Source organism: Epinephelus fuscoguttatus, linkage group LG19, assembly GCF_011397635.1.
Source record: "Epinephelus fuscoguttatus linkage group LG19, E.fuscoguttatus.final_Chr_v1".
Classification (NCBI taxonomy): Eukaryota; Metazoa; Chordata; class Actinopteri; order Perciformes; family Serranidae; genus Epinephelus; species Epinephelus fuscoguttatus.
The window spans coordinates 19277037-19420214 of NC_064770.1; the positions used below are offsets into that span (position 1 = coordinate 19277037).

The window sequence follows — 143178 nt, forward strand, 5'->3', positions numbered from 1 at the left end:
TAAGATGTTTGCTTTGCAAGAAAATGAGAAGTGTACTTGAGAAAACAAGAACTGTAAGATAAAAACAAGAAGTATGCTCTGATTTAACAACCGTCCTATTTTTAAATAATCATTTGTATCAGTGTGTGTGTAGTGTCCTCATGGTGACTGTCTTCTCGCAAGCACTCCCTTGTTAGTGAGAGACTCTTCTGTACTGCTGTGTGTATGCCAGAATGCTGTCTCAGGCCTGCTCAATAAAGAAGTGCTTGACTGGAGCATCTATCTGTGTTCCCTGATCCCTTCGTTTTATCACAGTTAACACTCAACCTGCATCAATGCAAACTGGAACAGCAGGAAGATTTTCCACACTTGGATGGGCCTTAGAAATATAGAAAACTCAATAAGAGAGTATGTACAGAACAGCACAACACACAAACAATGATACAATAACACTGGCCCTGGGCAATCATGACTACGTGACTGTTGAGTTTTCAATGATCTATTTTAATCTCTTTAGATAAGGAGATCGGCATGTTGTCGACATATCATCTCATCTATTCATGCTCTCTTTCAAGCAAAACCTATCCTTTATCATATGAGCGTGCATGCATATACATGTTCTGTCTCTGAGAACAAATATGTGCAGCTGGAGATCAACACACCTCGGCAAAGGGTAACAGAATTGGTATTATATATTTGCATCCAAGATCCAGTTGATGAAAGGTGTGCTGTGAGAGGTGACACCTTGTTAGCTGATATAAAACACCATCTTCTCAATTTAAAATTGACACCTTATAAATAGAATAAATAGAATTCATGGGTAATCTTGTTAAAATGATAAAGCCAGCCCCAACCTCTGCTGTTGTCCAGAGAAAGAAGCCTTATCCTGTTTTGTTTTACATCTCTGTCTAGATGCTGAGTGTCCAACATGCTGTCAGTACTGAGTGCTCAGCTCGTGTCTCTCAACTCCAGGCCTACTCACCTGCAGACCTGCATTTAGCTTCTGAAAGGTGTTTCTGATAACCATCATTTTCTGTCATTTGATGCATGTTAAAACAGCCCCTGTAGTTTAGACCTGTAATATATTTCCTCTCAGATGTCACAGCGTTTTCATTAGGCCTGGCGCTGGGCTTGCTGGGGCTCATTATGGCCCTAGATAACCCTTTAAAGACGCACCACAAAGTCTGGCCTCGGCGCTCAGGCTTAGGTCTCTCCATACCCAGTCTGCAAGAGGGCTGTAACAGCTACAAAGAGAAACATGCCTCTCTGCTTTTTTGCAACTTGTTTGACTCAAATTGTAATAACAGTGATTGATCCCTGATTATTTTGGGTGTGGATTTAACATAAAAGTGAATTTCTCCAAATTAAAAGGGGTGAGTCACAGCCAGAGGGTGAACGAGTGACGGTGTCTGCCTGCTGCCTTGCACACACCTCCTTGATGAATATGTCACACTTTTCTTTAATGACAGACCAAAGGCTTGTAGCGACCCACCCCTCACACCCAGACTGATTGATCTGGGTAATGCACTGCTATGCGTCTGAAGATAAAACACAAGCATGATGTATGTGGCGAACCCACCTATCTTTCCCTCTGTTGACCGGGCACCTTTTAACTTGAGCTCACAACGTGCCATTAGGTTCCTGCTAATGCTCTACCCTTGTTTGTTTTGAGCAAAGCTAACACTTGACGCCTCAACATTTTGTTTCCAGCAAGACCTAACCCATTTAATGACTGCACGCAAAGGTCTCCTAAGTGTTGCTCTGATACAATGCCTCAGTGCGGCAACCACAAGGCATCCGTCTGACCAGGTTGCTGTCAAAGTGTAGCCCACATATCAGTAGCAGGACTGGGTCATCAGGTGGAGAGGTTATGACCTGAGAGGAGGCTTCATTTGGAGAACTGGGAGCCAATTAGTCCCCAGCTGCCCAGCAGAGGAGCATTAGAGTGAGAGGAGGAGTACTCAGTCATCCCACTCACTGAGAGAAACAGCAGGATACTGCATGAAGAAATGTCGTTCAGATTTTCTTTTTTTGCTCTCATGAGACTCATGCTACAAACCCGGGAACTCTTTAATGATTTCGGGGGCTTGAAATCCACCTGAATTCTGTTATGGTTTGACTTTATGTTCCGCCCTTGCCCTTTCTCTGTTCATTGTTGAGGGATCACCGGTGAGAGAGTTTCTGAAACAGGCCAGCGGATGTGAAGAATCATCCATGCTGATTTAGAAGTGTCCAGAGACGCTGTGGAGCAGTAAGTTTTGGGGGTTGGGGTCAAGAAGACCCCTGGAGATGCTTTCAGAAATGCTCCTGGCTTTTGGGGGGGTGGTACGGGGTGGGTGTCTGGACTGGGACTGGCCAGTTCATCTGAGTGGGGACTAATGAAAACAAATGATCTGACGAGGTCAAAAGGTTGAGATCAAGGCAGAAGGATCGTCCGCCCCTCTCAATTTCCAACTTGGGAGATTAATGAGGGCAGAGAACAGCCATTTCTCTGTATCACTTACTCCCTGAGGCTCCTGGACTCTATGGTGCCCACCTGTTGGCCTAGTGAGGCCTTATGACACCAGGCTAGAGGGCATCGGTCCTGACTCAGGGCTGTAACCACTCTGTCCTGTTCAAAGCACAGACAGGAACATATTGTGTTGTCATGGCTCCATCTCAAAGCCTCAAACAGTGTCCTGATTGCCTTGTATTCATTTTCACTCTTGCCATTAGAGACACAAGATAGTTGCACATTTCCTTAGTAGTATACATAAATCCCCTCACCTCACGCTGCTTTGAAAAATCTTCATAGAAGCCTTCGCCATGTGACGAATGAACATGCTCTTTAATTTCATAGTTGTTGAAATAACTTTGATGGACTCAGCAGATAAGCATACACCAAGACAAGCATTTCATGTGGCATGTCATCTGTGTTTGACCATATTACACGGCAACAGATATCCTGCATAAACAGCCCAGTCATGGTGCTGAAGCTTGTTCTTCATGCTGGCGTGCTGAAGGTGGTTTAAAAGACAAAACTGCCCCCTACTGGACACTTCAAACCAGCACAGAATCAAAGTAATAACATCAGATGTCAGGACATTCTGGCACTGACCCCAAATTATTACATGAAAGAGAAATGCAGGGAAACTTGGTATAGTGGTAACATATTTTGTCTCTGATTCTTTGTGTTAGAGCTCTAAAATACTGACACAAAGTTTCCTTATTTGTCTACTACACATTTTAATGTTTCCAACTTCTCTAACTGTACCACAGAATTAATTAACTGATGTCAAATACAAGGAGTTGCACTGTTAAAACCTGGCCCACTAACAGGGCAAGATGTAAATATAACAGAGAAGAATTAAAAATTACACAATTACAAAAAAATACATATTAAAAAAGACTGATACATACACTAATAACCAATTCCTACTTAAAGGTCCAGTGCAAAGAATTTAGGGGGATATATTGGCATAAATGGAACATAGTAATCCACTGCTCATTTTTATTATTATTATTATTATTATTATTATTATTATTATTGCCATTTCTTGTATTTTTGTGCTTTCTGCATGCCTAGTTTTTAAGTTTTTAAGTTTTTAAATTTTGAAATTCTTAATCTGACTCTTTCCCCTTGACTGCTGTAACACTGTAATTTCTCAATTGTGGGATCAATAAAGATGTATCTTGTCTTATCTTATCTCTTATCTTAGTACAATAGGTATGTTTTCTTTAGTATATAATTACTTAAAAATATTAATCTTAGTGTATTTGTTACCTTAGATTGACCTGTTTATGTCTACATAAGAAGCAGGTCTTCTATTATGGAGATCGCCATGTTGCAGTGCCATTTTTCTACAGTAGCCCAGAATGAATAAATCAAACACCGGCTCTAGATAGGGCCTTTTGAGTGTACGTGTCTTTGTGTTTTTTAGCAAAAACATTTAAAGCCCCTCCAATATGAACAGAGGTGAAAAAACACTACATTTTTAATGTGAAATTGCCTTATTTGGTGTTTTTACTGGTTTATATCACCCGGATCCGTTTGTTTTGTGGAGGAAGAGACCTCTGCAGATAATTCAGCTCCTGGTAAAAACCTCCTGAACATCAGGGGCTGTATTAACAAACATTCTGTTTAATAGGAGTGATTTAGGAAAGTTCTCCCAGCAGCTCTGTGCAAGGAAGGGACAGAAACTTTTACCTTAGTGAGGAGGTGTGGTTGACCCTGTTGCTAGGTATGATGCATTCTTTAAACAGATGTGATTGGTTTTCACAGACACACCCTTTTGTGAGTCTGCAAGGTGTAGACACCCAGTGGAAATGAAATGAACTGCTGACTGTGAAAGTGTTGTCATTGTTAGTGTGATCACTCTGCTGATAGAAGGTTGAGACAGACCCAAGTCATCACTGCTGAACTGATGCATTTTCCAGTTTCCCAGATATCTTACTGTAGTGATCACTTTATTTCTGGTGTTATAGAAGTAGGTGGGAAATGTGTGCGTATCCCTACTGATTTCAACTACACATATTATTCCTGCATGATCTCATCTGTAGTATTTCATTAACTCACTGTCATCCAGCGTTGGGAGAATATTTCTCTGACCTCTTTGTGTTTTCACCATTTCCTCTTCTACTTAAGTAACTCTTAAGCCTCTTAAAAGTCCTCCTCCCTGCTCCTAAAAGTTTTTCACCTTAGGGGCTTTTTTAAGGTCTAGAATACCCTTCGAATAACTCTTATCTTTACAAGGACCTAGTCTTAACTTTAAGGGGAAATTCTAAGAAAACAATTTTAAGAATTTTCTTAGAATTTCATCACTAGAAAATCTTTGTACCAGGAAGCTTTGTGAGTATGGCCCCTGGATCTTAACTTATCAGAGAAAAAAGGTGAACACACATTAGCAGGTGCTAGGCTAGCTGCCCATCTCTGACATGCCAAACAGCGTCGGAGAAACACAGATTTGTGACGTGAAACTGCTTCATTCAGTGTTTTTACCGGTTGAAATCACCTGGGGCCATATTCACAAAGCTTTCTAGTCACTAGTCACTAGTTGCTTCTATGATGCAGGGATAATATGTACGATCAATCTCATGAGGGGTACGCACACATTTCACACCCAATGCAATCACACTGTAACACCAGAAATAAAATGATCACAACACTAAGATAATTCAAAAACTGGAAAAAATGCAACAGTGAAGCAGTGAAGCAGTGATGACTTGGTGATCACACTAACTCTTTCACAGTCAGCAGTTAATTTCATTTCCACTGGGTGTCCACACCTTGCAGACTCACAAAAGGGTGTGTCTGTGACAACCAATCACATCTGTCAAAAGAATGCATCATATCCAGGGTCAACCACACCTCCTCACTAAGGTAAAAGTTTCTGTCCCTTCCTTAGTAAGAGTCACTCAAAACATTTTTAGGCTAAGTCAGGAGCTCTGTGAGAGTCCTCTAAGAATGTTTGTGAATACGGCCCCTGGTCCATTTTTCCACAGAGAAAGACACCACTGTGGATAATTCAAACTGTAACTGGGAAAAGTTTCAGCTTGTTGCATTCTGCAACCCTCATGGCTAGATGCCACTAAATCCCTTTAAATCTTAAACGTTGAACCTTAATGCCTAACTGGCTAACCTGTACCTGTCCGATACATAATACCTTAAGTAGAGTGGGTCCAAAATACAAGTTTTCTGCTTCAGTTAAATAAATAGGCATGGAGGATTTTGTGACTGCTGCGATGGCTCGCACAGTGCAGCTGTGTTCACCCTCTTTCTCTGGGGTTTTGTGATGTCTTGCAGTATCTACTCAGTGGCAGAGAGATTATTATTTGGGGATAGACCTCAATGTCTGTCACTGTAAAATAGAGAAAATATGATAAGTTGCCCCTTCTTTCATACCTGATATCAGTGTTTTGGCTATAAAATCTGCACACACATGCAAGGTCAGGATGGAAGTGGTCACACATTCATTGCATTACATGAATCACAGGTCGTCCCTTATGGTGAAAGTGGTACTGCTACAACCATCCTGTCGTTCCAGCTATTCCAAACATGTATTTATTATTATCAACAATCACATTATAATTGCAGCAACTTTAACTAAAGCATGCAAGAGTATATTTGATCTGTTTGTTAACTTTGAAATAAAGAATTAGTATCACTGTACCCTTTAGTTGCAATGGCACATATTAGACACTAGATGGAGATGTTAGCCAGGCTGAATCACAGCCCAGTGGACACTTGCTACCACCTTTGTGGACATGTGCCATTCTATTCTATTTTATAATATAAAATAGTGAATATTATCACATCATTGTAATAACTGTTAAAAAAGGAAGAAGAAAACGAATGATGTCTTTGTAAATGTATATATATATATTTGTTGTAATTTCTCTGAATTATGTTGCCTTTTAATTCTTTCTTTCTGTTTTTTTTTGTGTGTGTATGTGTGTAATTTTAACATTGCAACCCTCCAAATTCAGCCGTATTTGTGTTTCCCCATGCGCAGACTTTTTTTTTAATTTCTTTGTAGCCGCTGGTTTAGGATTTGGGCAAGATTATACCGCAGCTAATTCCATTGTTGTAGTCAACAGCTGAAATCTAGAATAATAAATGGGATTTAAACATAAACGCCTATTTAATCACGCCTCAAAGCCCTCTGGGAACCGGCGAGATTGGATTCTACATTGAGGATCAGCCATGATTTACTACATTTCCCACACTGCATTGCTGCGCAGCCGCTACTTGTCACTGCTGTCGCTCTCTGCCTGTGAGTGCCCGCGGTGAATTGCTCCAGCATCCCTGCGCAGGCAGTGGGGCAAATGTAGATGTTAAAAAAAAATCATTTGAAAATATGTAATCGTGGGATAAGTTCTCGGCGTCGGCAGCTTGCGATGAGGGACGGAGAACATGGCAGACTGGATTTTGTGTTGCGCCTCTGTGGAGCACGGACCGTTATATTGAGAGAAATAATGCGGAATATTTCCCCCTGTAGGTGTTAACGCAGAAAATACAAGATGAAGAAGCAATTCAATCGGATGCGACAGCTCGCCAACCAAACGGTGGGAAGGTAAGCAAACCCTTTCCGTGCGCTATTCTCGCCGGGCCAAGTCAAAGGGAAGAGAAACCCCCTGTATGGCCCCAATAGGATGCGTAGCCCATCCATGCAAGTATGATTTCCATTACATGATATCAGGCTAAATATATGGACTAGACAATGGTCAGTGCAGTCGTACTTATTCTGCTGAACAAAAGAATACTCCGTGTTCATGTTGGTGCTCCTATGCGTAATGTCCATTGGAAGAGGCTACCGCATAGGCAGCGTGTAGGCGCATTGCCCCAGTAACCTGCCCACGGAAATACATTAAATATAGACAGCATCACAGACCATCACGCAGAGTAGACCCCCTCTTTGAGGCAAGGTATCACCCCGGGAGTGTGAAGAACATGCATATGTGCAGTTATAGTGTGGTTAAATTTACCTCCTGTCACAGAACCTGTCAATAGGTGAACGTGATGCAGACGGATGCGGTGTGGGCTGCGACGTGAAGGAAAATGGAAAAAGGCGCAATGTTTTCATTACGCAGTAATGTCAGCTGTGAGGAGGGAAGCACCTCCTAGGCGTGGGTTATCAAGTCCGTGGATTCCTGAAGGTCGTGTTCCGCATTATACAATTATCTGACAACACTTTTTGTCATGATAATGTCATAATAGCATCAGCATTTAAAAGAGAATGCTCAATGATGCCACAGTAGTTCATAAAAACTGAATGAGAGGTTAATGTGGGAGGATTTTCCATCCCTCTCCTCACAGACTTCCATGTCCTGTACTTGCCCTGCATCTGAGTGACTCTGAAATCCCTTCCCACCTTCAGAAATAGATGCTTTGTGACCTTTTTACACAGATCCCATGGGTTCATCACCCCCCACCCCCCCCCCACCCTGTTGGCTCACCTCACAGGGAGGCAGAGCAGCTTGTGAAGCAGTGCCGGGCCAGAGGGTGTTCTCTGCTCAGTGTATGGTGGGGATTAGGACCAGGAGGTGTGGGTCATTATTATTACAAGGCTGTGTGAGTGACTGGCATGCACTCAGAAGGGAGGGGACACACCTTGCAGGCTCTGTTGGTGCTATCATTGTCAGTTGGTTCAGGCTGCTTTTTCAGGCTACAGGCTTTTTATAATCATTTCTGTGTGACTCATTAACGTGTGTGGATGGGATTGTGGATGTGTGTGTGGGCAGGTGGGTGGTGGGCCTTTATATGAGCAGAGAAGGCGCTGCTTCCTTTTGTGTGTTTGTGTGTTTGCACTTACGCAGCCTTATTTGAATGCGCTCCCCACATGTAGTGCATGCCGGTGCTGTTGTGAGTGTAATATTCCTCGCACACTGCTGTTTTCCAAAGCTGTCTGTCTAATAAGAGCAGGAACAGCTACCTGCTGAGGTGGCCTGCCTTTACCACAAAGCCATAATGAGCAATAGCATTCTCCCTGAGCAGTCCTGCCCCCCTGCTAATGGTACCTACTGTTCATACCCAGGACTGCATCTCTCAAACCCTCAGCTGAGCTTTGGATCAGGGCAAGAAGTAACACGTCTGACCCTCCGATGACCTTGGGCACTGTCAAACACTGATCATGTCATACAGGGAGAAATGGAAAGAAAGTGAAAGCAAAAGCTGTGCCATCTATAGCGACCTCGCCAGCTAGGTTGTTATATGTCAGTGAATGAAGCAAGACCATACAAAGCTTACTTTGGCCAAATCCCAACACACCCCTCGCCCCTGTCATTAAGACATCATCCCTCTGTTTTGCATGTCCACATCTAGGGGTAGGGTGTCCCGATTCTTGTTGGGATAGAGGGGTAGGGCGAAGTGTTAGGGGTACAGGGCCCTCCAAATGAAGGCTCTTTAGATGCAAGTTCATTCGGTTTGAACTTGCATCCAAAGAGCCTCCAAATGAAGGCTCTTTGGATGCAAGTTCAAACCGAATGTTATGAAAAATCATCGGCAAGGTGGCTGCACAAGAAACAAAAGAAACCCACAAGGTGTTTTCTTCCTTAATAAAAATTGAAAAATGACAATAACCATCATATTATCTTAGTTTAATTTTCTAACAAGCATGAAATTGCTATTATGCTGATGTCTTGGTAACTAGCCAGCCAGCTAGTGTTATGTTGTCATTGCTGATTTGGGCATGACAGCCCCACATGTTTCCATATCCCTCCCGCCCTTTGATGGCATATGACATATATGAAGTTAACTAAAGTCCATCAACTGCTGCGCTTGTTACCACCACTCGAATATTACTGCAGACCGGCAGAGTAGGAGCATGGGCAGCTAACATTAGCATACAGAGCACCGCTAGTGACCTGTGCATGAAGCAGTGTTCTGTTTTATTTGATGTCTTACTTGGTTGATAGATAGCGTGAAACTTAAGTTGTGAACAAATTGCAAGCGTCCTGACAACAGCAAGGGGTTGCCTGTAGCAACGCTCGTTGCGTCTGTTCACGCAAATGTAGGCATCGAGAACTTTAAGGGTCTTGAAGGGTTGTCCCTATTGTAACGGGTCCATGTCATTGGTTCGACAGCCCATTGGTTTGACATCCCATTAGTCCGACTGTCCGCGGTGCTGAATGGCTCGTGGCGGGCGTATGGTGCGCCGCGACCGGCTTGAGGCGGAGCAGGCTCACGGCTTATGTGTTTGCCACTTTCTTTTTCATTTTAACCCACACCATGATCTTTTCCTGACCCTAACCAAGTGGTTTTTGTGCCTAAACCTAACCAGACCTTAACCACAGGGCATCATGATGATTTCGGAATGGAACTTCGGAACAATGAGTTTAATATGGTCGGAACAATGGGATGTCGAACCAATGGGCTGTCGAACCAATGGGCAGTTCCCATTGTAACTCTGTTCCGAGGGGCGAGGTGGTACTTGAAAATTAGGGGTATGGGTAAAAATAATAAATGGGATTGGGCCCAAGTCACTTCTTGGTCCTGATGTCTGTCCACTAATGCTAAAATTACACACAATCATGGTACCATAAGGTGCTCCGAATAAATCTGTCCAATAAAAGTGTTTTTATGGTTTTGCAGAGAACAATCTGGATGCTCCCTAAAGGTCTGCATGCTGTTCTTGTTTATTGCCATCTTGTTTTTCATGTATTTCAAGTCTTAGTCACCTTCTCCTCTATTGATAAAGGAGTTAAAGAGGTGTTGTGCTACGTTTTGAATATCTCTTTCCTACATTTGCACCCTAACCACGAAGGATGATAACATCTCTGGATAGTACCACCTGCAGAGCAGAAGTGTGTGAGTGTGCATATATTATGTAGCGACAGTGTGTTTGGATCCATGTGTCCTTGCACACACACCTTAGTGTGTTAAGGGGGATGGGGGGGTCAGACAAATGTGTGTATGTGAGAATTAATGAGGCATCCTGATGTAAACATTCACACGCCGAAGACTCCCGTCATGCTGCAGTTCTACTCCTCTCCCTGTCTTGACTTTACACAACACTTGAGTTCCTTTTCTACGATAGGGAGAATTTCATCATAATTTTAATGGTTGCTGAACACATCCCTGCTATGTTGACTGAAGTGGAGATGCTCTGGATTTAAGCTCTCGCTGTCTTTTCATTTTCTTTCCGCTGGTTTGCAATTTGAGCGGAATAACAAGGCTCCTCCAGTATAAGTGTTACCCTGCAAAGACAGGAATAAATTAGCAAATCAGGGAAAAGTCTGTTCATTAACGATTTCACTGATCCTAGGTACACTCCATCTTGTACTCACTGAGGCTTCAGATGTACTATTCTGCTGACTCAAGCTTTGCCCATCTTCGGAGAGGAGCGGGGGTTACTCTTTTGGTTTGAGCGTTTGACCTTCATGAACCTCGGCAGTCTCAGTGGAGCGTTAATACCGCTGACCAGTCCTCAGTCCCTTCAAAACAACACAAAACCACAAGAAGACGAATATGGATTGGATATACTAGGAACTATTGGATATTGTATGACTTTGATCGCAAGAATCTATGTGTGTGTGTGTGTGTGTGTGTGTGTGTGTGTGTGTGTTAGCAGGAGTGTGTCTTCATTAAGAGATAACAAGTGAGCTGTTAGACTTTTAATCCACTCACCTCCCTCTGGCATGTATTATCGTGTCATTAATGGCAAGTGTTTCTACACTGGCAGTATTACCACGAGTCCTTTTTTATGTGTGTCTTATATGTGATGGAGATTGAAGGTCTTTTTCAGTGGGGGGTTGGCGATCAGGTGTGCTGTGTCAGCATCTCTCTGGATCTCTGAGGCTGCTGCTGCTGCTGCTTGCCTGGGTGAGATCTATGTCATGTGATCATCAGCTTGACCAATCACCCCCATGGAGCTAGACTTCTACTGGAGGATGTGCAGCCATGCATACTCTATAGCTGAAAGAAATGTGTTATGGCACAGTGGGAGAGACAACAGGGTGTCACAGCTCTGTAAAGTGCAAGAAATTATAACCGCATTTGTGTTTGTGTTCACATTATTATGTTCTTGTTAACTTACTGTAAGCCATCAGATTTGATAGTTCACCCTTAATACAAGTGTTCACTGTTTTGCAAACCCTCTGCATGATATTAAAAATCCATTTGCAGGTATTTGGGTTTGTTTTTAATATGCATTTTTTGGATGCCTTCACACATAGCAAACAAGCCAAGGAAAGATAGCTTTGGTCCAGCCAGCTCCCACCCTCCATTTCTCTTGACCTATTTCTCTATTCCCAACTCACTGCCCTATTTAGGTCTAGGACAGCTTGGTAACAGATTCCATGATACAAGTCTGTAAGTCTGTCAGTGAATTTCACACATGAAAGAAAGGTGAAAACACAACGTGAATTAGCTTTTTATACTTGAAAAGGGCACCACTGTCTCTAGCCCTAACCTTCTGACAGATTGCCTCTCACCCCATCTTCGCACTCTGCATCACTCACCTGTGTGATGTTCACCAATACCATGAGTGTATGGTAATAGCATTCTTCCTGCTCATGCCTTCAGGGTAGGCTTTAGCTCACCACTCCACAATGCAATTACCAGAAAATGGCAGCCATTTGTGGGCTGGCGGATGAGTTGAAGATGCTTTCTCTCTCCCGCATTGTCTCACTCCTTCTCTCTTTCACTTTCATCTGATAAAATGACGCAGTAGGTGAATGCGTTGGCAATGAGCTTGCATGCTGGATACTTGGAAAGGAAGATGGACAAAAGGCAGACATTTTTAGTGTGTGAATGTTTGTGTGTACAAGAGTGAGAAGCTTGCATGTAAATGTGTAGGCACTTTCAGTACTCCTTTACGCTACACTGACTCACTGGATGTTGACTGTAGCTGTGTCTCAGTTCAGGGGTTCCAGCCTTTGAAGAACACGGTCTTCGCGGTCGACGTCGGCCATTCCCTTTAAAGACCGCATCAGCCACACCAAACGGTCTCTGAAATGGGACGGTCTGGTCAGCGGAGGATTTTCTGGTTGCATCACCAACTGTTCTTGCCCTGAGCCATTGACATTACTGTTACCTAGCAACCAGCTGCTCTTGACAAAAGAAGGAGTAAGCTAGTAAGATAGTTAGCCCTAAATCATGGACCCAGATATTGTTATAATATGTTTTGTTTCATCTTCTTCTAACCGCTTCATCCTCTTGAGGGTCGCGGGGGGGCTGGAGCCTATCCCAGCTGACATCGGGCGAGAGGCAGGGTACACCCTGGACAGGTCGCCAGACTATCGCAGGGCTGACACATAGAGACAAACAACCATTCACGCTCACATTCACACCTACGGACAATTTAGAGTCACCAATTAACCTAGTCCCCAATCTGCATGTCTTTGGACTGTGGGAGGAAGCCGGAGTGCCCGGAGAGAACCCACGCTGACACGGGGAGAACATGCAAACTCCACACAGAAGGGCTCCCACGCCCGGGATCGAACCGGCAACCCTCTTGCTGTGAGGCGAGAGTGCTAACCACCACACCACCGTGCCGCCCTCTATGTTTTGTTTTTATTTATTTATTTATTTATCACCACTGGAGACACCGCCATTTGATATATTTCAGGCAGACGGAGGACCATTTTCATATAAACTTATTAAATTATGATTGTTTAAGCCGTGTCCTATTAGCTAATAGTAATATTAATATTATTATTAACAACAGTAGCTACAACTGTTAGTTAACTTAACTTAATATATAATCATCTCTGGTGCGCACTGCATCTTCGGATAGGCTAAGCCACGAAGGACTCATCCATTGCATCCTCCAAATTCTGGGAAAGAAGGCTACATTTCTCGGCCTCATTTGAAGGAGCCTTCGAAATGGGATGGCCTTGGTGGCACCGATGTGACGCACTCAGTCTTCAAATGCAACCCCTAAATTAAGACACAGCTTGTGGGTATAAACTTGCCACTGTCTGGCTATTTAGGCCAGAATGCTCCTCTCTTTTTGCTATCTGCGTGTTACAGGTTTCAATATTTTGGGGCTTTGACAGAGATTTGGATTGTGCAATAAGGCATGTCTGTTTTGTTCTTTCTGTGAATTGTTGTTAAGATCTACAACAGATAAAACAACTTGTGAATGCACCTGGGAAAAGCTCAGACTCTGTCACACACACACAGGACTCCGTCACAGGATGCTCTGTGCCCTGATGTTGATCCATTTTTGACACATATGTTACTGTTTTTTGTGGTGTTTTCCCTTGTGCAAAGTTAGCCATTTTAATGACAGTGTCCCACCAAAAAAAGGTCCCCCATGATACTATTTTGCAAGGGCACCATCACTACATCCTGGGCTAAGCGCCGCTCAAGACAGTTGTGATTGGTTAAAATAAATACAAACAAGCCAGTGCATTTTCCCACTGTAGCAGAATGATAATGAGTGCTTCCAGACCTTTCTACAGCGCTGACACAACACTTGAAAAAGGCCCAGCTGTGGGAGACTACCTTTATTCTAATGCTGACAGAAGGACTGAAAAGCGAATATTATGCATGACTCATTAATGTATCCCTGAACATATTAATCTTGTAAACAAGAGCTGTCTTTGCCTGTTTTAACATTCAGTGCATCATTTGCACATGTGCACCTCTTGGCAAGGATGCACGCGTGACTCTAAACGAGCATATGGTAGCTGACAGGTAGCATGAGATATGGGAGGCAACCCTGTTGAATGCCAATGCAGCCTCTCCTCCTCTCCTTTCTCTCCTCCTCCGCCACCTCGTTGCTTTGAATCGCTGGCCTGGCGGATGAGGACAATGCTTTGGAGATGTCAGAGCGGGTGGCCTTCACGGGGCAGGTGATTCACTGCTCCTCTGGCTTCACTTTTGTATAGTTTCTGGCTGATCACGTTGTTTAATCTTGACTGGAAAGTACACTCTCAGCATATTGTTTGTTACCTCAAGGCTCTTTCACTGCAAGAGTTTTGTGCAGTTTTGAGGCAGTAGTCATCTGCAATCAGAAATGAGTCATTACTTGTTTTCTAGGTTGTGTAACTTTATTGGGAAAAAAAGAGCTGTAATTGTATAGTGCCATTCAGTGGTAGTATCAGAGGTCCATGTTGATATCCCTCCCATAACCCAAGCAGTGCCTCTCAGAGACAGCATACTACACGATAGAGATAGTGATAAAGAGCCTTTGTCAAAGGGCCATTTTGGCCATCAAAAGAGAGATGATGTAATATCGGACAGAAGCGCCATTTCATCCTTTCTATGTAGCTGATTCAATGAAAAGACTAACCTCTTAAAGAGCCTCCTTTACTGGTGGTCGACTACAAACTCAGCACCAGTGTATTATATTGGCACATATGGCACACAAACAGATTTGATTTTATATTTGTCCTTATTGACCTGCTGCATATTAAAAGTGGGTTCGATCACGGTCACTATGTGTCCGGGGTGTCAGGGTTGGCCCAGTCTGTTGCTCATGATCTCATCTGTAACAGGAAGTGACCTCGGGGCCTGACTGAGATGCAGCAAATGAATCGGATGCAGTTCAAGCTGCGAGGCATTCAGGAGCGAGACAGGATCTAAAGAGGACTTACACACTACACATAGATGCTGTAAGCTTTGCTTTGACAAATAACTTTTTAAGTGGTACAGTCAAAGTAACAAAATAGCACAGTCCTCTATTTCAAGAAACATTTTCATTAATCATCAATTTACATTTCTGTTTATGAGATTGAATTGTCTTTGCAATAAAATGTGGATTATGGAAGTAATTCACTCTGTAGTGTCGTAGCCATATCTTTGTTCCTCATGAAGAGAAACAATTTTATCCATCTCAAAAGGACTATTATACAAAGTTAGTGCTGTAAGAATATCCAGAAAGCTTTATTGATTTTCTCACACAGTGCTCTGCTTATAAGTCGGAATTTATAGTGGTGTACAACCCAAGGCCGTAGCTACTGTAAAGTCACTTAGCAACAGCTTTATTCTGAGTAATACACAGTTGTAATTGTGTGTAGCTACAATAGAGTGGCATTGTTGTTAGAAATAACTAAGTTCTCCAAAGGAGACGGGCGACTCCCTATCAACATGCCCACTTCCTTCCATTCAGGAATGCCAATAGGTTCACAACAGGAAGCACTAATCCACTAATAACAATTTCCTGTTTTGTTTACTTCTTATTGCCTTCACTTGAGTTTATTATTTTTCTTAAAAAAATCTTTCTGTTTAATTATAGAAGATGATTCTCCATCTCTCATTTCTATACAGTTGAATAGTACAACATTTGCTTTGGTTGCCTGGAAACGCTCATTTGGTATTAGCTGTCTCATCACATTTGTTTGGCTTTGCGGTCCCACATGTTACATTTTCACAAATGGCGGAGTATATTTTTCTACAGCTAACAAAGAATGATGGCTTCTGACAATGATGTCATTTACAGCCTGGGTGGCCATAAAGCACAACACCGATCTTTGTTGCTTTGTTCTTTTGTCTATTTGATGCTCTCTACTGGACATGTCAAATCATTTAGGTGCAATGTGTTTGTGCGCCGGCAGACGCCAAGTGTAAAAACACAGTTAAGTCACAGAGTGCGTCTTGTGGAGATTATTCACCATGAATAAAGTTATTAGAGATAACTCACTGCTTGTGTTTCCACTGAAACGTTGCTGAATGCTGCAGGCTCTCTCTCCGTCTCTCTCTCTCTCTCATTCACTCCCTCCCTGGACATGTGTGTTTTGTGTGTGTGTGTGTGTGTGTGTGTGTGTGTGTGTGTGTGTGTGTGTGCGCGGACTCTGCGCTTGTGTGCTTGTGTGCGTGTGTGCGTACACTCCTCTCACAGTTATTCTTGCATACTTAACAGAACTGTGACCTAGTTTGCTGGACAACTACAGTAAGTGGGTTTTTCTGTTTTAGTAACCTTGCGTCCCATCAGCCCTCCGCCTTGTCATTTGGGAGGAAACCGAGTGGGCCTCTGGATGCACGGCAAAGGTCTGGAGAAGAAAAAAAAAAAAAAAAAGCAGTAAATGGAGAAATATTCAGAGAGCATATAGCATGAACGCTGCTGTGTGTATTTGTGTGTGTGTGTTTTATGTGTGTATGTGGCTGACTGTGGATCTCATGCCAGCGCTCCAGGCCGTGTGGTGCCCTGCTGAGGCCCAGGGCCACCATTCTGCTCCACTACCCTCCCCTCGCAGCACAGGACCTAGCATCTAGCACAGCTCTTCCAGGCCCCAGAGTAAGCGCTTTTGTTAGCCAGGCTAGCAGTGCGAGTAAACCAGAGCATGACCACTTTCTTTTTGTTCAGATGGATCAGGAGGACCTGTGGACGGAAAGTGTTACAGCCAACAGTTGGCTCACTGCCAAGGCAATATGTTCAAGACGACCAATGTTATTTATTTTCATTATGCCGACATGGATTATTCATGCTCTCATAAACTATGCACAGTGCTGGGGGGATGAGCATGTGGGTTTTGAACATTAGCATATCTCTAGATAGAAATATTTATTATATAAGACATATTTGTATAGAATGTGCAGCTGATGTATAAATGGTCAACTGGGTATTTGGTACACACGTTTTACTTCCAACTTTATGGAATTACAATGACTTGGAATGTCTAAGGTCCCTGGGAAAATATGCATAATAAAATTACATTTCTCTTTGGCCAGCTGTAAATACAAAAGCCCAGATGTCCTTAAACAGATTCAGACCCTCCTTCTTATCAGCACTTTGGTAATGTTACCAGAGGTGCAAGGGGAACGTTTTCTGCAATTTGCATTAGACAGATCTGTGGCTCTGTTTTTTACCGATGCATCAAAGACACAAGCAAACTTTTGTCAGCTTTTGAAATCACTTTGCATGTGTTGGTCTGAAAGGTTAAATCAGGATAGATTTCTGGCTTTGGTTAATTAATCTGTGTATTTATAAATGTGTGTGTGTGTGTGTGTGTGTGTGTGTGTGTGTGTGTGTGTGTGTGTGTGTGTGCATGTTTGTATTGAGTCATCAGCAGCTCCAGGTAAAGGAATGCCTGCAAAGTGGCAGATGGTTGGCATAACCCTGGCAAAGTCTTCCTCTCCCTCCATGAGCACACCGCCCACATGGCTGCCAGCTCTCCCACGTGTTTACTTTCCTCCCAGGGCTCATTCTGCACACTGTTTGCTGAGAGGAATTTCACTCCTCACCTCCAAAATCTCCTGCGAGCTTTCTTTATATCAGATTTTACAGCAGCTCCAATACCCCCTGTACCGTATTCCAGCCTATGCCACGCTATTTTGTCTCCGTGCCTTTGCAGGCCGGTTAATGTACGATGCTGCTTTCCAAAGAGGAAATACCAGTGTCTGAAAACAAACAAGCTCAAAGAACAAGACGGTCTGCTGTCTTTGAAGATAGGCTCAAATCTCTTTGAAGTCTGGGTCATAATGGCCACATCAGTTGTGGTCAGCCAGAACACCACTGACACTCATTGACTTGTTCCAAATAGCAAATGTAATTAACTGTCCACATCCCCCCCATTCACAAGCCTTCAGGAGAAACACTCCCACACAAACACACTGGAGACAAACAGAAAAAGTGACAGGAATATGATGCCCACCCTACTATTGAAACTTTCTCGCATATGTAGCTGTTATATTGTTCGGAAAGTTTGATGGTATAGCTTGTCAGTAGAGCTCCAGACAGCCAGGCCAGAGAGCCGCACAGGTTGTCTCTACCTATCATTGCTAACAGTGAAGCTTCTCCTCATCCCTGTCACTGCCAGAGCTCCTGTTCCATCTGCGCTGTTGTGCCCCTGTTAGGCTAGAGATGTACTTGCTTTTTAACCATGGGTTTGTGTGCATCATAAATGGAACTGTCCGTATACTTGCATACCTCCCTAGTGTAGTGGTTAGAGCACTTGTTGACCATGTGGAAGGTCCAGGGTTCGAATCCTGCTGGAGTCGATGCCAGCAGTTGCAAGCGGTTGCAATCAGACAGGATCAGATTTCTAAAGGTGGCTTCAGGATAAGAGAGTAATTCCGGAAGTCAAGCCAAGTCAACGAGAATGCGTCTCAAGCCCGTTGTAGATGGAAGGTTCCAGACATAAAAGGCGGGTTCACTTGCCTATGTTACTGGAGGATTCCACGCCAGAGAACTCAGACCGTATTTGCATGATGTACACAAAAACCACGGCGACACTCAAGTGGGTTACAGAATGAATGGTATGAGTCAAGGACATGGTGACAATGGGAAGCAGGCTTCTCTCATTCTACCAACAAGGTCCTCACCGTTCATGTATGTATTGCATCTTGCAGACGAGTTGCATTAGCATCTGTTGATGCATTTCTACCAGACCTGGCAACGGAGGGCGTCACAATGCTTTCTTTTGATTTGATTTGGAGGGCAGTCACGCAGTGATCGGCAGGAGTGTTGCAGCAAGTTTGAAGGAGAGGTTGCAGTGCATTCACTGGTCTGTATTTGCATTTGCAAGTAGAATGATTTAACTTTTTGCAAATGATTCCTTGTCTCACTCAAAATTAAGCAGAATGGACCAAGCTGTCAAACTACATGATTAAGTGAGACCATGTTGTTTCCTATTTGAAACGGCTAGCAGAGAGCAAAGGGACCGCCCAATTAGCAGCATGTTTATCCAATCAGGTGCATTCCACAATTGGTCCAGGAAACAATCAGACCCGCCCACTTTTTCAGTGGATACGCCCATCATGTGGCCATTTGAGTGAAGCAGCACATCCCCGAGCACCTTTGCTGGATTTGGTGGTAATGTGCTCTAAGTATGTGTGCAGCCAATGCTCCAGAAGGTCACAGAACAACACGAGGCAGCCATCATGCACATGTGCATGTATAGTTAAAAGCAAGTATATCTCTGGCCTTAGGCCTTAGTCTCCCAAGGGTTACCTTGACCAGTCAATGTGAGGCCAGATAGACAGTGACGAGCTCACAACTGCATTGCAGACCTCCAGGCTACACACTCAGCATGGTATGCATGTGACAGTCTCGTCCGCTAGGTCTTTTACAGAACATGGAGTTTTAGAGATTTTTAGAGGCAGTTGGAGTGTCGCAGCAAAACTGAGCCAAACTTTAGTGCTTGGGTTATTTTTATCCTCCTTTGTCATGTAATCAGCAATCTGCGATCACACTTATCCTTGCAAATCATGCCAGAAACTTCTCACTGTGCTATCATCCTCTCTCTCGCTCTTAAGGCCTGCATGAACACACTCACATACTTCCTGTATTTTTCCTCCTACCTCAGTGAGCAGAGCAGTTTTCCAACAGGCTGGCTGTGATTAGATCCATTGGTACATGGTTTGACCCAGTTCCCATGGCTCCATGCTCACATCTTGGCAGTGAGTGTGGTGATGCTAATAACTGACATCATTAAAGCTCAGCTTTCTGTTATTGGCAACTATGTATGGAACATGTACACACGACTAGATGTCAGCATTAAACAGACGCGCTTCAGTTCGTTTCTTTTCTGCCGTTTATAGACTGTGATTTCCTTCAGCACCATGGGCAACACAGAGCTGCTACGCTGTGTGACTGACAGACTTGGTGACGAGGCATCATACATGAAAAGAGCATTTCAGTCATGCGCTGCTGATTTTTGTCTGGCTGATGAATAATGGTTCACAATCCAAGGTCTTTTCCATTCTCTCAGTCAACAGCGAGATTAATTCAGATTTACTTTTTAAATAAATAACACAAAAAGCTATTATTTTCAATTGGCATTGGCATGATTGGGGCACAATAGCAGGAAGAGGTTGTGCAGACAGGAAGGGGAAGTGTCGAGAGAAAGTGTGCACCACTGGGTGGCTGCTGGGGGTCTGCAGGTTTCTGGCTCTCTTGTCAACCTATAGCCCTTTGGAGCAGGAAGTACATGTTATCCTCGACTCTAATAAGGTAGTCCCGATAGGATTGTTGCTTTGGATGTGAGCATTGTTTTGTGTTGTGCGTGTCCGAGTCTGTGTGAAGGAATTCTGGAAAACAACCAAAACTAATGTATAATGTATGTTGCTATGAGACAATTTGCCTATTTTATCTTTTCTTGAAGGATTATAAAAAGCATATTAAGCTCTGTTGGGAAATCTGCTTGCAGAAAAAGGACTAAAGTCTTAAAATATTAGCTGTCTGAACTGAGCTGACACCATATATTTATGATATCCAGTGGTTTGCTCTTTTCTGAGCTTATGGCTCATTCAGTACTCCGGATGAGTAGTTTTATCTGCTTGAGCGGCAGTGCAGCTCTGCCCTTTCCTTCAGTCTTTGGCTAAGTCCCCAGTCTGCTGGATTCACAGTGGGATGTGATGCTCCTCAGTGGGAACTGGCATATTTGAATCAGTGGCCTTTGCTCGCCGCTGTCCTGCTTGTTTCGCTCACGCTGGTGTCAGAACACTCCAGCGTGAATAGTTTGCCCGATAGTTAATGTGTTCTTCTTATGGATCGTCAAAGATCATGACTGAGAGAGGCAGCCACGCACTCGCATGCACGCCCACACATGCTCTGAAGGGACAGGTGCATGGATGTGGCCCACCCATTTTGGAGCGCTGCCACATTGATGACGTGCAAAAATTCAGTGAATGAGTCTACAGCTGGGACTTTATTTCACAACCCTGAAACATTCTGGCAAACACACACCGCATGTGAAAAACATTTGGATACATGTGAGACTTGTAGTGAGCCTCAAATCACCTCAACTAGCATGTCAGCACAAGCTTATAAAAAGAGTTTTATGATGTGAGATGTCACACCTTCACATGTTCTCCCATTAGATTATCTCAGTTTTCTCCCATGCGTGTCATTAGACAACAACAAAACTTATAATTTTTTATGTCAATCGGGAGGAACATGCTTTCTGCTCTCACGTTAGAGTACAAACTAATCTGTAATAGTGACCATCACAGGCTGTGTCGCTTGTTGAGTGAACTGAAAGAGGATATATGAGCAAGTTCAACCACTGTAAAGGAAATATTTTGTTTTTCCTGACTTTAAAGTGTATAAGGCTGCATTGACTGACAGCTGATACATCTAGCAGAACACAGACACTGTTTAAAAATGCTAGCATCAGCTAATGTTTATGTTGTCTCCCTTGGATGCCCTAACCGTTTTACACTTTTATCTTTACAGGGCGGAAAAAACAGAGGTGTTAAGCGAGGACCTTCTACAGGTGAGCTGTGGTGTAAGTGTGTGTGCCTGTGTGTGTGTGAGCAGGGAGGGCGAACAGGTGCTTGATGTAATGATGGTCTCGTAGCATTAGTGCTGTCATTGTTCATGCTGCGTTAAATTAACAGGTGTAACGAATGTGATTATGATGGCTGTGTTTGATCCTGATGGAGATCAGTGGCGCCGATGTTTTAGTCTTGTGGCCCCACGGAGCAAAGCAAGGTCTCATCACAGCTTTACATGCCGTATGTCTTTAAGCAGTTAAAGAGGGATTGTTCTTTCTTTGTTGGTTATTTCATTGGAGCAAATTACAGATGCAGAAAGTGGCTCTCTCCAGGATTTCACACATAAAACAAAATTAAGGTGATATTAGAAAACACAGGCTTCTTCTGCAAAATATGCAAAACATAGTAATTAAAATTATATTGCAATTACTTTGACAGATCCTGCGGTTGCAGTATGAGTCACAGTTTTAGTGGAAATGGTATTATTAGCATTTCATTTTCACTGAAAAACAATACGAAAATAATGATGAAGTGATTTTTTTTGGTGGGGTCTGTACCAAACTAAAATGATCTATTATACAGGAGTATAATATATAGCCCTAAGAATCTCTGTAAAACCACAATGCTTCATTTATAATGGTGTGTTTTAACACAGTTTACAAGCTCATTTTTCCTTAATTAAAACACACACGTATACATGTGTGTGTTCTTCCAGGTGGAGAAGCGTCTGGATCTGGTCAAGCAGGTGACACACAGCACTCACAAGAAGCTGACTGCCTGCCTGCAGGGTCAGCAGGGGACTGATATGGAGAAGAGATCCGTCAAGTCACCTTCTGTGAGTACCTGCGTCCATCATTGTCTCAGATACTGAATGCAGACTGATATGACGTGTGATAGGCTTGGGCGATGTGACGGGATCATCATTCAAAAGGATATTGTTTGGCCATAGTAATCATCACATGTCCATGTTAACAATGATATTCAATTATATAACGCCTGTTATGAATGTTGTGCTATATTCAGTTTATTTTTCTCTTGCTTTCTCTATTCTTTACCCATACAAAGAGAATACAAGGAAAGGACATTGAACTGTTTGCAGTGGTGATTTGACAAGTACAAAAGAAAATGGCTTTTGTTGTTAGTTATGGTGTCAACTCATGTCAGTGGGGCCATAAAGTGTGTCACACTCACTTGTTTGAGAACTCTGTTTTGGCCTATTTTTTGCACCTATTTTCCTGATTGAACAGAAATATACAGCCGCACACCAATCCAAGTTTCTATGTTTCACCAAACTCAGACTAATGTTAACATATTTGACTTGTTAACTCATCGTAAAACTTCATTCAGACTTGACAGAAACAAAACACAACTTACTGCAACCATCTTAGTTAGTCTTGTTAGTCAACTGGTTAGTGAGTCCACTGTTCCAACAGTCACCAACTTTGGTTTAGTTGAGAAATGTTACAAATGTTTTCAAATTTGAAAACATGCTCATGTGAACATTGTTTATCCCCATTGTCGCTGCTTTTCAGCTTTCCACTGAGCAGCAGCTCTCTCTCATACTTAAGAGGCTTTAGAGGAAGCAAACATATAATTAATGGCAACAAAAGAAACAGGGAAATAACAGTTATGGTGATATTTCAGTAGTAACATAATGCTTACTTACTTGCACTGGCTTCCATTTAGAATTAATTTTAAGGTCCTCCTCCTTGTATACAAAGCCCTAATTGGGCTGGGACCAAGCTACATTGCTAACTCCTATTCACCTCCAAGAACACTGTGATCATCTGCTGCTGGTTTATTGGAGGTTCCCAACAACAGCTGGAAGGCCATCAGGGATGCAGCCTTTGTCAGTTATGCCCTAAAGCTATGGAACACACTACCTTTAGACATCAGCGAGGCTAGCTAACTATTTTTAAAAGAAAGCTTAAAACGTATCTGTTCACTATAGCCTTTAACTAGCTCTGACTTTTCTGATACAGATTTGAAACTCTTTATACGCTTTTACTTTCTATCTATGCTTCACGCTGCTGCAACTCTTTTAAAATCTTACTTGATTTTGTGATTTTTAGTTTAACAATTTTTATGATTTTATGAATCAGTTCTATTTTATGTCTATTTTCACGTGAAGCACTTATAATGCCGAAACAATCTGTGCTGCATTTCTTGTATGAAAGGTGCTATTCGTTTGGTCGTTACAGCAAACATAATGAGTAGAGTTGAGTAGACTTGCTGTTGGTCTGCTGATCTGTTGGTCAGTTGGTTTGTCTATACCACAAAATATAGGCCTAATCTGTGTTATCCTCATTTCATAGGTCAATGCTGATCGACGTAATTGATCTGATTAATTGATCTCAGCATGCACTAGTGCGAAATAGAATTTACTGCCTATGCAATGGGGCCACTTTTGTTTTTTGGGTTGGTTTTTTTTTGGACAAAATATCATATTGTTGTTTATTGTCAGCAGGAGAATTTCAATACCGCCCAGCCCTAATGTGTGATGATGCAACATTATTCAGTTTTGTATGATTCCCACATAAGCTCTAGTAATTTTGTTTCTCTCTGCTGTTAGAAAAAACTACCGCTTACGATCCTGGCACAATGTATGGTGGAAGGGGCGGCAGTGTTGGGGGATGACTCTCTCCTGGGGTAAGTCACTGTCGTTAGCAGGCCTTTGCTCACACACACATACACACACAGACATCTTTAATTATTGATTTGGCTATTGAATTCTTCTCTGTCCCCATTACCCTTGTCTGCATTTTAATTGCATTTGATTGCCTGTGACTTTCGGCTATCACCATACAGGAAGATGCTGAAGATGTGCGGGGAGACAGAAGAGAAGTTGGCCCAGGAGCTCATCCAGTTTGAGTTCCAGATCGAGAGAGATGTGGTGGAGCCTCTCTATGTGCTCGCTGAGGTGAGCACCAATTAAGACATAACACCTTTGATATGTCTGAATTACAGAGTCACGCTCTCTCATTTTTTTTTTTTATTTCGGATGTTATTAACTGAAAATTAGAAGCAGAACATGGTCCTCATTTACATAATAGTGCTGCACTTTTATTCCCTGAGCTGACTTTTAATCCTCCACTTAATTTTCATTTGTAGGTGGACATTCCCAACATCCAGAAACAGAGGAAGCACTTAGCTAAACTTGTCTTGGACATGGACTCCGCTCGGACAAGGTGACGTCCACATTAAAAAGCCCGGCTGCAGCCTGCTCATGTTCATTTTTTTTTTTTTTTTTTTTAAATAAAGGCTCAGGTTTAAGCGTCTGTGCAGGAGGCATGACATATCCAATGCAGTGGCCTTTTTTTTATCTCATGCTTATAGATATCAGCAGTCGTCCAAGTCGTCCAGTCACCCGAGCACACTGCAGCCTGGCGCCAAGTCCGAGTCCCTCAGAGAGGAGATGGAGGAGGCAGCCAATCGAATGGAGATTTGTAGGGTGAGTCACCAAACAGAGCCACAGTCTTCCCTCCTCCAGCTCCTTTTCTCTCCGTTTGATTTATAGCCTTTCTGCATGTATAAGACACAAATGGACCACAATGCCAGGATGGTGTTACAGTTCTATGTAGGACTTCAGTGAGATCATTTCTTATGGGATGCTTGCTCTCTGCTTTCTGTTTCAGGACCAGTTGTCAGCAGATATGTACAGTTTTGTGGCCAAAGAAATAGACTATGCAAATTACTTTCAGACAGTAAGTAGCGTTTGTTATTAAACCTGTAATACCAGTGGGAAAAAATGGTCTTTCTTTTCTGCAAATAAAACAATATATCCCACATTAGCATAGGCTACAGTAACTCTGTAGATGATCTAATAAAATTCTATGATGCACATTTGTTAGGAAATGTTTATTCTAATCTGTTCTCCTTCTATAGCTAATAGAAACACAGGCAGAATATCACAGGAAGTCATTAGAGATTCTTCACAGTATCCTGCCCCAGATTAAAGCTCACCAAGGTGAGTCTTGCACTTATGCGTGTGTGTGTGTGTGTGTGTGTGTTTGTGTGTGTGTAGAGAGAGAGAGATGTGCTCCAATTCTGCACCTCAGGCAATATCAAGATGGGAAGTAATGGAGTTAATAGCCCTGACATGCCACGTAACAATCTCATTAGGCTATAATTACCCACCTTTATACTTAGAGTATACTATCAGCTAGGCTGCAGGTGTTAAACCAAACAGAGGTCTCAAACATCACATCTTTTTCAAATAAGAGAAACAGAGGCGCAGCACCAGAGAAACACAGAACCTTGAAAGTCACAGTAAATTGCAGTTAGGATTTAATTAATGAATGTTGCCTCTGAACTTTATATGCAGTCGCTGGTTTTATGTTGTTCGGGAGGTGCGTAGGTTTGTTTGTGTCTGTGTGTGATTCAAGCTGCTGTGTTTTTTTGTTGCAGAGGCGTGGGTGGAGAAGCCGTCATTTGGCAAGTCTCTGGAGGAACACCTGAATATTAGTGGGAGAGAGATTGCCTTCCCCATCGAAGCTTGTGTCACCATGCTGTTAGAATGTGGCATGCAAGAGGAGGTATAGGACACACACACACACACACACACACACACACACACACACACACACACACACCTAGAGTAGGAATTTTGGGTGTCAGCTAATATGCATATTTTTGCATCTTTATTCACACTTCTGGTGCTTAAACTTAATCCTTATCATTACAACTGATCACATGTGTGCACATACATACACAAATGACAATGAATGCCATAAATGCTCCAATATAAATTTTTAAATATGGCAAATTCTTTTTCTTTTAAGGTATACTATGCAGGGTTTTGCTAAATAGCAATGCATAGACTGATGCAATCCCTCTCAATCATCACTTACAACCTATCAGAAGTGTGTGGCGGTATATTTTTCTGCCGAGACTCTGCCCTCTGCCTTCTTTTGCCATTTTCTTATTTTCTTTGTTCAAGATGTTTAAGGGTGTGTACCCCTAAAGAGCTCAGGCAAGGTTGGGGCGTTATAGAAAGGTAGTGGTCAGGTCCCAGGCCGTAAGCAGGCCAAATGCCAAATGAGAATGAATCTGGTGTTAGCTTTTACTTTTACTTTACCTGAACTTTCACTTTTACTGGCGACCGTGTTTACAACCAGTATCTGACAGCCCTGCATAGTATACCTTCAAACCACAGATGTTAACTTTTATAAAAATAACTTTGTGTCATATTTGCTGAAACTTTCATTACATCTATACAGTAGTACATGAAAGATAATCTGTGGAATTTGCATCATGTTGCTCCTCCACCTTGTAGTGCTTCTAATGGCATTTGCTTAAATCCAGAGTGGCTGGCGAAAAACAACCAATCAGAGTCGAGGAGTCGCTGCCGTCAATCATGTCAGTCACTGTTCGTGGGCATGCTGAGATCACAAACAGTTAAACTAGGCAATTAAGGTTCTTTAACTACATTGCCATTTTTTTCCTCAGACAGTTTAGAGACATATTTTAGTGTACTGTTTAGCTGTAAAATGAGAAAGGTTGTTCTCGCTGCTGGGCGGTGCTTAGTTACGACTCTATTGTTTTCAACATGGCAGCCGGGCCTCAAACTTTCTTATTAAGAAATTATCACTCATTTATTATTCTTGCAAATGCCACAGATTATCTGTGTCATGGACTACTGTGTGGATATAGTGACAGTTTCAGCAAGTATTACTAAAAAGTTTTTTACCAAGTTAGTTGGAGGTGGCTGAGCAGCTAATGGTGCTGGCAGCTAATAGCGTGCACTGTGCTAACAGCACAAACTGTGTTAACAACGGCAACAGTGCAACAATGGTGTTAATGTTGGGGGGAACCAGAGGGTGGGTGTTATGCTTCCACGATCATGCTGTCCCGCAACCATCAGCAGTAACCTCTATATGAGCCCACTGCAGGGAAGCAACTAGCTAGCCAGCGGGATACACACACATGGTCTCACATGCATTAATATGCACATGCTGCCGGGCTGTCTACCACAACAAAGAACAGGGAAGCTTGGATAACCACACACAGAGGGAGTGTTACTTAATGATTTGCTCTGGACGCCATTACCCCACTAAATATTTACGTAGCAAATAGTTGTTTGCTGCTGTATCAATACTCTGAATGTCATACAGAGCCCCTTTAAGACTATCTGAAAGAACAGAGCTGCTGTCACTTCCATTATTCAGTAAATAGTTTAAACTTGACTTTTTTGTGCCTTGTCAGACAGGAAAGGCTCATTCTCAAAATTGGCTTTTATCTGCTTGACCTTTAAATTAAAATTAAATTGAGGAAAGACAGAAAGGGCAAGTATGAATGGCTCTGCAACAGGAAACATGACTGTGAGGCTGGGGTTACTAATCATCTCTGCAATATTTTTATTTGTTGGTGGTGATTAAAGCTGTTGTGTTTTGGAAATTTGTCAGTCATATACATAAGTATTTAAGTACAGCATAAATGTTTTGTAGCTACTGGACCAGAACAGGTAAAACCACCAGTATGGTTCTGTGTTATTACCAATTTCAAGTGCACAGTGTTGGAGGCTATTACTTTTCTACAGCTTTATGTTAGATTTGATAATTATGGATGATTATGTGTTTCCTGTGTGTGGGCTGCAGGGCCTCTTCAGAGTGGCTCCATCAGCCTCCAAGCTGAAGAAGCTGAAAGCATCCCTGGACTGTGGAGTTCTGGATGTGCAGGAGTACTCCTCCGACCCACACGCCATCGCAGGTGAACTACACCCACACGAATGCCTTGTTCAAAGCCCATTTCCATAACAACAACCCCTACACTGTCATTGTAAGTCAGGAAAAAAACTGTGAAATATATCTACGTTAAAGGCAATTTTTTTACTCAACATCTGTTTTTGTTTATAACTTGGAAAGGTCATTGTTACTGTACAAAAGTTTTCAAATTGATTTTGGAGCCAGTTGGCGGAAAATGTACTTCGTCGCGCAACACAACAGTTTACCAGGGAGTCTTCATCAGCTCTTCCCACAGTGTTTTTTTATCCTGAAGGCTTTCTGTTCTGATATTGCTGTGCATTTCACACATTAGCATGAAATCTGTGTTGAGCAATCCGAATCTGGCAGCTGCACTAGCTGCAAGGGCCTGCTGGAGGGGAGTGGAGATATGGGGCATGGCCTCGCCAGTACTCTGAAGAGAGAAAACAACCCTCCCCTCCTCTAAAGACGCAAACCAGTTCTTACTCTCTCCCTGTGTTTCTCACCCAAAGGGGCTCTGAAATCATACCTCCGTGAGCTCCCTGAGCCACTGATGACCACTGAACTTTATGATGAATGGATTCAGGCCTCCAAGTGAGTTGCTGTTTGCTTATTAAATGCATTTTCTTCAATTATGCCACTGGCCTCAGTGGAAAACAGAAAATAGTCCAAAGTCTTTATAAAGGGAGTTTTAACTGCCAAAATGAAAAATGGTGACATTTATTAGGAAGTGGAGCAACAGTAAACCATAATGATTTTTAATTTTATTTCCTCAGCATTCAAGATATGGACAAGAGACTACAAGCATTAATGGCAGCGTGTGAAAAACTCCCCACAGACAACTTGAACAATTTCAGGTGAGACGCTTCTCCTCATTTTCTGTCTTATCATTTGTACATGTTCCCATGTGGCCAAGAAGGGAAAGCATTGTAAAATGCCACAGCAACAACTCCAATAATAACATTTCTGTTCTGATTGCTGCTAGACTAAACAAGTGTTCTATCTTACAGAGGCTCCACCCCCTATTCGACTCTGTGGCCAATACTCTCCTCCAGTCATGAGTACGCATTTCCCACTAAAATTTGCATAAACGTATCCGGCCTATCAGGACATGCGTTTCCCCAATTCATGCAGACCCCACAGTATGTAAGGGAGTACTCCAACACTGTTGGTCATCCTGTTCTCTTTAGTGGTGGTGATTTGCTCACTGATTACTTTCTCACTGTGGTCCACACATACTGTACACGCAGTATAGCAGTGTCTGCTGCCATGCTTTGCAGTATGAGTGTCAACAAGATATATACGGCAGCTTTGTCATCTTTCGACCCCTGCAGAGTATGGCAATGGCTGCACCCAGTTTGGTTGCATACCACCTGGGTTGGCTGGGGCCCTCTCCTTCTCCAGTACAGCGGACTAAGTTATAAAGAAGTAGGCGGGCTGCGACAAATAACCTTAAGCCGGTCAAGATCAGCATGGCTAGGTTGATGCAATGCATTCTCATTCCAACTCGCCAAACACCGCTGCATTGAAATATAAAATTAGGTAACCTCCTGCGTCTGTTGGCGATGTTCAAGGATGGCGTGTTAATTTACGCTTATATAACAAGCATTGCGTCTTTCCAAAAATACACTTACATTTTCACAGGAATGCACAGGTCTTGTTCGATAGATACAGTCTTTTTCAAAATGCCCTTACACCATAGGTAAAACACCTCCTTTTTATGTTTATTTCCTTGTGCAACAAAAGCACATGGTTAGGTTCTGGCTCAACATTTATACAGGGAGCAAACAACAGGCTCCCGGGTGAAAGTCCGGGGTTTGTTTGACCCAAATCTGGCCTGTCCTGTAGGGACTTTCCAGCTCCTTATATGACATTGTTGCCAGTGGCGTTACAAACTGAGGTTGTCAGGGGGTGTATCATATCACTGCAAAAGGTGCTTTTTTGCATTGGTGTCTGATGCCAACATCACTGACAAAGCAGTGGTATTTGATGGTTTTGGAATGAGAATGGGCCGGGGTCAGTGTTATGTCTTGACAGGGCATTCGTTGGGCTTCACCCACTGTAGCCAAAGAGATCAGTAGAGGGTGGAGCCTGTGTGAGATAGAGCAAAGGTTGCAGTATTGTAACCCTAGTTCTATCAGAAAGGGCATAGCGCTCTACGTAAGGTGCCTGTTGCTCCTGTGCCACTCGCCAAAGAAGGTGTAAGCTGACAGACAGCATCATAGCACTTCCTTATATACTGTGTGGTCCACGGATGTTTGTGTAGACACATGGTGATTGGTCGGTTATGTTTATATATAAATTTCAGAGGGTGAATGCCTGCTCATGATTGGATTGGATAGGACCTGATTAGTAGTCATTAATTAGATCTTACATTCCTTGCTGATTATATACAGACTGCCAAGTATTCAAGAGTTTTTAACATTCATATCAACAACCTAAATGAGGACAATGCCAAAGAACTTAATGACTTCCTATGAAGTCACCTTTGTACTCAACATGTCTCCGGGCCTACCCACAACCGGGGCTGTACCAGAGATTTATTTATCACAAGGGGTCTTAAGTCATTATTTGTTACGGCTGTTGATGTTGCTCTGTCTGATCATCTTTGCATTTCTTTGGTGATTTCTTAGATCTCCACTTCAAAAAACCCAAACTATCCCCTAACAATATGTCTGACAAAAAGGAATATAAATGAATTATAGATTAATTTAAGGTGCACTCTTTTATTTAAATCCCACAGATATCTAATCAAATTTTTAGCCAAGCTAAGTGACTACCAAGACGCAAACAAGATGACTCCCGGTAACATGGCGATTGTTCTCGGCCCTAACTTGCTTTGGACACACACTGAACCGTATGTACTTTTAATTCAACTATTTCTCATGCATGAAATTCTTTTTGCACGGTTTGATTCTTACCTTATCACATGAGCATTATACTGTCGTTAATTCTTTCCATTCTTTCCAGAAACATGACAGAGATGATGACCACCTTGTCCCTACAGATTGTTGGCATCATTGAGCCCATCATCCAGCATGCTGACTGGTTCTTCCCTGGAGGTGGGGATCACATACTATGTATGTAATATTGTAGACAGGCGGGGCAACATGTCAATTTTTATTGATCTTCCAACATCCTAATTGTATAATGAGATTTTAATGAGCCAGTTTTGTTCGAATTAATTTATCAAAGCAACTGTGAAGTCAGAGAATTTAGTGAGACTAATTTTATATATTAATTACTTGATGTAATAATATACTTATTATTATTTCCTTTTGCTCAGCCCCATATGAATACAATGATACCTATCATTGTCCCTCATGATTGACCGTTCAAATAAATATGAATCTGTATAAACAGACTCTGCATATGTATCCAGAATCTGTAGATGAGCGGGCAAGATTTTGGTACTGGAAGCGTTCTGGTTTCCATTTGTAGTTCCTTTGTAGTCCAAGTAGTGTTGACCAATCTACTAGTTGAACGGCAGGTAAACAGTCTGTGTGCACAAGAGGGTTGAAATGGTCGAAATTTAATCTCAAAGCCCATCAGCTATGTCTGTTGATGAGTAAGCCTTATATTGGGTATTTTAAAATTATCTGCATTCATAGATATCTGTTTCTATAAATTAGCCAAAATGACCGATACACAGTAGAAGGAGTCTTGGCTCGAATATCTGTCTTCACTGGATCACCCCATCAGACAGATAGCCATTGGGTTCCAAGACTGCATAAATGTTAATGATTAAACAAAAAATCAGCAACACCTACAACAAAATACATCATAAAGCCACAAAAAACCCAGCTGTAACACACCAAAAACATACCTGAGGCACATTAAAGTGTTCACGAGTATTGTATACATCATAATATCCAAACACAATGTGTGTGAAGCTTTAGCATCATGTAAAACACAACTCTGGGCAGCAGTTCACCTTGTGGATCACTTCCTGTTTGCACAAGTCTCATATAGATACCATTGAGTTAAGATGTACACTAGCAATTTGTTTTTCTGGTAATATTCTCGATTTTATTCATCATATTTTGTTGCTCAGTGGAGTAAAATCATGCAACAAAGCAGAATGTTTGTCTCTAAAATAAACATTAAAGCTGTAGTTGGTAACGTTTATAAAAATAACTTTGTCATGTTTGCTAAAACTGTCACTACAGAGACAGATAATCTGTAATCTGCCCACCAGCCAAAACAAACAGTCTCATTTTACAGCTAAACAGTGCACTAAAATATGTTTCTGAAAACATCTGAAGTAAGAAATATTCAATGCAGTAACAGAATCTTGATTCATATTTGGTCAGCACTGCCTAGTTTGACAGTCTGACCACAGTTCACAAGCAGTGATGGACATGATTGACAGCTTATTGACTCCTTGGCTCTGATTAGTTGTTTTTCTTCAGACGTGGTGTACTCTGGCAAATGCCATTAGAAGCTGTAGGAGGAGAAGGAACATGTTTTGTTTTTTTTACCACAGACTATTTGTCTCATGTATACTGTGTGGATGTAGTGACAGTTTCAGCTATTTTTATAAATGTTATCAAGACCATGATGTGTTTGGTCTGTAGGAATATGGTTTTATATCAGGATTTTATTTGATCTAGGTACTCTAATATTCCCTCAAGCCAGTGTAACTACTACTGTAACATCACTATACTGTATGCTTATTGTGTGTTTACTCCTCTCTCAGAGATTGAATTCAACCTGACAGGCAGCTACGGCAGCCCGATCCACACCAACCACAACTCCAACTACAGCTCCATGCCCTCACCAGACATGGACCAATCTGATCGCAAGCAGCAGCACGACCAGAGTCGACGCCCACTGAGCGTCGCCACGGACAACATGATGCTGGAGTTTTACAAGAAGGATGGGTATGATGCCAAGTGCATCCTTCTGCTGCCCACATCTCACTCCCTCTCTTTTCTCTCTCCTTCCACCCACGCCTCCTCTCCAGGCATCTGATATTTAATTCTTATATTTGAGGCAGGCAGCACACGCACATTTCAAATGTGTTACCTCGGTGGGGAGTATTTATGAATCCTGTTATCTAAAGTTTTTGCTCTAGAGCCGCCATAGGAGCATATACGGCCACATCCCCTATTGTCAGGATTCATGAGGAGAAGAGAAAAACTAGTCTCATTTGAATACGTAGGGCTGTATTGCCTTGAGTGGCATTGTCTCTATGGCAACGGGTCTCTGATGGAGGGCTGCTTGTTACCTCTTTTTTCTCAGGAAATATTTCTCCAGTGCTATCTTACCATCCTCCCACACCCAGCTCCTCCTTCACAGTCTGGCTAGCACGTCACCTGGCCTGAGTCATTCATCCAGCTGGTGGAAAATCACTGGCAGAATTAGAACCGATGCATTCACCAAAATACCCCCATCAAATTAAGGCTGTAATATTATAGGCATGGATCTAGAGCTCCTGTGTCCTATAATCAGCAACTATCAATAATGGGGGGAGTAGAGAACAGCTTTTATCTATTTAGAGTAATGAGTAGCTTAGGATAAAGCTCTGCCTGTGTGTTTGTTTGTTTCTAAGACCAAACAGGTTTAATCAGACAAAAACAACCCTTTAAATGGCGCTCAGTGGATAAGTGCAGGCTGGTTATGTGGCCTGACATCCTCTCACCTCTACAACATCACTTCCACTCCTCCCTGCCGCTGTAGATTTCATCTCCCCATTATATACTGACTGGTTTTAGTCTGGTGTTGTGAACCATGTCTTCATTACTTCTGACCACATATCCCTTTTGCCTCTCTTTCCCTTACTAACGCAGCATTAGGAAGATACAAAGGTACCGTATCATGCCTTTTTCCCCACTTCTTTCCTTACCACCCCCTCTCGCCTCTTTCTTCATCATCATACATGACTCTGGATATGTGTTTGTCTCCAGTATGGGAGTCCGAGTTATGGATACCTCCTGGGTGTCTCGTAAGGGTTCAGCCACGCTGGCGCGCAAGGCCTCCTCCACCCCTCCAGGCATGCAAGGCCCCGGTTCTCCCGCTGACACTCTCATCCCCGAGCAGCCCGGAGAGCTCGTCACCTCCCCGTCCGCGACACCACCACCTGGAGAGCGGGTCTGGTAAGTCACAGTGGAGACGCTGTCCCCCTCTCTCTTCTTCACACGTACACTCCTGTTCATTTTTATTGTCATCGCCATCATCATCACCATCATCAACTTTCTCAGCTCTGTGTGATCGAGATCCTTGGCTGTTCTGATCATACTCCCGTTCATTTGCAACTCCTCCATGTTCTTTTGTATCTGTCCGAACACGTTCATGTCACATCCTGTTAATTATGGTTTCTCAGTTTCACATTTCCTCAGTTCTCCCCGTGGTTTGTCAGGTTGATGTCATTGTGGGTAAAATTTCCAAAGGATAATGACATTTTTGACTCTAACTCTGAAGGGTTTTAGTCCAAATACTGTTTGGAAGTTTTGTTTCTGTACATGGCACTAAGCTTCAATCTGCAAGTCCTTTGCGAGCATGCTAATATTTCCAATTTCCCATTGTTGTGGCTTGGCTTCCTCAGCTTTCGTGACTTATTTCCTTTTCTGTTGACACTCAGACTGATTTCACCATCTTTTGGTATGATTATCATAGTTAAACACATGAATACTCACCTCATGGTCGCTGGCTCTGCCTGTGTGGCAGACAAGAGATAATATGGCTTCTGGCTTGGCTGGCTTTCCCCTCCTCTCCTGTGGCTCTTTCAGCCAATGAAAGGGTTTTGTGTCTGTTTCACACTGCCCTGGGCTGACTGCAGGACCTGCAGTGCAAACAAGTCATATAATGTAGGATGAGGATAGATAGGGTTTCCATATATGCAGCAGAGAGGAGATATTCAGTCATCAGCTCAGCTTGATAATATTGTAAGCTGCAGACCAGCACTTTGGCTCCAGAGACAGATCCTCACAGCTCCATGCAGTGTGCAGACACAAGGTGATCACAGACACTGTATTCTTTTCCTTTGGCAATAAAACGTTCTTTTCCTTTGCTGTTTCTTTGTGCTTGTCTTTGTATTTGCACTAAGCTGACTGTGTGCTGAGCTTGGTGCCCACCGCCAACCCTAAAATGCAAATTTTTTCTTTATTTTTTTCTTCTGTTTTTGGCTACGGACCAACTAACACACTAACACCCCAATCATCAAAACAGCTTATCCTATATCGCTCCAATGCGTCTCCCTGTTCAATCACTAGAGCTGTTTCTTTTGTGCTGTCTATTCTCTTAATATCTACAGCTCAGACAACGTGTCGCCAAATCGGCCGGACACCTCTCATGCCCACCCACCCCCAGGGGAGGACCGGCCACCCCCCCCTTACCCCATCTCCTCGTGCCACACTGCCCCCCACCACTTCTACCCCAAACCCCCACCCTGCGCTCGCCCCGTGGCACCGGGTCCAGAGTCCCAGCCCCCCGCCTCTCCCCCGCCCCCACTGCGCTGGTCTGGCTTCACACCCCCAGCCCCGCCCCCTTCCTCCTCTTCCTCCTCCTCCTCCTCGTCACTTGACATCAATTCGAACCCCAAACCCAGCTGTCTGCATTTCCCCAAGCACAGCCCGCCTGGTGACATGTCGCATGCCCCCCCACCAGACACTAACGCCTCACCACTCTACATCAAAACCCCCTTGGTACTAACCCGCCACGACCAGTCCCTTGGCAACCCCCCTAGCCTCCCTTCGTCCGCGCCCCCGCCCCCGCCGTGGGCTGCCTGTCCATGTGCCCGAGAGAGAGGACCCCCCAGGCTGACTAGGTAAATACAACACACCCATGGCCACTATAGATGCATCACAGAGTGGCATCTGTATATCTCCTCTCCTCTAGCTCGCTGGCTCATATTTTCTTTTTGCTTTTTTTTTTCCTCCCCCTCCAAATTACATACCTCAGATTCTGTAACATTCAGGTTGTCCAGGGATGCCTCTCATGGGGGTTGCCTAGCAACAAAGGATGTTACTGGCTTATATAGCGCTCGGTTTCATGCTGGTATTGAGTAGATGATAAATACATGGACAATGCTGCATATGGCTATCAAATAGCATATGAATGTATTTATTCTACAGTTTGCAGCATTCGTTTACTAACCAGCTGAAGGAAAGCATCAAGTTTGGAAGGAAGTAAAGATTTTTAAGATTAGTAATGTAGCATTTGCAATTATGGTACTATAAGCTGCAGTATAGAATTTCTTCACCCAGCTAGACCCAAAGTGCTGAGTTTGTATAGAGTGGCTGTGGCAGTTTCCTGACTCATATGTCTGTGGTGTTACAACCACACAGGACAGTGTGAATCATTACAGCAAATCTTTGTCAGCGATAAGAACAGGCTCGCTTGATAACGCTCCATCTTGTGATCTAGTAGCTTCCCATTCAGATGGATTATTATTGGGAAAAGACAGCTCAAAGGGACTGCAGGAGATTGTAGTTAATTAGATGTCATATAATCCAAAATGTGACCACTCTACTGCAGTACTGGTGCTCTCTGTGGGTGTGAGTTCATACTATACTAGTCTTTATTACAGAGTACATCCTCATTTCAGACATTAATTATAGATATACCTACATCTTACAGTGATAGGAGAATATGGTGAGTCAAAATAGGATTATATCAAATGAATCAAATATACATGTCCACTAGTACACCCGCTGATAAATGAAGACGAGCAAAGATTAATAAGGTGGATCCTTGATTAAGTGTGCCCTATTGTTTCCATCTATGCTTACAGTGCAGATTTAGATTAGTGGGTCATATCTTGTTACATGCAGCATCTCTCCTCTGTTTCCTGTGCATCTTCACTGCTGTCTGTACTGTCAGAAAGAAATAAATGCTTAAGTTAACTGAGGAGTTTCTGCCCAAGGATGCTGAATCTTTCTATGTGATGCTGGATACAATATGTACACCGTCTGGTCACTAATGCTGGAAAGAATTATTTGAGCTAAGTAGGGTTTTTGGTCAGAAATCCATCCTGAGATTGAAAAGTTCCTAGCCAGGCTGAAGTTGAATTTCACATTATCATTTGTTAAGATCATAAGCTGTAGTATTTACAGAGAAAAGACATTTTCTCTTTTAGATTTTTTTTCTAACCCAGAATTCAACACAGCTGACATGACAAATCTATCCAGTTTACAGTGCTCTGAAACTATAGTCTCACACAAACAGGTGAAATGGACATGACCTCTTAACAAGCCGCTACGTGATGGTGGGCACGAGATGTGTTAAACTCAAGAGATGGCAGCTTTAAAAGACTTTCATCGACTTTTGGTTTTACATGGGACACAAACAGCAGTCTCCTGGTTGAAAGCCCATATTTGTTTGACCAATGGACCACCCTTCCTGCCCATACCTAATTTGTGTGTCCACCAGGACAAAAAAATCCTCATTGTCTTTGCAGTGACTGTTGTTGTTTGTGTTACCACACATTTTGTGCCCACTACCATGTAATGCGTTGTTAACACCTTGTGTCCATGTCACGTATTTCTGTGAGAACAGGTTGTCTGAAAAACAAGTTGTTTTTTTAACCTGCTTTTTATTCTATTAAAATGTAAATGTATTGTTGTTGATAAAATTAACATATTATCATTATATGCATCTGGGTATAATAATAGTGGTGAAATACTGATCAGGTTTGTCAGACAGCAGATTTGTGATTGCCTTTATTTTAGTAAAAAAAAAAAAAAAAAAAGATTGGTCAATGGCATTTTCATCTTTGATGAAGTTGTAGTTATGGACTTATGTGGGATTTATACTTCTGCATTGAATCGACGTCGTACCTATGGCATAGGCTCTGCGTTGCTGTAGAGCCAACGCCATACCCTACGCCATAGCCTGACGTGCACCTCCCCAGAGATGTAATTACACATCACGGCGACGGAGACTTCCTGTCTATTTTTGTAAACTGAACCATTTCCCTCAGTGGAAACAATGTTTTATTCACTTTTATTTCACAGATAAGAAACAATAAATTGTGAAGACAATAAAGCCTCCACTAAAATAGCATTTTAAGTCTTGTTTGTAATTTATACTTCAGGGAATTATTCTTCTGGATTTATCCTGGCTTCATATGAGCAGAGGAAATCTCCGCTTGTCGCTAGGCTAATTTATGCAATGTAAAATGCCATAGGCTTGTGCTAATAACGTTAGTATGTTACATTTGTTTGGAAAACTTGTTTAGTATAAGACAATTTTTTTGTCGGTGAACCTTGTGAGTTGTAATGGAGCCGAATTTTGTAACCTTTGTTAAATGTTGCTGTTGTCCCTGGCTTCATATGAGTAGAGGAAAAGTCTGCTAGCTGCTAGGCTAATTTATACAATGTAAAATGCCAAAGGCTTGTGCTAAAAACATTAGCATGTTGTATTTGTGGGGAAACTGTGTCCAGATAAAGACAAGTGTTTGTCTGTGAATGCTGCGAGTTATAGTGAAGCCAATATGTGTACTTGTGTACACGTTTAAAGTGTGTTTTGGGTGTGTTTTGAATCAACTAAACTTAACAGCACTTCACGGAATTCCCACCACCGACTAGTGTTTTGGGGTGTAAATGCAGAGTGATGCAGGCACACCATCGCAGAAGTATAAATGCTCACAATGCTGTAGGCCACATGTGTAGGGTCTGCCGCACAAGTATAAATCCCCCTTTATGTGCACCATTTGTGTCTAAAACTCTCAAGTAAGAGGTGACTAAAAAAATGTGACACTGTCTGGTCGCTAGATAGTTGTTTACCTTGATGAAGCCTTGCTTGACATTATTGTCTAACTTGCAGAGCTTACTAATGTCGGTAACACTGTACTTAAACACAGTGAAATATTCATAAGTGATGCTGATGATGATGATGATGATGATGATGATGATGGTGGTGGTGGTGGTGGTGGTTGTGGTGGTGGTAATGGCTGTTGGGGTAATGTACATGAGGTATGCTGACAGTTCAAACACTTAACCTGTTCACAAACATACTGAGTCTGATGCTGTTCACACACTAATGTCTTCCTGTCTCTTTCAGTTCATTGAAGAGTAAAGAGCTCTCCCCTGTAATTGGGCACAAAGCCATCCAGGTGGCAGGTCCAACAGTCCCCCCCAGCTGTAGTCCTCAGAGCAGTAGCCAGTCCCCCCACTCCACAGAGCACAGTCCACACACCCTGCGCAAAGGTTAGCACCTCTCTCACTCTGAGCTTACATTGTGTATATGTATTTTCATTTCTGACAGGAGACTAATGTGTCTGTGTTGTGTGTTTCCAGGTTCCAAGAAGCTGGCCCCTGTGCCTCCCAAGGTTCCTTACAGCCAGTCTTGCGGGATGTCCGATCAGTCCACAGGTCAGCCGTCACCGGTCAGCCTGTCACCCACACCTCCTAGTACCCCTTCCCCTTATGGACTGGCCTGCCCTCCAGGGCAAGTGCCCCCATCCTCCCCTGGGCAGACCCCATTAGGGGCGCCCCACTCGCTTTCGTCCCCACCATCCCTGACCGGAACGCTCACCAAGTCGCGGCCCGCCCCTAAGCCCAGGCAGAGACCCAGTCTGCCCCCTCCTCAGCCGCCCACAGCCCCCCCGGGGTTCACTGGCCCGGCCATGGCCCCAGTTCCCCAGCCCCTGGAGCAGGGCCTCCTGGATGGACTGTCTCCCGGGGAGAGCATGTCTACAGGTAAACATCAGCCCTTGGCAACAACACCCCCTCCGCCACCACAGGTGGGGCTGCAGCGGCCCTCTCTCAGACTCGCTGTGGCATTGTCCAACGGAGACGGTGGACGAGTGTAGGACTCTGTAGGACTTGTCACCGTAGATATAAACGAAACCTTCCCCCTTGATTGACTGTTCCCAAACGAATGTCTGAATGAATAAAAGTTGCCTTTTAGACACAGCTGCCTGAGAATGATGTAAATAATAACGTTTTTGTGCTACTGTAGTGAGCAAATCCTCTTGACCTATGTATTCATTGCTTGTGTTATGTGATGATGTTTCTGGGTAATGTGTGGAAACATCAGAGAAGCATAGCTCGTCCTGCTTGTATGGAAGTTGCCATTAGATTCATCATGTGCTCTCTGTTTATCTGTGTTACCCAGACCCTCACTCGGCAGAGGTAGGTCAGAGGCTTACGCACCAGTCCAGTCTCTCTTATTGCGTAGCAGGGTGTGGAAACCTAGCCAGACAAACCCCACAGTATATCTGCAGTATGATGTTCTGATGATGAGGTGTTCTGTCATTATATACCAATCATTCTGTCACTTTGCTATATTTATCATTCTCTTGTTCCCCCTGCTACTATTGTGTACCTTGCAGCTGTGTGAGGCCAGGGATTCAGTGTGGGCTAAGTGTGAGGGGGACTTTTAGGGTAAGCCAGACCGTCCCCGCCCCATACGCTCCATCTCACTGCCTGGCCTCGTGCTGTGGCTGCCTCTGGGGTCTCCTGCAGCCTGCCTCAAACATACCTACCTGTAGCTCTCAATCAAAACATTTTCCCGACTTCCTCTGAGCAGGTTATTGACTCGCTGCATGGTTTTGTAGTTCAACCGATCATGCATGGCTTAAGGACTTCCCAGAGTGCACCACACTGCGCTCACATTGCAGACGCCGTCGCTTACAAAGGTTCATCTTAAAGCCCCCTTCCTTTCGTTCCCCATTCCCAGCCCTATGCCAGCAGACATCTCCCTCTAACGCACCTGCCACCGGTATCGGGGGGCCACAGGTAACCCCCATCCCTCCTTTGGCAGGTTCATCGCTTTTTATAACCTCTGCTCCCTTTTTACTACACTGCCACGCTCCATCTCATTCCTACACAGGAGTAGTCATCAGTCTCTGCTTGGACGTGCTGCGTTCAGTAAATGCAGCAGCACATTAGAATATATTTAGAGCAAATAGTGTATACGGTCCTCATGAGATTTCCATTGTTACTTCAAGCCCACTTGGTGTCTTGGTGCCATTTTTCCACAGAGTTCCACACACATCTTGTTGCCTCTGTGTTGGTTTACTCGGCCATTGTTGTAAACATGTACAGTAATGTGTCATTGTGCAGTCATATTGACCTGTTATTGTATTTTACCTGACAAAATATCTGTTGTTGTTGTCTCAAAAGACACAAAAAAAAGCTGTGAACATACCACACTTGTTCAGGTGTGACTAGCATAACACACTGGAAAACATCCCTGTGTAGAATGTGAAGCACATGTAATCTACTGATTACTTCAATCAGGACAGACATCATTATGCCACTTACCATGAGTTCAGACTCAAAAAGATTAATATTATTTCTGCTCTCTTCCGTTTTTTACACCTCATTACCATCACCACATGCCCTCTTCTCCTCCTCCTCTTGCTCATCATCACCATTTTTCGCCATTCTGCTCATCACACTCACCTCTCCCACCATGCTCACCATTAGATATCTTCAATTATGAAATCCCCTCCATCAATGTCAATCTGGACAGCCTCATCGATGAGTTCAGCGGTGCCCCTTGCAGGAGGTCCGTGGCAGTGACAGACTCTCCAGAGGGGGATGCTGTGCCTGAGGAGGAGCCACAGAGCACCACTCTATGACCTATGACCCTAAGGCATCACAGCTTACCAGCACCCCTGTGGCTGATACATACTCTTAACTGTCGCCACCAAGGCCTGACGGAAACACCAATTGGCCTCACCAATGCCCACCTGAAACCAGAACTCGAACACATCTGCTACAGGCTGCAAAGAAACTCATCTCTTACAATTGCTCGCTAGTACATAAATGTGACTATAAAAAAATACAAAGAAGAAAAAAAAACCACCAAAATGCCATAGTGAAGGAACAGTTGCCTTTAGGAGGAAAGACTGGAATATAGTTGAGTATTGCATTAAAAGATTTTTTATTGTTTGTTTTTATTTGCTTTGCTTTGTTCATCTTTGTTGTTTGATGCAGTGGTCTGTATTTCTGTGAGTTTTTCGATTTCTTTTTTTTTGCCTTATTAGAACATGCAATCAAATTGCAATATGATATTCACAAGTTGTACAACTTTTTTGGTAAGGGAAACTCAGAGCCTGACATGGTTAGGAGCAAAGCCCATCCTCAGGGTGAAACAGAGAGACAGAGAGTAGTCTTGGTGTATTACTCACAGGGTATTCAAGCTTTGTGCACATTAGGAAACATGCTGAGCCGTAGAGACAGGTTTTTGCATGCGGGATGAACCATTTAATGCAGTTTACTTCTTAATCGTCACACCCAGTCTTTACTTCCCCCTCTTCTCACACATATTACAACTGTAGTTCTTTATCTGGCATTTACCTTCATAAAGGTAAGCTCACTTTAACTCACTTTATACCAGCACAGTAGGAGAAGAATGTTACTGTAAATTACTTTGTTTTGTTCTCTTGACGAAAGCACCACAACGTGTTTGCATGACAAGCCAATATGAACGAATTGCTTTGGATCAAGGGCCTCAGAGTGGCAGTGTTTTATTTCGTGTGAGTGTTTCTGTTGTTGTTGTTGTCCTTGGAGAGTAAATTTAGACCGCCCGTGTGCTGTTAACGGTTTGATGATAATGGATGGATGACTACACTGCCTTTAGGTTCGTATGATTCTCTCTCTTAACCTTGTTTCAAGTGCTTCAGGTTCAGTGACCTTTGACCCCTAGTGTAAATACAAAGACTGTACATAAATTGATGTATATAAAATCTGAGAGGAAAAGTATATGTAAAATGCATATCTTGAATATATATAATAATAATATATGTGCTGATATTTATCATGTGTAGAAAATGTAATGATTAAAAAAAAAATTGCCGTTATTTTTGTCCCTGCACACAATGAACAGGTTTACTGTAGATTCATAATGTTTTACTGTAACACCAGGTTAACGATGATGCTGCAGCAGAAACGCAGATTTCTGCTTGAAATCAATTGTGGTTTTCTAATTCTGTCTCCTGAGCTTTGACTTCAAACATGCCCGAGCACTAATGAGTTGCACACCGATGCCCTATCTTCTCTTCTTCTCCTTTTAAATCAGTTATTTAATAGATTCCTGTGTAAATGATTAGATTACTTGTAGCCCGCCTGGACCATTTAATGAATTCATAATGAGGATAAATGTAGTCCTAAGCCTATATTATTGGGCCAACTAAAAATATGTGCTCATTCAATTAGAAAAGCAGTCAAATTTGGCACACCTGCTGTATCACCTCTGAAGTCGAAAATGACCGTGCCCTTTGTTGTTATTCTTACCGCAGACAATTAATCAGAGGTGTTTCCAGTTCATCAGATAACAGATGCTGCAGTGTCACTTTTTTAATTCCATATAAAATGTCTTAGGACTATAATTTTGTCGATTAAAGTGCAATTACAGTGTTTACTGATCCACCTCAGTCCAAAAACAGTGGTCAAAGTCACCCTCCCCAAACCCACAGAAAACAAGCCATTAATTTTATTGCTAAGCAATTACTTTCTTTTTAAGTTTGTTTTATGTGTGAGTTTACTTACTGACAAAATGAATTCTAGATTAACCTTTCTCCAAAAGTGATCTATGGTATGCCTCAGTGTGTGTTCTCAATGGACTCTGTTTATGAAGATTTTGGTGATGTTGATAATTATATTGATAGTTGTGGTGATTATATGACAACAATTGCAAGTGCCCTCACACTGGTTGTTATTTTTGGAACTATAGGCATAATTAATGTGTACTAGAGGTTTTATTTTCTGTGCTGGATCCATACGTTTATACGAGGAGGCAGGGGTTTCTCTCTCTCTCTGTGCAGATTGAATGTGACTCACTCAGATTCCAAACGGTAGGCTACCTGATTTTGTAATAACTAACAGGCAAATAAGCACTTGTGTTTGGGTGAAGGTTAATTAGGGCCTGTTGGCATGTATTATTACCAGTACAGGGCAGTATTACTGTAATGCTTTCGTGCATCATAAGTGGAACTTACAGCCCCCTAAAAGCATGCATTCATATTCATTCTAGGTGTGATTACTATGCTGCTGAAAAGAAAAGAAAAACATCTGTACCCTCCCCCGAAACACAAGTCATAACTTCATCACATATCTGATTTTACGCCAGTAACTTCACGGTGATTTTCAAGGGGATATTCATTAAAAGGAAACACCTTTTGCACCAAATGGTACACTGTTACATAGTTTTATCAAGCGTTTTAACTACGATAGACCTACATTTCCTAAGTCACCTCACCACCAAGTATGTCGGTCTAAAGCAAAGCTCAATTTGTTTACATTTTGTGGGGGGGATTTTAAATGAAAAAAAAAGGTAAATCTGAAAAAGTGTCATGCATGCGCTTAGATAGTCTTTTGATAATCCACGTTTTGTGTCAATCACTGTCTTTTTAGGGATTGTAAGAGGGGTAAAATGTAGAGATGGACTCTAGAGAATGTGGATCACAAACAATGGTCCTTCATGGGGTTTTGAGCAATACGGTAGAGGAGTGGATGTTGCCTGTGGATGTACTGCCTCCTTCTGCTTTCACTACTAGTGTACAAACAAAAAAATCCTGCCGCTTGTCAAGCCCACCATGCCCACCCCTCCCTCCTCTGCTTAGCATATCAAGTGGAACACAGTGTGTACTGTGAAGCCTACCTGCAATCCTTATCAGAATGTCAGAAATAAATATATATATTAAACTCTACATTTTTAATAATCTCACCTGGTTCACGTGGGTTTTATTTTAGTGTTTTTACTTATTATACTTAGGTTATTTCTGTCTTCTGCCCGTTCTTCTCCTCTTCAGTATGAATATTGTACTTTTAATCCATTACATTTATCAAGTGGTGGTGTGGAATTTACTCAAGCACTGCAATCAGTGCTTTTGCAGAGAAATTTTCTGGCCAAACAAGTACTCTCACTTTGATGCTAAGTACATATTGCTGATTTATTACTTGTAAAGGAGTACTTTTTCTTCAGGAAATGATCTGAGTACTTCTTCCACCATCTAATGGTTAATCCTGCAAATCCTGCAAATGTAGCACCTGGTTCTTTGAGCAATTTTCTCACCCTTAGGGCTGTGACAGTTGGGGAAATTTGTACATTTTCACCTATTTCTTTGCCTTGAAATTGATGATTTTTACACCAAAGCAATACTTCACCCACAAAATGATCATTTGCAAATCAATTACTCACACAATTTTACTTTAAAATTTGTGAAGAAAACTTTTTCTCACATGCCTCCGGGAAGAATGACGAATCCAAACATTAAGAGACTGGGCTCTTCTGACAGGGAACTTTGACTAGATTCACACAGCACTAAATGAAACAGACAATCTGTGAAAGAATCATACTCCTCTTCCTACTCTATTGCCCTGTAACATTTCCTCAGAGCCAAGACTCTCTGACAAAGCTGTCAGTCAAACTAGTCAGCACTGAACAAATATGAATCGAGTACTGTTTAGCTGTGCAATGAGAAAGTGTGGACACAGTTAGATGGAGTACTAGCACCACCCACAAGCTGGACCAACTTTCTCATTTTGCAGCTAAACAGTACACTAAAATATGTTTCTGAAAGCAGTTGAAGTGAGAAATAAGCAAAGCAGTGACTGAATCTTGATTCATATCTAACCAGCGCTGCCTAGTTTGACAGCGTTTCACAAGCAGTGATTCACGGAGGTGTCGGAGACTCCTCAGCTCTGATTGGTTGTTTCTGTTTACATGCAGTAAAGCCATAAGAAGTGCTACAAGGTAAAAGGATAGGCAGAGGGATATGAGGGAGAGATATATGACAGTTTGACCTAAGTTCACCGAGCAATTGACCTGATTGGCAGCGGCTCTGACTGGTTAGAGGCATTGGAGGCATGCAGTAGCCTAGAGGAGGGCATGGTTTTTTTCACAGACTATCTTTATTCTTTATTACTAGAATAAAGTGACAGTTTGAGAAATATGACACGAAGCTGATTTCAAAAAAGGTCACCAACTGTAGCTTTAAACTAGATGCTCTCCTCAAAGCCAGACTTCACTCACAAAAACAGTAATTTTACCTTGCATAGCACAGGAGGTGCTGGTTTACCACTGCTTCGATCAGTCAGTTAGTTTTATTAATTGTGTGAATTTGGTGTTTCAAAAGTGTAGTTCAGATTCACCAAAATCCCACAATTACACAAACAAACTACTGATAGAGGCAGAGTTAGACCAGCTGCTCCTGCATTCAATGAGGTGAAATTGCTGTTTTTATCAATGGAGTCTGGCTGGTTTGATATGATCTGACTGTTGTTAAACACAGTCGCATATCACTGTGATTCATCGCAAATTTTCTCCATTTTTGGATTCTTACTTCACCAGAGGCATGCGACAGAACACAATGACACAAGGTCAGTAACTGACACACAAATAGTTATTCAGGGGCGTGACGTATTTCTTTAATTTGGGTCCATTTACTGACGTACAAACCACCAACAGGAATATCATTAAAAAAGTCTGATTCATCAAAGAAATTAATCATTATTGTCCTCCTCCCACTCTCTGAGAAACCAGGTATGGCTGAAAAACAGAGGCCTCTCCAAGTGTGTAACCTGTAGGACTGGCCCAGCAGGATGGCTGAGGGATTACCACAGGAGGAAACTAGGAGTGTACACATTTGTCAGGATGATGATCATACAGATAATGTTCATTCTAACAACAAGTCTTTTTATTTGTCTTTTTATTTTGATTCTTTGTTCAAGAGCAATTAGCATTAGTCTTCTCTCTATGAATCAGTTCCCATATTATCTTATTTTTCAGGTTTTCATGGCTGCCACAGTGAGGCTGTGTTTCTCTGCTCCATCTCAATCTGGATTCTTTCAAGAGAGAGAGTGGTAATCCAACGCCACACTCCAGCAAGTCCAGCAGTGTATCTCCTTACAGCAATCAGCCAGGCACAGCTCATCCCCAGCTGCAAGTCTATCTCCTTCAGACTCACGGGCGCATCAATTATTTCTCACTGAAAGTTTTACAGGTGTCTCTGTTTACACCGTCTTTATACACGTTACAAGAGGAGGCAGTCACATGCTGTGAAGAATGTTACTGAGGGGTCTAATTAAACACTAAACTTTATCCAATCTGCATATTAAACATTTTCCCACTTAATCAGCACATGTAAAATTCATATTTAAGATGGAAATTGTTAGGTTTTTTATTTCAAAATGTCTGACATCTTTCCTTGTGATGTAAGAAGGAGAGAAAGTCTGTTAATGTGACACCCTAACTGTGTCAAAAGGGTCTTTATCATCACACTTAACCGAGCTCACGTCTCAAAGTGTAACCCCGTCTTTGTTATTTTTAGCACATTTGCAGACACAAAATGATCCTGAAGGTGAGACAGATGTAGCTATGCAGTTTACATTTTTGATGCTGCTTGGAAACAGTGTATCCAACAACAGGGTAACACAACAATGACTTGAGCCGGGTTAACAACAGTGGGATTAAATAGGGTTAAATGGTTTTTATTGCTTTTTTTTTTGCTTCCATTCCCCCTTATTTGTTGAAAATACAATTCCAAGATGTCCACGCTTGTTGGGATTTTACAAACTTTTAGGTGTGCTTTGGAATTGCTACATTTCCTGCATGTTTGCTTCTCATGAAACAGGTAAAACAGGTCACAGACGGGAATGCAAAACAAAAGACTTCGCTGTCAAGGCTTTAAACTTTACTCTGACTGTTGCTTGGTAATGCACACAAAGGACATGGGCCTGTAAACTCTCCCTAAGTTTAGGGAAGGAAATGACAATGCTCCATCACATTTTAAAACCATGCTACAAAATAAACTTCAATGTAACATATTGAGTAACTGTATTACATTTTCATTTTGATTATTTAGTGGAATGCATCAGATTATTTAGATATTAAAACAACTACACTGCTTCACACACTTCATTCTATGGATGAGAAGATGTTTCCTATAAATGTCAGTTCATCTTGGCACTTCATAATCCAGAAATCCACATCACACACAAGTCTATGCCAATAAAATCCAGGGTAAAGTTGCAGCCACCAGTGCCAGTATGGTAAATGCCGACAGCAAAACGAGCAGGCATCGTGCAGTCGTGCAAATTCTGCGCCTTCGCCTGCGCTGAGGTTGAACCACAGTCATCACAACACTGAGCGCATCGTCTTCAGCCATGGGTCGCCCCTGAGCGCTTATGATAAAGATCTGAGATGCGTTATTGCTGGGGCTGATCAACCTCTGTCGACGGATTCGTTCAGACATCCCCCTAAAGCAGCGAGCAACCCAATTAACTTCTCTCGGCGAACTGTCCGTGGAGGCGCGCCGTGCGCTCTGGAGCTGTCTCGGCGGCGGAGGCAGAGGCACCTCCAGGGTCTGCCCTTCACCTGAATCCTTGTCCGCCGCGAGGGATACGAGCGATTCCTTTTGCTTCTTGATGAATGTAAGATGTCGACAGATGGGGCAAACAATAGTGTCTCTGATACTGTTCCCATCGCTGTTGATGCTGACCAGCGTTTTGACCAGACAGTCGTGGCAGAATACATGTCCACAGCTCAGGGTCCTCTCTATGCCCGACAGACACTCATAGCACACCGGGCACTCTCGTGCGTCCTCCTGGCTGTCTTGCTTATAAAATGCCATTTAAGGAAAATCCACCACCGCAGCAAGAAAGCTGAGAAATGATTTAGACAAGACAGTCCATTCGTGTGGAAATGTAGTGTGAATTCCCTCGGCGCATGACTTTCTGTGCTGAGGGTGGAGGCGAGAACTGCGCCTTGTAAAACAGGGCCTGCCACCTGTGACTGCAGTGACTTCACTGATTGGGTCCTCTGAAGGTATCACTGGCTGTTCAAGTGGCCAAGCTGGTTTACATGATTTTCATAAGGCTAAATGCTCACTGACATTCTCTAAATATTAGCAACACTAGCACATCTGGCCAACTGGAGATATTTTCAAAGCTGCAGCTGATATAGTCTACTGTAGTAATTTCATTAAACTGCACAAAGTCACTAACTAGGCTACATTTAAATGTAGATTTGCTAAAGAAAAATAATTATCTTTTTATTTGTGTTTATGTCTTTCTTAATAAAAAAGTATCAAGATTTCAACAAGTCATTTTCTCCAATGAAACTGTGTTTGTAATAAGTTAATGGGACTCAATGAACTTTGCCCTTAAAGGAACCGTGTGCAAGATTTAGTGGGATTTAGGGACATAAAGCAGCCAGGATTGCAGATTGCAACCAGCAGGAACTTCTCCCTGTAAGGATTCCTTTAGTGTTCATTGTTCAGGAGTTTTTTACTGGGAGCCAGATATCCCACAGAGGTCTCTTTCTTTCCAAATAAATGGACCAGGTGTTTAAAACCAGTAAATACACTGAATAAATTAGTATCACCCTAAAAAAATCAGTGCTGTTCCGACACTGCTCATCATGGACAGGCTGCTAAATACTGTGGCTGATGCAAAAATACTAAAACTATGTAAAATCGTGAAAATGCAAACACATAAGAATGAAAATAGCCCTATCTAGAGCTGGTTTAGTTTGTCCGTTCCAGGCTATTGTAGAGACGTGGCGGTGCAACATGGAGATCTCCATAGAAGGACCTGCTTCCTATGTAGATATAAATGGCTCATTCTAACGTTACGAAAACACAACAATTCTTATTTTCATGTGATTATACACTAAATAAAATATATATATTATATTATATTCCATTTAGTATATCCCCCTAAATCCTACACGCTGGACCTTTAAATCAAGTGTTCTTACCACAACCTGCGTCACTAACAAGATGAATAATAAATCAATGAATTTATGGGAGTTAAATGAATAATGATGGTCTATACTTTACATATAAGACAAAATTCTGGATTTTGGTCCAATGTTTTTGTGAACCACATTTCTTAAATGGGAACAATAGTTTAAATTCTGTTCTATTGTGTTGTCAGCTCATAGACTGTATATATCAGGGGTGTCAAACATACAGCATGTGGGCCAGAACCAGTCCAACAAAGGGTCCAATGCGGCCCACTAGATGACTTTGCACACCTAATAATGATGCACTTGTGAAGGCTAAGGGGTGCCAGGTTCCAGGAGCAATTTAAACAGTAAGTAGATTACTTGAGTAAAATGCTGCCTCAGAGGCTTTTCACTCTGACCAGAATAAAGTTCTCCGAAATAACAAGATATAATTACTGTGGTTATATTTAAGGGTACTGAACATTGTGCAAAATATTGTCAACCAGCAGCTTCAGTACAAAAGAATCTGTATCGGATTTCTGTGTTAAAACAACATGGGTGGAACCCTGTTGCTAAGACACTGACAAAACTTCAGATTGTAAATGGCTTGTAAGGGAGAGGATGGCTTAAGCTGCTTCTTTCATAGATTCCACTTTAGAGGGAGTGGAAAATTATGAAAAAATGTAATGAAAGTAAGAAGTAGACTGACTGAAACTGAAATATTGTTGAATTTGCACATATTTTTCTTAGGATCATTTGTTTTGTAAATGGATGAACATTTTCAAAAGTTTTATTTACACTAAAAAAGCAAACATTTGAAGGGGTTGTTATTCATAAGTTATTATGCAGTGGTTTTACTGGTCTGGCCCACTTGAGATCAGAGTGAGCTGTATGTGGCCCATGAACTAAAATGAGTTTAATCCTGGTAAATACCTATAATAGGCCACAGTAGTTGTAACATAAAAACAGACAAAAATAATTTAAAAAAATAATAAGGGAGACAAAAAATGCAGTGGTTTAAAACAATAAAAAATAAATGAATGGCACATTTCACAGCTAATATTGGCCCCAATAGAGACAATAACAGAGACACAATAGATGAGAAAGAACATTATGGTATTCTGCTGTTCCCTGTCCATGTGTGGTAGTTTCTGGCAATCATATGCCACCTTGTGGTCACTGTAGTGAAACTATGCTGCTACAAATCTACAGCCAAAGAAAATAAATTGTGCTGCAGAGTCTGGTACATCTATTTCTATAGCAGCCCTGCCCAGTTCTGACGTAAGCCTGAATTACGTCAGCACGCACGTCCATGTCAGGATTTACGTCGGTTCCGGGAGACGCGTTGGCAATTTCCTAAACACAGCTCAGTCACTTCAGTATCATCCGAGGCCAGGGTAGGGGAGGTGTGTGTATGTGTGTGTGTTGGATGTGACACCGGCTGGAAGGAGACCCCCTGATACAGAAGATATCTGGACACCGATTTGACATGAGCAGGTACCGAATTTAACCGTGTTAATATCCGGTTTTAATGTGTGTGTGTCGAGGTGTCGTGTTCAGCTCAGCGGCGGCTTCTGTGTCATTCCCGAGATGACAGCTCGAGCTCGGCGTCAATGTCCGGAGGTTTTAGCTCTGATTTTTGCTTCATGTGCGGTTCATTTTTAATCTGTGGTGTTGTCTGTTTTATTTTAACAGCTTAAAACGCACTGTTTGGCTTTAACGTTAACCTAAGCGTCTGTGCTGTGTGAGATACCCACACACTGACGACACGTTTACTTACGTTAGCTAACCGAAATGACAAAATGCCGCCGTTCAGATAACGTTACATTTGGCCTGATAAATGTCAGTCTGTCATTTTCAGGACTGCTTTTTACCTCTAAAAATGTGTTGCCTGTAAGTGACAGTTAATTGTAATGCATGTCAGTTGTCACTTTTATATTTAAACCTCCTTTTGTTAGCTTTTAATGACGCTTTTATAAACAGTATGGCTATTTGAAACCTCTAACATTTGCCTAGCAAATTTGGATGACCTCCTGCAGCTAAAGCATAGCACAAGGAGCCATAATATAGGCCCAGGTCAGGGGAGCCCTACTGTACCACCACACCCTGAAAAGCTGTAGGTCAGATTATCATCCACATTAGAGCAAACTAGTAAGACTACAGAGAGGTTTTTGACTCACCCCTCTCACAGGCCCCATTACAAAAATCTGACTTCATCAGTGTCAGCATGTTAACTCTTAGTAAGCACCCAGTCATCTGCAACAAAAGAGGATGTAGAGACAAGAATGTGGGAGAGGAAACTCTCTCTTCGCTACCTTCCTCTGTCTGTAGTTTCTAGATGGCTCCACAGTAAGAGTGCCACCACCGCCACCATCATCTTTGCTGGCTATGAGCCCTGCACTCTGTCCTGGTATTGTTACAGCAGACAAATAGATCCAGAGGTCAAGCTGACGCCGCTCCAAAGGATGCTGAAATGAGAGATAACGGGAACTGTCATGTGTTCTGGCAGGGTTTCAGCTCTCGACCTGTTGCGTGATGTAACTCAACCTTGTCGTCTCATTTGGAGTGTGTCCCAGTCTGTCCTTAATATGTTATCGCTCCTGTCATCGGTCAGTGAGCTAATACATCGTCTAGTCTTTTGAGGGGGTGATTATCCCAATAAGGCCTTTGATGTGAATCACCATGGAAACAGTTTCCTGTTGCTCGTGCCTTTTGAAGACCAGCAGCAGGGACAAATAGAAAGCACTGGATCCCACTCTGACCATTCAGCATCACAACAAATAGAAGATCTGCCATGTTTGCTACATTACCTGGCTCCTCTGGTCTGTGTCTATAATCAGGGGGAAATATTTTGGGTTATCCCCCCCCCCCCCCCCAGGGATATTTAAAGGCTCACCTTGTTCATATGATACGACTAGCATGTTATGTCAGTAACAGCTTGGCAACACTTTCCCTCTCTCCACCCTCGGGGTATTTTGGTCTCCAGTTTCCTTCGTGATTTCCTAAGTAGCGTACCGACACGTGAGGCGCCGTGGGGAATTCACTGTCTATGACGCCATCTTAGAGGAATGTTTAAAGGAAACAGCGGGCGGTTTTGCCTCTGAGTCTCCATCCCTCCAAATCTAGACCATCTTAGAAAGGAAAAAACACACCCTCTTCTTTGCCTAAGCCCAAAACAGGCTAGTCTGGCCAAAATAATACCTGCCTTAAACTGTTGAGTGTAGTTTACCTGACCTTTAGTCCAGCTAAGCAGTTTCCTGTGCGGCATTCCCTGGTTGTCAGACCTATATCCAGGAAATCCTTGTAATATCTGCTGGGATTATGAATACTCCTGGTGCTACAGCTATGGGACTGTCAGGGGGGCAGCAGCTGTGTTTCCCCCCACGCTGAACACACGCAGCGGCTCTTTCCAGATGTGTTAAATAGTTTCTCGAAACCTGCCACATAGATCACAGAGCGAGGCAGAGTTTACTACCTCACCAGAAAAGAGGAACAACTTTTTACTGAAATGTTATTTCCGCAAACAGGACGGAAGATGAAAACTTCTAACACTAAGTCAAAACTTCCGAACTAGGCTACAGCACACAGCTTTGATCTGTTCTGCATTAGCCACGCTTAATTAACATGGATTTCTTGTAGTAATGCTGACATCACATGAGTCAAGCTGCGAGGTTATACATTTAATGAGGAGAAGGCACACTTCTGTTAGACACTGGACACATGTCACTGAGGCTGTTCAGTCACCGACAAGCTTGCCAAAAAATGAGGCAATAGTCTGTGATTAATGAGTAATTAATAATGACACGATCTCAGAGCGGCAGGGTAACAAGGCCAGGCCAATCTTGCGCTGTTCAGCATTTTTTAAGTAAAGAGAGATCTGTTCTGTTATCTTCTCCAGTCAGGAATGAGAGACATTTTTTTAATCTTGATGTGCCCGTTTGCTTAGCTCTGAGATAAGATGAGAATGCACGGTGCATGATTCTGCATGCCAGAGGATGCAAATAGCACAAGTCTTGTACTGTGTTTGAGCCACCTGCTAGTTTATTTTCCAATGCTTGTTCTATTTTTAACCTCACGAGCACTGGCGTTGCATCATTTTCAAATGTGGTTTAAGCACCTGGCTAACTGTTGGGAGGCTAATAAATGTCTCTTTAATCCTCAGGGTGCCCTGACATGGACACAGAGATGATTCCCAAATTTTCGTCAAAGGATGAGGAAGTTGACTACTGGAAGTCCCAAGCCCTCAAATACAAGAAAAGGTAGGCAGTGTGATTTACCTCTCATATGAGAAGTGTCTGAATGTCTATATATATGTGCATAACCTCTTCATCCATATTTAGCATCTTGTTAAGAACAGTTATGACATACTGTTCAGCTATAGGATAGATGTTTTGCTGTGCATGGAGAGTGTTACCGGTTGTCTGCTAAGTTTATTCTTGCAAATTGAGTTATGTAACAACGTGTCACGTTTTATTTTGTGATCTGTCTTGCAAAAACGTTGAACCAAATAGCAGATGGCAGCAATCTCCCATAAGAAATAAGCACACTCGGAAAACATAAACACTCCACACAGAGGGAAGCCTAATTTGTTTATTAAGGAGCTGTAGTCACTCACTCTTACATAATAGTAATAGGCTGACTGTGTAGTTTTCTCTGTAGTTATGAAAGACATGATTACACAATGCTTTTTTCATCATCTATGACCATTTTCTTTTTAATTTGTGGTATTTCTCTATAAAGTTGCAGCATAGAAACCCATGTCTAGCCATATAAGGCAAATGACCAGACAAGCGTTTTGAAATTAGTGCCCACAGCTGCGGCTTACACAGGAGGAAATGACTCCATCTTTGACTTCTTAGACAGGAATCACAGTCTGTGTCTGTGCTCTGGCAGTGGTGTTTGTGAGTGTTGTTAAAATCTTTGTTGAACTTCGTCTGTCTGTCTTTTCTATTTGTGGAGAAGGGCCCCTGTTATGCTCTCAAAGGAAGTGTAGACCTGCACACAGAGGGTTAAAGTCCTGGTGGTTTTCTAAGAAATTCCTGCTGTGGGTACATAGGGGAAAAACTTCAACCCATGGAAAAAATAACTCCAAGTATATAGTGGCTTGTCTCACACATGTTTTGGAGCGTGCTTTTTCTCAGGAATACTCTTACGGTAAACCGCTTACAGTGGCAGCATGTAGTGTGGATAATAGCCCCTTTCCACTAGAATTGGCGCAGATATGGAGGTTTTTTTAAATATGAGAAAATACGCTAAAATAGGCAAAGTGCTTTAGAGTCAAACCAAATGCATTTGAAACACTAAGGAGAATAAAACACCAGGATAAAAGATACAATACAAGAAGGGCAAAAATTAAAAATCAAGTTGATAATCAATAAATTAAAAACCAGTAAGATGCCAATAAAATAAACAGCAAGGTCAGATAAAATCAGGACATGCTCTTTGATGAAAGTATGTTTTTAGGAGAAACTTGGATGACCCAGACAGCCTCTGGGGCCTGATTACAAAAGCTCTGTCCCCTTTAGTCTTCAGCCCAGACCCTGCCCTTTGCCCGATGATGTCATACTATGCAATTGACATTGCTGATAGACCAGAGCTGCCAGAGCTGCTCTGCAGTATACAAGTATGTCACGTTCAGCGTTACGAATGTGCCGGAAAAACAGGTTAGTAAGCAGTAGATATTAGCATGGAGGCCAATGATAATGTTACAGTGGTTACTTCTTTTTTATATCTCTTACTTATTCAGTTTGTCTTCGGTACCAACTAATTTGGAGCGATGTTTGAGCACTGCTTAGACAAAGATGAACAGAATTTGTGGCAGCACATTGTTGCATCATACCACAAAAGGGGCGAAAGTTAGTGTGTCCACCAGGGCATCGTACTTCCACCACTGCCGTTTGGAGACATTCAGAGCTACAGCTGATAAATAATCCGTTACTACTGCAGAGTCATTTGTACCGGGAATGAATGCTGATTGAAACCTTTCCAACTAAAAACAAAAGCCAGATAGTTTGTTTGTTTTTGTCCAGTGGGAAAGGGACCTATTGAAAAGTTGTCTCCTTTTAAACTTCATTTTTTTCTGCTTGGACATAAAACATTTCATGAATATCACTTTAAAAATGTGAAATGGTCTTGCGTTGCCTGAGAGCTGCACATAAGTGAAATAAAAACATTAAAGCTACATTTAAAACATTAAAACAAGATGAGAACAAGGTAAAACCACACATAATGATAAAATAAAACAGTGTCAAATAACTCTAAGCATGTATACCAATATAAAGTTTGTCTTAAATATTAATAAATACGTGACAGCAGCAGTTTAAAGTGCATACTTTAATGTACATACAGAGTGCTGTTGGTCGTTTTAAACTATATAAAGTGTGAGAGCCTGACTGTCACACAATATAGTTACAGGGCCCAGCGTGCTGATGAAGCAGCCACTGAGGTATTGGTATGTGTGGAACAGCCCCGCCACAACAACTGATTCATGGATTCCAGCGCTCTGCAGAGCCACTGTGAGGCCATTATCCCAGCACAAGTCAGCTGATCTCAGAGCAGTGTTAACCACGGTGTCATTCTGTGTGTGCACACTCTTGACAGCAATAAATTAAGGCCCTTAATAAACTCAGAGATTGCCATCAAATTTATTTTTCCCTCCTGTTCCATGTTAAATTGATTGCATGTCAGACCTACATTATGAGTTACTATGTGTGTTTTAAGGTTCTCTGCACGGGGTCATCCCTGACCAGCGTGTACACACATCCTGTTTCTTAGCACATGTCCCCATCCTGTTTTTCTGTGCCCTCTCATTTTCTCCTCACCTCTGACCTTTAACCTCTCCCACAGCTGAGGACTCATGACAGCAGACCTGTTTTTCTGAGCTACTTCTCAACCACCTACTGTCACAGTTCAGCTGTCTCCTTAGAGATGTATATTTAGAATGCTTAACTCGACAATGCTGAGCCTTGCACCGTTTCCTGTTTGGCAGTGGCAGGACTGAAGGTTAAAAATCCACAAATATCTGACTGGGCTTTTTATGCAGGGTTATTCCTGGCTGTTGGAGATAAAGCTAGAACATGCCTGAGCCTGGCTCATCTTACAGGACAAAAGCCAGTCATTTTTCCAGAGCTCATGTGCGTGGTCATTCAGCCAGTCAGCTATACAGAGCTGAATGGTGGATGATGAACAGGGTTGCTGGTAATTGACAGTGATTGTTAATGTGTTTCCCCTCTGCGTCTGTGTGTGTGTCATCCAGTTGCTACGATGCCCAGGAAGAGCTGCAGGAGTTCCAGGAAGGCAGCCGGGAGCTAGAAGCTGAGCTGGAGGCACAGCTCGGCCAGGCCGAACACCGCCTCAGAGACCTCCAAGTTGAAAACGAGAGACTGAAGAACGAGGTGTCAAACCTCAAGGTAACTGGGCCTGGTGAATTGCCGTGTTGCTTACTTTGGGATTTGGCTTGCTTGTGCGGTCTATGGGTCAGGACATCAATAAAGTCATTTGTGGTTACTTAAGAGGTTATCTGATCTCTGTTGGATCCTGAGGACAAGGTCCAGTGTCTTATTTTTATGTTAGGTGTTATTAAGGCATGCTGTTGGGTAATCCTCCAGCACTCTTTAATTGGATTGGAAGAAAATAGAAAACTGCCGGGACAGATTTAGTTCTTATTCACTGCAGGCGTGAACGGGAGTCAGATTCATTCAGTGTGCTTTCGTGTGCGTAACTGAACAAATTACTGCGCACACCGTTAACCATGATATTAATTACCACTGTACACAGAGCAGAAAAGTATTGTGATTTCATACGGCCCAACATGTGATTGCAGCTAAAAACAAACTGTGCATGAACAAGAGAGGTCATGAATCATGCTCTCCTGTCTTGGTGCATCTGGGACCACGTTACAGGCGTGCTAACTGTACTGTGAAGCACCACAGCACCTCCCTGGAGGGAAAAAGAGGCTCTTTGAAAGCAAAATAATGTGTAAAAGATGATCTTGACTGTCTTATGATTCACTGGGTTGTAACAACAATAGGGGTACTGTTGTCAAATTAAATGGGATGTTTCTTTTTCCTGGAACTAGGCCTGGGTATTTAGGGTATTGACCGGAATAACAAAGTACAAATACCATCAGAAGTTCTCCAGTGAAACGACACCTGCAGTCGACCCCCTAAAATAAAACGACTACTTGTATGGGTTTTGTTTGCAGCCAGCTACCACAAGCATTGTTCAGTTTAATGTGACGTGATTTGCCCACAACCACAGCAGCTACAAGCCGTAGAGTCTGTGGTATGGTGAAGCTGAGTGTGTATTTGACAGTGTTGGCAGTTCAGTGTGCAGATATACAACCAAAACATTTGAAAGTATGGCTATACTACATGCCCGTGGTGTCTGGTGGCATTTTACATGACTGAATGCTTCCATTCACATGATGGCTATTGAATAAAGCAGAACAAAGACAAGTATCAAATGAAGTACTCTGCTGGTATCTGTGTCACTTAAGGACACTGGTTTTGGTACTGGTATCGTCTTTTTTTTACCCAGCCCTACCTGAAACAACAGATCTGGTTTATGTCCTTGTTTCTCCACACACTCACTCACAAGCTCTTTTCTCTTCTTCACTCTGTCAGGAGAAGCTGGAGCATCAGTATGCCCAGAGTTATAAACAGATTTCCATGCTAGAGGATGACCTGGGCCAGACACGCAGCATAAAGGAGCAGCTCCACAAATATGTCCGAGAGCTTGAGCAGGCCAACGACGACCTGGAGAGAGCCAAGAGGTAAATATGAATTATTTTGGAGGGAGCTGAGGTGATGCTAAATTCTAACGGGGTTGTTTTAACAATCGTGCTCTTCAACCTCTACGTATATGCAGGGCGACAATAGTGTCTCTGGAGGACTTTGAGGGCCGTTTGAACCAGGCCATTGAGAGAAACGCCTTCCTGGAAAGTGAGCTGGATGAGAAGGAATCTCTTCTTGTGTCTGTGCAGCGGCTGAAAGACGAAGCCCGAGGTAAAGACAGGAATCCATTCTGCCTTTTTGCAGGCAATATGTCATCTGTGTAACAGTCAGAGGAGGAGTTTTTCACGACTGTTTGTCTTCTGCAGATCTGAGACAGGAGCTGGCGGTACGGGAGCGGACCACAGACAGGATGTCAGCCCCCAGCTCCCCCACCTTAGACATCGACAAGATGGATTCAGCAGTACAGGCCTCTTTATCCCTCCCAGCCACGCCTGTGGGAAAGAACATAGAGCACGCCTTCATCAACCCAAAAGGTCAGGATGAATTCCTCTCACTCTTTATTACACATGCCAAATGGGAGATTCACTGATATGTATTCTAACATCGACTCCTGTCCTTGTGCAGCATTGACCAACGGCTGTGGCAACTCGTCCCTCACTCCTTCTGCTAGAATCTCAGCTCTTAATATTGTTGGCGATCTCCTGAGGAAAGTTGGGGTAAATATTAAGCCCTATCTATTTAACACATACTTACATTAATGGAGGTGGAGTGCATCCTCCTGAGCCACAGGAGAAAATTAAAAATGTTTATGATCAGGCTAAATACAGATTGTATTTCCTGCTTTCTGACCAGGCTTTGGAGTCTAAAATCGCTGCATGCAGGAACTTTGCCAAAGACCAGGCAGCAAGGAAAAACTACTGCACAGACAACGGCAAACTCATCAACAGCAACGCCACAAAGTTCTCTCACTCTCTACATACCACTTACTTCGACAAAACGTGAGTCTGTCAGCAAGTTTTACTCTTCTTCCTGTGCGTAGTGTATACAGTATATGCATATTTGTTTCCACCCTGTACGTGCGTCAGTGTTTGCTAATGTAAATGTCCATGTGGCAACTGCAGGACTGTAAATGGACTAGACCCGAGCTCCTTGACCTCCATTGCAACATCTAGAGCCGTGTCTCCACCAGGCATGCTGCCTCTGAGCGTGTGAGGGTTCCTCACACCACATAAACCTCTACTGAAATCACCCAACACAATGTGGGAACGGAGAGGACACTTGAAAGACCATTACATTGTGTGCCAGGTGTGTGTGTGTGTGTATGTGTGTGTGTGTGTGAGAGAAAGAGTTTGAAAGGAAGAGTGATGTGCGTGTGTTCGGGATTGTGCATTTTTTGAACGTGATGTGTGGAAGAGAGGCTCGACTATACAGTGAACTCGCCTCCAGTTTTGCAGCTCTAAATGCATCTGTGAGTAGGTGCACATATGTCCCTACCACATATTTGCATGTGCCTGAAGCTGTATCATGCTTGTATGAATGTCAAATGCGTTGCTCTCTAGATGTCAACTCTGAAGTGGCACTGTTATATTCTTAGTTCCACTGAAATCTACTATCTCCGACAAAAGGTCTTCGGCAGACCATAGCTTCCTCTTAACCTTCGTTTCCTTCTGTATTTTCACTTTAATTGCACAGTTAAGCTAATTTCCATTTAGAATGTATGATATTTAAAAAGGGATGTGTTCATTATTATTAATTTATCTCACAGTACGCTTTAAAATGCAATATTTCTGCTATTTTCTTGCATGTGTGCGTATGTAATGTGGGGTTGGAGAGGTGTAGTTGGACCCCATGTTCATGACTGAAGTGAATGTTGATCGTTCAAAGCCATGTAGCCATAGCGCAGTCATTCCTCTTTGTCACTGGCTACTTGCTGTTATTAATTTGGAAACAGTCTCCATGTTACAGCTTGGAAATATCAGCTGGTTCTGTCGCTGGGTTAAACCTGCACTTAAACAAACTGCTCCTCACAGGTTTTGCTGCAGTCGATATTCCTCTGTGACATTTCGGGGAAACAGTTTTGCCTTTTTTTTGTGTGTAATTGTTTAATGTATAGGTTTTTGTTTTTTTTTAAATCACGTGACAGGCTCATTTACCTCATTCTGATGTAATGGCAGTTATCTGCAGTAGATTCATAATATAAGTAGGTGAATTCGGCTTTATAAAACGCACACAAAAGGATACTCTAAAGTGAAATGAAACTGAGATAAGGATCCTTTTTGAGACTGTCTGTTAACTTTGGCTGGTGTATGAACTCATGGTCCATCGGGGCCTTTGTGTCATGCAGCATATTTTGCTGCCTTTGTGTTATGTTGTGTGTGTCTTGGATTTTTAGCTGGCTGGATATTGGCACTGTATTCATTTTACATGCCTGTGTCTAAATCCATTTTGCCCACATATCTTCCCCTTTCACAGATTTTTTTTTTGCCACCATTTTGAAGCATTATTTCAAGCCTTTAGTATTAATTTTTATTTGATAATACTATATGAGATGTCATTTTGGGCACTCTATGAGCCTGTCACTACAGTGTGTTCTACAGTCAGTGTGTGTATATAGCTTGTAAGGATGGTAATTTTGCATACCACATTTGTACATACTGACATTCGACATTAAGGTCTTATTTATTTCAGATTCTGTATGGCATGTTGAGCTAATGAATGGTTTAAGCCATTGTATTATGATATAAAATTGTTTGTCAAAATTGTTTAAGTAAATAAAGATTGAAATGATAAATATATATGTTGTGTAGTTTGGGTCATGTACTAGCACAAGGTTGATTTAATGGACATTTTCCAAAGCTCGTAGTCACATCTTGTGGCCTTCATCAGTGGATGGAGTTTGTTTTGTTGTCATTTCTATTGTACAGTGTTAAAACTTTTTCTTTTTTTGGGGGGGGGGGGGTTAAAATGAAAATAGACGCATTATGATTTAATGGTTGTAGAATAATGACACCATCAGAATTTAGACTGGTTCCCTACAAGCCACAATTTCACCACGCAGTTCTGTATGTCACTGGGTAAGATCTCCCAGGAAAATTAAGTCTTGATTGCGAGCACAAAGGAAGTGCGTCAACCATTACGCAACCGAAACAGGAAGAGGATAGCACTTTTGTTCCCCCAGCAGCTATCAGTAGTAGTTATGAAAGAGTATCAACATAAGTTCTTTGCAGATACTATCCCAGTAGTGGAAATGCTTGACGGTGAAACAACAGACTTAACTGGAAAATGCAGTAGTTGCTAGGCTGTGAGGAAAAAGGAAAGCAATCCAGCTATCTTTGCAACAGCAACACCAACAATAATCCCATTTAAAAATGCTGAGGGCTCACATGAGAGAAGTTTCAGTTGGTTGCAATCTGCAACCTCACCACAAGATGCCAATAAATCCTACACACTGAACTGTACACACTTTAAACTGTGTTCAAGGTCAATAATGACACTTCAAGCTCAAAGATGATGTAAGCTCTCTACTATTAAATAAACATTAAAACAAGAAATTAATGAGGAGTGAAATATGAGGTAAAAGTAAAAGAAGTTCAAGTAATGACGATCCAGGAGATGTTAAATGGTCCCAGTTGAGCTCTCAATTAATCCAACACTGCTCAGTTTCTGACTTTTATCCAGCTGATGCACTCAAATACAGTCCATAGGGTCCACACATTTAAAGGCATAATTTCTTCTCCATGTCCTCCTTTAGTATGTTCTTCTTGATCTAGAAAAAAAGTGGCAGCCATGTTAGTCTCATTGAAATCAACCATAATTCTGCACTGCCTTCTTGATGTTGCTGTTACATTTGGAGAATCGTACCTTTCCAGAGGCTGTCAGAGGGTAGCTGTCTACAAACATCACATAATGTGGAATCTTGAAGTGAGAAATCTAGGAAGGAACAACACAAACTGTACTGCTCTGCTCTGTTTTTGAGTATTTTGAGCATTTTTATTTAGTATGTCGCCCACTCTCACCTGGCCTTTGGAGAATGCTTTTATCTCCTCTGCACTGGAGGTCTGGCCCTCCTTCAGCCTGATGCAGGCACACACCTGCTCACCCAGCCTCTCATCTTTCACTCCAACCACCTGGGAAACAGACAGAGAAATACAACACCTAGAATGTAGGTTTAATGTAGTGCAACAAGGTGTATATTTTCTGTGACTGTTTGGAAGCAATGTAGTTGATCTTTGCTGCCCTCTAGTGGTTCCAAGTCTCACCTGCACCTCCTGTACTTTGGGATGTGTAAAGAGAAACTGCTCTATCTCAGCAGGGTAGATGTTCTCCCCTCCTCGGATGATCAAGTCCTTTATGCGTCCTTCAATGCGGCAGTATCCCAGACTGTTCAGACTGGCCGTGTCACTGTGTAGAAGAAAAATCACAGATGTAACATGTGAGCGTCAACCCTTGCTCCTCTAACATGCTTCTATATTTTCTCTGTGAGACATTCAGTTTACGTTGTACGTACATCGATCAGGTGACAGGTGAAGTCCTTTATAATATATATACAATGTTCTGCTGGTAAAACCCAGGGTCCTGACATCCACATGAATGTCACTTGACACACACCACCCACACAAACACAATTGCAGACCAAGTACATTCCTTCATGGCAACACCACTCCCTGATAGCAGCTCCACTGCCCCAACAGCACAATGCACCATGTCGTAATCTAAAAAACTGCTCAGGAATGGCCGAAGAAACGTCAAAGAGCTCAAGGTGTCTACCTGACCTCCAAATTCCACAGATCCTAATCTGTTTGAGCATCTGTGGAATGTGCCAGAACCAGTGCAATCCACAGAGGCCCCACCTCACAACCCACAAAAAACCCACTGCCAATACCTTGGCACCTTGGCACCGCAAGACACTCAGTAAGGCCCCACCGTGGCTCAGACTTGATTCTGATCCATTGAGGCATGGACATAGGAGCTCTGGGGTTCTGGAACATCTCACGGATGCTTGATCGGGTTGGGATCTGGGAAATTTGGAGACCAGGTCGACACCTTGAAGTCTTTGTCACGTTCCTTTGGCCATTTCTGAGCATGTTTTTGTGGTGTGGCAGGGCACACTGTCCTGCTTGGGGGAGGGCACGGCTATCAGGGAGTGCTTTTTAGGGGATGTACTTGATATGCAATGGTGTTTCGATGGGTGTTATATGTCAAAGGACGTCCATATTGATGCCAAGACCCAAGGTCTCCCAGTAGAACATTGTATTGCAATAAGATAATCAATGTTAATCACTTCACCTGTCACTGGTTTTAATGTGGTGGCTGATTGGCGTATAGGATCTTACCCAGTCCTGTACCAGCGGTCTTGGGAGATAACCTCTCTGGTCTTCTCAGAATCTTGCCAGTATCCATGCATCACACAGCTGCCTCTGATCATCAGCTCTCCTGAGGCCCCCAGAGGGACAATCTCCCCAGTAGCAGGGTCCACCACTTTGGCCTATAATGAAGACACACAGGTATGAGTCACAGTGATGTGTTATGGTGATGTGTAGATAATAGCTCATAAAATGGGTCATACCTCAGTGTGGTTCATGATGCATCCAACAGTATTTATCTTCAGGTCCTCGTTGTCTTGTGGGAATCCCAGAAATGTAATGGGGCTGTTCTCAGTGGTTCCATAAGCTAACTGTTAAAACATGATGCACACTTTTTCTTATATGTGTTATACTCGTATAAGTATAACACAGCATTATTTAAAAAGGTAAAGGGCATGTAGCCGCTCACCGTTATCTCTTTCATGTTCATGTCTGTTCTCAGTCTTCTCACAATCTCAGGAGGGCATGGAGAACCTGCCATGATGCCTTTAACACAGCAGCACATACATAAAGACGCCTCAAAGGCCTCAAATACATAGTAATTATTTTTCAGTCTTCAAATCACTCACCAGCTTCAACTGATGACAAATCATATTTCTGTAAATCACTTTGGCTGAGCATGTCGGTGAACATTGTGGGAGTGCCATAGACGACATTGCACCTTGAGTGAAAAAAAACCCAACAAGAATCGATAAAGGTGCCTGTTACTGTAGATTGAAAGTCATTTAGGTGATGAGCAGCATGCCATACTTTTCACTCTGAATGGCCTCTAGGTTGGCTCGGCTGTTGTAGCCAGTAGAGGGGAAGACCAGTGTGATGCCATGTACTGCCATATTCATCCCTCCCACTACAGAGCCAAAGCAGTGATACATGGGTACAGGCACACACACTCGCACCTGAGGCTGATAGAAATATATGATTAGTTACATTTCACGTTCTGTTTTGGCAAATCAAGAGACAAGTATAGACTTACTCTCCATCCATAACCCATTCGTAGACCCATAAAGTAGGCATTGTTTACAATATTGTAGTGGGAAAGACATGCTCCCTTTGGACTCCCTGTAGTCCCCTGGAACAAATAAACAAGCATCATTTTCCAGTCAAGTTACACAAGGTATACAGTGCATGTGTAACATTGTGAAAGATGCTGAAGGTTACTGATGTGAACTGGATGTTGATGGGCTCATCGAAGGACAGTTTACTCTGCAGATCCATCAGCTCTTTGTGGTGTCGACTCTCTCCTGCTTGCATCACATCCTCTACGTGGAGCATCCCTGGCTGTCTGCTATCTGTCACAATCACCATACGCAAGTCTGGCAACCTGGCAGACCCAAAACAGGATTTTTATATTACATCCACAAAACTATTACTTATATAATGTGAAGTATTTACAGTTGTATACTCCAATTATGACAACAGAGGAAGAACATGTGTTAGATGTGACATTTCTCAATGGCTCAGTCAAACCTGGAGCTTTTGATCGTGCCTGTCGGCGCTGTGTTGATCTCTGGGCAGAGTTCCCTCAGCATCTCACAGAAATTTTGGGTTTTAAAGTGGGTTGGGCAGACCACAGCTTTACACTGGACCTGCATGTGACAAATCAGGTCTGTTGAATGCATGTTCTCACAAAGTTAAAGTATTATTTTCACTGTGAAAAGAGTAAATTGTCAGATGTCATATTTTTGTATCTGACTTTGGTCCAGCAGCACAGTAAGTATGTGATTATCAGTGGTGAAAGAAGCACTCAGATCATTAACTGAAGTGGGAATAGCAGTGCCACAGTGTAGAAATACAAGCCCAATCCTGAATTCAATCTCTTACTTAAGCACAAGCAGTAGAATGTAAATGTACTTAAAGTAAAAAGTTAAAGTTCTCATGCTGAATGGTCCATTTCAGAACAGTGTTGAAGATATTAGTGAATTCATGTAGTATTCATGGATGATATGCTTCAGGTGGAGCTTCTGTTTAACTGCATATACTGCCATGTAGCTTGTGAAGTTCACCAAGGTTTACAGCACCACTGATGGTTATGTAAGTATGCTGTTACACAACTCATCCTACCTTCTTTAGAGTAAACTCCACTTCCTTCACCTGATAGGCCGGGTTCAATGACACCTGCACATATAACAACAGTTCAACGTCATGCGCATGTATACAGCCCCTAAACACACATTTTCCAGAGGGCTTTATAGTACAAACCATATCTCATACATGATGTATTCTGTACTACATGACTGGATACTACATTACGACATACTATATTTTAGATTTACATCAAAAATGACAGAATAGATCCCAGGGCCCCTGAATGGGGTCAATGTCCGGTTCATTGACACTTGACAGCAGAGTGTTTGGTAACACAGGGCACACTGTCTGTTTAACCGTGAGGTAGCACAAGTGTAATTTTAAAGGTGTAAATAACAATAAAGTAATAAGATTCAAAATGGGTAACTGACCAGTATAATTCCAACTTTGGCTGAAGCAAACTGGAAAAGGATCCATTCATATGTGTTAGGTCCCCAAACTCCCAGTCTGTCGCCTCTCTTCAGGCCCAAAGCAAGCAGACCTGCAGCTGCCTTGTCAACCTGCACCAATAAAAGTGACATCAGTGGCAGATGAAGTGCAAACCTAGGTATATTATACCTCTGTTTGCACTTGATAATCTTTTGTGATTTATTAGACAGTCACCAGTATAAATGAGTACTGTCTATAGGGAGATACATGTAGGCCCTTGGAAGCAAGAAGCTAAAGGCACAAAATCTAAAACTCACATCTTGTTGAAACTGTGCAAAGGTTTTCCGAATGCCATCCTGCAGGAAGACCACAGCTTCACGGTCAGGCCAGCGCTGCACTGTGGAGTCCAGGCTCTGGCCTACAGTCAGTGGGAGCAGAGGGATGGTGGAGGTGCCATGGACATAGCTGGTAGTCAGAGAGGGTTTGTTGGGAGGAGTGTCCACATGGAGGGACCTGGCATACATAGAATTAGGAAAAGAACAGCAGTCTATTATCGTGCATGGACTTTGATCTGAGCATCACAATTAATATCAATAATCCAGCTCTAAAATTCCTTTTCAGACACTTTGAGATTAAACAGTGTTGCCAGTTGATATTTTCATAGTTCGCCCTCAGAAATATTGAGAGATCATGGAGACCTTGAAAATTTCAGACCAGAACCAAAACGCTGATGACACTATACACTCATAATTTCTGCTCATTTATCATCACTGATGAACTCCACAATGACGATTACATCATTTTTAAACAGTACTTCGCTGTAAAAATAATTACAACATATGGTAGTTTCTCTTTTACACTGTGCACCCTTCTGCATGCAAATCTTCGCGGGCATGCAGGACTTGACACAACACCAGTCTTATTGCATTATGGGTAATGTCGGCACCGCCATGACAAGGAAAAATAATGCATAAAAAAAACTCTGGTTTCTGCTGTGTTTATTTTATGTATTTCGTTGCTGTTGACTCGGAAGCTTAGCAATGTACTGCCGCAGTGAAACATATTTTAGCCACCTGAAAAAAACAATATGAAAGTAAGTGTATGCTTTATTCACAATGCCAATGTAAAGTCAATTAGGCTCCTCTCCCCTGATGGACACACGGATTCCCTGATTCAATCACGTCACGTCAACCTCGTTTTCCTCAGTGCTATCTTTAACATTCCTGTATACACACAAAAACGCGGAAGTGTCCTTGATAACTCAACAATATGACAGGTTAATGTCAAGGCCATAAAATAAAATAAATGTATTTTGCCAGCTTTTGATAGCGAACGGCTTTAAGAGCATTGTGCTGTGGGCGGGTGGGGCGCGTTCCACTACTGTTTTGTAGCTGCTCTCTGCCGTCTCTGGGCTTAATGCCATTTCAGATTGCCATCCGTCTGCCGTAACTGAATCCAAATGCCACTAATAAATAAATAAATAAATAAGAAGATAAAAATGAGGCTGAGCACGGAAGAACCAGAGAGGAAACACCATCACATGGAGCCGTCAGCCCCTGGCAACCCGGCCACCCTCCACTCCACCAGGGGAGAGCGGACCCCAAGCCAGCGGCTGCCCCGCTGGTTATACCTCCGACCGTGGCAGCTGTCACACAAACTGCTGCTGAAAATTACAGCCTACATTTTGATACAGGTAGGCTATATACATATTGCAAAACTCTGTAAAAGTACACCAAAGCATATTTTGTTTCCAAATATTTATTTGAAAACGAAACCATTCGGTCAATATAAAACATTTTGTTAGTAATAAAAAACAAATGTAATCTCAATGTGACCATGCCAGCCGGCGGGACTGTGGCTGAACCACTTCCAATGTTCGTTCATTCATTTATTCATTCATTCAATCAATCGCGTGTTCAATGTGTGTGTGTGTGTGTGTGTGTGTGTGTGTGTGTGTGTGTGTGTGTGTGTGTGTCAGAGAGGAGTATCAATAAAAAAAAGTAATTATTTCGGTGTTTATTTCTTTTATTCTTCCGGTTTTTTTAATTAAAGTGCGTAATATAGCCAACAATATTATAGACCAAATGTTAATCTAATTATTATTGTAGAATGTATTTAGCAAATCACCACTCTCAACTGGAGACAGCAGCAAAAAAAAGGCATTATAAAAGCCGACAAATAGTGTTAATTAATTGAGACACTGAAGAGGTGGTCTCCTAAAGTAAATACAATAATAGGCTAAATAGTATTTAAGCAATAATAAAGTGTCTAAACAATAATAAATATTATCTAAGTTATCTATTAGGCTACCATTCCACTCTGTAAATAGATTTTAAAATTTCAATATAATTTTAATATTATTTTTGCTTATTTCATTATTGCTATTATTGGTTTTACTTTCTAGTAGTATTGTATTGTCTGAGGATGACTCATGTTAGTAACTATCTACAGTAAAAAAGAAAAAAAAAACAAGCAAAGAAACAAACAAAATTCATTTTATACACTGGGCCTTCAAAGTGCTCTCTGAAACTACACCTGGCATGGCTTGTGTCCAAAAAATGAAAAAATCTAAACTTTGTCGTAGAGCTAAACCAAATACATCATTGGAAAGGTCTCAACCTGGAGAGTAACATATGTCAGTATGAAGATTCTACATGGCTCCTGCTTTCAGCCATTGACCTTTGAACCTTGACCTCAGTGCATGTTTGAGGGCTTATAACTCAGCAACTAAAGGGGGTACAGACATGGGACCAGCTGTTATAGAGAGCTCTTGACCTCAGCTATCATGTGAGTGTAGTCAACAACTGGGGGTGCTGTCAGATATGGATAAAATATGGATAAAATTAATTTTCACCCATTTAGAAATTAGATATTTAAAATCTGATTTCACAAATGTGTTTACCATCTCCTTAAAGTCCACAGTGTACTCTTAATTCAGTATTTACAACTTCCAAATCTGGGAAAAACACTTAGATTTTTAAAAAACTACAATTCCCTGGGACCACGCCATGCAGTTTGATACATATCAGCAACATAGTTGTAGTTCTTCTGATTTGCAAAGTAGGGCTCTAAATAGGGTTGTAAAAAGATATATCTACTGAATATATCTAATATCAAGTAAAGCCGAACACGTTATTACACTCCACCTAGATGAACTATGGTAAGAAAAAGTAAAGATGTCGGCTAATTTTCGATATTTTAGCTAATACACTAGAAACGGCGTTTTTGGGACAGTAGGTTCGTTTGCGGCTTGTAAATTAGGGTTGTAAAAAGATAGATCTACTGAATAAATCTAATATCTAGTAAAGCCGAAGTAGTTATTACACTGCATCTAGATGAACTATGTTAAGAAAAAAAGCAAGGATGTTGGCTAATCGTAGTTATTTTAGATAGTACTCTAAAAACGGCGTTTTTGGGACGGTAGGTTTTTTGCGGCTTGTTGTAAAACAGGGTCATAAAAAGATACATCTACTGAATATATCAAATGTCTAGTAAAGCTGAACTAATAATGACACTGCGCCTAGATGAAATATGTTAAGAAAAAGTAGGCATGATGGTTCATTTCAGATATTTTAGCAAGTTGTCTAGAAACGGCGTTTTTGGGATTGAATATTGGAATAGGCTATAACAAATATCTAGAACAGCCGAACTATCACGTTATCATTATTATTATTATTGGTGGGAAATTATAACAGAGGAATGTATTTGCCGTTTTAATATCAAGAACACTTCCGTGTTTTTGTGTGTGTACAGGAATGTTAAAGATATCATTGAGGAAAACGAGGTTGACGTGACGTGATTGAATCAGGGAATCCGTGTGTCCACCACGGGAGAGGACCCTAATTGACTTTACACTGGCATTGTTTTCGTGGTGGCAGCACGTAATTTCAACCCATTACGTGCTGCCACCACAGAATGCGGTGTTAAGAGGTCGTGGTCATTTCACGTATTTCTGTGAGGTCAGGTTGGCTTTATTTGAATATTTTCTCTGCTTTACCTGTTGCCCTGTAGGACAACAGCAACTCTGGTGTTCTGCTAAGTAAAATTACTGTTTTGGTCAATGGAGTCTGAAGGCTCCAAGATAACGGCTTCCCCTTCAGAACAGACTGATAGACAGCAAGGTAAGGCGGTTTAAAAATTCTTATTATAGCATACACTTAAACTGATATTCCATTTTATAAGTGGGCCTTTTTTATGTGTCTGAAAACGAACCAGTAGATGAAGCATTTTCCATCTTCCTCATAACTACAACGTGAAGCTCATCAGTAAGGATAAGGTGATGAGTGATGTCCCTAACAGTGCTAACAATGGCAACAACACTGGAGGGTGGTTGCTATGCTTTTGCAATGCTGCTGTTGCTTTTGTCAGCGCTAACCGCTTGTAACCACTGCATGAGCACAGTGAGGAGTGGCACTGATTAGCTAGCCAGCGGGACACAAACACAGGAACTCATATGCACTTACAAACATACAAATGCTAACATGCATGCGCAGCTAGACCATCTTCCACAAAAATTATAAGAGAAGCTCAGATTAAAACACAGAGAGGGAGCGTGACTACATTCTCTACTCTGCATACTCCACTATGGCAAACAGTGGTTTGCTGCAATATCAATGCTCTGAATGTCTATACAGCTCCTTTACTAATATGCATTGTCTCTATTAGAAAAAAAGTCGAAGGCCGTTGCTCTTGAAAATGTGAACACAGCTCAATCGAGAAATTCTTATGTATAAGATGTGAATATTAACATACCAACAGTCAGCAAATGAGAAATACAGGCAGACAAGGGCACACTGAAGGTTACAGGGTTAAAGTTTAATTTGATCCTTCAGGCTAAATGTGAAGAACTCAATAAGGCACAGACTGTGTCTAACAGCCTACTGTTTGTCTTTCAATCAGTAACTGAAAACCAGATTGATGTATATCTCACCATGATCTTTATGCTTTAACTATTATAGACTTACATGGAACACAACCATTGTAAAGTGACACCATGTTGCCATTTGACCACTGAGGAACATAGACTTACCGACACCACTGGAGCAAACTTGTGCTGTATAATTTCCAAGCCTTGCCATGTTTGAGTCCATCCACGTGTCTGAGACTGTGAGCACAGGATCTTAGCAGTGTTGACATTGCTCTGACAGTCTGTTTCAACTGGATCTAAACACTGGTTATACTGGCCTTACCTGCCTATCTAAAGCATGTGTAATTGTTAACTTTCACTCATCCTCATTGGCTGAAAGCCAACTGGTCATGTCAAACACATTTCCGCACTCTCTAAGAAAGCGTTAACTATAAATAACCCATATCAATCATTAACCAGTACTGAGAAGGACAGACAGAAAGGGCTCCAACAAGGTTTCACACGATTCATCCTCCTGACACACTAGTGGTGTGAGCAGCAAGAGATTTATAATGTCTGCACTCAAAAAGCAAGAGACAAAGAGCTGTCAACAAACCTGAGCCACTAAGAAAGAAAAAAAGCAGGCATTACACTCCGTTTATACAAAAATATGCTTATATTTATTAAACCATCACACTCACACTTAACCTGTTAACACCGTCTTGGACAGAAGTATGGAAACATTGTCCCAAATTTATAGGCTAGGGTGAAAATAGCAGAAATATCCCATAATACTCATTTATGCTTAAATGCAGAGGCAGAAAATTTGCTGTAGTATTTTAAAAATACTGTGTGACTCTGCTTAAACCTTGCTTGTAGAAATTCTGTTTGAAGTCAAACTGATTTTTATCAATTTTAATAAAAATATCATGATAAAATGTGCAAATATTTACATACTGAACAATAGTTGGTTTGAATTATTACAGCTTGACATGATGGAGCCTGCAGTGCCACCTACAGGCAAGGAGTTACTCAGACAAAATTAAAGGCTTAATTTCTTCTCAATTTCCTCCTTTAATACATTCTTCTTCACCTGTAAAAACAAAAAGCAGCAGCCATTTCAGTCTCAGTGTAGTAATCAACCACATTTCAGCGCTGCCATCTTAATAGTTAGGTTGCTGGTGTCAAATCAAAAGTGTCGTACCTTTCTTATAGCTGTCAGAGGGTAGCTGTCTACGAACATCACATAGTGTGGGATCTTGAAGTGAGAAATCTAGGAAGAAACAACACAGACTGAACAGCTGTGCTTTGATTATGTGTATGCTGGGATATTTTGTGTATTATATCATCTGCTCTCACCTGGCCTTTGCAGAATGCTCTTATTTCCTCTGCACTGGAGGTCTGGCCCTCCTTCAGCCTGATGCAGGCACACACCTGCTCACCCAGCCTCTCATCTTTCACTCCAACCACCTGGGAAACAGACAGAGAAATACCACAACTAGAATGTAGATTTAATGTCTCAGCTCTTCAGTAAAACAATGATTATATTCTTGTGAAATTAACAATGAAAAGAACATCTACAATTGAAAGTTTGGCTTCAAGGTGTATCTTTGCTGTCAGCTGTTCAGAGAAAATGTCTCTGATCTTTGCTGCCATCTAGTGGTTCCAAGTCTCACCTGCACGTCCTGTACTTTGGGATGTGAATAGAGAAACTGCTCTATCTCAGCAGGGTAGATGTTCTCCCCTCCTCTGATGATCAAGTCCTTTATGCGTCCCTCAATGCGGCAGTATCCCAGACTGTTCAGACTGGCCGTGTCACTGTGTAGAAGAAAAATCACGGATGTAACATGTCAGCATCAACCCCTGTTCCTTTAACATGACTCTGTATTTTCTCTATGAGACATTCAGTGTACATTGTATGTACATCAATCAGGTGACAGGTGAATTGAATAACACTGATTATCGTGTTACAATGCAGTGTTCTGCTGGCAAAGCCCTGGGTCTTGACATTAATGTGGATGCCACTTGACAAAGCACCACCCTCACAAACACCAATGCAGACCCTTCACCTGTCACTGGTTCCATTTTAGCTGATCACTGTACAGGATCTTACCCAGTCCTGTACCAGCGGTCTTGGGAGATAACCTCTCTGGTCTTCTCAGGATCATCCCAGTATCCATGCATCACACAGGTGCCTCTGATCATCAGCTCTCCTGAGGCCCCCAGAGGGACAATCTCCCCAGTAGCAGGGTCCACCACTTTGGCCTATAATGAAGACACACAGGTATGAGTCACAGTGTTATGGTGATGTGTAGATAATAGCTCATAAAATGGGTTGTACCTCAGTGTGGTTCATGATACATCCAACAGTATTTATCTTCAGCTCCTCGTTGTCTTGTGGAAATCCCAGAAATGTTACGGGGCTGTTCTCAGTGGTTCCATAAATACACTATTAAGACATGATGCACACGTGTTCTCATATGCTGGAGAAACTATACTCGTATAAGTTTTATATAGGACATAAAACCTCTCACCGTTATTTCTTTCATGTTCATGTCTGTTCTCAGTCTTCTCACAACCTCAGGAGGGCACGGAGAACCTCCCATGAGGCCTAAAACACAGCACCACTTATTGAAAAGCTTGCTAAACACCAATCTAAATACAACACAGTCTTCAAATCACTCACCAGCTTCAACTGATGACAAATCGTACTTGTGTAAATCTGGTTGGCTGAGCATGTCAATGTACATTGTGGGAGTGCCATAGAAAAAATTGCACCTTCAGTGAGAAAAGTAAGAATCGATTAAGTTGCATAATGTTGATTATTTGATAGTCATTAAGGTGATGAGCAGCATGCCGTACTTTTCACTCTGAATGGCCTCTAGGTTGGCTCGGCTGTTGTAGCCAGGGAAGGGAAGACCAGTGTGATGCCATGTACTGCCATACTCATCCCCTCCAGTCACAGAGCCAAAGCAGTGGTACATGGGTACACACACGCCGCACCTGAGGCTGATAGAAATATGGCCTTTAAGATTAATTACACTTTCACTACCTGCGTTTTCTTCGAATTAAGAAACAAATATGGACTTACTCTCCAGTCATAACCCATTCGAAGACCCAAAAAATAAGCATTGTTTACGATGTTGTGGTGGGAAAGACATGCTGCCTTTGGACTCCCTGTAGTCCCCTGGAACAAATAAACAAGCATCATTTTCCAGTCAAGTTACACAAGGTATACAGTGCATGTGTAACATTGTGAAAGATGCTGAAGGTTACTGATGTGAACTGGATGTTGATGGGCTCATCGAAGGACAGTTTACTCTGCAGATCCATCAGCTCTTTGTGGTGTCGACTCTCTCCTGCTTGCATCACATCCTCTACGTGGAGCATCCCTGGCTGTCTGCTATCTGTCACAATCACCATACGCAAGTCTGGCAACCTGGCAGACCCAAAACAAGATATCCACTGTACCATTAACTGTAGATTGTGTGTTAAGTATTTACAGATTCTTGCTCCCAAAATGAGAATACAGGAAGAATATGCGTTACATGTGACATTTCTCATTGGCTCAGTCAAACCTGGAGCTTTTGAGCGTGCCTGTTGGAGCTGTGTCGATCTCTGGGCAGAGCTCCCTCAGCATATCACAGAAATTTTGGGTTTTAAAGTGGGTTGGGCAGACCACAGCTTTACACTGGACCTGCATGTGACAAATCAAGTCTGTTGAATTTATATTCTTGCAGAGTTATATATAAGGATAGTTTTTTTCTATGAAAATACATGTAGTTCTCTCATGTGGTGGAAGTCTCAGGTCTTTTACTTAAGTAAAATGTAGTAAATGTAGCAATACCGCAGTGTAGAAATACTACACAACAGTATTTCATTCAAAATACTAAAGTATAAACTTGTATGCTGTATGACTCATTTCAGAGAAACATGTATTGTCTATTTATATTTTGTATTATTAATATGAACCTGAAAAGTAACTTGAAACTGCAGGTATAAAATAAATGTAGTGGAGTAAGTTTAAAGTAGCAAAAAAACTGAAATACAGTACGGTACAAGTTCCTCAAGTGAATGTACTTAGTTACTACCTTCTTTAGAGTAAACTCCACTTCCTTCACCTGATAGGCCTGGTTCAATGGCACCTGCAAATATACGGTACATGCAACCCTTCAACATACATTTTTCACAGTTTCACGTCAAGTCTATGTATACAACCCCTCAACACATTTTTCAAAGGACGTTATAGTACATGCCATACCTTACACATGATATATTCTGCACTACATCATTACACTGTATTATTATTATTATTATTATTATTATTATTATTGGTGGGAAATTATAACAGAGGAATATATTTGCCATTTTAATATCAAGAACACTTTCATGTTTTGTGTATACAGGACGTTGTTGAATCAGGGAATCCGTGTGGACACCACGAAAAAGGATCCTAATTGACTTTACATTGGCATTGTTTCCATGGCACTGGCACGTAATTTCAACCCATTACGTGCTGCCACTACGTAATGTAAGCGTGCAGAGATCATGCTCATTTCACGTATTTCTGTGAGATCAGGTTGCATAAAAGAATCAGCCTGTGATTTCAAAATGTACTTTCTACTTTTAGTGGGATTTTGAATCCAGCCATCAGTTGGTTAATGATTTTGGTTTTCATTGACTGGTGTTATGCCATTTTGTTCTCAACAAATCATACAATGTACATCAGTAAAGATTTTCAACTTAAATAATGTATTGATCAAGATCTGATTTGTGATTTAAGAGTTCCCTTAGTGTCATACTGTACATAGAAATAAATACTTATTTCTTTTACAACAGAGTAGCTCTCCAGGGCCTCTGATAGGGGTCAATGTCCTGCTCACTGACACTTGACAGCAGGGTGTTTGGGAACACAGAGCACAATCTTTAACCACAAGATTAAACTGTAAATCTGTAAACACCTCCCATACTGACCAGTATAATTCCAGCTTTGGCTGAAGCAAACTGGAAAAGGATCCATTCATACGTGTTGGGTCCCCAAACTCCCAGTCTGTCGCCTCGCTTCAGGCCCAAAGCAAGCAGACCTGCAGCTGCTTTGTCAACCTGCATCACAACAGCAGATATTTTGTCACCACAGTAATCATTCTTCAGATCATGGATAGTTTTTAAGGGTTAATACATGCATAAAGTCACAAAATATCAAACAGACATCGTGTTGAAACTGTGCAAAGGTTTTCCGGATGCCATCCTGCAGGAAGACCACAGCTTCACGGTCAGGCCAGCGCTGAACTGTGGAGTCCAGGCTCTGGCCTACAGTCAGGGGGAGCAGAGAGATGGTGGAGGTGCCATGGACATAGCTGGTAGTCAGAGAGGGTTTGTTGGGAGGAGTGTCCACATGGAGGGACCTGGCATACAAAGAATGAGGAAAGCACAGGTGTTTCACACCAAGAAGGAGCCACTGTTTCAGTGCACTGATAATAACCCTTAAAGCTGACAAAACATTATATAGAAAAACAGTCTGTGCTTATTATAGTCATGATCACTGAGTTTCTCTTTTGTAAAACAAAATTATTCTCCACATTTTCCAGTACGTTGAGTCACCATGAACTCAGAAATATTCAGTTGAATTCGTAGCAGAGGTGGCATAACCTACAAGTACAGCATACGAGTAAAAGAATATGTTTTTCTAAGAAACGAGTAATTTTCATGTTCCTTTTTTGAACTGTAGCCCACCAGAACAAGAAGCATCTTCCAGTGTCTGTAATAATATTTTTTAAATCACTGACTGACAACCAATTCTATGTTCTGATCGTTGTCACTTGATTTAAAAGCATCTTCAATAAGTATTTGAGTACAACCATGTTGCCATTTGACCTCTAAACATAAAATGCATTGAACTCACCGACACCACTGGAGCAGACCTGTGCTGCATAATTTCCAAGCTTTGCTGTGTTTGAGTCCATCCACAGATCTGACACTGTGAGCACAGGATCTTAACAGTGCTGACATTGCTCCTAAGTATCAAACAGTCTGTTACAGCTGGATCTAAACACTCGCTGGTGAGAAGATACTGGGTCCTAACAACAAATATGCTCTTTTTCCTGCCTTTCTTGAGTTGAAATTTACCTCTCATGAGTAATCTTTAACTTCCACTCATTCTCACTGGCTACAAGCCAGTTGTCAATTTAGAGAGATGTATACTGTCTGCACTAAAAAAGCCAAAGACAAGGAGCTGATAACAAACATGAGCCACCACAACAGAAAGAGGCTGGCACTACACATCAGTATATTTAATAATAACAATAATAATAATGATGATAATAATAATAATAATAAACTGATATATATATGCACCTTACATACAATAAATGCAGCACAGAGTTCTCTACAATGAGCGCATTATAAGCACTGAGTGCTTCACATGAAAATAGACATAGTGGACATAAAACAGACAAGGCAATTTAATATAAAAGGACATTTAAAAACAGTTTAAAACATGGATTGACTGATTCATAAAATCATAGATTTGTAAAACTACAAATCATAAAATCCAGTAAGATTCTAAAAGAGTTGCAGCAGTGTAAAGCGTAAATAGAAAGTGGAAATTTATTGAAACATCTTATCTAACAAATTGACACAGAAATATTTCAGAGATGAACAATATAATGCCAAACCCTTGTCAACTTGACTTGGCAGCACAGAAATTGTATTGCACATTGCATCTGTTCCTGAGTTATGGCGCTGAATAATGGCCAGAAAAGTTACATTATGATGCCACAGTGAAGCTGACCTTTGACCTTTTGGATATAGAATGTCATCATTTCATTATTTTATGCTATTAGACATATGTGTGACATTTTGTCATAATTACATATACATTCTTGAGATATGGCTAAAACATGTTGTGTTATGCTGCAAATGTCTGACAGGATAAAATAATAAAGTGATGACATTTTTTTATTCAAAAGGTTGATAATCACAAACTGAACAAAATGTTGGTTTGAATGATTACAGCTTCACATGATGGAGCCTGCAGTGCCACCTACAGGCCATGGGATACTTTTTCCTGTGAACACGCAGATCCATGCCAAGTAGGACATGGATCAAGCATCCCACAGTGCAATCCAGGACCAACATTGCTATCAACCAATCACGGCCCTCTAAAATCATCAGTGTGCTGCGCCCGTGCTTCTTTTAAAATTCTTTGAGCTTCTTCAGAGCTAAGCTACGTCAACAAAGTTGAAGTTAGGACAAGTGAACAAAGTCCTTATGAGGATTAGCTAGATGAGCTAGCTTGCTAACAAGGGAGGCTATGCTAACAAATAAGCTTCCCAATAGGCTGGAATATTGTTTTAAGCTTACTCGTTAGCATAGCCTACCTAGTTAGCAAGCTAACTTGCTAATTCTGCCGTAGTTTATGAGGTTTTTCTCCGGTGTTACAGAGAATTTTGTTCAATTGGACAAACTTAATCTTGGAAAACTTGGTTGAGCTCGGAGCAGCACGGTGATGATGTCAGAGGGCTGTTTATGGGTAGTTGCAGTGTTGGTCCAGGAATGCACTGTGAGATGTTGATCTAGGAGCATGTCCTACTTAGTTCAATCACATCATGCAAAAGGACACCCCTTGTTAATATAATTAACAGTTTTTCCACTAAAACTACTTGAATGGAATAATTTCTTCTCCATTTCTTCCTTCAGTATGTTCTTCTTCACCTAACAAGACAAAAAGCAGCAGCCATTTCAGTCTCATTGTAGCGCTCGACCATGTTTCAGCGCTGCCATCTTAATAGTTAGGTTGTTGGTATCAGATCAAAAGTGTGTACCTTTCCTATAGCTGTCAGAGGGTAGCTGTCTACAAACATCACATAGTGTGGGATCTTGAAGTGAGAAATCTAGAAAGAAACAACACAAACTGAACAGCTGTGCTTTGATTATGTGTATGCTGGGATATTTTGTGTATTATATCACCTACTCTCACCTGGCCTTTGCAGAATGCTCTTATTTCCTCTGCACTGGAGGTCTGGCCCTCCTTCAGCCTGATGCAGGCACACACCTGCTCACCCAGCCTCTCATCTTTCACTCCAACCACCTGGGAAACAGACAGAGAAATACAACACCTAGAATGTAGATTTAATGTCTCAGCTCTTTAGTAAAACAATGATTATATTCTTGTGAAATTAACAATGAAAAGAACATCTACAATTGAAAGTTTGGCTTCTAGGTGTATCTGTGCTGTCAGCTGTTCAGAGACAATGTCTCTGATCTTTGCTGCCATCTAGTGGTTCCAAGTCTCACCTGCACGTCCTGTACTTTGGGATGTGTATAGAGAAACTGCTCTATCTCAGCAGGGTAGATGTTCTCCCCTCCTCTGATGATCATGTCCTTTATGCGTCCTTCAATGCGGCAGTATCCCAGACTGTTCAGACTGGCCGTGTCACTGTGTAGAAGAAAAATCACGGATGTAACATGTCAGCATCAACCCCTGTTCCTTTAACATGACTCTGTATTTTCTCTATGAGACATTCAGTGTACATTGTATGTACATCAATCAGGTGACAGGTGAATTGAATAACACTGATTATCGTGTTACAATGCAGTGTTCCGCTGGCAAAGCCCTGGGTCTTGACATTAATGTGGATGCCACTTGACAAAGCACCACCCTCACAAACACCAATGCAGACCCTTCACCTGTCACTGGTTCCATTTTAGCTGATCACTGTACAGGATCTTACCCAGTCCTGTACCAGCGGTCTTGGGAGATAACCTCTCTGGTCCTCTCAGGATCGTCCCAGTATCCATGCATCACACAGCTGCCTCTGATCATCAGCTCTCCTGAGGCCCCCAGAGGGACAATCTCCCCAGAAGTAGGGTTCACCACTTTGGCCTATGGCAAAGACACACCAGCACACTAAATCACAGTATAGTTATGGTGATGTGCGGATAAAAGTTCATGCAAAAAATGGGTTGTACCTCAGTGTGGTTCATGATGCATCCAACAGTATTTATCTTCAGCTCCTCGTTGTCTTGTGGGAATCCCAGAAATGTTACGGGGCTGTTCTCAGTGGTTCCATAACCTAACTGTTAACACACGATGCACACATGTTCTCATATGAGAAGATATACTCGTATAAGTTTTATATAGGACATAAAGCCTCTCACCGTTATTTCTTTAATGTTCATGTCTGTTCTCAGTCTTCTCACAACCTCAGGAGGGCATGGAGAACCTCCCGTGAGGCCTAAAACACAGCAGCACTTATTGAAAAGCTTGCTAAACACCAATCTAAATACAACACAGTCTTCAAATCACTCACCAGCTTCAACTGATGACAAATCGTACTTGTGTAAATCTGGTTGGCTGAGCATGTCAATGTACATTGTGGGAGTGCCATAGAAAAAATTGCACCTTCAGTGAGAAAAGTAAGAATCGATTAAGTTGCATAATGTTGATTATTTGATAGTCATTAAGGTGATGAGCAGCATGCCGTACTTTTCACTCTGAATGGCCTCTAGGTTGGCTCGGCTGTTGTAGCCAGGGGAAGGGAAGACCAGTGTGATGCCATGTACTGCCATACTCATCCCTCCAGTCACAGAGCCAAAGCAGTGGTACATGGGTACAGGCATACACGCTCGCACCTGAGGCTGATAGAAATATGGCCTTTAAGATTAATTACACTTTCACTACCTGCGTTTTCTTCGAATTAAGAAACAAATATGGACTTACTCTCCAGTCATAACCCATTCGAAGACCCAAAAAATAAGCATTGTTTACAATGTTGTGGTGGGAAAGACATGCTGCCTTTGGACTCCCTGTAGTCCCCTGGAACAAATAAACAAGCATCATTTTCCAGTCAAGTTACACAAGGTATACAGTGCATGTGTGACATTGTGAAAGATGCTGAAGGTTACTGATGTGAACTGGATGTTGATGGGCTCATCGAAGGACAGTTTACTCTGCAGATCCATCAGCTCTTTGTGGTGTCGACTCTCTCCTGCTTGCATCACATCCTCTACGTGGAGCATCCCTGGCTGTCTGCTCTCTGTCACAATCACCATCAAGTCTGGCAACCTGGCAGACCCAAAACAAGATATCCACTGTACCATTAACTGTAGATTGTGTGTTAAGTATTTACAGATTCTTGCTCCCAAAATGAGAATACAGGAAGAATATGCGTTACATGTGACATTTCTCATTGGCTCAGTCAAACCTGGAGCTTTTGATCGTGCCTGTAGGAGCTGTGTCGATCTCTGGGCAGAGCTCCCTCAGCATATCACAGACAGAAATTTTGGGTTTTAAAGTGGGTTGGGCAGACCGCAGCATTACACTGGACCTGCATGTGACAAATCAGGTCTGTTGCATTTATATTCTTGCAGAGTTATATATAAGGATAGTTTTTTTCTATGAAAATACTGAAAATACATGTAGTTCTCTCATGTGGTGGAAGTCTCAGGTCTTTTACTTAAGTAAAATGTAGTAAATGTAGCAATACCGCAGTGTAGAAATACTACACAACAGTATTTCATTCAAAATACTAAAGTAAAAACTTGTATGCTGTATGACTCATTTCAGAGAAACATGTATTGTCTATTTATATTTTGTATTATTAATATGAACCTGAAAAGTAACTTGAAACTGCAGGTATAAAATAAATATAGTGGAGTAAGTTTAAAGTAGCAAAAAAACTGAAATATAGTACGGTACAAGTTCCTCAAGTGAGTGTACTTAGTTACTACCTTCTTTAGAGTAAACTCCACTTCCTTCACCTGATAGGCCGGGTTCAATGGCACCTGCACATATAACAGCGGTTTCATGTCTTTGTATACAACCCCTCAACACATTTTCCAAAGGACCTTATAGGACATGCCATATTGTACACATGATATAATCTGCACTGCATGATCACACTGCTCAAACAAATTAAGGCAACTCTTAATCGTCATAATATCACACCAAGTCAGTTTAATGTCAGGGATTTCAATCGGTCAATTTAGGGAGAACAAGTGATTGTGAATCTGTTTCACCTGCTTTGAAAAAAAACAAAACAAAAATGGGGGTTGTCTTGTGGTGTCCACAGACATTTGCTCTGCTTATCCTTCCTGACTGATTCTTCTTTAGTTTTGTGTTCTGCTGGTAGTATGAGGTGGTACGTGCAGCCCAGTCAGGTTGCACAGGTAGTCCAGCTCCTCCAGGATGGCACATCCATACATGTGGTCATAGGAAGGTTTGCTGTGTCTCCCAGCACAGTCTCAAGAGCATGGAGGAGATACCAGGAAACCAGCCATTACACAAGGAGAGCTGTACAGGGCTGTAGAAGAGGATCAACCCAGCAGCCGGACAGGTATATCTGCTGCTTTGTGCAAGGAGGAGCACTGCCAGAGCCGTACAGAATGACCTCCAGCAGGCTACTGGTGTGCATGTTTCTGACCAAACTGTCAGAAACAGACTCCATGAGGGCTTGACGTCCTCTCGTTGAACCTGGACTCTCAGCCAAGCACTGTGCAGCTCAATTGGCACTCACCAGAGAACACCAGAGTTGGCAGGTTTGCCACTGGTGCCCCGTTCTTTTCACGGATGAGAGCATGTTCACACTGAGCACATGTGAAAGGTGTGAAAGAGTCTGGAGACACTGTGGTGAACGTTATATTGCCTGTAACATCATCAAGCATGACCGATTTGGCGGTGGGTCAGTGATGGTCTGGGGAGGAGGGTTGCACAGACTTCCATGTCACAGCCAAGGGTACCCTGACTGCTGATAGGTGAAATCCTCAGAGTGACTGCCAGACCTTACGCTGGTGCAGTGAGCCCTGGGTTCTTCCTGGTGCAGAACAATGCCCAGCTTCATGTGGCCAGAGTGTGTAGGCAGTTCCTGGATGAAATCATTGATGCCATTGACTGGCCCTCACTGGATCTCACTGATGCCCTGAATCTGGGAGGATATCCCCCAGGACACCATCCGCCAACTCATCAGGTGCATGCCCAGATGACATTGGGAGTGCACGCAGGCACATGGGGACCATACACACTACTGAGTCACAGTATGAATTGCTGTGATAAAAGGATCAGCCTGTGATTTCAAAATGTACTTTCTACTTTTAGTGGGATTTTGAATCCAGCCATCAGTTGGTTAATGATTTTGGTTTTCATTGACTGGTGTTATGCCATTTTGTTCTCAACAAATCATACAATGTACATCAGTAAAGATTTTCAACTTAAATAATGTATTGATCAAGATCTGATGTGTGATTTAAGAGTTCCCTTAGTGTCATACTTATTTCTTTTACAACAGAATAGCTCTCCAGGGCCTCTGATAGGGGTCAATGTCCTGCTCACTGACACTTGACAGCAGGGTGTTTGGGAACACAGAGCACAATCTTTAACCACAAGATTAAACTGTAAATCTGTAAACACCTCCCATACTGACCAGTATAATTCCAGCTTTGGCTGAAGCAAACTGGAAAAGGATCCATTCATACGTGTTAGGTCCCCAAACTCCCAGTCTGTCGCCTCGCTTCAGGCCCAAAGCAAGCAGACCTGCAGCTGCTTTGTCAACCTGCATCACAACAGCAGATATTTTGTCACCACAGTAATCATTCTTCAGATCATGGATAGTTTTTAAGGGTTGAAACATGCATAAAGGCACCGAATCTAAAACCGACATCTTGTTGAAACTGTGCAAAGGTTTTCCGGATGCCGTCCTGCAGGAAGACCACAGCTTCACGGTCAGGCCAGCACTGAACTGTGGAGTCCAGGCTCTGGCCTACAGTCAGGGGGAGCAGAGAGATGGTGGAGGTGCCATGGACATAGCTGGTAGTCAGAGAGGGTTTGTTGGGAGGAGTGTCCACATGGAGGGACCTGGCATACATAGAATTAGGAAAGCACAGGTGTTTCACACCAAGAAGGAGCCACTGTTTCAGTGCACTGATAATAACCCTTAAAGCTGACAAAACATTATATAGAAAAACAGTCTGTGCTTATTTTTGTCATTATAGTCATGATCATTGAGTTTTCTCTTTTGTAATAAAACTGAATCTCCACATTTTCTTTGGGTCACCGTGAACTCAGAAATATTCAGTTGAATTCGTAGCAGAGGTGGCATAACCTACAAGTACAGCACACGAGTAAAAGAATATGTTTTTCTAAGAAACAAGTAATTTTCATGTTCCTTTTTTGAACTGTAGCCCACCAGAACAAGAAGCATCTTCTAGCGTCAGCACTTTTCATACCAATACTGCAAACGACTACTACACACGTTCAGTAGGCAGCATACCCCAAAGTTAACCCAGTTGTTGAGCATTTCTCGCTGGACTGAATCAGCGCCAATGAGGTAACAGTTACTTCAACCTTTCACCTTTGACCTTTCACCTTTGATCCAATCAATTCATTGCTGAGTCCCAGTGGACTTTGTGCCAAATTTGAAGAAAGTCCCTCAAGGCATTCTTGATATATTGCATTGATGGACGTATGTATGTACATATGGACATAATGCCTCATTCAACAGCTGTCACTGACACAGAGGCATAAAAGCTGTCCATTCTGAGTCAGCCGGTGTTATGCAAACAATTGTTGAATTTCTTTGCCATTAGTCCTAATGCATTGTCTCAATGTAAGACTTGGCTCTGGAAGATGAACTGAATATTTATTGCCTGAAATTTATACCTAGATGATAATATTGCTTATCAACAGTTTGCAAATGAGAAATACAGGCAGTCAGGGGCACACTGAAGGTTAAAATGTTAGATGACAACCAGCTGTTTAATTTGACCTCCTCCTGGCTAAAAGTGATGGACCCAGTGAGATTAGTATTGTCTGTAATACTGTTTTTTAAATCACTGACTGACAACCAATTCGATGTTCTGATCGTTGTCACTTGATTTAAAAGCATCTTCAATAAGTATTTGAGTACAACCATGTTGCCATTTCACCACTGAACATAAAATGCATTGAACTCACCGACACCACTGGAGCAGACCTGTGCTGCATAATTTCCAAGCTTTGCTGTGTTTGAGTCCATCCACAGATCTGACACTGTGAGCACAGGATCTTAACAGTGCTGACATTGCTCCTAAGTATCAAACAGTCTGTTACAGCTGGATCTAAACACTCGCTGGTGAGAAGATACTGGGTCCTAACAACTAATATGCTCTTTTTTTCCTGCCTTTCTTGAGTTGAAATTTACCTCTCATGAGTAATCTTTAACTTCCACTCATTCTCACTGGCTACAAGCCAGTTGTCAATTTAGAGAGATGTATACTGTCTGCACTAAAAAAGCCAAAGACAAGGAGCTGATAACAAACATGAGCCACCAGGACAGAAAGAGGCTGGCACTACACATCAGTATATTTAATAATAACAATAATAATAATAATAATAATAATAATAAACTGACATATATATGCACTTTACATACAATAAATGCAGCACAGAGTTCTCTACAATGAGCGCATTATAAGCACTGAGTGCTTCACATGAAAATAGACATAGTGGACATAAAACAGACAAGGCAATTTAATATAAAAGGACATTTAAAAACAGTTTAAAACATGGATTGACTGATTCATAAAATCATAGATTTGTAAAACTATAAATCATAAAATCCAGCAAGATTCTAAAAGAGTTGCAGCAGCGTAAAGCGTAAATAGAAAGTGGAAATTTATTGAAACATCTTGTCTAACAAATTGACACAGAAATATTTCAGAAATGAACAATATAATGCCAAACCCTTGTCAACTTGACTTAGCACAGAAATTGTATTGCACATTGCATCTGTTCCTGAGTTATGGCGCTGAATAATGGCCAGAAAAGTTACATTATGATGCCACAGTGAAGCTGACCTTTGACCTTTTGGATATAGAATGTCATCATTTCATTATTTTATGCTATTAGACATATGTGTGACATTTTGTCATAATTACATATACATTCTTGAGATATGGCTAAAACATGTTGTGTTATGCTACAAATGTCTGACAGGATAAAACGATAAAGTGATGACATTTTTTTATTCAAAAGGTTGATAATCACAAACTGAACAAAATGTTGGTTTGAATGATTACAGCTTCACATGATGGAGCCTGCAGTGCCACCTACAGGCCATGGGATACTTTTTCCTGTGAACACGCAGATCCATGCCAAGTAGGACATGGATCAAGCATCCCACAGTGCAATCCAGGACCAACATTGCTATCAACCAGTCACGGCCCTCTAAAATCATCAGTGTGCTGCGCCCGTGCTTCTTTTAAAATTCTTTGAGCTTCTTCAGAGCTAAGCTACGTCAACAAAGTTGAAGTTAGGACAAGTGAAAAAAAAATCCTTATGAGGATTAGCTAGATGAGTTAGCTTGCTAACAAGGGAGGCTATGCTAACAAGTAAGCTTGCCAATAGGCTACAATATTGTTCACTAACATTAAAGAGTGAGGATAATATCATTTTTCAGTAGCAAAGTCCTGTGATTAACATAGTTTCCCTCCTTTTTTAATAACATATTCAGACTTTTTCGCAAGATTGCAGTGTTATTGTTGATCCAGGACCACACTGCCATGTTGACTCTGGATAGTTTGTTTATATCAACAAGAACATAGCAGAGATGGTCCTGGATCAACACTAGCACTGTAATCTTGCAGAAAAAGAAAGAATTTATTGAATAGGCTTTAAAAAGAAGGGAAACTAATGTGTATTGTGAGTCTTTGCAACCACAAAATTATATTATCTTTAGTCTTAATGTTAGTGAAAAATGCAATCACATCATGCAAAAGGACACCCCTTGTTAATATAATTAACAGTTTTTCCACTAAAACTACTTGAATGGAATAATTTCTTCTCCATTTCTTCCTTCAGTATGTTCTTCTTGACCTAAGAAGACAAAAAGCAGCAGCCATTTCAGTCTCAGTGTAGTAATCAACCATATTTTACCGCTGTCATCTTAATAGTTAGGTTGCTGGTGTCAGATCAAAAGTGTTGTACCTTTCTTATAGCTGTCAGAGGGTAGCTGTCTACGAACATCACATAGTGTGGGATCTTGAAGTGGGAAATCTAGGAAGAAACAACACAAACTGAACAGCTGTGCTTTGATTATGTGTATGCTGGGATATTGTATTAAATCACCTACTCTCACCTGGCCTTTGCAGAATGCTCTTATCTCCTCTGCACTGCAGGTCTGGCCCTCCTTCAGCCTGATGCAGGCACACACCTGCTCACCCAGCCTCTCATCTTTCACTCCAACCACCTGGGAAACAGACAGAGAAATACAACAACTAGAGAAAGTTTGGCTTCAAGGTGTATTTTTGCCATCGGCTGTTCAAAGACAATGTCTCTGATCTTTGCTGCCATCTAGTGGTTCCAAGTCTCACCTGCACCTCCTGTACTTTGGGATGTGTAGCAAGGAACTGCTCTATCTCAGCAGGGTAGATGTTCTCCCCTCCTCTGATGATCATGTCCTTTATGCGTCCTTCAATGCGGCAGTATCCCAGACTGTTCAGACTGGCCGTGTCACTGTGTAGAAGAAGAAAAAAACAAAACACAACGTATAATGGAGTGCTGAATGAAAAAAGTAGGTTACATTAACTGTTAACAATGTGTTTATGTAAAAAAAATAAATAAATAACTGACAAATCTAAATATTAAATGTAATCTAAATGTGAAATCTTCAAGGGGAACACCACCCAAAGAAAGTTGAATCAATATGTGAACATGAACTACTCTCTCTCAAAGCCAGAAACTGGAGAAGTCCCAAACTTGAGATATCATAGGGTATAAAGTCTGGAGTTGCTCCAAAGCCTGATTTTGTGGACCCACATCATGTTTGTTTGGAATGAGGAAAAATCAGCTAAATGTGAGATGAGTGATCTTAAGATTAGAAATATATATCAGATAATTGTAACTGAATTTCTAAATTTGACACTGTCACATGTAACATACTATATTTCCCACCTGAACATGAATCCTTGTATTTACTTTTTTAATACCCATCAGCGCACATGGTACATGAAGGATCTTACCCAGTCCTGTACCAGCGATCTTGGGAGATAACCTCTCTGGTCTTCTCAGGATCGTCCCAGTATCCATGCATCACACAGCTGCCTCTGATCATCAGCTCTCCTGAGGCCCCCAGAGGGACAATCTCCCCAGTAGCAGGGTCCACCACTTTGGCCTATGGCAAAGACACACCAGCACACGAAATCACAGTATAGTTATGGTGATGTGTAGATAAAGGTTTGTCCAAAAAAATGGGTCATACCTCAGTGTGGTTCATGATACATCCAACAGTATTTATCTTCAGGTCCTCGTTGTCTTGTGGGAATCCCAGAAATGTTACGGGGCTGTTCTCAGTGGTTCCATAAACACACTATTAAAACATGATACACGTGTTCACACATGCTGGAAAAGCTATACTGACATTAGTTTAATACAGGACGTACAACCACTTACCATTATGCCTTTCACATTCATGTCTGTTTTCAATCTTCTCGCAACCTCAGGAGGACATGGAGAACCTCCCATGAGGCCTAAAACACAGTAACACTTAGGTAAAAGTTTGCTAAACAGCACACCTGTTCCAATACAACACAGTAATTGTGTTTTAAAATCACTTACCAATTTCAATTGATGACACATCATACTTGTGTGAATCTGGTTGGCTGAGCATGTCAATGTACATTGTGGGAGTACCATAGAAGACACTGCACCTTGAGTAAAAAACAAGAATCAGTTAAGTTGCATAACGTTGATTATTTGATAGTCATTTAGGTGATGAGCAGCATGCCGTACTTTTCACTCTGAATGGCCTCTAGGTTGGCTCGGCTGTTGTAGCCAGGGGAAGGGAAGACCAGTGTGATGCCATGTACTGCCATACAAATCCCTCCAGCTACAGTACCAAAGGTGTGGTGCATGGGTGCGGGAATGCACACTCGCACCTGAGGCTGATAGAAATGCGGAAAATAAGATTAATTACACTTTCACTACCTGCGTTTTCTTTAAGTCAAAAGACAAATATGGACTTACTCTCCAGTCATAACCCATTCGAAGACCCAAAAAATAAGCATTGTTTACGATGTTGTGGTGGGAAAGACATGCTGCCTTTGGACTCCCTGTAGTCCCCTGGAACAAATAAACAAGCATCATTTTCCAGTCAAGTTACACAAGGTATACAGTGCATGTGTGATAGTGTGAAAGATGCTGAAGGTTACTGATGTGAACTGGATGTTGATGGGCTCATCGAAGGACAGTTTACTCTGCAGATCCATCAGCTCTTTGTGGTGTCGACTCTCTCCTGCTTGCATCACATCCTCTACGTGGAGCATCCCTGGCTGTCTGCTATCTGTCACAATCACCATACGCAAGTCTGGCAACCTGGCAGACCCAAAACAAGATATCCACTGTACCATTAACTGTAGATTGTGTGTTAAGTATTTACAGATTCTTGCTCCCAAAATGAGAATACAGGAAGAATATGCGTTACATGTGACATTTCTCATTGGCTCAGTCAAACCTGGAGCTTTTGATCGTGCCTGTTGGAGCTGTGTCGATCTCTGGGCAGAGCTCCCTCAGCATATCACAGAAATTTTGGGTTTTAAAGTGAGTTGGGTAGACCACAGCTTTACACTGGACCTGCATGTGACAAATCAGGTCTGTTGCATTTATATTCTTGCAGAGTTATATATAAGGATAGTTTTTTTCTATGAAAATACTGAAAATACATGTAGTTCTCTCATGTGGTGGAAGTCTCAGGTCTTTTACTTAAGTAAAATGTAGTAAATGTAGCAATACCGCAGTGTAGAAATACTACACAACAGTATTTCATTCAAAATACTAAAGTATAAACTTGTATGCTGTATGACTCATTTCAGAGAAACATGTATTGTCTATTTATATTTTGTATTATTAATATGAACCTGAAAAGTAACTTGAAACTGCAGGTATAAAATAAATGTAGTGGAGTAAGTTTAAAGTAGCAAAAAAACTGAAATACAGTACGGTACAAGTTCCTCAAGTGAATGTACTTAGTTACTACCTTCTTTAGAGTAAACTCCACTTCCTTCACCTGATAGGCTGGGTTCAATGGCACCTGCACATATAACAACGGTTTCATGTCTTTGTATACAACTCCTCAGCACATTTTCCAAAGGACCTTATAGGACATGCCATATTGTACACATGATATAATCTGCACTGCATGATCACACTGCTCAAACAAATTAAGGCAACTCTTAATCGTCATAATATCACACCAAGTCAGTTTAATGTCAGGGATTTCAATTGGTCAATTTAGGGAGAACAAGTGATTGTGAATCTGTTTCACCTGCTTTGAAAAAAAACCAAAATGGGGTTGTCTTGTGGTGTCCACAGACATTTGCTCTGCTTATCCTTCCTGACTGATTCTTCTTTAGTTTTGTGTTCTGCTGGTAGTATGAGGTGGTGACGTGCAGCCCAGTCAGGTTGCACAGGTAGTCCAGCTCCTCCAGGATGGCACATCCATACATGTGGTCATAGGAAGGTTTGCTATGTCTCCCAGCACAGTCTCAAGAGCATGGACGAGATACCAGGAAACCAGCCATTACACAAGGAGAGCTGTACAGGGCTGTAGAAGAGGATCAACCCAGCAGCCGGACAGGTATATCTGCTGCTTTGTGCAAGGAGGAGCACTGCCAGAGCCGTACAGAATGACCTCCAGCAGGCTACTGGTGTGCATGTTTCTGACCAAACTGTCAGAAACAGACTCCATGAGGGCTTGACGTCCTCTCGTTGAACCTGGACTCTCAGCCAAGCACTGTGCAGCTCGATTGGCACTCACCAGAGAACACCAGAGTTGGCAGGTTTGCCACTGGTGCCCCGTTCTTGTCACGGATGAGAGCATGTTCACACTGAGCACATGTGAAAGGTGTGAAAGAGTCTGGAGACACTGTGGTGAACGTTATATTGCCTGTAACATCATCAAGCATGACCGATTTGGCGGTGGGTCAGTGATGGTCTGGGGAGGAGGGTTGCACAGACTTCCATGTCACAGCCAAGGGTACCCTGACTGCTGATAGGTGAAATCCTCAGAGTGACTGCCAGACCTTACGCTGGTGCAGTGAGCCCTGGGTTCTTCCTGGTGCAGAACAATGCCCAGCTTCATGTGGCCAGAGTGTGTAGGCAGTTCCTGGATGAAATCATTGATGCCATTGACTGGCCCTCACTGGATCTCACTGATGCCCTGAATCTGGGAGGATATCCCCCAGGACACCATCCGCCAACTCATCAGGTGCATGCCCAGATGACGTTGGGAGTGCACGCAGGCACATGGGGACCATACACGCTACTGAGTCACAGTATGAATTGCTGTGATAAAAGGATCAGCCTGTGATTTCAAAATGTACTTTCTACTTTTAGTGGGATTTTGAATCCAGCCATCAGTTGGTTAATGATTTTGGTTTTCATTGACTGGTGTTATGCCATTTGTTCTCAACAAATCATACAGTGTACATCAGTAAAGATTTTCAACTTAAATAATGTATTGATCAAGATCTGATGTGTGATTTAAGAGTTCCCTTAGTGTCATACTTATTTCTTTTACAACAGAGTAGCTCTCCAGGGCCTCTGATAGGGGTCAATGTCCTGCTCACTGACACTTGACAGCAGGGTGTTTGGGAACACAGAGCACAATCTTTAACCACAAGATTAAACTGTAAATCTGTAAACACCTCCCATACTGACCAGTATAATTCCAGCTTTGGCTGAAGCAAACTGGAAAAGGATCCATTCATACGTGTTAGGTCCCCAAACTCCCAGTCTGTCGCCCGCTTCAGGCCCAAAGCAAGCAGACCTGCAGCTGCTTCCAACCTGCATCACAACAGCAGATATTTTGTCACCACAGTAATCATTCTTCAGATCATGGATAGTTTTTAAGGGTTGAAACATGCATAAAGGCACCGAATCTAAAACCGACATCTTGTTGAAACTGTGCAAAGGTTTTCCGGATGCCATCCTGCAGGAAGACCACAGCTTCACGGTCAGGCCAGCGCTGAACTGTGGAGTCCAGGCTCTGGCCTACAGTCAGGGGGAGCAGAGAGATGGTGGAGGTGCCATGGACATAGCTGGTAGTCAGAGAGGGTTTGTTGGGAGGTGTCCACATGGAGGGACCTGGCATACATAGAATTAGGAAAGCACAGGTGTTTCACACCAAGTAGGAGCCACTGTTTCAGTGCACTGATAATAACCCTTAAAGCTGACAAAACATTATATAGAAAAACAGTCTGTGCTTATTTTTGTCATTATAGTCATGATCACTGAGTTTTCTCTTTTGTAATAAAACTGAATCTCCACATTTTCATTGGGTCACCGTGAACTCAGAAATATTCAGTTGAATTCGTAGCAGAGGTGGCATAACCTACAAGTACAGCACACGAGTAAAAGAATATGTTTTTCTAAGAAACAAGTAATTTTCATGTTCCTTTTTTGAACTGTAGCCCACCAGAACAAGAAGCATCTTCCAGCGTCAGTTCCTGCCCCAAATTGGCCGCACTTTTCATACCAATACTGCAATCGACTACTACACACGTTCAGTAGGCAGCATACCCCAAAGTTAACCCAGTTGTTGAGCATTTCTCACTGGACTGAATCAGCGCCAATGAGGTAACAGTTACCTCAACCTTTCACCTTTGACCTTTCACCTTTGATCCAATCAATTCATTGCTGAGTCCCAGTGGACTTTGTGCCAAATTTGAAGAAAGTCCCTCAAGGCATTCTTGATATAGTGCATTGATGGACGTATGTATGTACATATGGACATAATGCCTCATTCAACAGCTGTCACTGACACAGAGGCATAAAAGCTGTCCATTCTGAGTCAGCCGGTGTTATGCAAACAATTGTTGAATTTCTTTGCCATTAGTCCTAATGCATTGTCTCAATGTAAGACTTGGCTCTGGAAGATGAACTGAATATTTATTGCCTGAAATTTATACCTAGATGATAATATTGCTTATCAACAGTTTGCAAATGAGAAATACAGGCAGTCAGGGGGCACACTGAAGGTTAAAATGTTAGATGACAACCAGCTGTTTAATTTGACCTCCTCCTGGCTAAAAGTGATGGACCCAGTGAGATTAGTATTGTCTGTAATACTGTTTTTTAAATCACTGACTGACAACCAATTCGATGTTCTGATCGTTGTCACTTGATTTAAAAGCATCTTCAATAAGTATTTGAGTACAACCATGTTGCCATTTCACCACTGAACATAAAATGCATTGAACTCACCGACACCACTGGAGCAGACCTGTGTTGCATAATTTCCAAGCTTTGCTGTGTTTGAGTCCATCCACAGATCTGACACTGTGAGCACAGGATCTTAACAGTGCTGACATTGCTCCTAAGTATCAAACAGTCTGTTACAGCTGGATCTAAACACTCGCTGGTGAGAAGATACTGGGTCCTAACAACTAATATGCTCTTTTTTTCCTGCCTTTCTTGAGTTGAAATTTACCTCTCATGAGTAATCTTTAACTTCCACTCATTCTCACTGGCTACAAGCCAGTTGTCAATTTAGAGAGATGTATACTGTCTGCACTAAAAAAGCCAAAGACAAGGAGCTGATAACAAACATGAGCCACCAGGACAGAAAGAGGCTGGCACTACACATCAGTATATTTAATAATAACAAATAAACTGATATATATATGCACTTTACATACAATAAATGCAGCACAGAGTTCTCTACAATGAGCGCATTATAAGCACTGAGTGCTTCACATGAAAATAGACATAGTGGACATAAAACAGACAAGGCAATTTAATATAAAAGGACATTTAAAACAGTTTAAAACATGGATTGACTGATTCATAAAATCATAGATTTGTAAAACTATAAATCATAAAATCCAGCAAGATTCTAAAAGAGTTGCAGCAGCGTAAAGCGTAAATAGAAAGTGGAAATTTATTGAAACATCTTGTCTAACAAATTGACACAGAAATATTTCAGAAATGAACAATATAATGCCAAACCCTTGTCAACTTGACTTGGCAGCACAGAAATTGTATTGCACATTGCATCTGTTCCTGAGTTATGGCGCTGAATAATGGCCAGAAAAGTTACATTATGATGCCACAGTGAAGCTGACCTTTGACCTTTTGGATATAGAATGTCATCATTTCATTATTTTATGCTATTAGACATATGTGTGACATTTTGTCATAATTACATATACATTCTTGAGATATGGCTAAAACATGTTGTGTTATGCTACAAATGTCTGACAGGATAAAATAATAAAGTGATGACATTTTTTTATTCAAAAGGTTGATAATCACAAACTGAACAAAATGTTGGTTTGAATGATTACAGCTTCACATGATGGAGCCTGCAGTGCCACCTACAGGCCATGGGATACTTTTTCCTGTGAACACGCAGATCCATGCCAAGTAGGACATGGATCAAGCATCCCACAGTGCAATCCAGGACCAACATTGCTATCAACCAATCACGGCCCTCTAAAATCATCAGTGTGCTGCGCCCGTGCTTCTTTTAAAATTCTTTGAGCTTCTTCAGAGCTAAGCTACGTCAACAAAGTTGAAGTTAGGACAAGTGAAAAAAATCCTTATGAGGATTAGCTAGATGAGTTAGCTTGCTAACAAGGGAGGCTATGCTAACAAGTAAGCTTGCCAATAGGCTACAATATTGTTCACTAACATTAAAGAGTGAGGATAATATCATTTTTCAGTAGCAAAGTCCTGTGATTAACATAGTTTCCCTCCTTTTTTAATAACATATTCAGACTTTTTCGCAAGATTGCAGTGCTATTGTTGATCCAGGACCACACTGCCATGTTGACTCTGGATAGTTTGTTTATATCAACAAGAACATAGCAGAGATGGTCCTGGATCAACACTAGCACTGTAATCTTGCAGAAAAAAAAGAAAGAATTTATTGAATAGGCTTTAAAAAGAAGGGAAACTAATGTGTATTGTGAGTCTTTGCAACCACAAAATTATATTATCTTTAGTCTTAATGTTAGTGAAAAATGCAATCACATCATGCAAAAGGACACCCTTGTTTAACAGTTTTTCCACTAAAACAACATCAATGGAATAATTTCTTCTCCATTTCTTCCTTCAGTATGTTCTTCTTGACCTAAGAAGACAAAAAGCAGCAGCCATTTCAGTCTCAGTGTAGTAATCAACCATATTTTACCACTGCCATCTTAATAGTTAGGTTGCTGGTGTCAGATCAAAAGTGTTGTACCTTTCTTATAGCTGTCAGAGGGTAGCTGTCTACGAACATCACATAGTGTGGGATCTTGAAGTGGGAAATCTAGGAAGAAACAACACAAACTGAACAGCTGTGCTTTGATTATGAGTATGTTGGGATATTGTATTAAATCACCTACTCTCACCTGGCCTTTGCAGAATGCTTTTATCTCCTCTGCACTGCAGGTCTGGCCCTCCTTCAGCCTGATGCAGGCACACACCTGCTCACCCAGCCTCTCATCTTTCACTCCAACCACCTGGGAAACAGACAGAGAAATACAACAACTAGAGAAAGTTTGGCTTCAAGGTGTATTTTTGCCATCGGCTGTTCAAAGACAATGTCTCTGATCTTTGCTGCCATCTAGTGGTTCCAAGTCTCACCTGCACCTCCTGTACTTTGGGATGTGTAGCAAGGAACTGCTCTATCTCAGCAGGGTAGATGTTCTCCTCCTCTGATGATCAAGTCCTTTATGTCCTTCAATGCGGCAGTATCCCAGACTGTTCAGACTGGCTGTGTCACTGTGTAGAAGAAGAAAAAAACAAAACACAACGTATAATGGAGTGCTGAATGAAAAAAGTAGGTTACATTAACTGTTAACAATGTGTTTATGTAAAAAAAAAAAAATAACTGACAAATCTAAATATTAAATGTAATTCTAAATGTGAAATCTTCAAGGGGAACACCACCCAAAGAAAGTTGAATCAATATGTGAACATGAACTACTCTCTCTCAAAGCCAGAAACTTGAGATATCATAGGGTATAAAGTCTGGAGTTGCTCCAAAGCCTGATTTTGTGGACCCACATCATGTTTGTTTGGAATGAGGAAAAATCAGCTAAATGTGAGATGAGTGATCTTAAGATTAGAAATATATATCAGATAATTGTAACTGAATTTCTAAATTTGACACTGTCACATGTAACATACTATATTTCCCACCTGAACATGAATCCTTGTATTTACTTTTTTAATACCCATCAGCGCACATGGTACATGAAGGATCTTACCCAGTCCTGTACCAGCGGTCTTGGGAGATAACCTCTCTGGTCTTCTCAGGATCGTCCCAGTATCCATGCATCACACAGCTGCCTCTGATCATCAGCTCTCCTGAGGCCCCCAGAGGGACAATCTCCCCAGTAGCAGGGTCCACCACTTTGGCCTATGGCAAAGACACACCAGCACACTAAATCACAGTATAGTTATGGTGATGTGTAGATAAAGGTTTGTCCACAAAGTAAGACATACCTCAGTGTGGTTCATGATGCATCCAACAGTATTTATCTTCAGGTCCTCTTCATCTTGTGGGAATCCCAGAAATGTTACGGGGCTGTTCTCAGTGGTTCCATAAACACACTATTAAAACATGATACACGTGTTCACACATGCTGGAAAAGCTATACTGACATTAGTTTAATACAGGACGTACAACCACTTACCATTATGCCTTTCACATTCATGTCTGTTTTCAATCTTCTCGCAACCTCAGGAGGACATGGAGAACCTCCCATGAGGCCTAAAACACAGTAACACTTAGGTAAAAGCTTGCTAAACAGCACACCTGTTCCAATACAACACAGTAATTGTGTTTTAAAATCACTTACCAATTTCAATTGATGACACATCATACTTGTGTGAATCTGGTTGGCTGAGCATGTCAATGTACATTGTGGGAGTACCATAGAAGACACTGCACCTTGAGTAAAAAACAAGAATCAGTTAAGTTGCATAACGTTGATTATTTGATAGTCATTTAGGTGATGAGCAGCATGCCGTACTTTTCACTCTGAATGGCCTCTAGGTTGGCTCGGCTGTTGTAGCCAGGAAGGGAAGACCAGTGTAATGCCATGTACTGCCATACAAATCCCTCCAGCTACAGTACCAAAGGTGTGGTGCATGGGTGCGGGAATGCACACTCGCACCTGAGGCTGATAGAAATGCGGAAAATAAGATTAATTACACTTTCACTACCTGCGTTTTCTTTAAGTCAAAAGACAAATATGGACTTACTCTCCAGTCATAACCCATTCGAAGACCCAAAAAATAAGCATTGTTTACGATGTTGTGGTGGGAAAGACATGCTGCCTTTGGACTCCCTGTAGTCCCCTGGAACAAATAAACAAGCATCATTTTCCAGTCAAGTTACACAAGGTATACAGTGCATGTGTGACATTGTGAAAGATGCTGAAGGTTACTGATGTGAACTGGATGTTGATGGGCTCATCGAAGGACAGTTTACTCTGCAGATCCATCAGCTCTTTGTGGTGTCGACTCTCTCCTGCTTGCATCACATCCTCTACGTGGAGCATCCCTGGCTGTCTGCTATCTGTCACAATCACCATACGCAAGTCTGGCAACCTGGCAGACCCAAAACAAGATATCCACTGTACCATTAACTGTAGATTGTGTGTTAAGTATTTACAGATTCTTGCTCCCAAAATGAGAATACAGGAAGAATATGCGTTACATGTGACATTTCTCATTGGCTCAGTCAAACCTGGAGCTTTTGAGCGTGCCTGTTGGAGCTGTGTCGATCTCTGGGCAGAGCTCCCTCAGAATATCACAGAAATTTTGGGTTTTAAAGTGAGTTGGGCAGACCACAGCTTTACACTGGACCTGCATGTGACAAATCAGGTCTGTTGAATGTATATTCTCACACCGTACTATATAAGGATTATTTTTTTTCTGAGAAAATACATGTGGTTCTCACTGGTGAAAGAAGTACTCAGACATTTTACTGAAGTAAATGTAGCAATGTCACAGTGTAGAAACACTCTGTTACTGGTAAAAGTCCTGCATTCTAAAATAATACTTCACTTAAAGTACTAAAGTAAAACTCGTATGGTGTATGACCCATTTCAGAGAAACATGTTTTGTCTATTTATATTTTTATTATCAATATGAACCTAAAAATTAACTAAAAACTAAAGGTATAAAATAAAGGAAGTGAAGTAAACAACATAGTACAATATTTGCCTCTAAATTATAATGTAGAAGAAGTATAAAGTAGCAAAAAAAAAAACAAAAAAAAAAACAACTCAAGTACAGTACAGGTACCTGGAGTGAATGTACTTAGTTACTACCTTCTTTAGAGTAAACTCCACTTCCTTCACCTGATAGGCTGGGTTCAATGGCACCTGCACATATAACAACAGTTTCATGGCAAATATACATGCAACCCTTCAACATACATTTTTCAAAGGGCTTTGAAGTAAATACCATGTCTTACACATGATACATTCTGCACTGCATGGCTGAATGCCTTATTACAACATACTGTATATAGAAATAAATACTTATTTCTTTTACAACAACAGAGTAGCTCTCCAGGGCCCCTGATGAGGGTCAATGTCCTGCTCACTGACACTTTACAGCAGGGTGTTTGGGAACACAGAGCACACTGCTAAACCACAAGATTAAACTGTAAATGTAATTTCAAATCTGTAAACAACTCTGATACTGACCATTATAATTCCAGCTTTGGCTGACGCATATTGGAAAAGGATCCATTCATACATGTTGGGTCCCCAAACTCCCAGTCTGTCGCCTCTCTTCAGGCCCAAAGCAAGCAGACCTGCAGCCGCCTTGTCAACCTGCACCAACAAACGTCACAACAATAGCAGGTATGTTGTCACCGCTGACAGTAGAATTCTGACATTTTACAATTTAGCTTTCCTGCCTTTGTTAGCGTTTAATGATTTCTTTTTACTGCATGCAATGAAGGTATTCCTGTAAATCAGAGGACGTGATGATTTCCTTAAGAAGAAAAGAACAAATTCACATTGTGAAACTAAATTTCATGGGAGTTGCATCATTTAAAGTCACTGACACACCAGACAGTCATTTTAAAAAGGCACATTCTGTGCTTTAGGATTAACACGTGATTTTGTCAGGTGTAAAAAGTTCTAACAGCTATTTTATTGAGTTAACATTGAAATGAATCACATCTTGTTGAAACTGTGCAAAGGTTTTCCGGACGCCGTCCTGCAGGAAGGCCACAGCTTCACGGTCAGGCCAGCGCTGCACTGTGGAGTCCAGGCACTGGCCTACAGTCAGGGGGAGCAGAGAGATGGTGGAGGTGCCGTGGACATAGCTGGTAGTCAGAGAGGGTTTGTTGGGAGGAGTGTCCACATGGAGGGACCTGGCATACATAGAATGAGGAAAAGCACAGCAGTCAGTTTAAGTAACAAGTAATTTTCATGTTCCTCTTTTTAAGTGTAGCCTACCAAAACAAAAGGCATCTTCCAGCGACAGTCCTTGGACCAAATTGGCCATAATGCTCTTGGGGTCGGGTTTTCAGATCTAGTAATACATCCATGGGCTACAACTTTGCAAGTGATCTCTCCAGCCCTCCGTAAGCTCAGTCCTCTTCTGCTTTAGGCTAGCAAGATTACATTAGCCGGTACTAGAATAACAAACCCAAATATCTTCTGATTAAACTGTAGTTGGTTGAGATGCATTATGGGTAATTTACAGTGACACAGTGACCTTTGACCCTTGACGTTTAACTACCAAAATCTGATCAGTTTTTCTTTGAGTCCAAGTTGAGGTTGGTGCCAAAATTGAAGAAAGGCATTCTTGAGATTCTTGAGATATTGCAATGTGACCTTAAACCAAGGAAATCTGATCAGTTCATCAAGTTCAAGTGGACGTTTGTGCCAAAGTTGAGGAAATTCCCGCAAGGTGTTGTTGAGATATTGTGTTCACAGCAATGGGACAGACAAAAACGTATAGCCACACCTGTCACCGGAGCAGAGGCATAAAACCTGTCCATTCTGAATCAGATAGATAGTTGAATTTGTGCTTTTTTAAACTGATGAACAACCAATCCTATAGGCTATTTAGATATCTCACAATGATCTTTGTCACTTGGTTTAAAAGCATCTTCAGTAAATACTTGAGTACAACCATGTTGCCATTTGACCACTAAACATAAAATGCATTGAACTCACCGACACCACTGGAGCAGACCTGTGCTGCATAATTTCCAAGCCTTGCTGTGTTTGAGTCCATCCACAGATCTGACACTGTGAGCACAGGATCTTAACAGTGCTGACATTGCTCCTAAGTATCAAACAGTCTGTTACAGCTGGATCTAAACACTCGCTGGTGAGCAGATACTGGGTCCTAACAACTAATATGCTCAGTTTTACCTGCCTATCTTGACATAAGTTGAATTTTACCATCCATGTGTAACGTTAATCTTTAACTTCCACTCATTCTCACTGGCTAAAAGCCAGTTGGCAATATGAAAAGATTTATATGGTCTGCACATAAAATACCAAAGACAAGGAGCTGATAACAAACATGAGCCACCAGGACAGAAAGACGCTGGCACCAGGGGCGTAAAAAAAAAAGCTCTCGCGACTGGTGCTGCTAAGAGCAGAAAAGTTTCAGATATGTTTGCTGCGGGGGCTGGCCTGGCTTCAGCTGCGCCTGCGGGTCCCTCTCAGCAGCAGGTGGCGTCGGTGTCGGACAGTGAAAAGTGGAAGTGAGGCTGCCGCTGCCATGGAGGTGGTACAGGAGCAGGAGGAGATTGGTGGTGGTGGTGATAGCAGGTGTGTGCCAGCATGGTGTGGATAAACACTCATTCATATAAATGTTTAGCCTTGGACCAAGACGTTCATTGCATGAACATCTTGAAACATCTCCGGTTGCAAAGAGATTTACGTCTCCATAAACGTTCAAATCAAACATGCACTGTACTCAACACCAAGGCTAATAAATGTTCAGAACGGTTGCTTAACTGTCTACGAACTTTACTTGACATAATAAATAGCAAACTCTGCATAGTGTGGTGTGTTACAACTAAATCTAGTTATCTAAAGTATTGGAAAACAATAACCATATTCATATCCTGATTAATTGATTAGTTGCTTTTATTGATAACCACATAACCACTATTTCCCATACTTTCATCAAAGGATGCCACACATAATTTCAGATCTACAAGCTTACAACTCACATGTTGCATTGTGATGTGGTTTGAGCATGTAGATCTGCTATTTTCACAATTTTTGATCATTTCTACCTATAATGACATGTGAGTTAGTATATTAAGTACTGGGTTGTTAATTTACAATTTGTAATCACTTAAATAATGTTGTCTGTCTTTCACAGGGCTGAGGAGGGCTTTATATTTGTTCCAGTGTGTGCTTTGTGAGGGACTTACAGTTGTCTTCCTTGTTGCCAGTGTCCTGATGTGCTTTAGCCAGCATCCTCTTTGTAAGAGCAATACAATTACTTTCCTCTTTTCTTGGCTATCTATTATCCATGTATTTTAGTCAAGATTTGATAACTTGCATGCATATTGTTCAGTAATCACTTAAATAATGTATACATCTTTTGTTGTCTGTCTTTCACAGGGCTCTCTGTTTGTGTGATTGTGAGTGACCTACAGTACCTTGCTGCCAGCCTGCCAATGCCATGACAGTTTCACTGCCTATGAGTGAGTGATAAATAAACACTCTTGAATCTTAAATCCTTTCTCCAGTATCCTTCTTAAGACCAAGTGAGCAACATACTGTGTAGTCATGATTTATTTTATTCAAGGCTCCAGAATATAAAGGGATATTGTTCAGTGTAGTAGCCTAGTGTTATTAAGTGCTTTTGTGTTTATGTACATCAATGGGGGGCGAGTTGGCACAGTATCTGCACGCGGATTGTAGTGGTGGACTAGTCTGGACCAAAAAGTCCAGGGCCAAATTTTTGTCCCAGTCCAGCCCTAGCTGGCACTACACATCATCAGTATATTTATTGAAACAAAATAAAATAAATAATAAAATATGTCCACTGCGACTCTTTGCAACCACAAAATGATATTATCTTTAGTGTTAATGTTAGTGAAAAATCGTCTAGCTTATTGTCAAGCTAACTTGTTAGCATAGCCTACCTAGTTAGCAAGCTAACTCACTAACCCTGCAGTAGCTTATAAGGTGTTTGTTCAATGATACTGGGGATTTATTTTTCAATTGAACAAATGTAATCTTGGAAAACTTGGTTTAGCTCAGAAGAAATACAAAGGAGCAGTGCAGTGATGATGTCAGAGGGCTGTGATTGGTTCATTGCAGTGCTAGTCCAGGAACACAATGTTGATCCAGGAGCATGTCCTACTTGGCTCAATTACATCATGCAAAAGGACACTCCTTATTAATATTATTAACAGTTTTTCACTTAATAAAACTGATGGAATAACTTCTTGTCCATTTCTTCCCTTAATATGTTCTTCTTGATCTGTAAAAACAAAAAGCAGCAGTCATTTCAGTCAATCATAATCTGCACTGCCATCTTGATAGTACAGTAGAAGAATTGTACCAGAGATATTGGATGAAGCGAGATACCCCACTCAGCTCACTTCCTGATTCAGTGACGTCAGCGCCACGCCCCTGTAGGAGACTTGCAGCAGCTCTGAATGTATTGTCGTCAATGAGGAAAATGAACTAATCACAATTTATGGTCAATTCTTTCGCCCTGGGGGGGGGGTTGAGGGAGAACAGGCTCTGATTGGAGGGAGAGCTAACCACGCCCACTTAGGAGACAGGAAGAGTAACCGTTTTCTTAACATTGGATAAGCCTACAGCTGGGTATCTCCCTTCATCCAATATCTCTGATTGTACCTTTCTTATAGCTGTCAGAGGGTAGCTGTCTACGAACATCACATAGTGTGGGATCTTGAAGTGAGAAATCTAGGAAGAAACAACACAAACTGAACAGCTGTGCTTTGATTATAAGTATGTTGAGATATTGTATTTTTAACATAACCTACTCTCACCTGGCCTTTGCAGAATGCTTTCATCTCCTCTGCACTGGAGGTCTGGCCCTCCTTCAGCCTTATGCAGGCACACACCTGCTCACCCAGCCTCTCATCTTTCACTCCAACCACCTGGGAAACAGGGAAAATGACTAGAATGTAGAATTAGCGTCTCGGCTCATTATAAAACATCGAATTTATTCTCATGAAATGATGAAATGAACAATAAAAAGAACATCTACAACTGTATTCACATTAAGCAAAAGAGATTATGACTTCAAGATCTATCTTTGCTGTCAGCTGTGTGGAGGCTATGTATATCTTTGCTGCCCTCTAGTGCTATTAAGTCTCACCTGCACCTCCTGAACTTTGCGATGTGGAAAGAGAAACTGCTCTATGTCAGCAGGGTAGATGTTCTCCCCTCCTCTGATGATCATGTCCTTTGTGCGTCCTTCAATGCGGCAGTATCCCAGACTGTTCAGACTGGCTGTGTCACTGTGTAGAAGAGAAAAATCAACTCAACCCCTATTCCAGAAACATGCCTCTGTATTTTATCTTTAAGATAAACATTAATTATTTATTGTACATGTAGGAACTTACCCTGTCCTGTACCAGCGATCTTGGGAGATAACCTCTCTGGTCTTCTCAGGATCGTCCCAGTATCCATGCATCACACAGCTGCCTCTGATCATCAGCTCTCCTGAGGCCCCCAGAGGGACAATCTCCCCAGTAGCAGGGTCCACCACTTTGGCCTATGGCAAAGACACACCAGCACACTAAATCACAGTATAGTTATGGTGATGTGTAGATAAAGGTTTGTCCACAAAGTAAGACATACCTCAGTGTGGTTCATGATGCATCCAACAGTATTTATCTTCAGGTCCTCGTTGTCTTGTGGGAATCCCAGAAATGTTACGGGGCTGTTCTCAGTGGTTCCATAAACACACTATTAAAACATGATACACGTGTTCACACATGCTGGAAAAGCTATACTGACATTAGTTTAATACAGGACGTACAACCACTTACCATTATGCCTTTCACATTCATGTCTGTTTTCAATCTTCTCGCAACCTCAGGAGGACATGGAGAACCTCCCATGAGGCCTAAAACACAGTAACACTTAGGTAAAAGCTTGCTAAACAGCACACCTGTTCCAATACAACACAGTAATTATGTTTTAAAATCACTTACCAATTTCAATTGATGACACATCATACTTGTGTGAATCTGGTTGGCTGAGCATGTCAATGTACATTGTGGGAGTACCATAGAAGACACTGCACCTTGAGTAAAAAACAAGAATCAGTTAAGTTGCATAACATTGATTATTTGATAGTCATTTAGGTGATGAGCAGCATGCCGTACTTTTCACTCTGAATGGCCTCTAGGTTGGCTCGGCTGTTGTAGCCAGGGGAAGGGAAGACCAGTGTGATGCCATGTACTGCCATACAAATCCCTCCAGCTACAGTACCAAAGGTGTGGTGCATGGGTGCGGGAATGCACACTCGCACCTGAGGCTGATAGAAATGTGGAAAATAAGATTAATTACACTTTCACTACCTGCGTTTTCTTTAAGTCAAAAGACAAATATGGACTTACTCTCCAGTCATAACCCATTTGAAGACCCAAAAAATAAGCATTGTTTACGATGTTGTGGTGGGAAAGACATGCTGCCTTTGGACTCCCTGTAGACCCCTGGAACAAATAAACAAGCATCATTTTCCAGTCAAGTTACACAAGGTATACAGTGCATGTGTGATAGTGTGAAAGATGCTGAAGGTTACCTATGTGAACTGGATGTTGATGGGCTCATCGAAGGACAGTTTACTCTGCAGATCCATCAGCTCTTTGTGGTGTCGACTCTCTCCTGCTTGCATCACATCCTCTACGTGGAGCATCCCTGGCTGTCTGCTATCTGTCACAATCACCATACGCAAGTCTGGCAACCAAAACAAGATATCCACTGTACCATTAACTGTAGATTGTGTGTTAAGTATTTACAGATTCTTGCTCCCAAAATGAGAATACAGGAAGAATATGCGTTACATGTGACATTTCTCATTGGCTCAGTCAAACCTGGAGCTTTTGATCGTGCCTGTTGGAGCTGTGTCGATCTCTGGGCAGAGCTCCCTCAGCATATCACAGAAATTTTGGGTTTTAAAGTGAGTTGGGTAGACCACAGCTTTACACTGGACCTGCATGTGACAAATCAGGTCTGTTGCATTTATATTCTTGCAGAGTTATATATAAGGATAGTTTTTTTCTATGAAAATACTGAAAATACATGTAGTTCTCTCATGTGGTGGAAGTCTCAGGTCTTTTACTTAAGTAAAATGTAGTAAATGTAGCAATTACGCAGTGTAGAAATACTACACAACAGTATTTCATTCAAAATACTAAAGTATAAACTTGTATGCTGTATGACTCATTTCAGAGAAACATGTATTGTCTATTTATATTTTGTATTATTAATATGAACCTGAAAAGTAACTTGAAACTGAAGGTATAAAATAAATGTAGTGGAGTAAGTTTAAAGTAGCAAAAAAACTGAAATACAGTACGGTACAAGTTCCTCAAGTGAGTGTACTTAGTTACTACCTTCTAACTCCACTTCCTTCACCTGATAGGCCGGGTTCAATGGCACCTGCACATATAACAACGGTTTCATGTCTTTGTATACAACTCCTCAGCACATTTTCCAAAGGACCTTATAGGACATGCCATATTGTACACATGATATAATCTGCACTGCATGATCACACTGCTCAAACAAATTAAGGCAACTCTTAATCGTCATAATATCACACCAAGTCAGTTTAATGTCAGGGATTTCAATCGGTCAATTTAGGGAGAACAAGTGATTGTGAATCTGTTTCACCTGCTTTGAAAAAAAAAAACCAAAAATGGGGGTTGTCTTGTGGTGTCCACAGACATTTGCTCTGCTTATCCTTCCTGACTGATTCTTCTTTAGTTTTGTGTTCTGCTGGTAGTATGAGGTGGTACGTGCAGCCCAGTCAGGTTGCACAGGTAGTCCAGCTCCTCCAGGATGGCACATCCATACATGTGGTCATAGGAAGGTTTGCTATGTCTCCCAGCACAGTCTCAAGAGCATGGAGGAGATACCAGGAAACCAGCCATTACACAAGGAGAGCTGTACAGGGCTGTAGAAGAGGATCAACCCAGCAGCCGGACAGGTATATCTGCTGCTTTGTGCAAGGAGGAGCACTGCCAGAGCCGTACAGAATGACCTCCAGCAGGCTACTGGTGTGCATGTTTCTGACCAAACTGTCAGAAACAGACTCCATGAGGGCTTGACGTCCTCTCGTTGAACCTGGACTCTCAGCCAAGCACTGTGCAGCTCGATTGGCACTCACCAGAGAACACCAGAGTTGGCAGGTTTGCCACTGGTGCCCCGTTCTTTTCACGGATGAGAGCATGTTCACACTGAGCACATGTGAAAGGTGTGAAAGAGTCTGGAGACACTGTGGTGAACGTTATATTGCCTGTAACATCATCAAGCATGACCGATTTGGCGGTGGGTCAGTGATGGTCTGGGGAGGAGGGTTGCACAGACTTCCATGTCACAGCCAAGGGTACCCTGACTGCTGATAGGTGAAATCCTCAGAGTGACTGCCAGACCTTACGCTGGTGCAGTGAGCCCTGGGTTCTTCCTGGTGCAGAACAATGCCCAGCTTCATGTGGCCAGAGTGTGTAGGCAGTTCCTGGATGAAATCATTGATGCCATTGACTGGCCCTCACTGGATCTCACTGATGCCCTGAATCTGGGAGGATATCCCCCAGGACACCATCCGCCAACTCATCAGGTGCATGCCCAGATGACGTTGGGAGTGCACGCAGGCACATGGGGACCATACACGCTACTGAGTCACAGTATGAATTGCTGTGATAAAAGGATCAGCCTGTGATTTCAAAATGTACTTTCTACTTTTAGTGGGATTTTGAATCCAGCCATCAGTTGGTTAATGATTTTGGTTTTCAATGACTGGTGTTATGCCATTTTGTTCTCAACAAATCATACAGTGTACATCAGTAAAGATTTTCAACTTAAATAATGTATTGATCAAGATCTGATGTGTGATTTAAGAGTTCCCTTAGTGTCATACTTATTTCTTTTACAACAGAGTAGCTCTCCAGGGCCTCTGATAGGGGTCAATGTCCTGCTCACTGACACTTGACAGCAGGGTGTTTGGGAACACAGAGCACAATCTTTAACCACAAGATTAAACTGTAAATCTGTAAACACCTCCCATACTGACCAGTATAATTCCAGCTTTGGCTGAAGCAAACTGGAAAAGGATCCATTCATACGTGTTAGGTCCCCAAACTCCCAGTCTGTCGCCTCGCTTCAGGCCCAAAGCAAGCAGACCTGCAGCTGCTTTGTCAACCTGCATCACAACAGCAGATATTTTGTCACCACAGTAATCATTCTTCAGATCATGGATAGTTTTTAAGGGTTAATACATGCATAAAGGCACCGAATCTAAAACCGACATCTTGTTGAAACTGTGCAAAGGTTTTCCGGATGCCATCCTGCAGGAAGACCACAGCTTCACGGTCAGGCCAGCACTGAACTGTGGAGTCCAGGCTCTGGCCTACAGTCAGGGGGAGCAGAGAGATGGTGGAGGTGCCATGGACATAGCTGGTAGTCAGAGAGGGTTTGTTGGGAGGAGTGTCCACATGGAGGGACCTGGCATACATAGAATTAGGAAAGCACAGGTGTATCACACCAAGTAGGAGCCACTGTTTCAGTGCACTGATAATAACCCTTAAAGCTGACAAAACATTATATAGAAAATCAGTCTGTGCTTATTTTTGTCATTATAGTCATGATCACTGAGTTTTCTCTTTTGTAATAAAAATGAATCTCCACATTTTCATTGGGTCACCGTGAACTCAGAAATATTCAGTTGAATTTGTAGCAGAGGTGGCATAACCTACAAGTACAGCACACGAGTAAAAGAATATGTTTTTCTAAGAAACAAGTAATTTTCATGTTCCTTTTTTGAACTGTAGCCCACCAGAACAAGAAGCATCTTCCAGCGTCAGTTCCTGCCCCAAATTGGCCGCACTTTTCATACCAATACTGCAATCGACTACTACACACGTTCAGTAGGCAGCATACCCCAAAGTTAACCCAGTTGTTGAGCATTTCTCACTGGACTGAATCAGCGCCAATGAGGTAACAGTTACTTCAACCTTTCACCTTTGACCTTTCACCTTTGATCCAATCAATTCATTGCTGAGTCCCAGTGGACTTTGTGCCAAATTTGAAGAAAGTCCCTCAAGGCATTCTTGATATAGTGCATTGATGAACGTATGTATGTACATATGGACATAATGCCTCATTCAACAGCTGTCACTGACACAGAGGCATAAAAGCTGTCCATTCTGAGTCAGCCGGTGTTATGCAAACAATTGTTGAATTTCTTTGCCATTAGTCCTAATGCATTGTCTCAATGTAAGACTTGGCTCTGGAAGATGAACTGAATATTTATTGCCTGAAATTTATACCTAGATGATAATATTGCTTATCAACAGTTTGCAAATGAGAAATACAGGCAGTCAGGGGCACACTGAAGGTTAAAATGTTAGATGACAACCAGCTGTTTAATTTGACCTCCTCCTGGCTAAAAGTGATGGACCCAGTGAGATTAGTATTGTCTGTAATACTGTTTTTTAAATCACTGACTGACAACCAATTCGATGTTCTGATCGTTGTCACTTGATTTAAAAGCATCTTCAATAAGTATTTGAGTACAACCATGTTGCCATTTCACCACTGAACATAAAATGCATTGAACTCACCGACACCACTGGAGCAGACCTGTGCTGCATAATTTCCAAGCTTTGCTGTGTTTGAGTCCATCCACAGATCTGACACTGTGAGCACAGGATCTTAACAGTGCTGACATTGCTCCTAAGTATCAAACAGTCTGTTACAGCTGGATCTAAACACTCGCTGGTGAGAAGATACTGGGTCCTAACAACTAATATGCTCTTTTTTTCCTGCCTTTCTTGAGTTGAAATTTACCTCTCATGAGTAATCTTTAACTTCCACTCATTCTCACTACAAGCCAGTTGTCAATTTAGAGAGATGTATACTGTCTGCACTAAAAAAGCCAAAGACAAGGAGCTGATAACAAACATGAGCCACCAGGACAGAAAGAGGCTGGCACTACACATCAGTATATTTAATAATAACAATAATAATAATAATAATAATAATAATAATAACAATAATAAACTGACATATATATGCACCTTACATACAATAAATGCAGCACAGAGTTCTCTACAATGAGTGCATTATAAGCACTGAGTGCTTCACATGAAAATAGACATAGTGGACATAAAACAGACAAGGCAATTTAATATAAAAGGACATTTAAAAACAGTTTAAAACATGGATTGACTGATTCATAAAATCATAGATTTGTAAAACTATAAATCATAAAATCCAGCAAGATTCTAAAAGAGTTGCAGCGTAAAGCGTAAATAGAAAGTGGAAATTTATTGAAACATCTTGTCTAACAAATTGACACAGAAATATTTCAGAGATGAACAATATAATGCCAAACCCTTGTCAACTTGACTTGGTAGCACAGAAATTGTATTGCACATTGCATCTGTTCCTGAGTTATGGCGCTGAATAATGGCCAGAAAAGTTACATTATGATGCCACAGTGAAGCTGACCTTTGACCTTTTGGATATAGAATGTCATCATTTCATTATTTTATGCTATTAGACATATGTGTGACATTTTGTCATAATTACATATACATTCTTGAGATATGGCTAAAACATGTTGTGTTATGCTACAAATGTCTGACAGGATAAAACGATAAAGTGATGACATTTTTTTATTCAAAAGGTTGATAATCACAAACTGAACAAAATGTTGGTTTGAATGATTACAGCTTCACATGATGGAGCCTGCAGTGCCACCTACAGGCCATGGGATACTTTTTCCTGTGAACACGCAGATCCATGCCAAGTAGGACATGGATCAAGCATCCCACAGTGCAATCCAGGACCAACATTGCTATCAACCAATCACGGCCCTCTAAAATCATCAGTGTGCTGCGCCCGTGCTTCTTTTAAAATTCTTTGAGCTTCTTCAGAGCTAAGCTACGTCAACAAAGTTGAAGTTAGGACAAGTGAAAAAAAAATCCTTATGAGGATTAGCTAGATGAGTTAGCTTGCTAACAAGGGAGGCTATGCTAACAAGTAAGCTTGCCAATAGGCTACAATATTGTTCACTAACATTAAAGAGTGAGGATAATATCATTTTTCAGTAGCAAAGTCCTATGATTAACATAGTTTCCCTCCTTTTTTAATAACATATTCAGACTTTTTCGCAAGATTGCAGTGCTATTGTTGATCCAGGACCACACTGCCATGTTGACTCTGGATAGTTTGTTTATATCAACAAGAACATAGCAGAGATGGTCCTGGATCAACACTAGCACTGTAATCTTGCAGAAAAAAAGAAAGAATTTATTGAATAGGCTTTAAAAAGAAGGGAAACTAATGTGTATTGTGAGTCTTTGCAACCACAAAATTATATTATCTTTAGTCTTAATGTTAGTGAAAAATGCAATCACATCATGCAAAAGGACACCCCTTGTTTAACAGTTTTTCCACTAAAACAACATCAATGGAATAATTTCTTCTCCATTTCTTCCTTCAGTATGTTCTTCTTGACCTAAGAAGACAAAAAGCAGCAGCCATTTCAGTCTCAGTGTAGTAATCAACCATATTTTACCGCTGCCATCTTAATAGTTAGGTTGCTGGTGTCAGATCAAAAGTGTTGTACCTTTCTTATAGCTGTCAGAGGGTAGCTGTCTACGAACATCACATAGTGTGGGATCTTGAAGTGGGAAATCTAGGAAGAAACAACACAAACTGAACAGCTGTGCTTTGATTATGAGTATGTTGGGATATTGTATTAAATCACCTACTCTCACCTGGCCTTTGCAGAATGCTCTTATCTCCTCTGCACTGCAGGTCTGGCCCTCCTTCAGCCTGATGCAGGCACACACCTGCTCACCCAGCCTCTCATCTTTCACTCCAACCACCTGGGAAACAGACAGAGAAATACAACTAGAGAAAGTTTGGCTTCAAGGTGTATTTTTGCCATCGGCTGTTCAAAGACAATGTCTCTGATCTTTGCTGCCATCTAGTGGTTCCAAGTCTCACCTGCACCTCCTGTACTTTGGGATGTGTAGCAAGGAACTGCTCTATCTCAGCAGGGTAGATGTTCTCCCCTCCTCTGATGATCATGTCCTTTATGCGTCCTTCAATGCGGCAGTATCCCAGACTGTTCAGACTGGCCGTGTCACTGTGTAGAAGAAGAAAAAAACAAAACACAACGTATAATGGAGTGCTGAATGAAAAAAGTAGGTTACATTAACTGTTAACAATGTGTTTATGTAAAAAAAAAAAAATAACTGACAAATCTAAATATTAAATGTAATTCTAAATGTGAAATCTTCAAGGGGAACACCACCCAAAGAAAGTTGAATCAATATGTGAACATGAACTACTCTCTCTCAAAGCCAGAAACTGGAGAAGTCCCAAACTTGAGATATCATAGGGTATAAAGTCTGGAGTTGCTCCAAAGCCTGATTTTGTGGACCCACATCATGTTTGTTTGGAATGAGGAAAAATCAGCTAAATGTGAGATGAGTGATCTTAAGATTAGAAATATATATCAGATAATTGTAACTGAATTTCTAAATTTGACACTGTCACATGTAACATACTATATTTCCCACCTGAGCATGAATCCTTGTATTTACTTTTTTAATACCCATCAGCGCACATGGTACATGAAGGATCTTACCCAGTCCTGTACCAGCGGTCTTGGGAGATAACCTCTCTGGTCTTCTCAGGATCGTCCCAGTATCCATGCATCACACAGCTGCCTCTGATCATCAGCTCTCCTGAGGCCCCCAGAGGGACAATCTCCCCAGTAGCAGGGTCCACCACTTTGGCCTATAATGAAGACACACCAGCACACTAAATCACAGTATAGTTATGGTGATGTGTAGATAAAGGTTTGTCCAAAAAAATGGGTCATACCTCAGTGTGGTTCATGATACATCCAACAGTATTTATCTTCAGGTCCTCTTCATCTTGTGGGAATCCCAGAAATGTAACGGGGCTGTTCTCAGTGGTTCCATAAGCTAACTATTAAAACATGATGCACACATGTTCTCATATGCTGGAGAAACTATACTCGTATAAGTTTTATATTGGACATGTAACCTCTCACCGTTATTTCTTTCATGTTCATGTCTGTTCTCAGTCTTCTCACAACCTCAGGAGGGCACGGAGAACCTCCCATGAGGCCTAAAACACAGCAGCACTTATTGAAAAGCTTGCTAAACACCAATCAAAATACAACACAGTCTTCAAATCACTCACCAGCTTCAACTGATGACAAATCGTACTTGTGTAAATCTGGTTGGCTGAGCATGTCAGTGTACATTGTGGGAGTGCCATACACAAAATTGCACCTTCAGTGAGAAAAGTAAGAATCAATTAAGTTGCATAACGTTGATTATTTGATAGTCATTAAGATGATGAGCAGCATGCCGTACTTTTCACTCTGAATGGCCTCTAGGTTGGCTCGGCTGTTGTAGCCAGGGGAAGGGAAGACCAGTGTGATGCCATGTACTGCCATACTCATCCCTCCAGCCACAGAGCCAAAGCAGTGGTACATGGGTACAGGGACACACACTCGCACCTGAGGCTGATAGAAATATGGCCTTTAAGATTAATTACACTTTCACTACCTGCGTTTTCCTAAAATAAGAAGAGACAAATATGGACTTACTCTCCAGTCATAACCCATTCGAAGACCCAAAAAATAAGCATTGTTTACGATGTTGTGGTGGGAAAGACATGCTCCCTTTGGACTCCCTGTAGACCCCTGGAACAAATAAACAAGCAACATGATTTGTTTTGAATCACTGTAAGATCATAATGTCAGCCCAAGTTATATAATACATGTGTGATAGTGTGAAAGATGCTGAAGGTTACTGATGTGAACTGGATGTTGATGGGCTCATCGAAGGACAGTTTACTCTGCAGATCCATCAGCTCTTTCTGGTGTCGACTCTCTCCTGCTTGCATCACATCCTCTACGTGGAGCATCCCTGGCTGTCTGCTATCTGTCACAATCACCATACGCAAGTCTGGCAACCTGGCAGACCCAAAACAGGATTCTTAGGTTACATCCACAAAACTATTACTCACATATTGAAAGTATTTACAGTATCTTGCTACCGAAATGACAAGAGAGGAAGAACATGTGTTAGATGTGACATTTCTCATTGGGTCTGTCAAACCTGGAGCTTTTGATCGTGCCTGTAGGAGCTGTGTCGATCTCTGGGCAGAGTTCCCTCAACATCTCACAGAAATTTTGGGTTTTAAAGCGGGTCGGGCAGACCACAGCTTTACATTGGACCTGCATATGACAAATCAGGTCTGTTGCATTTCTGTATTTACATAATTGTGTGTAAGAATTATTTTTTCTATGAAATACATGTGGTTCTCACTGGTGGCAGAAATACTCCTAACTTTTCCTTAAGTATAAATAGCAATATCACAGTGTAGAAATGCAGTGTAGAAAACCTATAAATTTTACAAATGTAAAAATTCTTACGTTTGTGTGACCCATCATATTAGTGAACTATAATTGTACATTACGTCAATGTTGCAGTTGGTATAAGGGTGCTTGTGTTTTCTCTGTATATACTGCCACATAGTTTGCGAATTTTGCCAAGGGACCAATAAAGTCTTATCTTTTTTCCATAATACATATCTATATTTTGTATTATTAATCTGAACCTGCAAAGTAACTGGAAACTAAAGGTATAAAATAAATGCAGTGGAGTCAACAGTGCAATATTTGCCTCTGAATTATAATGTAGTAGAAGTGTAGAGTTGCCAAAAAATTTAAACACTTAGGTACAGCACGAGTAGCTGGAGTTAATGTACTTAGTTACTACCTTCTTTAGAGTAAACTCCACTTCCTTCACCTGATAGGCCGGATTCAGTGACACCTGCACATATAACAACAGTTGTCAAGTGTACATTTCCAGCCCTTCAACCCACATTTTCCAGAGGGCTTTATCATAGATACCATATTGTACACATAATATATTCTGCACTGCATGGCTGAATGTCATATTTTATCATCGTGTGTTAAGAAATGAATACTTATAGTATTATGGTACAACAACAGAATAGCTCTCCAGGGCCCCTGAAAGGGGTTAATGTCCTGCTCACTGACACTTGACACTTGTTAAAGCTGCAAACAATTCCCAGACTGACCAGTATGATTCCAGCTTTGGCTGAAGCAAACTGGAAAAGGATCCATTCATACGTGTTGGGTCCCCAAACTCCCAGTCTGTCGCCTCGCTTCAGGCCCAAAGCAAGCAGACCTGCAGCCGCCTTGTCAACCTGCACCAACAAATGTCACAACAATAGTAGATAATTCTTCACCAACAGTTAGTTAGTTCGTTAGCTTTCTAAGTTTTTTGTAATTTACAGAAGTTTGGTGATGATTTCCCCAAAAGAAGAGCACCAATGCACACCATCAAACCAATGGGTGCTACTTCACATAGAGTCATTGACAAAACAGGCTAAATAGTTTTAAGAAGGCACATTCTGTGCATCAGGACAGCCACACGTGATTTTATTAGGCGTAATAAAGTTCAAATGGCTATTCTGTCATGTTGACACTGCAATAAAATGTACAAACATCTCAATAGGTGTTGCACAGACTCATTGGTACATCATTAATGGCTGTTTTAAGTGTTGAAACATGCATAAAAGCACAAAGTCTAAAACTCACATCTTGTTGAAATTGTGCAAAGGTTTTCCGGATGCCGTCCTGCAGGAAGGCCACAGCTTCACGGTCAGGCCAGCGCTGAACTGTGGAGTCCAGGCTCTGGCCTACAGTCAGGGGGAGCAGAGGGATGGTGGAGGTGCCATGGACATAGCTGGTAGTCAGAGAGGGTTTGTTGGGAGGAGTGTCCACATGGAGGGACCTGGCATACATAGAATTAGGAAAGCACAGGTGTTTCACATCAAGAACATCAGGCTTAGTCTTCATGGCTAAGGAACATCAAAACATCAGTGGATTAATGCAAACAGACACAACTTTGAGGAGCCATTTTTTCAGTGCACTGATAATGACCCTTAAATCTAAAAGACCCAGAGGCAGGTTTCAGTGACAGTCTCTGGCCTAATCTGGCCACACTTTTTACACCAATATTGCAGCAAACTAGAGTGCATGATTAGCGGGCTGCAAACCCAGAAGTAAATCCAGAAGGTGAGGAGATGTGAAATGGGTCGACACTAGGTTTTGACATTTGAAGAAGAATGGTTAGAGTAAAAAGGAAGATATTGGTATCTCTGGTTCTGCTGTGTTGTTTTTGTAAAAACAAAACAAAAGGGAAAACCTTAGAATTAGGCTACAGCTTTGTGGTTGTGCGCCTCCGCTAACCAGTCAGGTTACAGTTACAGTTTGCGTCCATGTCTGTCCAGACCCAGTGAGATTAGTATTGTCTGTAATACTGTTGTTATGGTTTTTTAAATTATTGACCGATAACCAATTCTACATTTAGATCTTTGTCACTTGGTTTCAAAGCATCTTCAATAAGTATTTGAGTAAAACCATGCTGCCATTTCACCACTGAACATAAAATGCATTGAACTCACCGACACCACTGGAGCAGACCTGTGCTGCATAATTTCCAAGCTTTGCTGTGTTTGAGTCCATCCACAGATCTGAGACTGTGAGCACAGGATCTTAACAGTGCTGACATTGCTCCTAAGTATCAAACAGTCTGTTACAGCTGGATCTAAACACTCGCTGGTGAGAAGATACTGGGTCCTAACAACTAATAAGCTCAGTCTTACCTGCCTATCTTGAGTTGAAATTTACCACCCATGTGTAATCTTTAACTTCCACTCATTCTCACTGGCTAATAGCCAGTTGGCAATATAAAAAGATTTATACTGTTTGCACTAAAAAAGCCAAAGACAAGGAGCTGATAACAAATATGAGCCACCAGGACAGAAAGAGGCTGGCACTACACATCAGTATATTTATTGAAATATCAAAATAAAATAAATAATAAAATATGTCTATTGTGACTCTTTGCAACCACAAAATGATATTATCTTTAGTCCTAACCTGTTGGCAAGCTAACTCGTTAGCATAGCCTACCTAGTTAGCAAGCTAACTCACTAACCCTGCAGTAGCTTATAAGGTGTTTGTTCATTGTGGGGATTTATTTTTCAATTGAACAAATGTAATCTTGGAAAACCTGGTTCAGCTCAGAAGAAATACAAAGGAGCAGTGCAGTGATGATGTCAGAGGGCTGTGATTGGTTCATTGCAGTGCTAGTCCAGGAACACAATGTGGGATGTTGATCAAGGAGCATGTCCCATTTGGCTCAATTACATCATGCAAAAGGACACCCCTTAAAAAAACATTGAACTCACCGACACCACTGGAGCAGACCTTTGCTGTATAATTTCCAAGCCTTGCTGTGTTTGAGTCCATCCACAGATCTGACACTGTGATCACAGGATCTTAACAGTGCTACATTATTTAGTGTCACACAGTCTGTTACAGCTGGATCTAAACACTGTCTGGTGAGAAGATACTGGGTCCAAACAACAAATAATCTGATTCTTACCTGCCTATGTTGACACAGGTCGAAATTGACCTCTCATGTGTAATTGTTAACTTTGAGTCATTCTCACTGGCGAAAAGTCGACCATTTCAAAAGATTTGTAGACTGTCTGCCCCAAAAAAGCAAAAGACAAGGAGCTGCTTTAAAAAAAAGCATGAGCCACCAGGAGAGAGACAAACTGGCATTACACTTGCTTTATTGAAACATCTTAATCATATGTCTGGTAGCACAGGCCTTGTGCCATATTAAACAACACAAACTGCATTACTGTGCTTTGATTATGAGAATGTCGACATATTTTATTTTTAACATAACCTACTCTCACCTGGCCTTTGCAGAATGCTCTTATCTCCTCTGTACTGGAGGTCTGGCTCTCCTTCAGCCTGATGCAGGCACACACCTGCTCACCCAGCCTCTCATCTTTCACTCCAACCACCTGGGAAACAGAGAAAATGACTAGAATGTAGATGTAATGTAGTGCAGCAAGGTGTATATTTGCTGTGACTGGAAGCAATGTATCTGATCTTTGCTGACATCTAGTGGTTCCAAGCCTCACCTGCACCTCCTGTACTTTGGGATGTGTATAGAGAAACTGTTCCATCTCAGCAGGGTAGATGTTCTCCCCTCCTCGGATGATCAAGTCCTTTATGCGTCCTTCAACGGCTCTTACCCAGTCCTGTACCAGTGGTCTTGGGAGATAACCTCTCTGGTCTTCTCAGGATCGTCCCAGTATCCATGCATCACACAGCTGCCTCTGATCATCAGCTCTCCTGAGGCCCCCAGAGGGACAATCCCCCCAGCCCTTATGTCAGATAGATGTGAATTTGAGTGTGAATGGCTGTCTGTCTCTATGTGTCAGAGCTGTGATAGTCTGGCGACCTGTCCAGGGTGTACCCCACCTCTCGCTCAATGTCAGGTGGGATAGGCTCCAGCCCCCCACGACCCCCAAGAGGATAAGCTGTTACAGAACTGAATGAACAAACTACAAGCCATCTTGGTGAGATGAAAGCAGGCATCACAAGCAAACAAACAAAAAAACACCATGGAAACTTCCTGTGCTCTTCCTTCCCCAGCTGGACAAACTCAGGAACATGGATTCCTTCGACAAGATGACCACCAAAGACTTGAACGACACTTTTTCAGAGACAAAGTTCGACAAAATAAAATATCCTTACTGGCCAAACAAACCCATTGCTGAACTGTAAATGTAACCCCCAACCATATTCTATATATAATGTATCTTCCACTGAGGAAAATCTGTTCAGTATGTGTATAAAAGTCTTGCTTCATTCTTTCAGAAGTAAAAAAAAAAAAAAAAGGACTGAAATGTTCCTTTTTTCTGCTGTAAGACCTTTATGAGTGGGGAAAAACATAAATGAAACAAATTACTCCAAGTAATTGATGACTTTAAATGATTCCTGGAAGTAAATCATGAAACTGTGGTACAACTTTCTTGCTTTTCGTGATCACTTAAACAAATTCAATAAAAGGTCTTCAGTGTTCACAGGCCCATTATAAACAACCCCACAGACCCCTCGCAGGCAAACAACTATTATTTTATTACTGAATTTCTTCCCAGGCGTCATGAACTGAACTTGATCTGTTGGACTTTGTTTTCTTTCTAAATTTGGTATGAAATATCTTCCAACACTCACTGAAAATCCAACCCTTGTGGATACACTGATGACTTTTTAAGTACACACTCGGCCAAATCACTCTCAGCTGAAAGCAGAGTACGGTTTCCTTCCCCAGTGGGGTCACTGTTGTCTTTGGGACAGTGACTTGTAGTTGTCAGTTTTCTGCATCAGCAGGGTAGCAGCACTCTTTTCTTTGTATATTTACTCATGTCTGCAGGTAGACACGGCCTCATTGCGTTGGACACGTCCTGTGTTACGTTAGACAGAATCAAGCCATCCATCAGTGTGTGGACGGCTTGTCTGCAGTACAAATGATTATCGCTGCAGCCCTTTTATTATGCAGTGTCAGTCTTGTACAAGCTTTGTTATGACTGCAGCATAAATCTACATTTCACCACGGCTAGTAATACGAGCTGTCTCTCTGGGATTGGAGAGAGACTTTAAACATAAAGCCTACTTTCTGTGCTCTTATTACACTGTTATTATGGGTTCGGTTTGTGGGCTAATACTGTACATAACTCCGTACATCGGTGCAGACATGATGATGATGAAGTGGAGGGATGTGCTCTGGCCTCAACGTTGTCATTGTCCCAGGATACAGCAGTGGCAAGAGACTGTCTTCCTCTAGGGGGCAGCATCTGTCCTGTTGAGAGGGATGTGTGACCTGTGTGTATCCAGCCTGCATGGGGTGTTAACCAAATGTCACTGCCATCAAGTCATTTTTAATAATCAGTTTATAAAGGATGGTGTCTTTCTGAGCAGACTGTGTGAAAATGTAAGTGTTCACTTTATTTTTAAGGGGAAATTAGCCAGAAATGGTCATGTTTTATATTTGCAGCACATATTAGTTTCAGATGGATAAAGGATGAAGAAAAATAATGTATATATTGTTACTTTAAATGTTCTCTTTTTCAAACTTGCAAAACTGTAGATTCCTATAATGCAGTCTAACATTTAAGACAATGACTGGATTATAAAAGCGAAAATAACCCAACTCTATTTCCAAAATACTGAAGGAAAACAATAAAATGGGACTCAACAACTGATGCACATATGTGTGTGAAATTCAATCGACAGTATCTGAGAAAAAAAAAAAGGCTGTGGTTTCTCATGTTTTACTTATTCCAATCTTGGATGAAACTGGTACACCAGCACTGCACTTCCACAAAGTTTGGCGATTTGCTAGAGACATCTTTAAAAAATAAATAGTGGTTGAAATCAAAGCAGCAGATGTTGAGATATCCCGGTTCAAGCTCCAAGAAACACTGGATCTCACAGTTTTCATAATGCAACTTGACAGTGCATTTCATTAGACCCTCCTCTGCTGCTGATTGCTCATGTCTTTAAATCTGTACATTCCCAGTTTATAACAAAATAATTTGCAGCCCTCCGAGCCTAAACCTCGATGACTCTGGTGGCATCATCACGGATATTTCTTCAGGCATTGCAAAGGTCCTCCAGAACCACAGGAGACATAATACAACGGTTTCCACAGTCATAGCAGTGGAGGAGTGTACAATATTTCTTTCAGCAGTCTCACAGTTTTTTAGATGCAAAATTTTAACTGTCAGCACATGGTGAGGCTCCTGCGCCCTGATTTCCCTACTCAGACATGTTATGCATTCCACAGTAAAGCGGTGATAATCCCCCCAAAATCGACACATTATGTCATGCCAGCTAGAGCTTGTGTCTTTGGTTTGCAACTGGATATACTTGACTGTGGTGCAACATGAGCAGGCAGCTCTGCAGCAGCTTCCTCAAGACGAGAGTGAGATTAAAAAACTGCACGTGAATTTAAGTGATTTCTCATGCAAAACTGGCTTCTTTTTGTTCTCTTTCTGTCCTGCCATTGCCAAGTGTTGGATTATATGTTCAGTGCTAATCAATCAGGTTGACCTTTGACCTTTGAGAGTTCCTGCAGGTCCCTAGCAACGCAACAGGGTCCTGAACTCTGATTAAGGGTCACTGACTGTCACCTGTGCCAAGCTTCTACGTGAAATGGCTTCATGCATGTGCACACAACTATGTTTGCGTGTGTGTGTGTGTGTGTGTGTGTGTGTGTGTGTAACCCCCTACAGCTCTACTTTCCCTGGGCTCAGCCATTCTTTTCCCAGCTGACTGTTCAGCTGTTGCCAACACTTGTCCGCTTGATAACTGTTGCTGTAACTCAGAGCTCAGCACGCTGGTTTACAACCAGTAATGATTTTAATGAAACCCCTCCGTGACATGGAACCCAGACTCTATCATTCAACATAATATCTTATTTTGAGGGTTGTACAGAAGGAAATATAAAGTGTTTTTAATCCAAGCAAACATTTGCAGCAGTAAAAAAAGTCTGTTTTATAAGAGTTTGACACTGGTGCTGAGCTGTGCTGTGTGTGACAGGCCCTAAATTCCTCCGATGCTATCCTGAATGAGGCAGTGCTGTTGTTGGGGTGGGTTTTCATTTAACATGTGCTCACAATGTTGAAGAAGCACGCTCGAATAATTTTACAGCTTTATTTGATCTTGGATGATGGATTCTTTTTGGGCAAAGATCACCCACAAAATGTTGGATTTTTTAAAACAGGAATTCACATCGATCATACTATATGTAATTTAATTTATTTTAAATTGCAAAATCATACTAGGGCTGATTTAATTACATGCTTCTCATTTGATGCAGGGTGAAAAAATGTCAGTGTCAGAAATTTCAATTATCCACTTCAACATAGTCTTTCACTTGTGCAAAAGTATGGCACTAGTGAAAAAATATTTCTCACTCACAGTTCATCAAATACCACCGCTTTGTCACAGGATCTCGGCAGCAGACATCGACCCACAGACCAGGTGTCAGCTGCTTTGACACCACGGGCAACTACCATAATATAGAGAGCAAGAAAGTCTGCATAGGGTGGGTTGAATAAATGCCAAACTTTCACCTGGGTCCCTGCCATTCATTTCTCATGTGAAACCAGGAGTCTGTTGAGTTTCTTTAGTAACAAGATGTATGTCATGTGAGGTTACATGACATTAGTAACAACCGCATTTTATTTTCGGGAAGTAAACCTAAAAACAAAGTGTTTAACCTGCATTGTAAATTTATTTAGAATTTAATGAGCAGAAACCGTACATTTGCTTTAAAAATAGACATGTATTTTAAAAGGAGACAATGCATGTAATGAGTGTAAATTGATACGCCTTCCCTGTACGTCCAAAACTGAGTAGGTCCACTGACAAAGCAGCGGTATTTCACAAGTTGGAATGAGGACTTGAGTGTGTGATTATGAGTCAAATTTACACATAAAGAGAGATTATAATGTGTGTTGTATGCTTGCGGTGTTTAACCAGTGTCTACATCATTGAGAGTAACAGTGTAACATACTTTTTGAATATTTGTTTTGAGTCGTGATGGGCTCGTGGCTCAAACTGTGTTATTCATGAAACCATCCAGTTGTAAATAAAATCAGAAATAATCTAAAAACGAAACAGCAGTATGATGCATTTATTTCCTCATTTGCAGAGTCCTCCTCCCTCAGGAATCGATCCATCATCCTCCGTCCCAAAGACTAACAGCTCACATCCGCTCCTGTGTGAAAATCTAAGTGTTCGCTTCCTACCTATCCATCACACAAGCTATTATGCTCCTCATTTAGACATCCATCAAATGTCACATGTTCCATTACACAATTCATCACGCTCTGCACTTGCCCCTCCATTGGCTGATGATCTTTGTCACCCCACAATGCCCCAAGATGTGTGTTTCCTTTAGAGGCTAGAGGGCACGCCCCGTCTCCTCCAGATTCTAATGGCTGAATTTAGACAGGATCCTTTTTTTTCTCTCTCCTCATCCAAAGGCCAAACCCAGGCCGAAGGTCAGAGGGGGTTGGCCTGGTTGCCAAGGAGGAGTCCACTGACGGGGCAAAGCCACTGGTGCTCATTGGACTGTGCAAACAGCAGATCTGCTGAGTCTGACAGGCCTGAGAGCAGAGGAGCTGGAGCAGATCGCATTATCACAATCAGACAAGAAGCAAAGGTTGATGAGTGAAAAGTTGTATGGAGCACACAACAACACGCTCATTCAAAGCCAAGATTAAGTCAAGAGAACTCCGGTGATGGAACAAGCTTTTGTTATTGTGATCAGTGGAAGTTTTCGTGATGGTCGATCCACAATGCACTGAATCACTTTGGGTTGGGTCATGCTAGAAAATAAGTTCAAACAACATGTTTACAAAAGTGTTTATAGCTGCCAGACTTGAAGGTGGGGTGAAGACATAGTCATCCTTAAGAGACAGGATAATAATTTATTGGGATATCTGTGGGGATTACTGCACGTATCTTCGAGATTTTTGTCAGTTTCAGAAAGTTATGGATTGCTGGACAACGCCCTCCCTTAAATCCAACATCGGAAGGTCTGGGGGGAGGGGTTGTACTGAAGCTATTCAATGGTCTAACAAGTCATTCTGATGGAGTATACTGGTGCCTTTACTATTGTGATAGTGAGAAAAACTAGACAACAAGGGAGCAAACACAGTCATGAGATTACAACATACTAAATCTGATCCTTCCGAAAGAAATGTGACTTTACTATCACAGATCAAGGTCGAGCTTTATTGCCGAGATCAAAATTTTGTGTGTTAGTATAAAGAAATATCAGGTCCATTGAAATTCTGTCATCTCCGAGCGAGCTCCATCTCTTTGCAGCAGACTGCCGATCACCATGACGTGGTGACATCATGAGAAAGTTGTCCCCCTGTTGACAAGGCCGACTGTTGCCATGGGGCTCCTGGAAATGGCACTGTGGATCCCAGTAAATGAAGGCTGTTGGGGGCGGGGACGTGAAGGCAAGTAAATAAAAGTGCCATTTGCAGTGTGTTTGCTTGACGTCCACCGAGCCAAATTCTGCTCCGTTATTGGGCTGCTGAGCATCGGGGGGCTCCCAGCAGCTCTGTGCGGCAGGACCCCCCACTCCGGAGGACATTGGCGTGTTTGCTGAACGAACAGGGCACCCCAACACGGCCTCTGGGAGCCATGTGAGCTGACAGCAGCCGCGCACATTCACCCATGAAGAAAAGAGGACGATGAGGGACAAAAGGGAGAAGGAGACAGTCTTGTAGGAGCAGACTTGAGCAGCAAATCACCATTCACAAACAGAAATAATTAGTTATAATACAGACATCAGCCAAGAGAGAGGAATTTACATGATAAAGCTTAGCAGTGTGGAGCTCTCTATCACATGCATGGCTGGTAGTTTCATCAACACTTTGGCTGTTGCTACTGTAGGTTTTTGACTGGATGTGATCCCACTGGTCTCTGCCAAAATTAAGCAACCCTGATCTCCAAACCACCCAATGAAGACAGCGCCTGGTCTGCTTCATGCACACTACACATTTACTCAGTCGGAGCACACAATTCCCAGATCCCCTTTGATACCTGATATTTAGACATGCAAGCCCATGCTGTGACCCCGCAATCACTTTTTGCTGGAGACACCCAACACCCGAGTCCTTAATCCTGCCATACTGCTGCAGTGGAAGAGGCAGGGTGACGGAAGCGGCTGCGAGGCATTTCAAGACTGGGAAACTCATGACCCACTGGGGATTAATGAGCATTCTGTGAGGGGCCTTATTGGCTTGTCGACCCTCGCGCTCTGATGTGTTCAGCGCTATGTGGGAATCACATACATGGGATTGTGGCAGTTAATGTTCAATCAAATACAATACTGTTTTAGGCATAGCTATGGATTTTTAGCCACACTAAGATATGGAAATCTCAGTCAGTGAGTCAGTCAGTCACTGCACCACTTTGATACTGACTAAAATATCTCAAAAACCATTAGACAGAACGGCGTTTAATTTGCGTTTGAAAGATATTAAAAGGGGAACTATGCCCATTTTCAAAAATCACGCATTATTCCTATGAAAATGAAAGAGCTAAAAGTCCAATTTGTGATGTCAGCAGGAGCTGCTCCATAGACAGTGAATTGGGAAAGATGTTACAGACGACACAGAGAGCACCTAGGGGAATGTTTTGAGCATATGGGTACAATTTCTGTTTCAGAGCTGAGAACACTACAATAGAATAAATCTAATTTGGGTATAAAAAAGAAAACAAACATTCTGTGGGTCCACAAAATCAGTCTCCCATTAATTGTCTATGGGATAGCTCCAGACTTTATACTCTATGACATCACAAGTTTGAGACATACTCTCTGGTTTCTGGCTTTAAGAGAGAGTAGCTCATGTTCATTAACATTGACTGAACTTTCCTAGGCCATGGAAATAACATACTGTAGGTGGTGTTCCTCTTTAACATCTCTAAGGGATACATTTTAATGACTTTGGTGCCCCATTATCAAGTCAAAATGCGAATTTGGCCAATGCTTTGGTCAATTATCAGATACTTAACTGATGTTCCCTTCAACCCCTTTGTGTTTGGTAACAATTACCAAACATTAGCATGCTAACAGGCTAAACTAAAACAGTGAACATTGTAAATATGACCTGCAAACATCAGCATGTTAGCACTGTCCCTGTGAGCATGTTAACATTAGCTCAAAGTGTTGCTTTTCCTAAGTACAGCTACACAGAGCTGCTAACATGGCTGCAGATTCTTAACTTAGTGTTGTTTTTTTTGGTTGATAAAGTACCTCTTTCGCCATGTGTGTAATAAGCCGGGCTTTGAAGCCAATTTGACATAGTCGCCAAACCGTGAAATTTGACTTCAGGGTCCATCATGTGACGCAAAAGTTAGCAACTGGCCAAGCAAAGTCTCGAGTGCTCTATGGACCCATAGATCCAAAAGATCTGGGTAATTTTATATCCAGGAAGTCAAACCTTTTGGCTTCATGTGCCACTGAGCAACTTTCATAGGAATGATTGGGGTCCCCCCTCCAATGCTGTATCCAGGTCTCTTTATACATCTATGCTGTGTAACTGGACTTATTTAACCAGTGAGAATTCAAGTAATTAGAAATTGCTGTGTAATTTAATGACCTAGTCCCCCTAGTAGTGCGATCTGACGAAACCATTTCTATTTGGCGAAATTGCACCAGTGGAGAGAAGCCCGCCATCCTAAGTTGAAGTTGGTTGTTGTTAAATAGAATTAATCAAATTATAAGAAAAAAGGGCATTAGGCCTATTCCACGAGATTATTAAGGTGGATTTTAAACCAGGGCTGCTTCACAGAAGTGTCAGGGCAGCATTGTGTCAGATCGGAGGTGTTAGTGCTGCAGCTGCAGTTGTGGCTGAGTGTGGGTGGCGGCTATCTCACTGCTGAGGCGGTGTGTTTATGTGTGCTGGGGTTAGGGCCACGCGCACAGTGCAGGCACACACCCTAACACACACACATGCACACACACACACACACAGAGAAAAACCACAGAGACGCTATTGATTCCAGCTAATCAAGGCAGCAGAGCTGGGGGAAGCTGTGCACGCGTGTGTGTGAAGTCAACACATTCTCCACATTCCAGCACTTCCCAAAGAGGCATAAAATATTAGCCACTGCACTGAGCTCGCAGGCCTCCTCACACTGCTGGGGACCTCCTGCTCTTTAACGCCACTGCCCTTCTTTCTGCGATGTCACTGTAGATTTCAACAGTACTTTTTTTCTTTCTCTTGTTTAATTCCACCCACGAGATGACCATGCAGCGACTTCTGGCTGAATCACACTGACAGCACAAAGACTCCACATATTCATGTCTGGTTTCAACTGGTCTTTTAAAACTGGTATTACAATGAAATCTGACCCTGCCCATAAAGTTGCAACAGACTGCATGTGCATATAAAACAGATTAGTCAGATTATTTGAATGAGCTCCACCCAGTGACATTAAATCTTTTAGAAGCAGAGCTAATGAAATGTGATTTATAAGCATTCTCTAAATTTAGATTTTATTTTATTTTGGATCTTTTTTCCTACTTATAAAGCAAGTTAAAGGTCAGGTTTCTTTTTTTAGATTTTGATAACATTCTGTAGCTTCCAAACAGTGCTCCTTCTGTATTCAAACCTGAACATTCAGATTTTGGTCTAAGTACAAATGTTTTAGAGTCACTGAAGTAGGTTTTTGCACAATGATGTCACTACACATAAACCCCCTAGCCCGCCTAAGGTGCATCTTCTTGACTGAGCCAAGCCTTATTTGAGAATTGTGTGTTTAGCCCTCTAACCAGTATGGAGGCTAAGCAATGTACTGCTGTGGACACCACCTTAATTTGGATCCAAAAGTGACACAAAAACACAAATAAAGTAACCAATCAAGGTAGCAGCAGTGGTAAAATGAGTGTTTTTGTCAGAGGAGTGTGGTAGCCTGGTGAAACCATCCTGATCTCGCGAGCTCACATTCCATTTTGCTCCGCAGATCAGTCTGGCCATGGAATCATAAACGCGAATTCTGGCATTGGTTCTGGCTTACCGGGCCAATCACAACTGTTTATTACTTTGGGGCGGGTTATGGGGGGGACAAGGAGCAGAGTGAATGCATTTCGTAAACAACCAACATGGCTACTGATTTTGAAACTGCGATGGTAAATGTGCTGAACGAACTGGAATGTACATTTTCTTTAAAAGCAGAACAAACAGCTGCACTGAAAGCATATTATTGAAGTGTTTGCCATCCTTCCTACGGGGTTTGGTAAAAGTTTAATTTACAAACTGGCTCCGTTGATCGGGAAAAGAACAACATGTTCGTGTAGATTTTTCGGGACTTTCTTTCAAAGTCACTCCTATGTCGACAAGTCGGTTGAAAACGGATTTGTCCTTCCGTCTTTTGTCAAATATTAGAGCACTGTTTGTAATAACACCTTTTAGTGACATAATTTTTTGGCAAAGACGGCAACACTCTTTCCTAGATATCATCACAGCTCATCTCCGCTGCACGCTACACAGTGGCGTTGTGCTAGCCCACGTCACAAGTTTCGTTTACTCTGATTGGTTTTCAGTCTTTCCAATTGCGTGAAGGGGCACTTTGAGTGACAGCCGTTGATACCGCCCCTTGGGAATAGAGGAAAGTACAGTCCGTGTCCAGACCCATTTGTGTTTTGCGAATTGTGTCTGGCAGCGCCAGGCTAGGAGTGTGGTGGCTATGAAGAGAGAAGAGATAACAGCATCAGCTTCCCATTGGGAAGGGCTGTCTGACAGCAAAGTAAAGTAGAGAAAACATACTAAATATAGCATACACTTAAACTTAAACAGATTTTTTTTCTTTTGGTGGGCCTTTTTTTTAGAAGGCTAAAATATGATTTGCTGCTCTCCTCCACCCACAACAGTACATTGCTTTGTTTTTGTGCTGGTACTCCAGTCTGCTTCTCCAAACTGTTTTTTTTTTTTTCAAAGATATTTTTTTGGGCATTTTAAGCCTTTAATTGATAGGACAGATGAGTGTGAAGGGGGGAGAGAGAGGGAGTGACATGCAGCAAAGGGCCACGGGCTGGAGTTGAACCCGGGCCACTGTAGCAACAGCATTGTACATGGGGCGCCTGCTCTACCATTAAGCCACCGACGCCCTGACCCAAACTTGGGGTTTACCGACAGACACCTACTGTACACTGACTATGGATAAGTACTGTGTATAACCCTACTTCAAAAATTCCAACCTAACCTTTTCAGTTATTATGATTATAATCATGGCTCTAAGTTAGGTCACTGCTTTCTGCTTATGGCTGAGTGAGCGTGTCCATTAAAAAGACAGAAAAGAACGCAGATGGAGTCGGTGCCGCATTAGTGACAATAGCTAATTCACACCAGAAGACAGCGAAAAATGTGCATCACAGTTTTCTAAAGCTCAAGGAGGTGTTATCAAATGTTGTACAAACTGTTCCATTTGAGAAGCTGGAACAAATGTTCCGCATTCCTGCTTGAAAATAACTGAAAACAATTAATTGATTACCAAAATATTTGCCCGTTGACTGATGTTGCTGAAGTCTAGTGAAAATAAATCCTTATGAGAGCTGGACGACACATGCTGCCTCTGTTGTGTACAGCTCAGGGTTGGAAAGAGTTGATATGCACAGGATAAGATGGACACACCGTCAACACTTTGGGCAGTGATGCAGATACTGATGATGTTGCAGGAATCACCTGAAGACTTTGTGCATCTGTCACCAGCAGCTGCCGGTGGACACATGGTACAAGCAAAGCAAGTCTTCCTGTCCACAGAGGAAGGAGAAAGGGGGTCTGACAACCAGGACAGCTGGACCAGCAAAAGACCCAGCAGCCAAGTACCCACTGACCCTCCTCTTCCTCTTCCTCCTCCTCCTCCAAGGCTCCTGGTCTTAAAGCCAGAGCGAGAAGGTTCACAGTAAGGCATCGTTACCATAGAAACTCTGTTTGCATTTCCCAGTGAGCAATTCAGGGACCGCTGGCTTTCAGCTGGAATTCAGACATTCAATTCAATGCACAGTGCTGTCTGGAGCAGCAATTGTCCATGTGGGGCAACTTATTGAAAGACATTCTAGGTGCGTTTCCGTTTTAAGTGAAAGGGCGGACAAAAGGAGCCTTGACCATGAACTGAACGCCATCCTGACAGGCCTGGCTCACAGGTTCCATCCACTGGTGTGGCACCAATAACCTGATTGGTTCCTTGAGTTTGATTTGAGGTGATGAAAATGAAAAGCCTTCTTTTAAAACAGGGAGCCTGAGTAGGACTGTACATGCCAATCAAAATTTGGAGTGTGGTTGGAGAGTGCTGCTTTCTGCTGCGTGCCCAGTCACAGGGCTGTATTCAGGTCTGTCTTCAGTCCTCTCTCTCATACCAGGCTGCTGCGCTGGAACAAAGAGGCCTTTCACATTGACCTTGACACACGGCCACCCCCATCACCACAGGAACCAACGCAGAGGAATCCACTCCAACTCTCTGATATCAATCTCTCTGTACCCCTGGCAGACGGTCCGGGCTCAAGGCTGAGGTGAACCTCGGAGAGGAAGCTAATGCACATCATATGAGTGTGTTCTCATTCCAACAGGGAATGCGGAAAATAAGATTACCTGTTAGCACCACTAAGAATATTATATCTGATCTGAAATTACCCACAGTATACATCTACAGCCAAATTTAAAACAAGTGGGGTTAATAGTGTAAATTAAAATCAAAATAAATTAGCTTCAATATTAGTAAGGTTGCAATTAAACTATTTTAAGTATTGGTTAATTTGCTGATTAGATTGTAAATTAACCCATTATTTGGAGTAAAATGTCAAAAAAAAAAAATTGTAGGAAACATCCATCAGTTTCCCACAGCCCCAAGGAGATGTATTTAAGTGTGGTTATGTCTGGCCAGCAGTCCCAAACCAAAAACTATTTAGTTTGCATTGATATAAAACAGAAAAAAGTACTTTTAGGCTTAATTATTAATTAATTTTCTATTGATCAATTGATAGACTCATTATTCCAGATAAAATCCCTTGTCTATTTGGATGCGGCTAACGATTATTTTTACCGTCGATAAATCTGTTGATTATTTTTTCAATTAATTGATTAGTTATTTGGTCTTTAAGATGTCAGAAAATGGTGAAAAATGACAATCAGTGTTTCCCAAAGCCTGAGATGACGCCCTCCAATGTCTTGCCTTGTCAACAACCCAAACATATTCAGCTTAGTGTCACAGAAAAGTGAAGAAACTGGAAAATATTCACATTAAAGAAGCTAGAATGAAAGAATTTGACTTTTTTTTTTTTCATTAAAAATCACTTAAACTGATTAATGGATTGTCAGGTAAGTTGGCAATTCATTTAATAGATAACAACTAATCAATTAATTGTTGCAGCACACTGCATCACAAGTCAACAGTCTGATAAAGTTAGACTGTGCCCACTGTAGATTTCGTCAATTATTTATTAGACATGTAAACACCACAGACATTAACGCTTATCCAGGGACAAAAAGCTTTTATTCTCAATTTTTTTGGCTTGTTTTTTTTTTTAAACAATTGTACAGCCTGAAAAGAACACATGAATCCAGGCATTAAAATTGCAAATCATTTTTTAACAAAATAAAAATAAGAGGCTTTCACTTTATACATTTCTGTCATAAGAAATAACTTCAAAACTGTACATCAAGCTTTTATGTTTGTTTTTACAAAGCAGGCAGAGCTTCAAAATATACAATGTTCATTCACATTTTATACACATAAAAACCAAATGGGGATTTTGCTACATTTAAAATCTGGGAGTTCCCCGTCTGCGAGAAAGGCAGTCCGAACACATTCCACGTTTCATCACGTTTGACTTTGAGCGTCGAGTCGATCCAGCATGCTGCTTGGCAACATTCAGGAGCTCCAGTCTTTGTCTCCAAAGAGTCACGAGACAGCAGGAGAGGAGAGAGGCTCTGGGCCAGTCTGTCAGCCTCTGTCTCTCCTGAGCATGAACTCTTGGTTCAGCTCTCCTCCCCACCCAGTGAGGACTTGTCATAATTCCAAGCGTGGGCAGTCAACACACTCAGTCAGTGTCCACGTGACAGGGGTTGGTCCCCTGCTGCTGCGCCTCGTGATAAAGCCGCAAGAAGTCTTTGTAGCGTGGGGCGCAACCCATCCAGGCCTCCCCAAACCTCACTGTCCCGGTGAAGAGGAACTCGCCCTCTCCAGACCTCACCCCGCACTGAAGGGGCATCTTGATATGACCAGTCCACCTCCGTACCCTCACACCCCCAGATATGAAAACCTGGGTCTTCTGTCTGTAGAGGCGGCTGATCTCCACGCTGACAGACGAGTGCTCCTCCTCCTGCTCCACTTTTTTAATACTGCCTCGTGCCACTGAAAACACAAAGCAGGAAGACAAGATTTAGATACTGGTAATGGCTATATTTCATGCTACACATAATGGTGTTTTCGTTGGACCTTTCTGCACACCATACAGCAGCGGGAAGGCTATAATTCTCCCAAACTGCGTTTTTAACTCACCAAAGTCATTGGTGCAGACTGCTAGAAGCATCTCAGCGTCACTGCAGGGCTGACAGGGTGCTGAATGGAAATAAAGAGAGAAGGTGGATGAGTTTGGCAGAGCAACAGAAACAGGAAAAATTCAAGATTTCTTTGGCACTACTGGTCTTGCAGCGTGATAAAAATCTCTAATGGGTCCACAAATTTCCTAGTTAAGTACCTCTTACACAAACACACAACTGCGGTTGGGCCAGCCACGTAGGACTGCGTGTTCCTCACACACACACACACACACACACACACACACACATGCACGCACACACAGTTGATGGATGATTATTTATTTACAAAGACGGCAGAGCAGGATTCAGCTGTCATGAGCTCCTTGTTTTTACACCAAACAGAGCTGGGAATGCTGCCGACGGTAAAAAAAAATGTGATCAATAAAAATGCTGCTGAGAGTTTAATACTCGTGGGGGCTGTTCTGTTTGCTTCCCGCCACGAGAGGAACCCCTTGACACCCCATGACAAACAAGGACCAGATGAAAAGGATAAGGAGCGCGCAGGCATGAGGAGAGGCCAACTCTCTGACCTGAGCTCTGTTAGCACTTCAGCAGGCCTGCTGGGACTGAAACAGCGAGCACACAGATTCTAGCTTGACTGTAACATCAAATAGAGTTTTTAACAGCCTTAGAAGTAGAAATCACTTCAGAAGGGAGGCAGATAAGAAGGACAAACCCCTCACATCACCATATCTTTTCTTGACCAATAAAGGAAAGCCATGAGCGGGCATGCTCTCATAACTGGAGGGCAAATAATTGGGTCTAAAACAGTGAAATAACCAGCGCTTTAAAAGCCCGCCCCAGGCTACAGTTCACCTCTGACTGATGGCTGTAGAGCAGCAACTCAGCCAGCCCGCCTTCAGAGTGTTTTATAGCAGGAGAAAGGGCCCTAAATAAGCGCAGTCAAGTCAATGATTAGTTGACTCAGGTGGTCCTGAGGGCTGGCCTGACCAAAACGCCTTTATTAGCCCTAGATCTGCTGTGGTTTGCCATTGCGGCAGAGTGGCACACAAGGGCAGGTGGGGAGAGGAGGAGTGGGGGGCACAGGGAGGGGTGTCGAGTCAGCAGCGGGCTGAGGGTGGGATGGCAGTGGGTGTTCATCCATTAAATTAGAGACAGAATGATTAAAACAGTTAACTCAGGTGGATTTAGCGCAATGGAAACACAGCCACAGACTGGTCATAAATCTGAAAAATCTGGTTTCAGGAGTGATGCATTCTGGAGGAGAATAACCATTACCCCGAATTAAGTTCAAAACCAGAGATGTGTGTGTGTGTCATCTTTAAGAGCTTATTTTTAGCTGGCGTGTCAGAAGTTGAGAGTATAGGGGTGAGGGGTGAGGGGTGAGCATGTCTTAGGTCAGCGTGTGTAGCAACATGAGGCGCTGCCGCATCACCAGCAGGATCAGAGGTCAAACAGCCACAAGCTCGGACGGCTGAAGAACAGCTGGAGAGCCGGGAAGACTTCAGAGCGACCGACCTCGCCCAGAGCAGAGTGCAAAGGCCCTTTGAAGTGAGCCTGCGTGCTGCCATAGCATCAGACGGAGCAGCCCAGAGCCGAGGCCGAAACCCAGGCGTGTTTTTTTTTCTCTTTCCTGCAAAGCAGAGCCGAGCAGGGCTCACATGTCAGACATGAAACAGAACCACAGGAATGGGCTAAGAGCCGAGTCAGCATCTCTCTCTGGCCCGTGCACACGCAGCGCCACTCTGATCAGAACCACTTCACAGGAGCAGAGAGGGATGAGGGATGGGACGAGTGGTGAAGGAGGGGTGGAGGGGCACAATATGGTGTCCCTGCAACATCTGGGCCCCAACGCATTCCGCTGTAATGGAGCACAACTCGCTAATACCACTCGGCACAGACGAAAACCACTTCAAACGGCCGGGAAGAGAAAGAGAAGATATATGAAGGGGAGAGGAATGAAGAAGGAAAATACTAGAATGATAAATAGACAAGAAAGAAATTAAGGAGGTAGGAAATGGAGGGAAAGGGAATAATTTAAGTGAGCTGAAAGGGAGTGACAGCAAGAAAAGGAGGAGCGGGGGGGGGGGGGGGGGGGAAAAACCTATATGCTCTGAGAAGGTCCTCCCAACATCTGGTTGGAAATACATTCCAGCCTGACGGTGAGCAACTCAATCCCAGCACAGCGGGTCAGAGAGAAGAGGAAAGAAGGGAAGAGGCAGAGGAAAAAAAAAAAAAGAAGAAGATGAGAAGAAGCGAAGCAGCAATCAATCCACCCGTCCGGGCTTCAAATGACACGAGACCACTGTCTTTGTGAATCATCCCAGTGCTATCTCAGGCCACATCACACGAGCAGATTACACTGCAGAGCCCAGCGCAGAACACGAATGTGGCCAAAACAACTCCACGCTCGGTGCTCTCTGCGTTTAACCCTCTCCCTCTCCCTCCGCCGTGCCAGATAATAACGCAGGATGTGGACATATGAACACAGAGAGCTGTAAAAACACATGTGGGCCTGATATTGCTCATATTTTGCTTTAGGCGGAAAAAACAACAACACGGTTGCTCGCACAGTTGCGCAGCTTGAAACCGTGCAGGTTTGGCAGGTACGCGGCGTGAAAACAGGCGGCTGTTTTTCAGTGGAGGCCCCCTGTTTGGCTGCGCCTCTACACATACACACTAATAAAAAAAAAACAATAACAGTTTAGAGCCAAAGTCAAATCAAGCGTGAATGCTTGTGAAATGAGCTGAACATTTTATCCTTAAAAAAGCTCCATAAAGACTTAAAGGCTTTAAATTTTGATGTCTTGATACTCGCAGCGAGAGTTTGATTTTGACAAGAAATATATTCCCCCCAAAACCAAAATGTACAGACAATGCTACCAGAGAAATGGATTTTGGCTTCAGAATTAGCAGAGTCCTGGAAGCAAATGTTGAGTTTCCAGCTATTAGAGTCCAACTTAATAAAAGTTTCCACCAGTAGATGGCTGCATTTAGTGCACAGCACACACACCACAGGGACAAAGCACAAAGGAAACCAGACCTAGAGGGAATCAATCAAGTCTGCAGACCTTTATCATAAGGCCTGGGCAATATATTGAGATTACATCAATGTCGTGATATGGGACTAGATATCGTCTTGGAGTTTGGGTATCGGATGTGTGTTTTTTCCTGGTTTTAAAGGCTGAATTACAGTAAAATAATGTAATTTTCTAAACTTACCAGACTGTTACTTTTACTCACTTAGTCATTCATACTCACTTTACTGATGATTATTTATCAAAAATGTCATAAAATTTCAGGTTTGCTGCTAATAATGTGCCGTAAAAGCATCATAACGAAGAAGCATCTTACCACCACGTGAGTGCACCTCTGGTCCCAGCTCGTACTGGAACGCCGTGATCCGCCGGCTGATGTCCATGTGCGGGACGGCCTCGATGAAAAGCGCCCCCTCCTGGATACTAAAGCACTGCACCTTGCCCTGACCTTGGTCCTGCTCGCGCAGCAGCAACCGCAGCTTGCCATTACGATCTAGGTAGATGTTGGTGCCACTGGAGTCTGTGTAGGGTTTGATGCAGACGGAGAGGCGGGCGGCGGCGGGGGAGACCGTGTTGGGTCGTAGGTTGACGATGATGGCCCCCGTGGGGTACAGCCACTCCAGAGAGCCTTGAGAGCAACGTAGGTACACCTGCTCCACGTCCCTGGCGTGGCCTTCGTGAGTGAGACCGCTGGAGGAAAGGAAAGGGAAAGACGTCAGCGGATATCGACCACTTGAAACTCAAAGAGGCAGGCATTGTCAAGAATGTCTGAAAAAGTGTACAATTACAGAAACCCAAGAATGTGAAAGCTTTCTTTGTGTGTTTTTCGAGCTGTTTCTATTTAATTCCGCAGAAAGGGATTATTCTGTAATCTTAAAATGATTTCTGGTCATTTACAGCCTGAGTTAACCGACCAAGGTGAAGACCTCTGGCACACTGTAAGGACATTAGACCACATTCCTCCTGCAGCATTAATGGCCGTCTGTGCGCAAGACTGGCTGCATGACCAGTCACGAGCCGGAGCAGCCAAAATGACCTCAGCTCCAACACACACTCTCCCCATACCACATTGTTCCTCGCAGAGCTTTGGCAAAATGCACGGCTGGCAGGCTGCCTTTGGGAAGAGTTTGGAGGCTGAAATGGATGAATGGAGGACACAGGGGCTTCTGGGCAGACAACGGCAGCAACAGTAGCCGGGCCTGCTGCATGCAAGTGCAAATGCAGGTCACGCACCGAACCTCCCCTTGCTTTCAAGCCACCAAAGAGACTGGAAGAGACTTGTCCGGGCAGCACTTCGGACTCTGGCGCCAGCATGACCAAATGACTCCCTCCAGAACTTAATGCCTGGTCAGGGTTTGAAAACTCCAGTCTGTCAGTCATTCTGTGGCAAAGCCAGAGGCAGGAAGCCATCAGCAGTCCACCAGCGTGCGCATGCCAAGCTAGCGGTTTGACTCTGGGGGAGAAACGCCCAGTTTCCTGAAAATGAGATGCTGAAATTCAAATTTGCCATAGATCTAAAGTAACCCATGGCACATGCTGAGCATATGCAGCTGAAGCCCCATAACCAGGCTCTCCTCAGCATGCCTCTAATTAAGTCCTTTCGAACTTCATCACTTCTGCATGCAATTAAAGGAGATTAGTCAAGAGTCTCCCTAATGAACAACAGATTATTGGTTGAGGGCTCAAAGTGCTGAATTTCGCCTACCCCTCCTGACTGGAGGATGAAAAACAAAACCACACTATTTGAGGCACAGCCTCTCAAGTGCAAAACAGATTTCAGCAGATGTTTGATGGGAGGTGAAATTTTCCAGTATATGCTGCCTGAGGTTTGAGAATCTGAAAAACCAAAAATACTTAAAAGCTCTTGGGAGTCTGTGTATGTAATCCTGACAATATTTAAGTATTTTTAGTGGGGGATTTTAACCCTTAAACTAACTTACCAACAACAGGATAATAAGTCAGTGTGTCATGTTGCTTTATTGTTACACTTCCAAGTTCATAATAGTGAATATAAATGTAATAACATGAGATAGTGAGTCATATCTTATTGTGATAACATTGTCAATTAGTCATTCATAAATCCAGCACCCCCCAGAGCAAATCTCACGTGTCTTTTAGACTGTTGCACTTTTTATTTGCTTGTATATCACAAAAATATTATACTTCTTAATAAAGTAAGGGCATATATTTCTGTCTTAATTTATGTCTCTGTTTCATTTACCCCTGCAGGCTGATTCACATCACCGCAGCCCAAGTCTGAGTTTCGGTCTCAGTCACCTCAGGGCGCTGCAGCTCACTTTAAACATTATTATTATTATTATTATTATTATTATTATAATTTAACCTGGTATTAAACAGGGCCGAGAAGCTCACCTGCCCTTCCAGCTGCACTGGTCGCTTGAATACTGGCAGAAAGAGATCCGACAGAGTAGGGTCAGAGGCAGCAGCAGGGAGGCCAGCATCGGGGTGAGCATGTTTATCTCGCAGCTCACTTCGCCTCCTCTCGAGTGAAACTATGAAGAAGTCCGCCGCCGTTTTCCCAGCGACATAGCGTTTCCATGTGCCCCCGGTCCGCTCCGTGCTGCTCCCCGGGGTCTCTCCTCTGCTTCTCGCGAGGTTCAGGTTAATAAAAGTCGCCTGTTCAAACTCCGTCGCGCCCGGTCCCGGTGCCGACTGGCTGCCCTCCGTTAAAACTGTGGAGTGAGTTCAGCTCCGACTGTGCTCCCGCAGCCCTGGTTGCTCTCCACGTCACACCCCATCCACAGCAGTTTATCACGTATGGTGCGTTCACGTGCTCAGCCGAGGCTCCGACCCCAGAGCTTCGCAGTGTGAAAACGTACTTGTGCAGTGTTAAATTGCTTTTAGCCAGAGGTGGGAGCAAGTCATTGTTTCTCTACTCACAAGTAAGTCACAAGTCTTTGCAATCAAGTCCCAAGTCAAGACTAATCAACAAAAACAAATCATGACGCACTCTTCACCAAATGTAAGTCCATTTTAACAACAAAGTACCATAAAACTTCAATGAAAAGCCTAGTCCCAGTTAAACGGCCAGTCCCATTTACTGGCCCGGTGTGGCTACACATTTTTATGAATAAAAGCCTGTCTCAATTAGAGGCCTGGTCTGGTTGCCAAATTGTTTTGTTTGTTTTTTTAATAGAAGTTGTTCGGATGTATAAAAGCGGGTTGTTGGCTACCTCAAATTATGTGTCCATTCCTTAAATACTCTGTAAGTTATTCATATTTCTTTAGTCCATAGGATTTCTCAGATCAAAAGAATCAAAAGGGTTTTTTATAAAAATGAATCCAAGTTATGGGTATTGATTTAACAGGATAAAGTGGTGCTGTGTTGGAATTCCGGGTGCCGTAATCCTCAAGTGCCATAACTCTCTCTCTCTCTCTCTCTCTCTCTCTGATGCACTGTCTGTTGGCGCTAGATTAAATGATTAATCTATAATTGATAAGTTATCTGAAGCTTCATTTTTCCACAAGTAATATTAATACTGGTTTAAATACATAGTTTGATTGTATTTCCTGATCTTTGCTGAGCGACAGTTTTGTGTGAAAGGAAATAAAGGCCTGTCCCAAATATAGGCCTGTGGATTTCACTGATTTAAGCAAATAATACCCTGGGTTACTAACTGAAGTTTAACAGTAATAATGTTAGCTAAGCTTTAGCTTGGTAACTATGCATTATTAGCCTCGACTAACCGTTCTTTGCAGCTTCAAATCTTGAACAAATTTGGTAGTTGTTGCATCTCTGTCTGTCATTTTTGACCCACACATTTTGAATACTGCAATGATTGATTTACTGATACTGATACAGATTTCCGTTGGCCCCCACCTAGTTTATGTAGGCTACAAACTAAATTATCTTTGGTATTATTTTTACTTACTGGGGTTTGGTACTATAAGGAAACTTCTTCATGGTTCTGTCCTGCAGTTTCATCGGCTGCTGCTGGTTCAAACAACATGGTTCTGGAGAATTAATTGTCAGCTTGCTGGGAGAGGACGGTGGTTACGTGAGTAGATTCAGGAAATGAAGAGAAATTAATTGTGTCATGCCACACTTTTTAAAACACTTTTCATTTTCAAGTTACGAGTCATTGGCGTTAAAGTCCAAGTGGAGATGTAAGTCTTTTTTGATTTTGTCAATTTGAGCCTTAAGCCACCAAGTAAAAAAATGTATCATCTTTATTATTTATAATGAATTTATTCAAAATACATATATGTAACATGCATGAGATTAGACACAAAAAATGCCTAACAGATCAGTAATTATCAACAGAGTACACGGGTAGAGATTTGTTTTTGTGGTTGATTTTGTTTGTTTTTGCCTTTGTAATCATGACAGTTATTTATATACCAACAGTGGCATTTGTATATTGTCTTTTTTTTCTCCTTTTTATACCAGAAGAATAATTATTTTGTGATTACATCACCACAAGAAAACAAAGCTTTTTTTTTTTTTTATGAACAGCGTGTAGACTAATTATTTTATAACAACCAAAAATATAAAAATGTGAGAACAGATATAGGCTAATATGATTCCACTGAAGTAATTGAGTAATTAAATCCTGATAGAAAATTCCCACCTTTCCATTATTTATTTATTTATTTAATGCTTCATTTAAAGGCGTTGAGATAATTCAAGCCGATAACAAGTGTGGAAAGTTCCGACGGCACGTGAAGTAAGCATACAAGTCAAGAGTTTTGTTTGCGAAGGGTAACAACAGGCCATGTTCACCTTTTCTACTCTAATGGAAACTGAAAAATGTCACTTTTACATTTGAAATTAGTAGCATTATTCCCTCATAAATACTGGCCACATTAGATTGACCTTCTGGGATTCCTCTGAGCCTCCCTCCACTCTCAACCAACAGTCTAAGAACATTTTCACCCAGTCTTTCCTGAAGTCATTAGTTAAGTCAGGCTACATGGGAGCAAATAACGTGAAAACTGTGTGATGCATCTGCAAACAAAACTTGCCAAAAGCAGTTTATTTTTGGTACATGGATTGAATTAAGTAACTATCATTACAACAGCAAGCTTCCTGTTAAGCAGCAAGCAAATTAAGCAAGATCTGATTAAAATTGTCATAAACTGCCACCAGAATAAAGTCATGTTAAGTTTAACTGCAGCCTTACAGCAACCCAACTGTATTACTGCTCAGTTTGTCAAAACATTTCCAACAGAATGTTCTGGATATGTTTAAAATATGTTCAGGAAAATCCCAAACATGCACGTTATACGAAATTCGAAAGATGTAATAATTTAAAAATCTAGTGCTGTGCTGTGTGAGGATCGAAATGGGGTGTGCAGCTAGTCGGCAGTGAGAACGTCTAACAAGCGATTATAATTGGCAAGTGCTAGCAGTTTACCTAACTGCAAACGCTTGGGAAGTGCATGTTTAATGATGTATGGCTTTCAAACATCAAGTCTAAAACATAGCTTGACAAAGGCTGAAGCTAACTGCACAGGATGTAGGCTCTGCACCAAACATTTGACATGGCAACATGGAGGAAACAGCTCATGTCAGCAATACTGAAGGGAAAAAGCATCAAGACTACTAAAAGGTTGCTCAACATATTGCTAGTGTGGGCATATATTTCACGCCTGCCATAGCCAGGCCAGATAACGTTATCACTTAGTATCTCTTGTATGTGTAGACACAAAGGCATACTATATTCCATGCATTTTTCCAGCAATGCCTTTCATGGGGGATAGCACACCGGAGTAAGAGCCTTACTACAGCGTCCTATGATTGCTATATTGGCCTACCTAGACATGGAAATTGGGTAAAATGTTATGGAAAAGTTATGGGAAAGTGCTGAAAATTCATTGGTAACAATGTGTGGGAACTATGGTGTGTTATTAACAGTATATTAGCAGTTACCCTAATGACCACCACAGATTTGGTTAGTTGGTGATTCAGGTATTTGTTATGTTTAAATGATGTGTGAGAAACATGGGGTGAAAGGGGCCACAGACACTGTGGAAAGTTTACTCACCATCTTGGAGCATATTGGCTGTTTTATTTATGTCCAGAGGATTTCTCGGCTGGAAAGAAGAACCAGCTGAAATTGAAAATCATGGTTTGGTGCTCTGGTCATCTGGCCCCGCAAACATCTGCAAATATTTGCCACATCAAGGAATAAATGAATGAAAGTCCTAAGTATTGGTCGAGTAAATACAACTTCCCATGTTGTGTTACGTGAAATAATGGTGCTTCTATGCCTGAAATCTGAATAATGTCACAGTGGCTCCGGGATTTATATGTATTTTTGCAATCGTTCATTTATAAGATGAGTGGGAATCAGGAAAACCACATGCCAGGAAAACCACATCATGCATACCAGACAGCTCTCAGGTCAAAGAGTCATTTCAGAACATCCAATGAAAATAATAATCACTATTAATCCTTTGACAATTGATCTGTAACTTAATGACACACAAGTCCCAACCACACTCCGGAGTTCAGCTCTGTTTTCAAGTGCAACAAAAGCTGCAGGGACTTGCAGAGTGGCGGGATCCGTTAACCACCGGTTGCATCTGTAAACATAAACTACTCATCACTCAAGTTGTGGATCCTGGGCCATACGTTTCCTTACGAAACAAGATATTTTATGTGCGGATGGTGTTTGGCTTGGGCAAGAAACCTGTCTGACAAGGAAAACCAGAGCCGTTTCTAACTGCTACTTTTCCTCTCTGATTTCCTAGGATCCCAAATTGGTTGTGGCTGCTTGGTGATTGACATGTCAGTCTCACTGACCTGTACATGTCCTATCCTGGGCCGCATGCCACCAAGGAGCCCCACAAACCTCAGATGCATGTGCAAGTATATTTCTAATATGATTCTCCCTCTCTAATAAAATTGCTGAAAATCTCAGCCGTCTCGCAGACATCACATTGAGCAACTTTTTGGTATCGTTTGTGCAATCTAGTCAGGGTATTAGAAGTCTGGTTTCTGTGCAGCCCTTGTAGTGTTGCAGGCTGGCTGGCAGTTACACCCCGATAAGGTAACGGGCGTGTCTCAACACGGTGTCTGAGGAGCCTTAACAATGACACCTGCAGTGTTACACCTAAGCTACACCTGTAAGATTTTCTCCATTATGTCTGTGAGTTACACAACTTCCTTGTTGTATTCGTAATTATAAGGGAACTCTTAATTAGAGGGCAAAAGTTGTATAAAGGTGTTTGTGGCACCGCAATATGTAAAGACAAAGGACATGACAGTTATCAAGAAGTGAAACCAAAACAACCCACTGGCTGGTTGCAGTGCAGGTTGTAAACCCCGCCCACTCCATTTTAGTATAGGACAAGGGCCAGACTTACAAGTAGGCTACATGTCATATCAGTTTTTACAAATGATGGCTTCTTTAATTTTAGGTAGTTCTCATCATGCTGATGTATGTCCAAGTGTAACAGGGTCAATTATACAGCAGTTATATGTGTAACAAAGTTATTACCTGACACTCTTAGGCCTCCATTGTCAATACATGGAACTGCTGATACTCAGTTTGTGTACCCCTACGTTCACCTCTGGGGGTACCTCACCTATAAAGGGGTGTCTCCCACCTTACCTCTCCCCTTTTGCTGTTGCACTCAATGGGAGAGGTAAGCCACATTGCTCTCATAGTACTTTAGTCCGTACTTAAGTGCTGTTAAGCTGTTTATAAGGTCATTTTTCAGCCTAAACTTATTGTATAACATGCTGACATATCCCTGTGCCACCTAATTTGTGTAGGGGCTCGAGTTATATGGTCGTAATTAACGGAGGATTTTGTTTTTACCTCTTGCTGTTGGGTATTTTTCTGTGTTTTATTGTAGTGAATTGAATGTAACATGGCCACCCCTTTTGCTGTTGAACTCAATGGGAGAGGGGCTCGAGTTATATGGTTGTAACTGACGGAGGAATTTGTTGCAACCTCTTGCTGTCAGAGTTGTCAGGAATAAACAGAGATGGCCTCCAAAGATATCCACTGTCTGGGCCTCTTCATATCAACACAATGCAGACAAGTCCACCGGTTACACAAGTGTTTTTTGGTTTGAAGTTATTTGATGCTATAAAATGGGAGTGTGTCGTCAGAAATGTCAGCTGTGTGAGCCAAATGATACGCTCCCAATCTGTGGCGCTGCTAACGATGGGTCAGACGACAAGAACTTGATGTCATGGAGATTATCGCACAGACTGTGGCTCCAAATGAAATCACCAGCACAAGACAGTTTTGTACAGTGGAGGTGCGCTGTCCATCGTTACATACAGTCATTGCTATGAAACCCTTATTCAAATCACTGTGTCCTAAATATTGTAAAGTTAACTAATTGTTGAATCCAGAGTTACTAGAGTCTCTGTTTCAGAACATTGTAAAGGGAATATTTTGATTTTTGACAGACAAAACAAGCCATTTAAAAACCTTGAGCATTTTTCTGACACTTTATAGACTAAATGATTAACCGACACATAAAACAAACAGATAAGACTAACATGGAAATAACATCTAATTGCAGACCTGCTTAAAGCCTGGTTATAATGACTATATATTACACAACTAGGACTTAATCTCTATTAATCTTAGGTTCAGACATTAATCTCTTCTAAGAAGAGGGTGTTTCTGCCCTCTTCTTGTTTTTCCAGT

At 42.0% G+C, this 143178-nt stretch overlaps 7 protein-coding genes, 1 long non-coding RNA gene and 3 pseudogenes across 20 annotated transcripts; 3 read left to right on the top strand and 8 right to left on the bottom strand.

Annotated features, from left to right (window-relative positions):
• The first annotated feature begins 6666 nt into the window (after nucleotides 1-6666).
• Nucleotides 6667-44835, top strand: arhgap44a (Rho GTPase activating protein 44a). 6 transcript variants are annotated; one of them, XM_049562161.1, is made up of 22 exons: nucleotides 6667-7031; nucleotides 21522-21561; nucleotides 22278-22397; nucleotides 24135-24211; nucleotides 24371-24482; nucleotides 24674-24750; nucleotides 24899-25013; nucleotides 25198-25266; nucleotides 25448-25529; nucleotides 25970-26097; nucleotides 28159-28270; nucleotides 28776-28857; nucleotides 29040-29120; nucleotides 31007-31120; nucleotides 31234-31325; nucleotides 32963-33146; nucleotides 34056-34073; nucleotides 34173-34361; nucleotides 35519-36031; nucleotides 39268-39413; nucleotides 39504-39578; nucleotides 41640-44835. In XM_049562161.1, exons 1-22 carry the CDS (start codon nucleotides 6979-6981, stop codon nucleotides 41792-41794), a joined length of 2634 nt encoding a protein of 877 aa, XP_049418118.1. In that variant the 5' UTR covers nucleotides 6667-6978; the 3' UTR covers nucleotides 41795-44835. The 6 variants fall into 6 exon arrangements, 5 of the variants coding, with proteins under 5 accessions (XP_049418118.1, XP_049418116.1, XP_049418117.1 ...); XR_007447994.1 differs by having other exon boundaries at nucleotides 6669-7031; nucleotides 39504-40592; nucleotides 41640-41718; XM_049562159.1 differs by having other exon boundaries at nucleotides 6669-7031; nucleotides 39504-39905.
• Nucleotides 44836-46574: 1739 nt separating this feature from the next.
• On the bottom strand, nucleotides 46575-49106 carry LOC125879972 (RING finger protein 222). Its single transcript, XM_049562175.1, has one exon. It carries the CDS (start codon nucleotides 48788-48790, stop codon nucleotides 48161-48163), a length of 630 nt encoding a protein of 209 aa, XP_049418132.1. The 5' UTR covers nucleotides 48791-49106; the 3' UTR covers nucleotides 46575-48160.
• A 2119-nt stretch (nucleotides 49107-51225) lies between these two features.
• Nucleotides 51226-61417, top strand: ndel1b (nudE neurodevelopment protein 1-like 1b). The gene is made up of 9 exons (XM_049562174.1): nucleotides 51226-51384; nucleotides 54050-54146; nucleotides 57143-57296; nucleotides 58512-58660; nucleotides 58756-58892; nucleotides 58988-59155; nucleotides 59247-59338; nucleotides 59475-59620; nucleotides 59744-61417. Exons 2-9 carry the CDS (start codon nucleotides 54061-54063, stop codon nucleotides 59832-59834), a joined length of 1023 nt encoding a protein of 340 aa, XP_049418131.1. The 5' UTR covers nucleotides 51226-51384; nucleotides 54050-54060; the 3' UTR covers nucleotides 59835-61417.
• Nucleotides 61418-61574: 157 nt separating this feature from the next.
• LOC125879969 (medium-chain acyl-CoA ligase ACSF2, mitochondrial-like) lies at nucleotides 61575-77451 on the bottom strand. Of its 8 annotated transcripts, none has more exons than XM_049562168.1 (16): nucleotides 77188-77370; nucleotides 66757-66952; nucleotides 66442-66570; nucleotides 66047-66100; nucleotides 65453-65571; nucleotides 65144-65306; nucleotides 64959-65054; nucleotides 64736-64887; nucleotides 64555-64646; nucleotides 64395-64471; nucleotides 64189-64296; nucleotides 63956-64107; nucleotides 62882-63023; nucleotides 62639-62749; nucleotides 62484-62552; nucleotides 61575-62388 (listed from the first exon to the last, which is right to left on the bottom strand). In XM_049562168.1, exons 1-16 carry the CDS (start codon nucleotides 77292-77294, stop codon nucleotides 62338-62340), a joined length of 1818 nt encoding a protein of 605 aa, XP_049418125.1. In that variant the 5' UTR covers nucleotides 77295-77370; the 3' UTR covers nucleotides 61575-62337. The 8 variants fall into 8 exon arrangements, with proteins under 8 accessions (XP_049418125.1, XP_049418126.1, XP_049418129.1 ...); XM_049562169.1 differs by lacking the exon at nucleotides 77188-77370 and adding an exon at nucleotides 71469-71825; XM_049562167.1 differs by lacking the exons at nucleotides 66047-66100; nucleotides 66442-66570; nucleotides 66757-66952 and adding exons at nucleotides 75377-75430; nucleotides 76260-76388; nucleotides 76495-76690 and having other exon boundaries at nucleotides 62136-62388; nucleotides 77188-77451.
• Nucleotides 71943-74269, bottom strand: LOC125879478 (medium-chain acyl-CoA ligase ACSF2, mitochondrial-like). Its single transcript, XM_049561390.1, has 9 exons — nucleotides 74148-74269; nucleotides 73972-74063; nucleotides 73820-73896; nucleotides 73627-73734; nucleotides 73399-73550; nucleotides 72962-73103; nucleotides 72645-72755; nucleotides 72490-72558; nucleotides 71943-72378 (listed from the first exon to the last, which is right to left on the bottom strand). The coding sequence occupies exons 1-9, from the start codon at nucleotides 74267-74269 to the stop codon at nucleotides 72328-72330; spliced, it is 924 nt and encodes a 307-aa protein (XP_049417347.1). The 3' UTR covers nucleotides 71943-72327.
• A 140-nt stretch (nucleotides 77452-77591) lies between the features above and the next one.
• Nucleotides 77592-85428, bottom strand: LOC125879974 (medium-chain acyl-CoA ligase ACSF2, mitochondrial-like; annotated as a pseudogene).
• Nucleotides 85429-86025: 597 nt separating this feature from the next.
• Nucleotides 86026-100585, bottom strand: LOC125879968 (medium-chain acyl-CoA ligase ACSF2, mitochondrial-like; annotated as a pseudogene).
• Nucleotides 100586-101606: 1021 nt separating this feature from the next.
• Nucleotides 101607-101980, top strand: LOC125879977 (uncharacterized). Its single transcript, XR_007447996.1, has 2 exons — nucleotides 101607-101724; nucleotides 101865-101980. It is a non-coding gene; the product is annotated as an uncharacterized LOC125879977 (long non-coding RNA).
• On the bottom strand, nucleotides 101719-109281 carry LOC125879975 (medium-chain acyl-CoA ligase ACSF2, mitochondrial-like; annotated as a pseudogene).
• A 1457-nt stretch (nucleotides 109282-110738) lies between these two features.
• Nucleotides 110739-116159, bottom strand: LOC125879976 (medium-chain acyl-CoA ligase ACSF2, mitochondrial-like). Its single transcript, XM_049562176.1, has 16 exons — nucleotides 116010-116159; nucleotides 115141-115336; nucleotides 114618-114746; nucleotides 114293-114346; nucleotides 113630-113748; nucleotides 113322-113484; nucleotides 113116-113211; nucleotides 112880-113031; nucleotides 112704-112795; nucleotides 112552-112628; nucleotides 112359-112466; nucleotides 112120-112271; nucleotides 111474-111615; nucleotides 111242-111352; nucleotides 111091-111159; nucleotides 110739-110979 (listed from the first exon to the last, which is right to left on the bottom strand). Exons 1-16 carry the CDS (start codon nucleotides 116114-116116, stop codon nucleotides 110929-110931), a joined length of 1818 nt encoding a protein of 605 aa, XP_049418133.1. The 5' UTR covers nucleotides 116117-116159; the 3' UTR covers nucleotides 110739-110928.
• Nucleotides 116160-130472: 14313 nt separating this feature from the next.
• metrnla (meteorin like, glial cell differentiation regulator a) lies at nucleotides 130473-137274 on the bottom strand. Its single transcript, XM_049561927.1, has 4 exons — nucleotides 136916-137274; nucleotides 134859-135232; nucleotides 131503-131562; nucleotides 130473-131355 (listed from the first exon to the last, which is right to left on the bottom strand). Exons 1-4 carry the CDS (start codon nucleotides 137014-137016, stop codon nucleotides 131042-131044), a joined length of 849 nt encoding a protein of 282 aa, XP_049417884.1. The 5' UTR covers nucleotides 137017-137274; the 3' UTR covers nucleotides 130473-131041.
• Nucleotides 137275-143178: the final 5904 nt, after the last annotated feature.

Bases quoted from the DNA above. Each gene is read 5' to 3' on its own strand.
- arhgap44a (XM_049562159.1), top strand. From the start codon at position 6,979: ATGAAGAAGCAATTCAATCGGATGCGACAGCTCGCCAACCAAACGGTG. The intron at 28,271-28,775 runs GTGAACTACACC...TCTCACCCAAAG, and splicing joins CGACCCACACGCCATCGCAG to GGGCTCTGAAATCATACCTC. The intron at 36,032-39,267 runs GTAAATACAACA...TGTCTCTTTCAG, and splicing joins GGACCCCCCAGGCTGACTAG to TTCATTGAAGAGTAAAGAGC.
- LOC125879972 (XM_049562175.1), bottom strand. From the start codon at position 48,790: ATGGCATTTTATAAGCAAGACAGCCAGGAGGACGCACGAGAGTGCCCG.
- ndel1b (XM_049562174.1), top strand. From the start codon at position 54,061: ATGGACACAGAGATGATTCCCAAATTTTCGTCAAAGGATGAGGAAGTT. The intron at 54,147-57,142 runs GTAGGCAGTGTG...TGTGTCATCCAG, and splicing joins GCCCTCAAATACAAGAAAAG to TTGCTACGATGCCCAGGAAG. The intron at 57,297-58,511 runs GTAACTGGGCCT...TCACTCTGTCAG, and splicing joins ACGAGGTGTCAAACCTCAAG to GAGAAGCTGGAGCATCAGTA.
- LOC125879478 (XM_049561390.1), bottom strand. From the start codon at position 74,269: ATGTACCACTGCTTTGGCTCTGTGACTGGAGGGGATGAGTATGGCAGT. The intron at 74,064-74,147 runs GTACGGCATGCT...TTCTCACTGAAG, and splicing joins GAGGCCATTCAGAGTGAAAA to GTGCAATTTTTTCTATGGCA. The intron at 73,551-73,626 runs GTACAACCCATT...TCTTCATTATAG, and splicing joins GTATCATGAACCACACTGAG to GCCAAAGTGGTGGACCCTGC.
- LOC125879969 (XM_049562168.1), bottom strand. From the start codon at position 77,294: ATGTCAGCACTGTTAAGATCCTGTGCTCACAGTGTCAGATCTGTGGAT. The intron at 65,307-65,452 runs GTTTGACTGAGC...TGGGTCTGCCAG, and splicing joins GGCACGATCAAAAGCTCCAG to GTTGCCAGACTTGCGTATGG. The intron at 65,055-65,143 runs GTAACCTTCAGC...TATTTGTTCCAG, and splicing joins TCAACATCCAGTTCACATCA to GGGACTACAGGGAGTCCAAA.
- LOC125879976 (XM_049562176.1), bottom strand. From the start codon at position 116,116: ATGTCAGCACTGTTAAGATCCTGTGCTCACAGTCTCAGATCTGTGGAT. The intron at 112,467-112,551 runs GTGAGAGGTTAC...ATGTTTTAATAG, and splicing joins TGAACATGAAAGAAATAACG to TTAGCTTATGGAACCACTGA. The intron at 112,272-112,358 runs GTATGACCCATT...TCTTCATTATAG, and splicing joins GTATCATGAACCACACTGAG to GCCAAAGTGGTGGACCCTGC.
- metrnla (XM_049561927.1), bottom strand. From the start codon at position 137,016: ATGCTCACCCCGATGCTGGCCTCCCTGCTGCTGCCTCTGACCCTACTC. The intron at 135,233-136,915 runs GTGAGCTTCTCG...CCTTTCCTCCAG, and splicing joins CAGTGCAGCTGGAAGGGCAG to CGGTCTCACTCACGAAGGCC. The intron at 131,563-134,858 runs GTAAGATGCTTC...ATTTCCATTCAG, and splicing joins AGAGGTGCACTCACGTGGTG to CACCCTGTCAGCCCTGCAGT.